Source organism: Rhinatrema bivittatum, chromosome 1 (genome assembly GCF_901001135.1).
Source record: "Rhinatrema bivittatum chromosome 1, aRhiBiv1.1, whole genome shotgun sequence".
NCBI classification, from domain to species: Eukaryota; Metazoa; Chordata; class Amphibia; order Gymnophiona; family Rhinatrematidae; genus Rhinatrema; species Rhinatrema bivittatum.
This window is the reverse complement of record NC_042615.1, coordinates 285,363,458-285,507,636: the sequence shown is the minus strand read 5'-3', so window position 1 is coordinate 285,507,636 and position 144,179 is coordinate 285,363,458. Positions and strand designations below refer to the sequence as shown.

At 45.7% G+C, this 144,179-nt stretch overlaps 1 protein-coding gene across 6 annotated transcripts; it reads right to left on the bottom strand.

Annotated features, from left to right (window-relative positions):
* Positions 1-28,831: 28,831 nt before the first annotated feature.
* Positions 28,832-143,260, bottom strand: M1AP (meiosis 1 associated protein). Of its 6 annotated transcripts, none has more exons than XM_029595960.1 (10): positions 143,018-143,260; positions 113,122-113,435; positions 99,480-99,665; positions 88,027-88,210; positions 69,763-69,930; positions 57,626-57,788; positions 54,118-54,259; positions 53,294-53,500; positions 32,489-32,641; positions 28,832-31,076 (listed from the first exon to the last, which is right to left on the bottom strand). In XM_029595960.1, exons 2-10 carry the CDS (start codon positions 113,392-113,394, stop codon positions 30,915-30,917), a joined length of 1,638 nt encoding a protein of 545 aa, XP_029451820.1. In that variant the 5' UTR covers positions 113,395-113,435; positions 143,018-143,260; the 3' UTR covers positions 28,832-30,914. The 6 variants fall into 6 exon arrangements, 5 of the variants coding, with proteins under 5 accessions (XP_029451820.1, XP_029451810.1, XP_029451829.1 ...); XM_029595950.1 differs by lacking the exon at positions 143,018-143,260 and adding an exon at positions 140,183-140,278; XR_003855701.1 differs by lacking the exons at positions 28,832-31,076; positions 143,018-143,260 and adding exons at positions 36,885-38,727; positions 140,183-140,278 and having other exon boundaries at positions 32,516-32,641.
* Between the last annotated feature and the right edge of the window lie 919 nt (positions 143,261-144,179).

The following is a 144,179-nucleotide window of genomic DNA, read 5'->3' as shown; positions in this document are numbered from 1 at the left end:
TATCTCACGCACATTCATTGTGGATATCCTGAAAACCTGGCCTGTTTGTGGCTCTCGAGGACTGGAGTTGACCACCCTTGCTCTGTGGTTCAGTGTTGCCACTGGCTCTTCTGTGGCTCTGTACCACTGCCACCAATTCATCTCCTACAGGCTGTGATTCCTGCAGCCACACACCCATGCACTCTTTACTTTGATGAATTTAATTGATTAGTGGTGAATCAAATTAAATAATAATAATAATTTAGAGATAGCTGGAGCTTGCCAGAACAGGGAGTAGTGGGAGTGGTTTAATAAAAATAGAAATTTCAAGTCAGATCCCACACCTTCCTAGCTTTACGTCTCATAGCCTGATCTCAGCCATATGAGAGCCATCTTCCATTTGCAGCAGTTGCAGTTCCTGCAGCAGTTGGCTTGCTTCAATTCTGTAAAAAGAAGTGAGACTGAAAAATAATCTGCAAATGACTTTTTGTTGTTGTTGTGGTTCTTTCTGATGGCTTTGTTTCTTTGAGGTTGCTGATGCACTTCAGTGCAAGCAGCTGAGAAGCTTGAACAGTGAGCAAAACAAAACTTTGTTGAAAAATTAAATAACTTAATTGATTAAAAAAATCTAACTAGACAAAGGGGGTCATTTTTCAAAATGCGGTAAGGCGTTTTTGCATGCGTTAAAGGCTTATCGCATGCGAAAAGCCCCGTTTTCGCATGCAATAGGCCTTTAACGCATGCGATCGCACCATATCGTATGGTGCGATGCAAATTCCAAAACTGGGAGGAGTTAGGGGCAGAGAGTGGGCTGGGTTAGCCTCTCTGCGAACAGCTATAACGCAGATTTTAACTACACCTCTTTGAAATGCGTTAGGCAGTGTGATAGCGGCCGTGACCATGCGGTAAGGTTTTATCACCATTTGCAATGTGTCCCGTAAGGCTTATTTCAGATGATTTGAAGGCTCGGGGGGGGAGGGAGGGAGGGAGAGAGAGAGACTTGCTATAATGTCTACTCCCTAGACAGGTATTTGTATCCCTATGGGAGGCCCACCTAGTAACTCGAGGTGGGGATTAGGTATGAGTGTAGGGGGTTGGGGCCACTTTCACATTCAACATGAGACGTACGAACAGAACAGTGGTCTCTTGTGAAGATTTGATGGCCTTCGGAGTAAGGAAACTCACTCCAAGATGAGATTTGGGCAATGTTCTCTCAAACTAGCTTGTCCACTTTCACATTCAACATGAGACGTACGAACAGAACAGTGGTCTCTTGTGAAGATTTGATGACCTTCGGAGTAAGGAAACTCACTCCAAGATGAGATTTGGGCAATGTTCTCTCAAACTAGCTTGTCCACTTTCACATTCAACATGAGACGTACGAACAGAACAGTGGTCTCTTGTGAAGATTTGATGACCTTCGGAGTAAGGAAACTCACTCCAAGATGAGATTTGGGCAATGTTCTCTCAAACTAGCTTGTTGTTGCCCAGGTAGAGTGTCCATCAAGCTAGTTTGAGAGAACATTGCCCAAATCTCATCTTGGAGTGAGTTTCCTCACTCCGAAGGCCATCAAATCTTCACAAGAGACCACTGTTCTGTTCGTACGTCTCACGTTTAATGTGAAAGTGGCCCCCAACCCCCTACACTCATACCTAATCCCCACCTCGAGTTGCTAGGTCAGCCTGTCATAGGGATACAAATAGCTGTCTAGGGAAGAGACACTATAGCAAGGCTCTCTCTCGCTCTCTCTCTCATATATGCAGGAACTACATCAGGTTTGGCACTTATTTCAGAATCTGAAATAGTAACGCATATTGCGATAAATACTATATTAGCATAAAACACGCCCCTTTTGCTATTGCATGCGGTACTTACCGCATTTTGATAAATCCAGGCCAAAGAAAGATTAAAAAAAAACATTAGGAAAATGCAATGTGGGGATGAAGGTCTGGAGTAAATTATCTTTCAACAGCACCAGCAAAAAGAATCTGAGGAAATGAATATTCCAATAGCTCCAACACCACCTAGTGGCAAATAAACTTTGGAAATATAGAGTAGTTCCCAAATCTAGTCTTCAAGAACCCTCTACACTCTACAGAGTACACTGCACAGTTGCTGGAGAGGATGTGGGGCAGTAGACATGTTATATACATATGTGGCAGGAATGTAAAATGATTCAATTATTCTGACAAGAAATACATGGACTGGTTTAAGATATGCTAGGGATTTCTTTTGAATTGTCTTCTAAACTTTGTTGTTTGGACTTCTGGGGAAATGTTGATTTTGATAAAACAAGACATCGGTTAGCAGGACAGTACCTACATCCTGCCAGACTGACCATTGTCTCTTACTGAAAGAGTTTCCCTGTGATCTCACACTGGCACAACACTGCAGCTGAGCTTGCTATGATGGACAAAATAACCTACCAGCTCAAGGACAAACTTGATTATTATAACTTCACATTGGTATTTTAGTTGGAGGTACAGAAGCTCCTAGAGGGGTGAGGTCTTTTGTGCAATTGTTTTTGTTCAGAATTGGGCACTATTATTTTCTTGAAAAGCAAATAGGTGGGAGATTTCCTATTTTATGTACTACATCTGGATTTGATATTTTATATTGTATTTCCCTTGGCATACTGTACTTGAAGATAGCTGTTTGTGTGTTTCTTTACATAAAAAAGTTATTATAAAAAAAAAAGAACCCTCTACAAGTCACAGCCACAAGGAGCTATATTGCACACATTTTGTCACCCTGAAAACCAAACCAAGAAGTCATTCTGCAGAGGGGCTACTTTAAGAACTTTTATAACTAATCATATTTTTTTATATAGTGGCTGGGCATTTCTGTTTACTACATGCATTACTGAAATATTGGTATCAGAAAGATATAGTGTTAAAAATAATCTGCATTCAAAAACAACAAAAAAAGTAATTGAATTCTTAGTTTTAAGATGCCATCATAAGCACAAAAATCTGCTCGTTTGCCATATCTTTTCATATGCAGTTTATAAGCAATGATTCCCTAAAAGCTGAATCTTAATGATGAGATCAGAAAGTTCACTTAAATTATTATTTCTCATACCTCATCTTTCTGATACCATTACTGGCAGAACTGTGGTGACATTGAAGCCTTTTCTTTTGAATGCTGTTCTGAAATATTGCACAGCACATGTTGGATACAGTTTTGTTTTTTTGTTTTTTTTAAAGGGGAAATAGAATGTGAAGATTTATCATAAAGTGCTTTTCAATTAATTTTTTTTTAAATTATTTTTCACAGGCAGTGGCTAGTGGACTCACTAACAATAGGGTCTATCTACTAAAGTGTTAAAGCTCGCATGGTATCAAACTGAAGCTAGATAATCCATTGAAAATTAAATGGAAACATTACCAAAATATTCTCTTTCTTGCATGGGACTGGTGTACCAACAGAGCAATGACTATAATCTTACATTGAGATGAGGACATCAGCTGATTTCCCCGGTGTACTTGAATGAATTTCTATGGGGATGAAAGGTAGCAACCTTCACATGGCTCACCCCATTAAACAAGAGATCATGACAAATTATCTCAACCAGGTTACCAAACATCAATCAACGATCTCCTTGTTCTCAGAACAACATCTTAAATTATGTTCACTGCCAAAATGCTCCTATAGTACAATCCAATGTTTATGTAGCCTTATCTAGTGGGGTGGTCTGTATAATGATGAATTCACTCTTGGTGAGTAGACTTCTGAGGGGAGTTGTCCTGTCTAGTAGTGCACCCAACACCGTTACCTGTGAGTCAATAAACTCACCAAGGTAAAACCATGCAGCTTTAATTATTTCAAGAGCCAGGGCTGCAGTAAGAGAAATACACATAGAGAACAATATTCAAAGGGGTTTATCCAGATAAACCCTGAGGTCTGAATATCTAGTCCTCTTATCTATATACATTTTATGTGGCTAAGTTGTTATCTGAATAAAATTTATCCAGATAATTTGGAGGCATTCTGGGACAGAGTTTAATTAGTGTCAAGGGAAAAGGTGCTCTCTGGTTTTGAGCTAGGGTCTGCCTAGTTCATCACTGGGGTTTTACTCACTGAGCCACAGAATGACTCAGACAAAGCCAATGTCATTATAAATATAGCTTGCTGAACGGCCATACCCATGAGGATCCAGATTGGTCCTCAGAGAACTAAAAAACAGGGCTGGGACACTTTACAGGTGTTCCCAGCATTTAGGCCAGTACATGGTGTCGGATCCCGGAGCAGACCCATGAGTTACTAAGCAATGTGTATTACTATTCCAATTGCATTGTAATGGTCTTGTCTACAAACACTGGGGTAGATTTTATAAATTTGCGCGAGGGCGTACTTTTGTTCGCGCAATTTTATAAGATACGCACGTATCTTATAAAATCTGGGGTCGGCATGCGCAAGGGGGTGCACATTTGTGCAACCTGCGCGCGCTGAGCCCGGCGCGCGTTGCCTGTTCCCTTCGAGGCCGCTCCGAAATCGGAGCGGCCTCGGAGGGAACTTTCCTTCGCCCCCCCCCCCCCCCCGGCCCTATCTAAACCCCCCCCCCACCTTTGTTGCCAGATTTACGCCTGCTGAAAGCAGGTGTAAATCTGCGCGCGCCATCACCCGACCCGGGGGCTGGTCTGGAGGCCTCGACCATGCCCCCAGGCCGGCCCCGAACCGCCCCCTGGCCCCGCCCTGAACCGCCCCTGACCCCGGCCCTGCCCCGGACACGCCCCCGCCCCGCCCCTTTTACGAAGCCCCGTGACTTACGCGCGTCCAAATCCGGCCGGATTTACGCGCGCAGGGCATTTAAAATCCGGCCCACTGTGTTGTACTGTCATTAAGGAACTGCAGGGGAAAAAACTTGTTTTCGGGAGTTTTTTTTCCAATTAATTATGGGGCCACCGACCTGGAAAAATGCTGGGGTCAGGATCCCCCCAGCCCCCAATTATCTGGTCCAGTGGAGATCTGCCAGCAAGGTCTAGGCCGAAGCCTCAGCCTTGAGAAAGGCCTAGATTGTGGTAGGTTACCACGACCTTGGCCTAAACAAGGCCAAAGCTTCGGCCAAGGTCCAGCCTGTCACCACGGCCAAGGTCTATATCCAGGACGAAGCCCTGGCTTTCCATAGGCCGAGGCAGGTCACTGCAACTAAGGCATTGGCCGAGACCCGGCCCGAACCCAGTCCCATGCTGCACCAGAACCAGAGGCCAAGTCCTGATCCCTGGGAGTCGGCCTAGGCCTAGGCCAGGGTCAGGGTCCAGGCCCGATGCCCAAACCTGACGTAGAGGCCGGGTACCGATACCACGGCCTCAGTCCACACCCAGGTCCGACTCTGTGACCTGATCAGGCCCAGGGCTTGGAGCTCCTTCTCTTGCTCTTCTTTCTTCAATGCTTGAAAGCCAATTGACCCCATCTGCTGGTGTCGAGCCGGAGGTAATTAACCCCAGCAGACAGTGCCATTTTGATGTATGGCAATGCCGAGGCCCAGGCATCTAGACCTGGCTTCCGGGTCAAGTCGTGGTGTTGGACCCAGGCTGAGGCCCAGGCATCAGGATCTGGCTTTCTTGGATACCCGACGGATCAGGTAAGTATTTTGTTTTTATATTTGGGGGTCTTTGACGAGGCCCCAACATAGACCTGGGCCTCTGCCAAGATCCTGGCATTATGCTCATCCTTAGGCAGTTGCCTTTGCTTTGGGCCTCGGCCTATGCCCTAGGCAAGGCCCAGGCTTCGGGCCTATGCACCGTTATCATGCTCGGGCATAGGCTGTGGCCCCTGCTTTGGGCGTCATCCTATGCCTTAGGTGAGGCCCTAGCTTCGGGCCTAGACCTAGGCCTGATGCATTAGTTTACAGTGAATGGAACGAATAAGGTTCGTTTCATTTGGGGGGGCCCCTGGTTGAAACAAATCTACCTTATTTGTTGCTTTTTGCACTTTCATTTTAAACGAATGTATATTCCTAGCTGTCATTGGAAAGAAGTATCTGTGAAGAAACATGGACTGATATTTTAATTACGTATAAGCCTGTTCCTATTGAGTTTTTATTATTAAGCTTACCTGCAGTGCTGTAAGACAGAATTTGTTTATGTTCACATCTCTAAACAAACCTTTACTTCAACGTTATCCTGTGTCCGAGTGCTGTAGGGGCCCTCGTTCCTGACAATTAGCCAAATAAATTATCCAGCTAACTCCAATATTTAGCAAGGCAAATAAGTTATTTGGCTAAGTCTAGATGTGCCTCAGAGCATGGATAAAGTTGTCTGTTATATTGAAAATAAATATCCATTTAAGTGTCGATAATAAACTAATAGAATGAAAGGTTTTGGGGCCTTCAGGCTCAGTTCTATAGCCCCCCACTCTACAAAACACTTTGCAATACTTGTAGGCTAGTGTTCTATCCTCCTCATCCCTATCCCTACAGGACATACCAAGCCTAACTAGGCAGAGTCACCAGCAGCATTTCAGCTCTATTCTCTCGCTATCTCCAACTGTTCTCCAAAAGCCTGGGTACATTTGAAATCTTTTCCTCTCCAGCTTCCTGATTGTCAAATCCAACTCTGTGCTCCCATTGACTCTTAAAGTCATGTGATCAAGGGCATAGTACAGTCCCGTGAGGAAATGAGAGGCTGAGGCACCCATGTTGAGAAGGGCTGTAACTTACTCAGAAGCAACAAGTCAACAATGACCCTGGTTGCACTTTTGTGACAAACATGAAGGTATGGGGTGACTGCATAGAAAGCAAGGTAAGAGGGCACTACATTTAGAATTAATAGTTCTTTCATTATTGGGCCTGGATGGTAGGGATGTATAAAGGTACAATTTTCATTACATTTCATTCATTTGTTTCATTTGTCACTAAAATTTGATTTTGTTTATTTCAAATGAAATAAAAATGTGTATATTTGTTTCATTCGTTTTCCATTTAAGTCAATGAGGGAAGCAATGCAGCCAATTTTCAGCTCCAGAATTGGGATTTTCTAATGAAACTTATGGGTAGACATCATCAAAAGCAGGAAGAGCACTCCACGGCACCAAGGCGGTGTCAAAGTGGCATAAAAAATGGCATGGCCCAAGGCATTGTAAAGGGGAAAACAGTACCAGCAGTGGCAGGAGTTCTCTTTGGTGCGACCGTCGCTGCCCGACGTCTCCACTACGCCCATCTTCCCTCTTTGGCGACTCCCTCTTTGCCTGTTGGAGGTTTGGCTGCCGTGGCGTCATCTTGCCGTTCCCCTCCGGCATCCCCGGACCGGCTAGACGCTGCACTCCGCCATGTTTTCCAGCAGCCTAAAGGCGCACGTGCGGTGTGGCCCCGACTCAAGTACCAGCAGTGGCGAGAACCTCAGGGGCGTCCCCCTGAGGTGATGTCATCCTCTCCGGATATTTAAGGTCTCTGAATTCGCTAACTAAACGAGTTAGCAAGGGCTTTCCTCCAGGTATCGGTGGATGGGATTCGCTCTCCGCATACCTTGCTACTCTGCCTCCTCGGACTTACCAGGGGTACCCGCTCCTCGGGGGCCTCGCTTTCTCTTTTGCTTTTCAGATCGCAGTCTGGAACCGGTACTCACTCCTCGAGGGCCCACGTTCCCAGACTTGCTACTGAATACCACTTCTGCCAGGAAGTCATCGCTGCCTACAACACCAGTGAGTTATCTCTCTCTCAGAGCATTCCCTAGAAACAGGTACTCTCTCCTCAAAGGTCTACTTCATTCCAGCTCCTGGGCTGCTTCTAAGAGACTATTGTGTGAGTGTTACCATCAAGGTTCTGTTCCTGAACTCTGTATACCCTGCCTACTCACTATATTCAGTTTCTCTACAGGTCAGTTATCCAGGATCACTATTCCAGTATCTGAGGGACTACAGCCCAGCCGGTCGCTTCCAGCTCAGTACTGCCACCTCTGGTGGTTCCATATACTGTTTAATAAAAGAACTAGTGTATGTCTGTCTCCATACTCTTAGCCTGACTGGTGGTCCCTCTCAGGATCTTCCCCTGGGGGCGTGGTCATCTGCCACGGGCCCAAGGATCCACCCACAACTACCAAGAACACTAACACTCTAAAACACCATGATAGGAGCAAAGCAACAGCATGAGTGGCAAGAACAGCCCAAGACTTCAAAAGAGAGGCAGAAGCACCAATAAAAGTGTTATAAACAACACAAGGCATATTGGTGAGATCAGGGTATTATAGGAAGACTTGTAATTGTATTTTGGTGGTGTTTGATTATTTAGGCTCTAATTAACTTTAGCAATATTAGCAGATCATATTAACACAAAAAAAACCCTCTTGCCTCTCATCCCTTTCTTTAAATAGCCCCTCTTCCAAACATCTCACTTGGGCTCTGAGCAAAAGCAATATGTTTGGTGAGATCAGGGTATTATAGGAAGACTTGTAATTGTATTTTGGTGGTGTTTGATTATTTAGGCTCTAATTAACTTTAGCAATATTAGCAGATCATATTAACTGCATATCCTAAGGCAAAGCTTCCCAAACTGTGGGTTGGGACCCCAAATTGGGGGGGGGGGGGGGGGGTGACAGCACTCTTTAGGTGCCAGTAGCAGCAGCATTAGTAGTGGAAGTCAGCATAAGCCTGTAAATAAGCACAACTCATAGGCTGTGCAGTGGCACAGCCCTTGCATGAGTTTCTGTAGTTGCAGGAAGCCCTGAGCAAGGAGGGATCAGGGCTGCTGCAGGGCCTGATGTGATCTGCATGTGGCAGCAGCTTGGGACCAGCCATGAAAGAAGGGGTGGGTTGTGATATGGCAAATGGAGATTTTCACTGCCGCCCTCCCCTCATCAACCACTGAACCTAACCAAGAGAAAAATGTTGCTCCTGTCATCAGCCTGCTCTCTCTTCCCACTGTTATTATCCACCTTTTGCTCAGAGCCCAAGTGAGATGTTTGGAAGAGGGGCTATTTAAAGAAAGGGATGAGAGGCAAGAGGGTTTTTTTTGTGTTGGATAAGGTGGGGAGGGATTAGTTTTGGAGAGTGAGAGAGAAGGAATGACAGAAGATCAAATGAGGGATGTGAAAAAAGAGTTAGAGGGAGGAGAATAAGCTGGAAGGTTTGAGAGAGGACGAGAGCGAGGAGGCAATGGGAGATGGCGTGAGAGGGAGCAGATGACAGAGAATCAACTGGGAGATGTGAAAAGGACTGGAGGAGGTGAGAGAGAAGGGGTGGGGAGTGAGAGATACAGATATTGAGAGAGGGGAGGAGGTTAAGAGAGGGCATTAGATGGAGTACAGGAAGGGTGAGGAGTGATTGATGGAGGGGAACTGCATCACTGCTAATTTGTTTTGGTCATCCTCTTTAGGAACTCTCCGGATTTGGCCTGGAGACTCCGGAATTCTGAACAAATTGCTGGGTCTCCGGGCCAACACCCAATAACTCTGGGTGCCCTGCTGCAGAAGACCGGAAGAAAAAGGGCCTGGAGCAGCACAGGCTCAAGGAAGGAGGAGCGTCAGCACCTGTGCCTCAGGACAATGACTTGAAAAGTGAGATGAGCAGGAGCGTTGCCCACCCCTGCAGGGAACAAGAAACTGCAGATGCAGGAGGAGAAGCAACAACATCCGGCCGCTTGCTAAAAATAAAACAAGGGCCGAGCAGCCCGGCATTTGCAGGAGGAGGAGGAAGTGGAGCACATGTCTTGCGGGCCTGGGGAAAGAGGAGGCTCCTGTGGCTAATAAGAATCGAGGTGAGAAGAGAGAATGAGGGCACATATGTCTGTGGAAGAGGGAGAGAAGTAAATGGGTGCGTATGTGTGTGTGAGTGTATTCATTTATTGGTGTATGTGTAAAAGGGAGAGGAGTGATTGTGCATGTATATGTATAGAAGAGGAAAAGAAGTAAGTTTGTGTGTATGGAAAATAGGAGTGAATGTATGTATGTGTGTGGAAGGAGAGAAGTGAGTGAGAGTGTATGTGTGTGTGTGTGTGTATTCATTTTTGGGTGTGGAAAAGGGAGACGAGTAAGCATGCATGTATATGTATGGAAGAGGAAGAAAAGTGAGTTTGTGTGTGTATATGTGTGTGTGTGTGTGGAAAACAGGAGTGGATGCATGTATGTGTGTGTGTGTGGAAGGAGAGAAGTGAGTGTGTATGTATGTATTTGGAAGACAGTGAGTGTCTGTGTAAAAGGGAGAGGAGTGAGTGCATGTGTATCTGAGTGCATCTATGTGTGTGGAACAAGGAGAGAAGTGAGTATGCAAATGTATGTGGACAAGGGAGAGTAATGAATGTGTGAGAATAAGCATGTATATGAGTGAGTGAACATGTGAGTGTGCTAATGTGTGAGAGAGAAAGTTTGTGTACATGCTGCTATTGCCTCCCCTCCCCCCCCTTGACAATCTCAGGGTGACAGGAAATCAAAAGTTCCCAGGTATGCCTCTGGGGTCATATGAATTTTCAAGTTCCAAAATGGGGTCACTTTGGATAAAAGTTTGGGAAGCCCTGTCCTAAGGTGTAGTTAACACAAAACACTTACACTGGAAAAGTTTACTACATCTGAGGCCATGTATAATTAACTTTAGCAAAGATGGACTTAGATTCATCATTTCGTTATAAATATCGCAAAAATAGCGCCCATGATAAAAAAGGGGCATGGTTAGGATAATTTATATCTTGCCGCATTGCATAATTAAGTAACCATGCAGCGTTGTGGCATCACACACCGTGTTATGGCATTGCGTCTAGCATAAATTAGTATGTGCTGCATTATTTTTTCAGTTTATATATGCTGGCTTCCTTCACCTGCCTCTCTCCAACTTCAGGCGTTGGAGAGAGAGAGGAGAGGAGAGAATTATTGCTTAGTTGGAGTGTAAAGGAGTTTTTTATGATTACCTGAGAAAGTTGTCCTGTTGCTTCATGAACAATTAGTTCAGGAACAAATGAGAGAGGGAGCTATTTTAGATTTAATTCTTAGTGGAACGCAGAATTTTGTGAAAGAGGTAACAGTGGTGGGGCCACTTGGCAATAGTGATCGTAATGTGTTCAAACTTGAACTAATGACTGGAAGGGGGACAATAAATAAATCTACAGCTCAGCTCTAACACTAAATTTTCAAAAGGGAAACTTTGATAAAATGAGGAAAATAGAAAAAAACTGAAAGGTGCAGCAGCTGCAAAGGTTAAAAGAGTACAACAGGCGTGGACATTGTTTAAAAATACAATCAAAGAAGCGCAGTCCAGATGCATTCCATGCAATGAGAAAGGTGGGAGGAAGGCAAAACGATTACCGGCATGGTGAGGTAAAAGAGGCTATTTTAACCCAAAAAAATCCTTAAAAAATTGGAAGAAGGATCCATCTGAAGAAAATAGGAAAAAGTATAAGCATTGTCAAGTTAAGTGTAAAACACTGATAAGGCAGGCTAATAGAGAATTTGAAATGTAGTTGGCCGTAGAGGCAAAAACTCATAATAAAAATGTTTTAAAATATATCTGAAGCAAGAAACCTATGAGGGAGTCGGTTGGACCATTAGATGACCGAGGGATTAAAGGAGCTCTTAGGGAAGATAAGGCCATTGCAGAAAGACTAAATACATTCTTTGCTTCTGTGTTTACTAACGAGGATGTTAGAGAAATACCGAAGATTATTTTCAAGGATGATGATTCAGATATAATGAACCTGGAAGATGTAGTAGGCCATATTGACAAACTAAAGAGTAGCAAATCACTTGGACCAGATGGTATGCAGTGGGTTCTGAAGGAACTCAGAAATGAAATTTCAGATCTATTAGTTAAAATTTGTAAACTATCATTAAAATCATTCATTGTACCTGAAGACTGGAGGGTGGCCAATGTAACCCCAATATTTAAGAAGGGCTCCACGGACGATCCAGGAAACTATAGAGCAGTGTGCCTGACTTCACTGCTAGGAAAAATAGTGGAAACTATTCTAAAGAGCAAAATCACAGAGCATATAGAAAGATATTTATTTAAAACTTTTTTTATACCAACATTCATATAAAATATCACATCGGTTTACAAGGAACTCGGGTAACTTAAATTAACATAGAAGAAGTGGTAAAGTTACATTGAAACAGGGGGAATAACTTGGAAATAGAAGGAATCGGAAATAGATTAAGAGAAAGAGGTATAGCGGGGGGGGGGGGGGGGGGGGGGGGGGGGGGAGCCTAGCTGGTACATAAAATGCTTGCTGGTACATACATATTTACACAGTTGATCTAATGGAAGTATACAGTTGATGGATATGAAGGTTTAATGTACAGCAGGTGATATAACAAAGGAATATATACAGTGTTTATATATAGTCGATTATATAACCAAAGGATTCTAAACAGGATTGTCTACGAGATTTGGGGGGAAGGGGTGTTGAGGTGGGCAGGGGGGGGTATGAGTAAGATAACCCTGGGAGGATTACTTAAGGAGACAGGAAGGCAAGGAAGGGGGACCTAGAATGGGGGAAGGAAGGATGGAAAGGCAGATGGGTATCATAATGAAAAGAAGGGAAGGGAGGTTACATCTAGAGGGGGAGGCTAAGTGAAGGCTTGCTTAAATAGCCATGTTTTTAGATTTTTTTTTTAAGGTTTGGGTACAGTGTTCCACGCGTAGATCTGGAGGCATGGAATTCCATAACTTGGGGCCTGCTAAGGAAAAGGCTTATTCCTTGGTGGAGGTGAGGTGGAACAGCTTGGGATATGGAGTGAGGAGGGTTCCCTTGTAGACGGATCTGAAAGGTCTATTGGATGTATAGTATTGTAAAGCGTCATTTAGCCAGAGAAAGTGTTGGTTGTGTAGAGACTTGTGGATAATCGTAAGGCACGTGGATTATTCTGAAACGGATAGGGAGCCAGTGGAGATCTTTGAGGATAGGAGGCAATGTGCTCTTTTTTTGCGTGTGTTAGTGAGGATTCTGGCTGCTGAGTTTTGGAGCATTTGGAGAGGTTTAATGGTAATCATAGGGAGACCTAGAAGCAGAGAGTTGCAGTAGTCGATTTTTGAGAACAGTGTAACTTGGAGGACCATTCGAAAGTCATGGAGGTGGAGGAGGGGTTTTAATTTCTTTAGAACTTGAAGTTTAAAGAAGCCATCTTTTATTGTGGTATTAATGATTTTTTTTTAGATTCAGCTGACTGTCCAGCGTAACGCCTAGGTCTTTTACTTGTTGGGCGGTAGATATAGTCAGTGTTGCCGGGGTGAGTAGGGAGGGATGCTTTTGGTCAGCGGAGATGACGAATATTTCCGTTTTTGCTGGGTTGAGGGCTAGGTTGAGGCTGGTAAGGAGCTGGTTGATCGATTTAAGGCAGTGGTCCCAGGTCTTGAGGAAACTGGAGATGGAATCGGTTATGGGGATAAGAATTTGGACATCATCTGCACAGATGAAGTGGGTGAGGCCTAGGTTAGATAGGAGTTAGCAGAGGGGGAGGAGGTAAATATTGAAGAGGGTCGGAGATAGGGATGAACCTTGAGGGACTCATCGGGTTAGATTTATAGGGGCAGATTCTTTATTACCAATTCTCACCTTATAGTGTCTATCGTTAAGGAATGACTTGAACCAGCTGAGGGCCATTCCTGATATGCCAATTTCTGTGAGAAGATTTAAGAGTATGTTGTGATTGATAGATCGAAAGCTGACGAGATGTCCAATAATGTGAGGATGAATGATTGGTCTTTATCTAATCCCTTGATGAGAGTGTTGGAAAGGGATATTATTAGAGTTTCAGTGTTAAAGAATTTCTGGAAACCGAATTGGGAGGGGAAGAGTACATTTTGTTTTTCTAAAAAGTCGTTCAGTTGTTGACTACCCTTTCCAAGAGCTTTGCTATAAAAGGTAGGTTTGAAACTGGGCGAATGTTGGAGGGGTCTCTAGGGTCCAGATTGGGTTTCTTCAATATGATTTAATGGAGCCCAGTCAGCATGGATTTACCCAAGGCAAGTCTTGCCTCACAAATTTGCTTCCTGTTTTTGAAGGGGTTAATAAACATGTGGATAAAGGAGAGCCAGTAGATATAGTGTATTTGGATTTTCAGAAGGCGTTTGACAAAGTCCCTAATGAGAGGCTTCTAAGGAAACTAAAAGGTCATGGGATAGGAGGCAGTGTCCTTTCGTGGATTACAAACTGTTTAAAAGACAGGAAACAGAAAGGAGTAGTCAATTTTCTCAGTGGAAAAGGGTAAACAGTGGAGTGCCTCAGGGATCAGTACTTGGACCAGTGCTTTTCAATATATTTAAAAATGATCTGGAAAGGAATACGATGAGTGCGGTAATCAAATTTTCAGATGATACAACATTATTCATAGTAAATAAATCACAAGCAGCTTGTGATAAATTGCAGGAGGACCTTGCGAGACTGGAAGATTGGGCATCCAAATGTCAGATGAAATGTAATGTGGACAAGTGCAAGGTGATGCGTATAGGGAAAAATAATCTGTGCTGTAGTGTTGCAGTTGGACACTGCTGGAGAGAAAGTGGACCCTTGGGCCGACCTACCTAGGGAGGCAGGGTAGGCCGGGAGGCGGAGCCACAGGTCAGAGGGGTTCACCCAGGAATCAGGGACCCCCCGGGAGGAGCCCGTAGGGTCTCAGGTCCTCGGGACTTAGAAGTGAGACAGAAAGTCCAGAAGCTGAGAGAGGGCAGGAAGTCCAAGGTACCTGGAAGGCAGGGGGCCGGCTGCACAGGGCCGAGGGCCGGCTGAAGGCAGGGCAGCGGGCGGCTGTGGAGTCTGTAGCAAACCGGAGTCTGAAGCAGGCTGTAGGCTGAAGCGGAGTCTGTAGCAAACCGGAGTCTGAAGCAGGCTGTAGGCTGAAGCGGAGTCTGTAGCAGGCTGTAGGCTGAAGCAGAGTCGGAAGCAAACCAGAGTCAGAGGCAGGCAGCAGGCAGAAGCGGAGTCAGAGGCAAACCGGAGTCAGAGGCAGGCAGCAGGCGGAAGCGGAGTCAGAGGCAAACCGGAGTCAGAGGCAGGCAGCAGGCAGAAGCGGAGTCAGAAGCAAGCCGGGGTCGGAAGCAGTCAACGTGAAGATCACCAGGAACGCAACTAAGAACAACTATGGCATTGTGAACCTCATTGCAAGGCAATGAGAGAGAGTTTGAGCGCCGGTTATATCGGGACTTGGGCGTGACGTCAGCAGCGCGGGCGGGGCCAGGCTTCCGGGAGTTGAGCGCTCAAGAGGGACGTCCTCACGCGCGCGCAAGGATGACGAGAAGCAGGCACGTAATGGCGGCCGCCACGTGGAGTGAGAGAAGCCCCCGGGGCCCGGAGCGGACAGGACTCGGTGATCCCTGAAGCGGAGGTAGGTGGGCCTGGGCCTTAGCAGAAGGGAAGCGGTGGGGACCCCAACATGTAGTTACATGATGTTAGGTTCCATATTAGGAGCTACCACCCAGGCATAATAGTAGATAATTCATTGAAATTGTCAGCTCTGTGTGTTGTATTAGTCAAAAAAGCAAATAGAATGTTAGAATTATTAGGAAGGGAATGGTGAATAAAACGTAAAATGTCATGATGCCGCTGTAACACATGGTGAGACCGCCCTTGAGTACTGTGTTCAATTGTGGTCGCTGCATCTCAAAAAAAGATATAGTTGCAATGCAGAAGGTACAGAGAAGGGCAACCAAAATGATAAAGGGGATGGAACAGCTTCCCTATGAGGAAAGACTAAAGAGGTTAGGGCTGTTCAGCTTGGAGAAGAGACGGCTGAGGTGGGGTATGATAGAGGTCTTTAAGATCATGAGAAGTCTAGAATGGGTAAATGTGAATTGGTTATTTACTCTTTTGGATAATAGAAGGACTAGGGGGCACTCCATGAAGTTAGCAAGTAGTACATTTAAAATTAATCAGAGAAATTATGTTTTCATTCAACATAAATTAAGCTCTGGAATTTGTTGCCAGAGGATGAGGTTAGTGCAGTTAGTGTAGCTGGGTTTAAAAAAGGTTTGGATAAGTTCTTGGAGGAGAAGTCCATTAACTGCTATTAATCAAGTTGTCTTAGAGAATAGTCACTGCTATTACTGGCATTAGTAGCATGGAATCTACTTAACTTTTTGAGACTTGCCAGGTACTTGTAGCCTAGATTGGCCACTTTTGGAAACAGGATGCTGGGCTTGTTGGACCTTGGTCTGACCCAGTATAGCAATTTCTTTTGTTCTTATGTTCTTATTGTGTGGTGTTAAGGGGAAGCTGGAGTCATCATGACACAAGACTTGATCTTCAGACCCCTTACTTGTGTCATGAACGAAAGGCTATCTGTAACCAATCCTTTGTCACTGTCACAGTAAACCTAATATAACATGTATTTGCTGACTGTTGGAACAGAGTGTGAGCTGCTGTGTGACAATGTCTTGTCCACAATGTGCACAGGCAAACAGCTACAGGGCCTAGAGGGCTGTTGCTGCTTGGGACCACTTCCACATAGTGCCTAGCACCCCTGTACTGGGATGGCTTGGGGATCTCTATAATACTTATGGTAAGGATGACCTTACAGGTAGCATCCCGATCCCAAAGGCAGACCACCTCAGGTATGGCAGCCTGTCTGTGGAAGTCTGCCAGATCCCAAGCAGCAGCAGCAGCCCTCTAGACCCTGTGCTCTTTGCCTGTGCACATTGTGGACAAGACACTACTCCTTCACTCCTCCTCCCTAGTTGTCAAACAGCAGCTCACACTCTGTTCCAACAGTCAGCAAGTACACAGCGTTATGGAAGGGAAAGATAGTTTAATGAAGAAGTGCAGCGCCTAAAGGGCTAAGCAAAGCCTGTCCCCTACATTCAACAGCAGATATAGGTGCACTATCTCTATGTATGGACAGGAAAACTACTGACCTACATGTGGCAGAAAGAAGGTAGCCCTACCCTGCCAGTGTATACAGAGGATGTAGTGAGTGTGAAATGATGTGCCCTGGAGTTGCAGCCTCTATGTGAAGTGTGCATGATATGATCAACAGAGAGTAGGCAAAGCAGACCAGAGTCAGCAAAAAGAGACTGCCAAATAGGACTTCTGCCAGGCCTCAGGCACCTGCCAAGCAAACCATCCCCACACACACACACATACATACAGCCCCCTGCACCGGCTATCTGAGTACAATCTGTCACAAACCCATCATGATGCAAACCATTCATCTGAAAGGGGCCTACATCGATGGCATTAGGTGGTCCTTGCCACTCTACTTTCCATACATCACAGCATCCCCACATTCATTGGACAGCTTCTTAACACCCACTACCTCCCTCCCTAAAGTTGAAAGCCTCTGTGCCTGCCTAAGTTATGGGTAGCGAACACACCCTAATACTTAAGTATTAGGCCCACTGCAAGTACTAGGTGGAAAAGAATCTGTGTGGGGGTGGATGGTGTGCATTCCAAGCAATTGTCAACTAATATGTACACATAAGATTGCATTTTTGACGTGTTCCCCTACCACCTTGCACACCTCTGACCCTCTCTCAACAGTAGGTATCAACTGTGAGTTTACTAGGTCCAATTTTACAGTACAAAGTTTGAGGCCATTCCTACTGCAGCCCATATGCTCAACTGTCAGAGGCAGCTGTTCTCAAAAGAGCACTGCTGTCCAAAAGCAGTGTGTGTTCAAAATGAATGCACACCCAATGCCTGCTCTGGGGTATGGATTGCTGTGGCAAGGGAGGTATCTCCCAGTGCAACAGCACCACCCACAGACACAGAGATTGACAGAGACTAACATAATACGTCAGTCACTGAGTCGCACACTCACACACTTCTGTTTGCAGTATGCACTACCTGCGGCACTTCCCGTACTACACCTGGGCAAAGCATATCTTCCTACAATGTTTGTCATCAAACAACATAGGGACAAAGAGGGACAGGCATCAAACTGCTAATGATGTAGTCAGAGTCCTTCATCGCCACACACTATCCCTGGCCACTAAAAACACATTTGACAGAGGCATAAATGACACCTACTTTGACAGAAGTAGTGACATGGGCCCATGAAGGGCTTAGATGGCACTAAATGTGTGTCTGGCAAGAGACCAACACTGAAAGGCCATCAGCCATCATAGCAACCACGAGACCTCTGTGAGCAGTAGGCCTATGCATTTAGCACTGTGTTCTGTTTACAATGGAGGCAGCTTAGAGGGTCATTAACTGTTCAGCTGACAACAGTTTCTCTAACAATAATGCTGTACACAGAGCAGATCTTTGACAGTGTAGAAGCACATCTGCCATGCTCACTGCTCACTGCTCAACAGTAAAAGTGTCAGACACCACATGAGGCACAGCCTACAAGATAGCAGCTCTTCCTGATTCGCCACAAGTCATGACAGGCATGTGGATTGATGAGTGGGCCTGAACAGAAAACCAACATGGAGAAAGAAAACCCCCCAGAATCCTCGGGTTTTCTTAGCCTGCTTTGGCTGAATGAACTCTAAGTGACTTTCTAAGCATGACTTGCAGAATTTCCCTGGATATCTATAAAGGCAGGCAAGCTGGCACCAGAAAGGTGAAGCCTATTCATTGGGTCACAAAGAAGAAACCAACAGCAGGAGCTTCAGGCACTATTCTCAGGAGTTTTTATCAACACAGCCACAGATGTGTTAATTATCTTGACCAGTAAGATTTTAACAGAACAAAGGACTATCTGGAGAGTGAGGGCAAATGGGCCACACCTGGGAAAACTAATCAGGGCAGTTCAGAGATAGTTACATTATGCTGTTGACATGACAACCTATGTAAATGATTCTTTGGGCAGTCATGCAAGTCTAGAAGCTTCCACAATATGGTATGTTTTCTATAAAAGAAGGATCACTTCCTGTATACGATGAATGCTGGTGGACAGGTTGTCAGAGGCATGGCATCAGCATCTCCCGAGAATACTTACATTGTTCAATAAAAGATTGTTTTTCACTGAAAATCTAAGTGTTCTTGTCTCCCTGGCCATAAGCGTCATAAAAAATGGCATGGCGCTTAACAGGATCCACAAGGGCCTGCAAGTATGAAAGCACAGAAACGTGTGAAGTGACATTGGAAAGGGAACTATCTGCAAGCTGTTTGGCGCTGGAGTGCTCAGCATGTTCTTTAAGGGTGCTCACAGATGGCTGCTGGACTGTAAGAAATACTAGGTATAGATAAAAGGTAAATACTCTGCCTATTTTCTGGTAACATACATACGTCCCTACAGGTGCACCACATGACTATCAGTGAGGCATAATGGCCATGCCCCTTGCTGCACCCTGACATCTCCATATCTGAGTAAACCTACCTGTGATGGGCAAGTTGAAGCCAGGAGATTGCAACACACCTTACCATTGCCTTCTATGATGTCAACTTTTGATCGGGAGAGATGTGGGTGCTGTAAGAGTGCTTACAAAACAGTGTGACAGTGACATGTCAGAGGTCATTGTAAATACATGTGAAGGCAGGACACCATCTGATTCTCAGTCATGCCTTCACTTATCAGGACAAGCATCCTGGTGCAGGCTCTCTGAGAAGATAACGGAACCTACATGACATGACAACTGCCATGGCCCTCATCTTGTGAACTTTATAATTTCTAAATAGCACAGCTAGGTGTAGTACGCTGTATCTGTGTCGGGATGCATGCAACCACCGAGATGAATGCTAGCTTAGAAGGAGCTGTGCCCATTGTGGGAATGGCACCAGGTACCATAGGCACTATACCCCAGGCTGTAAGGCAAGGTGTGGTACAACACCACTCTGATGTCTGCAGTCATGTTGCCAACTGCCTCCAATTGTCAGGACTGTTAAATGCTGTCCTGGTTTGGAACCCATTACATGCTGGGATTTCATATTATTTCCCTATAGGTTTGCCAAGCAAAACCTTGACTATCAATACTTGCATGCATGGAAGGAAGACCAGGAATGGATCAACATGTCCTGTGAATCTGGATCCAGTTGGAAAACATACTCAGCAGTGGCTGTGAAACTGGTGAAGCAGTGATGTTAGCTGTGTCTTGGCACACCCATGTGACTGTAAGCCTACCCAGTACAAGTGTATCACTTCATATGCACACGTTTCTCAGCTACGCAATAAGGCAGTAAAATAGGAAATCTGTGCATGAAACCTTAAACTGTCCACCTGTATGTTTAGGCTGTGCCGTGAAGCTTCTGAGCTATTTGAGAATTATAGCTTTTCTAGAGCTGTAGCTCTCCATGCTCGAGGAGTAGCTGGCGTGGCACCACATTTGTGGCACAATCTCTTCCACATGTGAGCTCTAGGATGGGGTCTGCGGGGGAGGGGCAGCAAGCCACACGGAAAAGGTAGCCTTCAAACACTCGTGACAAACATGCCTCTTTTAGTGTCACTATCAGGCAGAACACATTATGGTAGCTACATGTATTTGAGGTCATCTTTACTTTCACAACAGTTTTCCAAGTACAGCGTACTGTTGCATTGTCAAGTGTTATCTGAGTAGGCATACGTGCCTTCGGTTACACAGTGACCTAAACAGAGAAGCAGAGAGAAAGAAAGATGATAGCGAGGAGAGCAGCAGCTGTCACTCTAGTGGGCTCCCTTCTCTGGAAGGGGATGTGGTAGGTGAGGCCTATCAGGCATAGTAGCATTCTATAAGGTTTTGGCGAAGATGGCTGCCACTCAGCGTGGTGTCGCGCTTGTGCAGGGACACATGGGGGATCCAGGGGCGATCAGGAACTATATCCATTTGTAATCCATGGCGTAGAGCAAATTATGGAAGACACAGCAAAGCAGCACTATATCTCCAACTTTCAGTGGGGCATACATTAAAGCTCCACCCATCTTGTCCAATCAGCGAAAGCAACATTTGAGAACTCCGAAGGTGCGTTCGATGACACAGCGGGCAGTACATAAGGCCTCGTTGTACCTCGTCTCTATCGGTGTGTTGGGAATGGCAACAGGGGTGAGAAGCCAGGTCCTGCAACCACACCCAGAATCTCCTGCACCAAAGACACATTTAAGTCATCGATCATAGCACTGTCACTTGCATATCTGGCTGGCAAAACACAGCATCCTATAAGATTGTATAAAGTAGCCTGTGTCTTTCCCTGAGCCTTTAAAGGCCGATTTACGTAGCCTAACAGCATATCAGATTGTTGTGGGCCAGTATATGTGCAGGCTAGCAGTATCCAAAAGTAGCTTAGCTGTTCGGGACAACGGAATCGCATCTGGGTATTGCAACAGGTGCATGCCAGGCCCTCGCAACCAAGCTAAGGCTACTGGTGTGTAGCTGGCTGCCAAACTTGAAGCAATACATAAGAGCTTCCACACCTGTGTTAGCTGCATAAACGCTACCTCATGGTGTGATTGGGAATGTCCATGCTGGCTCGACTGTACATCCTCTACAGAAACCCATTTGTGAGCCCCGACAGAGGGAATATGCCAGGCCACCAACATACACAGGACACTGCTTCTGGTTGTGTGAGGCTCAAGACAAACTGAGGCCGACAATGTGGATGACACCTCACTAACCAGCCACATGTGATTGGGCTGTGCCAGCAGTGTGGACACTTTAAGCTTGTCATAAACCTGTGAGCTTTAAATAGCTCTTAATGGTAGGAAAGGAATGGAGCTATTTTGGAAATGAACACGTTGAAAGTGTATAGTGTCTGCTCACACCCCAAGCTTTAGGGCCGGTGCATTGCTTGCCATGACAAGATTTGCAGGCATGTGCAGCATGGGCAAAGCCAGGCCCTGGGCCAATGGGCTGTAGATGTAACTGTGCAAGCCACTTGTCATGGCAGCGATGCTTTTCCTCCCCCCCCAGCCATCCCCCATTTCTATGCCATTTGCCACAAACACATAGCCAGAGATGGAATATACGAGTAGAAAGAAGCGTCTTATCTTACCTAGGAGCCAACTATCACTGTACAGGCTGTCCTCAAAATTTTCAAACAGGCCCGACTGCCTAAGTAAAAAAGAATCATGCGCAGGTCCCGGGAGCCCTGCCACCACGTCCAGGATGCACATTCCAGCATCACAGACCACTTGTACATTGATGGAGTGGAAGAGCTTCCTGGTGCAGAACATCTCCTCCCTGTCACGGAGTGGAATCATGGCTACGTGAGTGCAGTTGATAGCTCCCAGAACATTTGGAAACTTAGTGAAGGCATAAAAGCCTCTCTTCAAGTCCATCAAGTCCTACCTGTCATGAGGAAATGCTATGAAGTGATTAATGAGGTCAGAGACTGCTCTGATGACCTGGTTCAGATAGCAGGAAAAATGAGGTTTGGGACATTCCCCCCATGACCCCCAACTGTAGTCTGGAAGGAGCCGCTTCACATGAAATGCAGGGTGGCCAACACTTTGAGGCCTGGCACAACGTGGGACCTTTTGGTGACCGGATCCAGATCCCCTTGGATTTCTCCATGTAATTCCAGGATAACCCAAGAGCTGAGGCAATAACTGCAATCCACATAGTCCTCTGGCATGCTCAGCAAGGATGTTCATGGAGAAAAGATACGCTCCCTGTATCTCCTGCGCCATGGCTGCCTGTGAGCTGATTGCTGGCCTGGGTCACCACCCTGAGGGACCTGTGGCTCTGCATACAATGCAGGTACTTTCCTAGGAGGGCTTGGAACTGGCCTTGCCTGTTCTTGAGTTGTAGTTGTCTGCGGCGAGCCTGCCAACCCATCCAGTATGCTAATACAATTATGCTGGCCACAAACATTATGGCTTTAGGAAGGTAGACCAGTTTGAAACAGGTGTTTTTATTGGGCCAGGAAGGCCTGGTAAGTGTATGCATGTAAGTGTATGCATTAGATTTCCTTTTTTTATTGCACGTGATATTCGCTGGGAAAATAATGCAATCCGCTATATCACCAGCGATAAAAATGTTTTTCACCATACCACAAAGAAAAAAGGTGTAGTTATTTCAGATGTTAAATCCCATGATAATGTGCGTTACTCTATTGCATGCCGCGCTAGCACACCCTCATTTCCATTTACTCCGCCCAAACTCCTCCCACTCGAATACTAATTTTGAATTTGCATACGCATTTGGCGATGTGGTAATTATCGTGCGCGTTGCGGCATTATCGCATTATTGGGCGCGATAAGGCCCTAACATGAAATGATTAATGACCCTCTTAGTAGGTAGAGTTAATATCAAAAATTTTATTTGCTTACGTTTGGGTATTTGCATGTGTGCTAGTGTTACCATAAGGAAACCAGCACAGCAGTAATGCTTAGTACATAGGTATTATCCAACACTAACACCCATTAGTACAAAGGATCCTATGTGAGGCTGGGGACTAATTATGCAACTTGACATTATGATACAGTTTTCTGTAGAAGTCCTACTAAGATTACCAGAAGATGCCACTAGTTAACTAAGCCATCACCTGACTCTAGCAGTGCCCATGACTTTTAAGATCTGACCAAAATACCCACCTGGAAAATCTTTTAAAGAATTGTCCCACTTAGTCTGTTTTGTTTTTTTTTTAATCAAATGAAATCTGTCCTTCCTGCTCACCCAATGATACTGTGTGTTTAGAAGATATCAAGCAAGATTTAAGAGGACACATATATAAGATGATACAATTTAACATCTCATTTGGTAGAGAAATAATCCCAAGCTAATGTTCCGGGTAACCTGTGCAAATGTTGTACAAGTTATCATGCTTAAATATGCTGTCAGTACAGAATATTATCACAGTTTCTCCAAGTCAATTTTATTTCCAACAAAGGACCAAAAGTTAGTAAAACAAATCAGTAAACACAGAAAACAATGCACCTCAGCAAATGAGGAAAGCTTTCATAAAATACACAAGAAACAAACACAGACTTGGAGAACAGCAGTATATATGCATCATAAGAGGAACATTAGAGCAATAACACACAAGAAGACATGGTACATCATGTCCTACCATCAGGCTTATGGACAGGCAGAAAGGAAAATCAGTTCTTACCTGATAATTTTCCTTTCTGTGGTACCACGGATCAGTCCAGACTGCTGGGTTTTGCCTCCCTTCCAGCAGAAGGAGACAGAGAAAAACTTGTAAGGCACCCCCTCTTAACCTGGTGTGCCACCTGCTGCTCCTCAGTATAAACAGTATCAAAGCAGAAATAAGTTGGAGGATAACAGTGCTGCCAAATAATTAGATCTTTGCAGATCAAGTGAAAAAAACCAAACTAGAACATTCTACACCTGACTAATCAAAAAATCAGATAAACATGTAGCCTTCTTTTGGTTTCTGCAGTAGAAATAACATCACAGAGCGGACTTTCACGATAAACTCCGTTAAAAAGGGAGGGCATCTGGACTGATCCGTGGTACTACAGGAACGAAAATTATCAGGTAAGAACTAATTTTCCTTTCCCTGTATGTACCCGGATCAGTCCAGACTACTGGGATGTACCAAAGCTTCCCAACACAGGGTGGGATGTGGAGAGTCCCGCTTGAAGAACACTTCTGCCAACATTTCCATCATCTGGAGCTTGGACATCCAGACAGTAGTGACGCACAAAATTGTGAAGCGTCTTCCAAGTTGCCACCCTGCAAATCTCCTGCAGTGATACCGACTGGCACTCAGCCCAAGAAGAGGTGTGAGTGTGTAGAGAGTGTGTTTTCAAGCCGTCCGGAACCAGCCGGCCCCAACAAAGATAAGCTGACGAGATAGCCTCTTTCAGCCAATGAGCTATAGTCGCCTTGGAAGTTTGCCGTCCTTTCTTAGCGCCTCTCCACAAGACGAACAAATGGTCCAAAACACAGAAAGAATTGGTAGTCTCCAAATATCTCAGAAGAACTCTCTGTACATCCAGACGCTTCAATTCCCTACAATGCGGAGCATTTCTATCCAAAAGAGAAAAAGCTGGAAGCTCTACCGACTGATTCAGATGGAACGAAGAAATCACCTTCGGCAAAAAGGACGGAACGGTTCTGAGAGAGACTCCCGACTCCGTAAAGCGCAAAAATGGCTCCCTACAAGAGAGAGCTTGCAGCTCCGATACCCTACGAGCCGAGCAAATAGCCTCCATAAACACCATCTTAAGGGTGAGGTCCTTTAAAGTAGTTCTTTTCAGGGGCTCAAATGGCACATCACACAAAACCCGAAGTACCAGATTCAGGCTCCAAGACGGACAAACCGAACAGACTGGGGGATTCAAATGTTCCCCCCCCCCTCCCGGAGGAAACAGACGACATCAGGATGGGACACGAGAGAACTGCCATTAATCTTGCCTAGGAGACATCCCAACGTTGCCACCTGGATCCGAACGTAATTAAAAGACAAACCTTTGGCTAGGCCGTTCTGCAAAAACGTCAAAATCTGTGGCACTGATGAATGATGGGGAAGTACCCTGTGCTCCTTGCACCATAACTCGAACACCTTCCATACGCGAACATACGTCAATGAAGTATAGGTTTTATGCACCTGTAGGAGGATAGAGATAACGTCCTCCTGGTAAGCCTTCTTCCTCAATCGCCTCCACTCAAAATCAGGCCGCTAGACAAAAGCGATCCACCTGATCGAAAAATATAGGGCCTTGACGTAACAAGTGGTTAAGGTGCCCTAGTCGGAGAACCATGGGCGCTGAGGCCATTCTGGAGCCACTAATATTACCTTCCCTGGATGAACCTCTATGCGGCGTAAAACCTTGCCGACCAGCGGCCAGAGGGAAGACAAAAAGCAGGATCCGGGGCGGCCACGGGAGAACCAAGGCGTTGACCCCTTTGGCCTCATGTTCCCTTCTGCGACTGAAGAAGCGGGCGGCCTTGGCATTCCATTGAGTTGCCATCAAGTCCAGATGAGGTACCCCCCACCTGCAGATGATGAGGGTCATCGCCTTCTCAGAAAGCTCCCACTCTCTGGGATCGATTCTTTGCCGACTCAAGTAATCCGCCTGCACGTTGTCCGTGCCTGCGATGCGTGATGCTGCCAGAATGGTGAGATGCTTCTCCACCCAGACCATGAGCTGTGCCACCTCTGCGGCCACCGGGTGACTTCTGGTGCCACCCTGATTGTTGATGTAGGCCACCATCATCGCATTGTCTGATAGCACCCTTACCGCTCGATTGCGCACAATCGGCAGAAACATTTGGAGCGCTAGTCGGACCGCCCTAGTCTCCATTGTGACTCCTCCATCGACCAAGTCCCTTGGACCACCTGCAATTGACACACCACTCCCCAATCCGACAGGCTGGCATCCGTGGCGACCACTATCCACTGAGGGACTTCGAGATCCACTCCACGAGAACAGATGCTCTGGGATCAGCCAACAGCCAAGACTGGATCTTGCGGAGTCTATGAGCGGCAATGGGATTTGAAACTGTTCCAACTTCGGATCCCATCGAGAAAACACTCTCTGTAACGGTCTCATATGAGCAAACGTCCAAGGGACCAACTTTAGGCTGGATGCCATGGAACGGAGGACCTGCAAGTAGTCCCAAACGGAGGAGGTCGGAAGAGATAATAGGCATCTGACCTGTTGCATCAACTTGGCGATCCTGTTCTCTTGGAGAAAAACCTTCCCCAACCGGGTATTGAATCGAGCTCCCAAGAAGTCCAGCACCTGAGACGGGTTGCTTTTTGCCTGATTGACCACTCATCCCAGCGATTCCAGGAGCCCCATGACTCTCCCAACCGCCGCCTCGTACAGCTCTTTCAACTTTGCAGCCAGTCATCTAGATATGGGTGAACTAGTACGCCCTCCCTCCGAAGGGCTGCTGCGACAATCACCATCACCTTGGTGAAAGTACGAGGGGCTGTTGCGAGGCCGAACGGCAGCGCACAAAACTGGAAATGGTCGCCTAGAATCTTGAAGCGAAGAAACCTCTGATGATCCTGGCAAATGGCTATATGCAAATACGCCTCAGTCAAGTCCAGGGATGCCAAGAACTCGCCGTTGCGGACCGCCGCTCTAACCGACCATAGAGTCTCCATCCTGAAACACGAAATTTTGAGGACTTTGTTCACCTTTTTGAGGTTGAGGATCAGACGGAATGACCCCTCCTTCTTTAGGACAATGAAATAGATGGAATAACGCCCTGTCGTACACTCTGCCCGAGGGACAGGAATGATGGCCCCCAGACTTAGGAGACGGTCGAAGGTCTGGCGCATGAACCGTGCCTTGTGGGGACCGCAAAGGGACACCAGAAACAGGTTGCGGATGGGCCGAGCAAATTCCAATGCAAAACCATGACTTATGACATCGAGAACCCAATAGTCTGTTATTATCTAGACCCATTCCTTGTAAAATTCGGACAGCTGTCCTCCCACTCTGGGAACTGAGGAATGGGCCGACCGCATCTCATTCTGCTGACCTGGCCCCAAGGGAAGCGGAACCGGCAACGTCCCTTCCGGGTGTTGCCCTCAAAAGGAGTGAGACCAAGGCTGGGCCCTGCAGGCGGGTTGCCGCTGAGTCGCCCCCGGGGTCCTGTTCTGCCGGAATCTTCTCTGGCCACGAAACTGGGCTCAGGCCACTGAAAATCCTCTGGAGGACCTCGAACTGTCCTCTGGCAGTCGGTGAACTTTATTCTCGCCCAACGACTTAATCAACTGCTCCAAGTCCTCGCCAAAATGGAACTTATCCTTGATTGGCAAGAAACTCAACTGGGCCTTGGAAGAGACATCAGCGGACCAATTGCGCAGGCAAAGAAGCCTTCTGGTGGAGACTACCGACGCCATAGTTCTGGAAGACGTCCATAGGAGGTCATATAAGGCATCTGCCCCATATGCCACCGCCACCTCCATGTGCTCCGCCTGAGCCGCTTCCGAAGGCGGGAGGTCCTGGGAAGTTAACAACTGCTGGACCCAATGTAAACCGGCCCAGAGCATGAAGCTACTGCAGACCGCAGCCCGAATGCCCAGGGCGGAGACCTCGAAGATCCTCTTTAGGAGAACCTCCAGCTTCTGGTCCTGGAGATCCTTTAAGGCCGCCGCTCTGGCAACTGGGATCATAGTCCTCTTTGTAACTGCCGACACGAAGCATCCACCTTGGGAGACCTGAGGATCTCCAAGACCTCCTCCGGCAATGGATATAACTTCTCCATTGCCCGCCCCACTCTGAGGCCGGCATTCGGAACATCCCACTCATGAGTCAGCAATTGTTGGAGCATGGGATGAAGAGGAAAAGTCAGGGAGGGACCCCGCAACCCCGCTAGGACCGGGTCCACCACCCCTGGAGAAGGCGCCTCCTGCGGGAGATCCACTCCTAGCTCCGCCAAGACTCACGAAATAAGCAGGTCTAATCTTCCTTGTGAAAAAAGTGTACCACCTTTGGATCATCGCCTTCCAGACGAGCCGTACTCCCCAGGTCCTCATCCAAGTCCCCTCCAGGAGGGGGTGGAGGAGTCAGGGTCACATCCGCCTAGCCGTCTCCCATGGGGTCAGATACTGAGGCTGCCGCCCCAGGGAGAGAGGAGCCTTTAACCTTCTTTACTCGCAGTGACCCCTGGGGGTCTTGAAATCTTGGCACCTTGCTTGGGGGACAATCCGGCTGCCCCTGTACCACAGCCTCCCTCTGATGAGCTTGCGTGGCCAGAAAAGCCCTGTGCATGAGGAGGACAAAGTCCAATGAGAAGGCCTCAGCCCTGCCCCCCCAGCGATAAAATATTGGGATCACCCCCCAAATCCTCTCTGGGCCGCTCCCGCAGGTCTTCTGGACTGCCGGGGACCGGAGAAAGCTGAGGAGGGAGTTCCCCTCCCCGTAAAGCCTGAACGTCTGCCGCGGTAAATGATTCTAAGATGGCCACCGTTCTCTGCTCAGCGGGAACAGATCGGCCTGACTGCCCTGATCATGCTGCCGCTTGCGAGACGCCGGTAGCAAGACTGAAGTGCCTTACCGACCGGGAAGCCTACACTGCAACCAAAAGTGCAAACCACAGCACCTCCATCTGCTGGAGACAGAGAAATCCTGAGGAGCTGCAGGTGGCACACCAGGTTAAGAAGGGGTGCCTTACAAGTTTTTCACTGTCTCCATCTGCTGGATGGGAGGCAAAACCCAGCAGTCTTGACTGATCTGGGTACGTACAGGGAACATGAAGTTCCATAACAATGACACACAAAGCCCACAACGCTATTATTACAATTATGCAATACAAAGTTCAAGCATTCATAGAGAGTTTAATATTACTTGTTGTAAAGAGACAGCAAAGTGCAATATTATGAACTATCATAATACCTGTGTGTGCAAAACTAATTTTCTGCTTAGACACATATAAACAAGTCATAAACAATCATCAGGCCCTGATTCTTTGTTTAAGCATTTTTAAATTTCTTATGCACGAAAAAAGGAACACATTTACTTTCCTTGAGTAGCATTGTTACTCAACATCAATTCAGCAGTAGTTTTTGAATCATGGGACCCCCCGAGAAAAAACAACATAACGCTGTTTCGAGAGAACTCTACATTAGGAGTACACACTGCTATAGATGTCACTTTTTGGCTCATTTAAGTGGCATCGGAATTTTTGTTAGAGAGCGCTTGACAATACATATTGCCTGAAGCTAAAAAAAGAATCAGAGTCCGATGATTAATTATGACCCGGTTTATATGTGTGTAAGCAGAAATTTAGCTACACATGCACGGGTAATATAAATGTTCCATAATATTGCACTTTGATGTCTCTTTACCATAAGTAATATTCATTTCTCTATGAATGCTTGAACTTTGTATTGCATACTGTATGCATTCAACTACTTTGGTTATTACAATTATGACATTTTTCTTCATAAATATTTGTAATTATATTGAAGTTTTTATACCATAGGTTTTTTTCTGCTGTAAAAATCAGTTCCTATTGTAAAAATGACTGTCTGCCCCAAACACATCTTGCTAAAAAAGCTAATTTGGAGACCTTCCTCTCTACTCAACTATTTAAAAAAATAAATACATTTTTAGTTTAATAAATGTAACCCATATGTCTGCAGGCTAAAAGCAGTGCTCTCCTCTTTACAACCACACTGTTCTCCTCAGGAATGATCATTAAGAAAATTTAAACTGTCAAAGTTGCAAGCTAATCACCAGCCCTCCTCCCCCTGTCCTGTGTTTCTTGTGACAAAATCATGGGTTGAAGTAATTTGGGTGTGAGGGAGCTTACAAGAGTCTGGCGTTTCCTGCACTCCCAGGGCCTTCAAATAAATAAATCTGGCACTCAGAATGGAAGGGCTAAATGTGCTGATACCTACAGACTAGAAAGACTCCTCTTTGCTTCTGATCAGATACAAAAGAAAAATTGGTTTTCTCCCAAAGACCTTGGCAGGGGAGGGGAGGCAGGGAGAGACTCTCTTCCTGGCTAAAGCTTGACAGTGGAAGAAAATAAATGTACCTAATACTATTACGAGAGGCACCCACATCAATAGGGAATAGTGCTGATTACAGACAGCAGGTAGTCCTGCCATTTAGGTTTTGTATTTTGTTATCAGTTACAGGTAAATAGTATTTTGAGAAGAGTGTTGGACTCGGTGCATGAAGTCCCCTTTTAGACTAACCAGCTATGTGGTATTTTTCGGTTTTGGGGGCACAGGGATCCTATTAAATCTCACAAAGGCATAGTTAAGAACACTTTTGATACCTTCTCTATTCTTCTATTTAAATTCCAGTATTTTTTTCCATGAGGGTTTTTGTTAAACAGCACCAGGTGTTGTGGTCTTTACTGGGAAAACAGTGTCTGGCCTGTGACATGTAATGGAGTCACCATGTGTCAACTAGCCTTAGCCAATCGGATGAGGCTTTCCTTAACCTTTATATACAAATAATTAGAAATGCAGGGTTTCACAGCCAATGCACTATAAGTATCAACATTAAAATAAATACTCCAGGCCAAGTCGTTTCCTGTAGATATGCTCAGAATATGAGCATATCTTCAGGGGCCTGAGCCTCCTTAATGATACATCCAACTGCTGGTACTTCTAATTACAGATTTCCATATAATAAAATACCTTCCATATAATAAAATACCTTCATGCTCAGGAACAAAAGATCAGAAGTATTTCTAGTGCTGTTTTCCTGTATAACCCAGAACCGAACGAGAGACCTCATTTTTTTTACACACTTTGCCAAACGTGGATGTAAAACTCAGTCTAAATCCCCTTCAAAAACTCATCCTCCTCGAACGAGCTGAGATTGCAGGTGTCCTTGGCTGGTGCAGAAGTTCTAAAAATCTTGGCAGCGTAGGCTGGTGCGTGAACCATCGGTAGGGGAGCTACGGTAGCCTTGGCTTTGCTTTGAATCTGTCTGCCTTGCTGTGGAAGCAAAATATGAAAAATCTAAGACATTGGAAAAATACGACAAAAAGGATAGGGATTGCCTGTGATGCCATGGGCTAAAGGTTTTGCCACTGGGTTATTAAGGACCCCCTCCCTCTCCTTTCCTTTCTTTCTGATCACAGCTCAAAGCTGCGATACCAGCAGTCAGCAAATCCATGTAGTTCTCAGGGACCCAAATACAGCTAGCTTAATTTCACCCCTCTCACATGGATTCTCTCTAGCTATTTTGGGGAATGTCATTCCTGCTCACCAACTTTCCATAAGTAAATTAAAAAAAATATATATATTTTTTTCTTATATTTCCTGGAAAGCATGAGGTAACTTGCACAGAGCAGCAGTTGCAACCCTAAAGGGGACACAATGGGATTGGAGGTTGGGTTCCATTTGGGAATTTGATCTGTTCTGGTTGGATGCGCATAAAATCGCTACTGGGCCCTTATTTTCTAATTACCATATATTAAAAAAAAGAGCAGAAAATATACTCGGGCTGAGTATGTTTTTCAGCTCACTGAACTGTTGCTGAACCTGGAGTAGAGAGGAGAGAGAACCAAAGAGGAAAGACGGGGGAGGGGGGATAAGAGAAAGCATCTGCCCCTAACTGGGGTGTGCTGTAGAGATGTGAATCGTGTGATCGATCGTCTTAACGATCGATTTTGGCTGGGGGGAGAGGGAATCGGATCGTCGCGGTTTTGTTTTTGTAAATATCGTGTAAATCGTAAATCGGGGAGGGCGGGAAAACCGGCACACTAAAACATCCCTAAAACCCACTCCGACCCTTTAAAATAAATCCCCCACCCTCCCGAACCCCCCCAAAATGTCTTAAATTACCTGGGGGCCAGTGGGGGGTCCCCATTGTGATCTTCCACTCTCGGGCCACGGGTGCGTTGATAGAAAATGGCGCCGGTGCTACCTTTGCCCTGTCATTTTGCAATATGGCCGGCGCCATTTTGCAAAATGGCGCCGGCCGTACAGCAACACGATTCGAGTGCAGGAGGTCATTCCCGGACCCCCGCTGGACTTTTGGCAAGTCTTGTGGGGGTCAGGAGGCCCCCCCAAGCTGGCCAAAAGTCCCTGGGGGTCCAGCGGGGGTCCGGGAACGACCTCCTGCACTCGAATCGTGTTGCCGTACGGCCGGAGCCATTTTGCAATATGGCCGGCGCCCTCCCCCTTCCCCTTCCCCCGATTTACGATTTTTGACGATAAATCAGGGGAATTCCTATTAAATATCGCCTCTAACGATTTTTGACGATTTAAAATATATCGGACGATATTTTAAATCGTCAAAAAACGATTCACATCCCTAGTGTGCTGCTTCCTGTGTTGGGTGACAGTATTCTACCCCAGTTCTAGTTAGGAGAGGAAGGGAAGGGAGGACAGAGATTTTGTGCCTGTCTGGGCTGAGTGCGCTGCTCCCTGGGTGATGCTATTGGCTGGCGGTGCGCCGGAGTTCTGCTTAAAAGGCCTCTCAGATGCTTGAACAGGTTGTTCCTCACATTCAGGGGGTTGTAGGTGGATTCCACTTCTAGGCTGTTAAGAACATTCTGCCCAGAGACAGAAAAAAAAGCATTACCCTTTATAAAGCCCTTTTCTCAATATAGAATGTTACCCTTAAGCAGAGTGAATTAGCAATAACGTGTGAGTGACATCATCCGACAGCATCAACATTTATTTAATTTATTTAAAGCCCCTTGATCTCTTGTAGAGCTTAAGCTTTAGCAAGATAGCCAACTCTCCAGGAAGGCGCATGGGTATTAAGTATGGCTAATTCATCCTGCTATCTACAGAAAACTTACTTGCTTTGTTGGCAAGCAAGCATGAATTAGCCATTATGTGTTGGGAGTCCCAAGTTGAGGATTGCATAGCAGAGCAAAACTGAAATAGACAACCCATCTCACACCAGTGGACAGTGGACTACTGAGAGAACAGGCTTTGCACAACTACTTGTCCAAAGTTACTGTCTCCTTGGGACATGTTGTCAAGACCAGGGGTAGGCAACACCGGTCCTCAAATGCCACAAACAGATCAGGTTTTCAGCATGTCCACAATGATCATGCATGAGAGAGATTTGCATGCTCTGCTTCATCGCATGCAAATCTTTTTCATGCATATTCATTGAGGCTATCCTGAAAACCAGGCCTGTTTTTGGGACTCAAGGATGAGAGTTGCCTACCCTGGTCTAGACAGTAGTGGGACAAAAAGGTGTGAACTGATGACCAAATAGCAGCTTTGCTAATGTCTTCAATAGAAATAGGATAATCCTCAATTAACAAAAAAAGACCCCAAGGTACAAATAATGAATGTCCCACACAAAGTACCTTGAAAAAATATTCAAAATAATACTGAAAACTGGTACGCGATTTAGAAATTTTTTTTATAGTTTTAAATTTTTTATTAAAGGAGGAAAAAGGGCTTCAAATGTTATGTCATGTTATGATCAGGCTTGTGAACCCTTAGACCGATGAGAGGACGGTATACCTTAGGAGGTGGGTCTTTAGGTTCCCCCGTCAGGTGGCAAGGCGGAACAGAAGATGTGACCGGCTGACCCTCAGCACTAAAGACTGAGGCGACCTTGGAGAAAGTGAAGAGTCGAGACGTCGGAGAAGCCAACTGGGTCTTCACTGCTGGAAGCCCACAGTCCCCCTGGGAGGAGCCCATAGGGACCCGGGCCGCTGGGACTTAGGTGGGCCCTTGGAGACGATGGTCCGGAAGAAGTCCAAGGTCGAATGCCAGAGGGTCGTCGCTTACCAGTCCGAGGTCACACACCAAGACTCACCACTTGCCAGTCCGAAGACACACACCAGGAACACTGCTTGCCAATCCAAAGTCAGACACCGAGGAATCACTGAGAAGAAACAGGAACCAGGAAGCAAGGATCCGAAGTGCCAGAAGACTCACCGAAGCAAGCAGACTTGAACGATGTTGCCAAGTCAAGGAGTGAGTGGAGGAAGTCTCCTTATATACTTCCCCTGGTCTGGTTCGTTGGAAACAGGTGCAGGCAATTAAAGGGACGAGGTCCCTTTAAATTTTGTAAGGAGGCGCAGCTTCGCGCCTAAGAGGACGGCGGCCATCTTGGATTCCCGGCTGCGGAGGAAAGCGGCCCGACGCCGCGAGGGAGGAGCAGGGATGCCCCCCCAACCCGGTGGCCACCGCGGAAGCCCACGCCGGCGCGTGGGAATGACTGGCACAAGACTCCCGCGGCCTCCCCGACGCTGTAGCGGTGGCCCGTCGTTGCGGGTCAGGTAGGGGATCGCAGCCGCGGAACACAGCATTCATAGGCCTACTGGCCAAAAAGACAATTCTCATTTGTAAAGCCAGAATAAGCCTTTAAAATAATTATAAGTTCAAAAAAACCTCTTTATAATTAGAAAAAGTGTGCTTCTAACAATTAGAATATAATTCCCAATCTGAAAAAGGTAGTAACACTAGGAAAAAAATGAAAGGCTAGCTTAATTTAAATATCCTCCCAAAGTGATTTTTCAGAATCCCAATTTTTCAGAATCCAATGCTGTCAGCGTTTCGCCTTCACGGGCTACATCAGGGAATCCTTTGAACATACATTATGATTATGTATATATCATCATTTTAAAAGGCTTATTCTAGATATTCAAATGAGAATTGTCTTTTTGGCCAGTAGGCCATCTGAAGTCCTTTTAACTCTTTTAATAAAAAATTAAAAACTATTAAAAAAAATTTCTAAATCACTCACCAATTGTTTAGTATTATTTAGAATATTTTTTTCAAGATACTTTCAATAGAAATGGGCCCGAGAAGAGCCACTGAAGTCACTATGGCTCTCATTTGATAAGCCATGACAGATTCTTTGACCTGAACTCTTACAAGTACATTTTAAAAGGAGCTCATATGTCCCATAAAAGTGCATATTGAGCACGTGAGCAAAAATACGCTCAATTTTATATCGTGTCTGCCAAGTACACGTGTACCATTTAAAATATCCCTATTGCGTGTATGTGTTGGAGCCTTTACATGTGTAAGAGAGAGAGAGAGAGACTCTTTTAGAGAGACAATCTGACAATCTATATATCTCCCTCTATAAGAGGGGCACTTTCAACTCAGGGTGGGTTTTTGGGGGGGGGGCAGAGTTCCAAGGGTCTACAGAACTTCGCACCCTAGGCATACCAATGTAACATCGCCCCCCCCCCCCCAAAAAAAAACCCACCCTGAGTTGAAAGTGCCCCTCTTACAGTGGGACATATATAGAGTGTAGGATTGTCTCTTTAAAAGAGATTCACTCCACTCTCTGTCTGTCTGTCTGTCTGTCTCTCTCTCTTCCCTCCCCCCCCCCCCCCCCCCCCCCCTAGTGTTCAGGATCCCTCTGACCCAAAATCTACAGACTTGTGCCTCATCAGGAACAGTAGTAAAGTTATGCAGGTAACATGGTATGCATTACCATGGTCAGCCTTGCAAAATTTGGGGGTTACACACGTAAGTCTTGGCTCCACCCATGCCCCTTTTCTGCCTCCTTATTGTTTTGACGCATGTACAAGTATGTATGCACCTACTTCCCTGCTTCTTAAAATTATGTTGCTCATGCTGTTAGCCAGCCACTACCTAAGAGTGCACTATGCAGTCCACTAGCTAATTAGACAGAGTTTGTTTTGCAACTGCACTTCCCAATCTGTTGTGAACAAAGGACATGAACAGTTGAGAGCTTGATAATGAGTTTGAGTCTTTTTTTTAGGAAACATCAGGACTCTCTTACAGTCCAAGGAGTGAAAAACCCATTCTCCTTTGTGTGCACGTGGTTTTGGAAATAATGTAGGTAGCACAGTAGTTTGATTAATGTGAAACATTGAAACCACTTTCAGAAGGAAATTTGGGTGATATCATAGAAACACCCTATTATGAAAAAACTGAAGTTATGATGAATATGAAAGCAGAGACTGTAGTTCACTTACTCTTTAAGCCACATTGATGGCTACAAGAAGCAACACTTTCCAGGTGAGAAATTTCAAATCCATTGACTTGATAAGTTCGAAAGGAGGTTTCATGAATTGAGCCAGGCAGAGCTGGTGCTTCGATTAGGCACACTAGGCAGTCGCCTAGAGCACCAAAATTTGGGGGATGGCAACATCCCACCAGCACAAGGCCCAGAGGGGGAGAACCAATACTGCCAATGAAGGGAGCTCATGGCTGCGCACTAAGAAGCTGGGTCAGAGCTTTCTTCGTTTGCTTGGTTTCCTTTTATTTTCCTTAAAATGCCTCGTATTAAAAGGAAAGCTAAATTGAAGGAAATTGCCCAGGCTTCTCCCTCGACTGACCTTTTCCAGCCCAGGATTGAGGGCTTCTTTCCCCCAACATCCATAAACATGCTGGGTATGAATGCCCTTGCGGACGCCGACGCGGAGCAAGCGCCGTTGCTGCGGGCCAAAAAAGCATCTCTAAGCCCTAGTGCACCTACCACACCATCTCCCCCTTCAGCACAACGCCTATAGAAGCAGACCCGAGATCCGCAACTCCCGCAGTTAATTGAGTGACTCCCGCGCCTGGGGGTGCTGCTTCAGAGGCAGCTGCAAGTCTTAACTCTATGGTTCCATTGTTGGAGTTCAGTGAGAGTTTTTTCTTCTCTTGCTCTGAAGATTTCATCTAATCCAGGGGTGTTAAACTCATTTTCGCTGAGGGCCACATAAGCCTTATGGTTGTCTTCAAAGGCCCGTTAATAATTCTGTGACTGTTAGGCATAGTTACATTTATAGCCCGTTGAAGGCAACCATAAGGCTGAACATATTGTTAAATAACACAAAACAGGTTTGTAAAAATGCTTACCTATTTTGTTTTCTGGCTGGATGTCGGACACCGTTTTCCCGTGGTCAGTGTGTCTGTCTGGTTGTAGGTCTTGTGCTGTGGCAATCCGTAAAACAGTGTGGAGGTTGTCATCGGTAATGCGTGATCTATGCTTAGTCTTCTTTAGATTCATTATCGAAAACATGTGTTCACATGCATAGGTGCTCCCAAACATGGACAGAATATAGGCAGCATGAAGTCGGAGCTGTGGCATCAAAGCAGGGGGTAGTAGGTGGTAAAAATCCTTGATTTTAGCATCCTGGAACTTTGCTCTCTGGCCATTATCACTTTGAACATCAATGAACTCCATCTGAAGGTGATGGGGTGCATTGTTGACGTCAGTACTGAAAGGATTGGCTATGATGGCAAAGCTTGAGTGCTGTGTTCTAAAGTCAGAGAAGCGCCGATCAACCTCATTAATTAACCGGCCCAATTTGGTAGCCAAACGAACAGTTGAAAAAGCACCAGGAAATGAGGCTGAGATACTTTGACAAACAGGAGAGTGAACAAGATTGTCCTGGTCCACTTGGGACTTCCATAGGTGAAGTTTACACTGGAAAGCTGTGATCATGTCAGACATCTGCATGATGGCTTGTTTGTGTCTCTGCAGCTTCTGATTCAGTTGGGCGAGAAGATCTGTCATGTCACACAACATAGCAAAATCATACAGCCAGTTTGGATCCGACACTTCAGGCAAGGTTTTCCTTTACTTTGCATGAAAAGTGCAATTTCTTCTTTAAGCTCAAAAAATCGTTTAAGCACTACGCTCCTACTCAGCCACCTTACTTCTATGGAGTAGGACACGTCTCCATGCTCTGAATCCATCTCCTGCAAAAACACCTGGAACTGTCTATGATTCAAGCTACGTGCCCAAATGAAGTTCACTGTTTTCGTGACCGTGGTCATTATATTATCAAGTTCCAGAACTTTTCCACCCAAAGCTTCTTGGTGGATAATGCAATGATACGTTATCAAATGTGTGTGGCAGTTAATTCCTTGCATTTTCTCCTTCATTAATCCAACCAAGCATGTTTTTTCTCCACACATGGCAGGTGCACCATCAGTAGTTAGCCCCACCAACTTTTCCCAGGATAATTTATGTTTACTTATGGACTTCTCCACCGCATCAAAAATGTCCTTCCCTGTTGTCGTCCCATGCATGGCAGCTACATCCAAGAGCTCCTCAGTGATAGAGAAGTCTGCCTTCATGCCTCTTATAAAAATGGATGGATGCGCTGTATCCATGTTGTCTATGCTTTCATCAACAGCTAATGAAAAAGCCAGATAACTGCATGCCTCTTCGGCCAGCTGTGTTGTCAGATTTCCTGCTAGTTCCTTAACTCGGTTTGCGATGGTGTTTCTTGACAAACTGACATTTTTAAAACTCCGTATCTGATCGGGGCACATCTGTTCACATACCTTTAGCATACACTCCTTCAAAAATTCACCCTCTGAAAAACACTTAGAAGCCCGAGTGATTTCTTCAGCCACAATAAAGCTAGCTTTCACTGCTGCATCATTTTGGGCTGCAGCTTTTGTGAACATCTTCTTCTGCGATTGCAGTCTGACTTTTAATTCTTGGACCATTTGTTGTTTTTCTCGGAGGCTATATTTAGCATACTTAGTTCCATGTTTGGTCTCAAAATGCCGACATATATTGTATTTCTTGAACACCGCCACTGCCTCATAACACAAAAGACATACTGGTTTTTCTCCTTGAAGCTTTCCCATCTTTCATGAAATTGTCTTCCTTCTTCATCAACTTTTCTCTTGTTGGACATTTTGGGATTCAAATTGTTCCACCAGAGATGTTGTGGTGCGCCACCTAAGTAAAAGATCAAGATGTCTTTTAGGACCATTTTGCTGTCACATAAGTGCCCCCCTCAGAGCTCCTGCTGTCACATAACCACTGCCCTCACAAAGAGCCTGCTGCCATATTTCCCCCAGCCCCCAGAGAGCCTGCTTTCATATTTCCCACAGTCCCCAGATAGCCATCTGCCACCAGTTGTATTTACCTGCTCCACGTGGGCACAAAAAGAAAATGCCGCCCGGCCCTGTGATGATCTGTGCACTGCGGCTCCACCTCCACACTACGTTGTGTAGCACAGCCGGGGCGTGATGCGCACATGATTGCTGAGCGGCCGGGACGGGATTGGTGATTGCATGGGGGAAGTGCCTACAGTGCTGCTGCACTGCTGACACATATTCTCATCCATTTTTCCTCAGCCGCCCATATCATTGGCGGGGCACAAAAAATAAGGTCGCAGGCTGGATTTGGCCCACGGGCCTTGTGTTTGACACATGTGATCTAATCCATCCCCGATGCAGACTTTGCAATTCACATTTGGAGGGGACTCAGTGTTACGGTTTTGGGCTGTAGCCTGGTGTGGTGAACACCACCTGCAGGTGTGACACAGGACAGGAAGATGGGAGTAATAGCAGATGATCTGGTGAGGCTGGGTAGTCTCTGGTGCCAGGTGCAGGATGATAGAATTCCTGGAGCTGGGTGCTGGCTGAGAAGAGTCTCTGGAGCTGAGAGCATGGGGGTAAGGGTGAAATTCAGGAAACACCGTGGGTACGTGTGGATGTAAATGCAGGTAAGTGTGGTCTGTTATACTGCAACTGAGTGCAGGTATGAGTGGAATCAGAATAGCGTGCAGATAAGTGTGAGACTGGATGCAGGTAAGCGTGAGCTGGAGGAGGAAAACCAGAGCAAGGAAGACAGACAATGACAGGACTGGACAAACCAGGACAAGGACTACACTGAACATAAAACCACAAAATGCCCGAAGGCAGCGAGGTAATGAAGCAGGGGGAAGCAGGAGAGTAATAGGGCAGCAACAGAAAGGGATTCAGGGACAGAGGGGACAAGAAGGCAGGCAAGGCTGAATGCCTACAGAGCAAGATCAGCAGAGGCCCAAAGGCCACAGAGCAAGGCAGGGAAGCGGGAAGCCCGAAGGCTAAATCAGGGAGACCAAAGGAACTCGATGCTGAAGCACTGAGGCATGGGTTAGGCAGGGTTAAATAGGGAGTTCTGGACATGGAGCAGATAGGCAAGGAAGACTGAGCCAGCCAGGGGAGCGTGCTCATGGGGGGCCTCTGGTGGTGAGGAGGCTGCACAGCAGCCATAGTCATAACACTCAGCTGTTAACGCTCTGTTGAGTGAAAATGGCTTGGATATTAGAACATCTTTTGCTGCTAAGGTAACTTTAACTAAACCCCCAGTGATTACATTGGATGCTGTTTGGAATGTTTTAGTATCATTGGAAGTTTCTATTTCCTCTTTGACAAAAATTGCTTTAGATACCAATCAGCGTGTACTGGCAATGGATAAAATCGTGGCTTCACATGGGGGGAAAATTGAAGTTTTGCAGTCTCAAGTATCTTCAGTTGAGAAGATCCAAAATGGTTTGGTTCAATCTGATTTGATTTACTCCTAGAAATTAGAGAACGTTGAGAATGCTTTGAGAAGTCTGAACTTGAAAGTTCTTAATTTTCCCATTATTAAATTGATTTATCTGCTGGAACTCTTTAAGAACTGTATTTCATAAGTTCTCAAGATTCTCAAAGCATATTATTTGCCATCCCAACCTACTAGAACTCATGAAGATCAAGTGCAGGATCCTTCTTTAAATCTATCGGACTTTCTCGAATCATCACAAGAAGCACTAGTTTCTAAGAGGGGAACTTTATTAGTATCTTTTGCTTTTTTGAATGATAGAAATTCAGTCCTTAGATTTTCTTTCGTAATAGATCACTTCTATTTTATGGTCAGATGATATTGATATTTCCTGATATAAGTAGAGTTACACAGAATTGTAGGAGGAAATTTCTTTCAATTCATTCTGAAGTTTTGTCATTAGGTGCACACTTTACATTGGATCCATGTAAATGTTTTGTGGGATACTTAAATGGTTTTTTTGGGGTTTGTTTTTTTAAATTCTTTATTTATCTGCTTTTCAGTTTACAAAAATTCATCATTTTTGCAATACAGAAAATGGAACAACCAATTTTAATATTAGAAGAAAAACAAAAAAAAACAAAACTAGATGAAACTAAATCCTATCACATTACTTCACCATCTTTTGTTATTGAAATATTTCCATTTACCCAAAAATCAATATCAATAATGGGACAACTCCATGGAATTTTAAGAGAGAATTACAGGAAATAAAATATTCAAAAGGAAAATGGCCTTTACACGCTATGCAGCAAACAAAAAAAAATCATACATTTGTGGGAGTCGATGTGGCTGGCTTTCTCAAATCAATAAAGGACTTTAACTGTTCAAGAGAAAAAAGAATAAAGGTATCTACTCCTTTCTTGAGCACGCATTTACACGGAAACTTTAACATAAAAGAAAAACCTAAAGCAATCACTTCCTGACGTAGGGCTAAAAAGCCACTACGTCTTATTTGTGTAGCAGCAGCCAAGTCAGGGTAGATTTTAACATTAGCATTCATATATGAAACTGGAAAAGAACCAAAATATTTTCTCATAACCATTTGTAAATCTGTTAAGGAAATAAAGGAGACCAGAAGTGTTGCTCTCTTAGCACATTAATATCTGAATTTTCTATTATTTCAGTGAGGTTCCCTTGCCAGTTCTGAGCAGTAGCTGTTGCTGCAGACTTTGAGAGGAAATAACATTTATTAATAGATGGAAGTTCTTCCTGGGATATTCCCAGTATTTCCCCCATAAATTTCTTTAAGGTGGTATATGGAGTCTCTCCAATCACTCTTGGAAAATTCAAAATACGCAAATTCAATTGCCTTGACTTATTTTCCAGAGTCTCAATCCTCTTAGCAAGGGTATCTCTCTCTCTTACTGTGGCAGCTTTGAACTCCAAATTTCCAGACTCCTCTTCCAAAGCATGAACTTTATCAGTAATCACATTTATCTGTTTTTGCATTTGAGAAGTAATTGTAGTACTTTGTAATATTGAATGCTCCAGTCTTGTATTAAAACCATTGAAGGTATTCACTATGCCTGCCATCATTTCCCACAAAGCGACAAGAGTTATAACCTGAGGGCATTCAGGGACAACCAAAGGGGCAAATTCGGGTACTCCTCCCGCAGGATTTTGCAGAGTTCCTCCCGAGGGTTCTTCCCCGATTACCCCTGGTCCTAGCCCGGTACCTGATATTACTTCGCCATTCGGTGTCCCTGGATTGTTTGTAGCCACAAGTCCCGCTTCTCTCGGAGCTGCAGTTACAGCTGTTCCCTCTGCTAACAATCCAGGAAGGTGTTCACCGATAAGCGGTCCATGCTGCAACACCGTCTCAGCCCTCTGCGTCGGCCCTTGTCTTAGGTCTGGACTCAAGGATAACTCCTCCAAGGACAGAGACGGAGCTCTCTCCCCGTCTAGTCCAGCGGGATCCTCGTTCCTTGCCGGGCTAAGGAAGTTCGTGATTTCTTGTTGTCCCATTACTGAAGGTAAAGAGACCGAGGGGAAAACACAAATTTTCCCCTTTCTTTTCGCAGGCATTATTTGAAAAAAGAAAAGAAAATTATTAATTACCTGCTAATTTTCGTTCCTGTAGTACCATGGATCAGTCCAGACCGTGGGTTATGTCCCCAATCCAGCAGATGGAGTCAGCCCAAAGCTTCGAGGGGGCGTCACCATAAGTACTACTACCCCCTCTGCAGGAGTTCAGTATCGAGAATATCAAAGCCCGAGTAAACAGAAAACCCCTGAATTGGATCAAGTGTAAACGAGACGGCAACAATAAGCCGCTGAATTTGAAATAGCGAAAAACTGTACCATCCCACCAACGGATGGGAGGTCACAACGCGTGTCGACCCCCAAGAAAAACAGTCACAGACAGTGAAACAGGGAACACGTGAAAGAACACAGTAGAAAAGACACTACCATATAACAGCTGAGTCGAATCAGCCCCCAAATACAGCTGAGCAGGAGTAGAACCCAAGTGCGGTGGGCGTCTGGACTGATCCATGGTACTACAGGAACGAAAATTAGCAGGTAAGTAATAATTTTCTTTTCCCTGTACGTACCTGGATCAGTCCAGACCGTGGGATGTACCCAAGCTTCCCTAACCCGGGTGGGGTCCTGCGAGGCCTGCTCGTAGAACCTGTTCGCCAAAGTGTCCATGGACGGACGAGGCGAGGTGTAGTCTGTAGTGTCTCGAGAACGTGTGCAACGATTTCCAGGTGGCCGCTCTACAGATTTCTTGCGAAGATACCGATCGACTCTCCGCCCAGGAGGCTGCCTGAGAGCGTGTAGAATGCGCCACAATACCGGGTGGGGGAGTCTGCCCCGCCCCGATGTAGGAAGCGGCAATGCCGGCCTTCAGCCATCTGGCAATAGTCGTCTTCGAGGCCTGGGATCCCTTCCGGGGACCGGACCAAAGGACGAAGAGATGGTCAGAAATCCGAAAATCATTCGTAGCCTCCAGGTAGAGCCGCAGAGTGCGCTTGACGTCAAGGAGACGGAGAGACCGCGGTTCAGACGAAGAGAAAGATGGCAATTCCAACGTCTGATTCACATGGAAGGCGGACACCACCTTCGGGAGGAAGGAAGGCACAGTACGAAGTGAAACGCCCGAATCGGAGAACCGGAGATAAGGCTCTCGACAGGACAGAGCCTGCAGCTCCGAAATACGCCGAGCGGAACATATGGCCACCAGGAACACCGCCTTGAGAGTGAGGTCCTTGATCGTCGCACTCCTCAGTGGTTCAAACGGAGGTCCCGACATGGAACGTAGTACCAGATTGAGGCTCCAAGAGGGTCAAGGATCCCGCAACGGAGGCTGCAAGTGCTTGACACCCTTGAGAAAACGGATGATGTCCGGATGCCGTAACAGAGATCCTCCTCCCCGCAGGAGGGAGCCAAGAGCAGCCACTTGAACCCGAAGTGAGTTGTAAGCGAGCCCCTTTTCCACTCCCGCCTGTAGAAACTGGAGAATCTGCGGGACAGACGCCTCCGTGGGTCTTGTGTTCCGGTCGTTACACCACAGCTCGAACACCTTCCAGACTCGCACATAGGCCACCGACGTCGAAGTCTTCCGAGACCGCAGCAGAGTTGACACTACCGCCTCTGGGTACCCCCGTCGGCGGAGGCGGCACCTCTCAAAAGCCAGGCCGCAAGACAGAAGAGTTCTGCCTGGTCGAAAAATACTGGTCCCTGGTGTAGGAGGCGGGGAAGATGTCCCAGCCGGATGGGTCCGTCGATTACCAGGTGGAGGAGGTCCGCAAACCAAGGTCGTCTTGGCCACTCTGGCGCGACGGTGATCACCATCCCCTGATGAACTTCTATCCGTCGGAGTAGTCTTCCCACCAGCGGCCAAGGGGGAAACGCGTATAGGAGCAGATCGGCCGGCCACGGGAGTGCGAGAGCATCGACGCCCTCCGCCCCCCGTTCTCTCCGGCGACTGAAGAAGCGAGGCGCCTTGGTGTTCTGGGCGGACGCCATGAGATCCAGGTGGGGGGAGCCCCACCGCCGGACGAGCAGCTGCATGGCCTCGTCGGAGAGCGACCACTCTCCGGGATCCAGAAGCTGGCGACTGAGGAAGTCCGCCTGGACGTTGTCCACGCCCGCGATGTGCGAGGCCACCAGGCGGCGCAGATGCCGTTCCGCCCACTGCATCAGCATCGCTGCCTCGAGCGCGACCTGCGGACTGCGAGTGCCGCCCTGACGGTTGATGTAGGCCACCGTAGTCGCGTTGTCCGATAAGATTCCGACTTCCCGATTCCGAAGGAGCGGCAGGAAGTGGAGAAGCGCCAACCTGACCGCTCTGGTCTCCAGACGATTGATGGACCACTTCGATTCCTCCGCGGACCACGTCCCCTGCGTGGCGCTTCGGTCGCAGACTGCTCCCCAGCCTTCGAGACTGGCGTCGGTGGTCACCACCACCCAATTTGGTAGGTCGAGGGACACGCCGCGAGCCAGATTCTCCGGGACCATCCACCAGGCCAAGCTGGTCCTTGCAAACTGGGGTAGCGGAAGTATCACCTGGTAGTCCTGCGAAAGTGGTTTCCAACGGGATAGAAGTGCTCTTTGCAGAGGCCGTAGGTGCGCAAATGCCCAAGGAACCATGTCGATGGTGGAGCCCATCACCCCCAGGAGCTGAAGATAGTTCCAGGAGGTGGGAGCTGGTAATGCAGAGAATCGCTGTATGTGTTCCCGTAGGGCGTGCGCCTTGTCCTGCCGTAGAAAAACCGCGCCCAGACGGGTGTCGAAGGTCGACCCCCAAGAAATCCAAGCGCTGCGAAGGCACGAGGGAGCTCTTGGAGAAGTTCACCACCCATCCCAGGGACTGCAGAAACTCTATCACCCTGGCCACTGCCGCCTGTCCATGTCGAAAAGACTTCGCTCGTATGAGCCAATCGTCCAAATAAGGATGGACTAGAATCCCCTCCTTCCGAAGGGCAGCCGCCACGACTACCATGATCTTGGTGAAGGTGCGCGGGGCCGTTGCCAATCCGAACGGAAGCGCTACAAACTGGAAATGCTGATCCAGGAGTTGCGTAGCCATAGGAGTCGACGCGCCGCCACTACCGAGGCCATGGAGCGGGCGAGGACCCTGAAGAGATCGTAGGAGGCATCAGCCCCGTATGCCACCGCGGCTTCCAGCCGATCCGCCTGGGCGGCCTCCTTGGGAGGCAGCACCTGAGAAGTGAGCAGTAGCTGTACCCAGAGAAGACTAGCCCGCTGGGCAAGCGAGCTGCACATCGCCGCCCGCAGCCCCACTGCGGAGACCTCGAAGACCCGCTTGAGGAATACTTCCAACTTGCGATCCTGCGTATCCCGGAGCGCCGCTCCAGCCGTCACCGGAATGGTCGTCCTCTTCGTGACCGCCGTCACCGCGGAGTCCACCCTGGGTACCTTGATGAGATCCAGAAAATCTTCCGGCAGCGGGTACAGCCTCTCCATGGCTCGGCTGCCCTTTAGCGCAGCTTCCGGGGAATCCCATTCCCTAGTGAGAAGTTGCAGAAACGACTCGTGAATGGGAAATGCCCGCGCCCGCGGACGAAGTGCTGCCAGTACCGGATCCCCCTTCTTCGAAAAAGTGACGACAGCGGGCGCGACGGGAGCTGGCGGGTCCGGCGGGGGATCGAGGTCCAACCCCTGAATGATTTGCGGGATTAGGTCATCCAGCTCTTCCCGCTGGAAAAGGCGCAGCGTGCGTGGATCCTCTCCCTCTGACATAGAGTCCCCTTGTCCCGAAACGGCAGGGTCCGATCCCGGGGAAACTGGGTCCGACCCAGCCCCCCCCCGAACCCACAGGGAGCCGGACATGGACGGGGAGCTGTGGGGCCCCCACGCCCCCCGGAGGGGGGGGCCGGGGAGAGGGATGAAGGTCGCGGTAGCTTGGGGGGTGGAGGCCCCGCGGGAGCAGCCAGCTCCTGCAGGTACGCTGTGTGCATCAGACGAATAAACTCTGGAGAAAACCCCGGCCTACTCGGGGGGACCTCCGCGGGGGAGAGCCCCGGAGGATCCTGCTCCTGTGAGTCCACCTCCGGATCTGCCTCCGGCAGTAAGTTCGGGGGGAGAGCCCTCTGAGGCATCCCCATCCCCCAGCACTGCCCGATCTCCCTCGGGGCGCAGCGCGTGCAAAATGGCCGCCGTTCCCGCCAGGAATGGGGGAGGGGCCGGCCCACGCCGCCCGGGCAAGGCTGTCAACATTGGAAAACGAGTGCGGAGCCCGGACGTGCCTTCCCCCCCTGGGAGGCACCTAGCACAGATGCCCTCCCTTGAAATGCGCGAACCTGGCTCGCCGCAGGCCGAGCAACGCGACGGCCACGGCATAGCAAGCGCGCAGAAAAACAACCCCGGCAGTTAAAATCACTCGGGTAGCCTCAGGAGGGAGGGGGGGGGCCGCGAGACGGCGCGCCGCTGCGGGGGGGCCCGGACAGCCTGCACAACCCGCCGAGCAAACCAAGCGGCGCCGCGGGGGGGCCCGTCCTGGCCTCGCAACCCGCTGAAATCGCACTCCCTGCTCCCTGCTGCCCACGAGGAGCCGGCAAAATGGCCGCGGGAGCGAGTGAAGCCGCTAGTAGGCCGGTCTCACCGGCAGTCGCAGTCAACCTAGCTGAAAAAGAAACTACAGCCAAGAAAATCACAGAAAAACAACTTACCCCGGTAAGAACACTGACTAGCGCTTGGAGAGGAGACAAAGGAGGCAGAGAGCCAGCACAAAGAAGAAGCCCCGCCTCCCCAATAAACCAATTAACTTTTTTTTTTTTTTTTTTTAAACTGAAGTACAACTTGATCCAAGACAAACCAAAGCAAACAACACAGAGAAGAAAGCCCCAACCCAGGGGACACAAGATAGGTTATAGGAAGTCGGGAGCAAGCCCAGATTCCCCTACTCGCATCTGCTGGAGTCAGAAGATACTGAACTCCTGCAGAGGGGGTAGTAGTACTTATGGTGACGCCCCCTCGAAGCTTTGGGCTGACTCCATCTGCTGGATTGGGGACATAACCCACGGTCTGGACTGATCCAGGTATGTACAGGGAAGGTAATTTTCAGGAGCTTCAAGAATCCTGGCTTCCCAGCCTCTCAGCGTGCAGCCATCTTAGGAGCCCCCGCAATCTCAATTTGTAAAATTAATTTAAAAATTAAATTAAATTTAAAAAACGGAAGAGCTGTGCTGGAGTTGCTGCCAATAGGTATGTTGGACATGGAAGGAGCATGACTAAAGGTTCGCTTAGGATGCCAAATACTCTTGCACTGCCACTGGAGCTAGAACTATATTAACATCCCAAACCACCAGAGGTTTACTGACTAGAGCAGGGGTCAGGAACCTATGGCTTGGGAGCCAGATATGGCTCTTTTGATGGCTGCATCTGGCTCGCAGACAAATCTTTAATAAAAAAGTAAAAATCTAACAAAATCCCCCACCCTCCTGACGCCCCTCAAGACCTCCAAAATTAATTTACTACAACCCCCACCCTCCTGACCCCCCCCAAGACCTGCCAAAAGTCCCCGGTGGTCTCCTGGACTTGGGCTGTCGGCTGCCAGTAGTCAAAATGGCGCCGACGGCCCTTTGCCCTCACTATGTCACTGGGGTCGACCAATGGTGGCGGTAGCCCCTGTGACATAGTAAGGGCAAAGGGCCGTCGGCTGCCAGTAATCAAAATGGCATCGACGGCCCTTTGCCCTTACTATGTCACAGGGGCTAGCGCCGCCATTGGTCGACCCCAGTGACATAGTGAGGGCAAAGGGCCATCGGTGCCATTTTGACTACTGGCAGCCGACAGCCCAAGTCCAGGAGATCGCTCCCGGACCCCCGCTGAACCACCAGGGACTTTTGGCAGGTCTTGGGGGGGTCAGGAGGGTGGGGGTTATAGTAAGTTAATTTTGGAGGTCTGGGGGGGCGTCAGGAGGGTGGGGGGTTGTAGTAAATTAATTTTGGATTACTTGGGGGGCGTCAGGAGGGTGGGGGTTTTTGTTAGATTTTTACTTTTTTTATTAAAGATTTGTCTGCGAGCCCTGGACCCCCGCTGGATCACCAGGGACTTTTGGCAGGTCTTGGGGGGGGGGGGGTTAGGAGGATGGGGGGTTGTAGTAAATTAATTTGGCAGGTCTTGGGGGCGTCAGGAGAGTGGGGGGTTGTAGTTAGTATGGCTCTCACGGAATTACATTTTAAAATATGTGGTGTTCATGGCTCTCAGCCAAAAAGGTTCCCGACCCCTGGACTAGAGGTTTGGCATGCCAGAGTCCTTTCATGAATATTGATACCAAGAGGTGGAACGAGATTGGAGCCTCTGCTATCTGCTGGTGATACGCTGCAATGGCATTGAGATGAACTTCAACAGTTCATCTCAATGCCAGGCCTGAAGCTAAGAGGTAGACTAGATACTGAAGCAAAACCCTTAGGCCACAGAAGAAGGGCTCCAGCTGGCTGATCCTATGCCAAGTTGAGAACCTACTTCATTTGAAACTGCAGGATCTTCTGATTGAAGGTTTGCTGGTGGAAATCAGAACATCTTTCATCTCTTTGGGAAGGAGTAAGAGGTGACTAGTGCACATTTCAAAATCCATTGCATGAGGACCATTGATAACAGATTTGAATGGCAGAGGCAGAGAGGTTCCAAGTGGAGGCAGACACTGAATCGACAGATTGATAAGATATGGATACCACACTTGCCATGGCCATGCTTGTGCTACAATGATTATTTTCACCTTGTCCTGAAGGGCCTTCTGGACAGTCCTAGCAAGTAGTGAACTCAGTGTGTATGCATAAAGTACATCAATGCTCCAGTCTAGCACAAAAGAATTGGTTGTGAATCTGTAGCTTCTCAAATGCATGGAGAAGAACTTCTCAACCTTTCCATTTGCTTTTAAGGCAAACAAATCAACCACCATCCTTCTCCAGAGACTGAAGAAGTCATCCATGATTTCTTGATTCAGGGTCTACTCATGTGATTATAACACTCTGCTGAGGCAATCCACAAATGTATTCTGGATTCCTGGAAGGTAAATTGCCTGGAGATGGGTAATGTGATGTCCTGCCCATGACTAGATTCAAAGGGCCTCCTAGCAGTAGGTGTAAGAGCCTATACCTCCCTGTTTGTTTATGTTGAACTCAACCACTTGGTTGTCTGTCTCAGTCAAGATACTTTTTCCCGAAAGAAGGTGAGAGAAAGCCCTTACAGCATAACGGATGGCTTGCAACTCCAGGTGGTTGATTTATAGAAGACTCTCCTCTGGGGACCACAAAACTTGGGACCACACTACACTGATATGTGCCCCCAAACCCATTGGTGTAGTCATCGGTATTATACCTGGGTCAGACCAAAGGTCCACCAAGCTCAGGATCCTTTTTCCAACAGTGACCAATCCAAATCACAAGTACCTGGCAGGATCCCAAAGGGTAGATAGATTCCATGCTGATTTACCCAGGGATAAGCAGTAGATTTCAGAAACTCCATCTTAATAATGGTTTATGGATTTGTCCTCTAGGAACTCGTCCAAACCTTTTTTAAACGCAGCTACACTAATAGCTTTCATCATATTCTCTGGCAATAAATTCCAGAACTTAATTATGTGTTAAGTAAAAACATATTTTCTCTTATTAGTTTTAAATGTACAACTTAGTAACTTCATTATCTGTCACCTAGTCTTTGTACTTTTTGAAAGAGTAAACAATTGATTCACATTTACTCGTTCCACTCCACTCATTATTTTATAGACCTTTATCATATCTCTCCTCAGCCATCTGTTCTCCAAGCTGAAGAGTCCTAAACTCTTTAGCCTTTCCTTCTAGGGGAACTGTTCCATCACTTTATCATTTTGATAACCCTTCTCTGTACCTTTTCAAATTTTGCTATATCTTTTTTGAGATGTGGTGGCCAGAACTGCACACAATATTCAAAGATGAGGTCTCACCAAGAAGCGACTCAAAGGCATTATGATATTCTCTGTTTTATTCCCCATTCCTTTTCTAGCATTCTGTTTCCTTTCTTGGCTGCTGCTGCACATTGGCCAGATTTCAATGTGTTATCAACTATGTTGCCTAGATCTTTTTCCTCAATGGTGACTCCTAATATGGAACCTTGCATTATATAGCTATAATTTGGGTTACTCTTCCCTAAATGCATAACTCTGCACTTGTCCACTTGATGTGGTGGAATGCACAGCAAGTGACTCACCTTCTGGATTCATCCACTACTGAAGAGAAACGCTCATCCTGAGTAGCTTGGAGATTTGGTGGGATAACGGGTGATAGGCTGATTCCATTGGCTTCAGAGGTCTCACTGAAGGCTGCATATGTAGACAGAGGAACCACATGCACCACAACAATCATCTATCAGGGAAGGACTAGGAACAAACTTGATGACACTCAGTCCAGTTGAAGAAGAGACTTTACTAGGTCCATCAGCAATGCACATCTTTTGATTGGGAGAAACACGTTTTCCTATCCAGGCACATAAGAACTGAATTATTTGAGTCTGAACCATGTTTGACTTTGCATAATTGACCAGGAAACCCAGGAACAGGAGGAGCCATATGGTCTTCTTGAGGGTCTCCAGAACTCCTGACTGAGATGGGCCCATCACCATCTAATCATCTAGGTATGAGAACATGCAGACTCCCCACCAACGAAGTTGCGTCACCACTACTACACAACATTTTATGAACACTAAAGGATTGTGAGTATACCTGAGATTGGGGGAGTTTTATTTTTGCTGTATATCACAACAGAGTGCACTGTTACCTCGAGAGTTGTAATGTGAGGAGAATATGTAGTGCTACAGGTTAAGGGCCTGGCTATGGGCAATGACTCAAGTATTAGTAGTGTGCTGATAGGGTTTTTTGAGTGGTGGCCTGGCATTTTAACATTATGTTTTTATTTATTTTTTATGATTGTATTTGTGATATAGTTGTACACTGCTTTGCGGGGTCTTGTATAAGGCTGGCAAGATGGTTTTATAAAAAATTTAAAATAAATAATACTCTTGGAACTGTTGAGAAGCCAAAGGCAAGTGTCCTGTATTGGTAATGTGTACCCTTCACCACAAACCTAAGGAACTTTCAATGGGTAGGGAAAAATGGGAATTTATGCACAGATGTCTTTCAGATCCAACACATATAGCCAATCCTTCGATTGAATGAAAGGGAGATTCGCCTCTAGGGAGTTCATCTTGAACCTTTCCCAAATCAACAACTTGTTTAGTCACCACATGTCCAGTATAGACCTCAATCCCCCTGACTTCTCAGAAATCCCTAACCACACTCTTGAGAAGGGGCAGGCTTAAACATCTTCTTCTGAAGGAGAGACTCCATCTCCAGCAGCAGTGGGGCAGATTGAGAAGAGTCAGAGCTGAAGACTTAAATCTGTTGGCCGAAGAAGCATACTCCATAATTTTCAGGACCCGTCGATCCTTGATGATATGGTATCATTCCAGGAGGAAGGACTGAACCCTTCCTCCCACCAGGGGAGGCGAATCTTGACATTATAAAAAAATGATCCTGGACTTATGCTGCATCTGCTGCTGAGCCTTGGCTGCTGCCTTTCCCTCTGTCAATCTAGAAAAAGGGATTTTCAGCCCTGCATCACAGTGACATCTAGTGACGAGACTCAGGCTGCACACACACTGGGTTCTGTGGTTAGATTAGAGGGAGAGGGAAGGGAGATTATAAAATTGTGAAAACCCATGGGTGTTTGTGAATAAAGACTCAGGGTGTCATAACCCACTAGAAGTAGTTTCCCACTGAGCTGGAAGTCGAAAAGTGCAGGTGGAAACTGCCAGGTTAAAAATAAAGTAAAGTAGCAGCAGGAACCATGGCAGTTTTCAGTACTTGGGCCCAAGGGGCAGAAACACCTCTCAAGCTTAGTAGTCATTTGGCCATAAGTTGCTAAAAATTGGCATATCTACCAGACCTGACTTCTTTTTTTAGACAATTGTTGCCAAACTAGAAAAAAAAAAAAAAAAAAGTCAAGATAATAATAGAAATTGTCCAAAATCAAACATTCAGTTGTAGTTAAATAAGCATGTGCAAACCAGCATCAGATAGGGTGTAAAGCCTTCTGCAATATGTTATTTCTCCATCAACAAGCAGGCAAGAACTAGCCATAATGCACAGTTGAAATCATCCGGCCATGCCGACACAGACCCATCTCTCAGAGCTCAGTAAAGACTTTACTGAGCATGTGCAGGAGTTCCTGCACACACACACAGCCTCAGGAGCCCCTCACTCTTTCTTCATCATGTGCAGACATGTCCCAGTCACTCTCTCAAAATATTTTGGATTTTTGACCTTAGCACTACATACTGCCTTATACCCAATAAGAGTCTTCTAAAGCATACTAACAATGCCATAAACATTAGTGCTTGCAAAATGCACATTTTCAATTGGGCTTGCCTCTCTGAAGATGGTCTAGTTTAGTGTCTCTAGAGTTTAAAAAGCACTTGCCCTGGAGGTATAAATGGGACAACCAGGTACATCAAAAAGTTCTTTGAATTTACTGTAGATAAATATATCATTTTCAAAAATGCAATACAAATTTATGAATGTGGAAGAACAAAATAAAGTTTTTACGTAAGCAGGTCATCTAAGCCAACATAAGATAGTATGTGAGAAAGGGAGAGAATAATGCCCATTTTTAAAAGTTATGGTTTTTTTCTAATGCCTCTGCTGATTTTTAAAGACACCTCAATATCTGATGAGGATATTTTCATGCTAACCCTGTTTATGTAATTACACCACAATGTAATAATTTGATGACATGCCTGCTGGTAACTCAGTATTAACATGAAACTTCAGAATAGGAGTCAACAGGACAGCTTTTCTCTGGTCATCTCTTTTTCTCCTTGCACTTCAGCGGTAAAATTTCCTCATGTTTTACTGAGGACTCCCTGCATTCTTTCTGACAGATCCCTTGGATGTCACACTGGGAATGGCAGCAAACTTTTTTTTTACCTCTATCTTGTGAAGTGCCATCTCTGGTGGTTCCTCAGGTGTGGCTGGAATATCACATGGCAGCAACAGCTCTCTCACTGCCACAGGTTTAGCCAGCAGCCTGAATGAGCTGGAGGGCATGATGATGTAATAGGTATGAACACTGATGCTCCAGCTAGGACCTACAGATTGGGGCTCACTCTTTGCCAGCAACACCCATTCTCTCTTCTGAAACATACAAGAGGGAGATGGTACTTGTGAGACTGCAGTACAAGATCGCTTCTGGAAACCTATTAGAACAGGAAACCACCTGGTATGATCTAAAGAATGCTCATGGTGACTCTCACATCCTCTCTCAATGATCTCTTGCAGCTGAGAGGCAGGATACACATCCCTCAGTGATTAGATTATACTATTTTGTGAGATCTCAGAAGCTAAAGGTAGGGTTCGGTGTGTTCAGTATATGGGTGGGAGACCTCCATGAAAGACTGAGCACTACAGAACATGTTGGTGGTTCAATGCCTGTAAAACTGTACTGTAACCACCACCTTTTCCCCCTGCCCTACAAGATGTTACAAAACTGCCAAAAGTGTGTTTCTGTCAAGAGAATCATTAAACCAGAGGTCCCATCTGATACGTGGAAGATAAAAGATCTCAGATCACTGTGATAGCTCATGGAACTTCTCTACCTGATGAGGCACTTAAGTAATGTTTGGATTTCAGTAGAAAGATACCCTTTAGCTAGTTGCAGTCAGGATTCACAGATTACATTTAGGCACCCTGTTAAGAAATCTTTAGCAAGTACTGCACAATAACCTGAGGCCGGGGCTTGGAACTGTACTTACCAGCAAACAATGGCAGAGAGCATGGAAGTTTTGTTGGTTGGTCTCAAGCTCATCCCAGTCCAGCTGCCAGCAGATCGTTGGTTTGATGAGCAAAGGCAACCCATACAGCACCGATTCACATACACCGTTTGATTTTATAGCCCTTCAAAGGAAACAAACGCACTTCAGCAGCAAAATGATTAATTCTATAGTGTACAATGTTTGAATTCTACAATAAAAAGGGATCCTGATGATCAAGGATTCAAAAATTCCTCCACAGAAGAAATGCCTTTCCCATGTATATTCCTCTACCCCTCTCAACTTGCCAACTCCACTCACTTTACAGCCCTCTCACTCTCTTCCTTCCCCCCCAGATACTCCCATTCTCACTGTTCTTCTCCACTATCCTCAGTGTTGCCAGGTAGCTATGAAAGAGCAAGTGCACTTTGCACGTTTTTTGGGCTTGTTTTTTCAGCAATTTAAACTCCTTTTATTAGAAAGTATTTATACAAAACACTTTCATGAGTGCAATGGAGGAAAAAACAGGGCACAATCACATTGTAAATTAAGGCTCTACACTTACTTCTGTGAAGCCTAATATCTTTGTTATGTATCACAGGTCAGCAGGCCCAATCCCCCACCCCCCAAAGTAAAAAGCATATCAGGCACAATGCCTGGATCACCCACCATGCCACTCAAAAGCATTAAAACGAGGTGCAGGCCACAGCAGTCTGAACAGTCTCCTTCCCGCCGCATCCCACCCCCCCTCCCACCCTGCGTGGAAATTACCATGTTGGCTTTGGGCCGTCTTCTAATCCCCCTCTCCACCCACCCACAAACACCAACTTTTCCACAGACCAGGACTGGACAGATGGGGGAAGGGTGCCTCCTTCTCATCTGCCCCCTCAGCTCCTGAACATGCCTCCTCGCTCTCTTTTCCATACCACCACTTTCTCTCTTCCCTCTCCTCTGTCCGCTCCTTTTTCCCCTCCTCTGCAGCTTAAGCAGCTTTTGGCCCTCGCCTCTTGGAAGGCAGCGGACATTTGCTGCTAAACTGCCTGAGGTGCAGAAGTTAGAGCAGCTGGTAGCTGTTGCCAGGAAATCTGAGCTAGGACCCTGTTCCCTAATCCCATACTTCTGGTCACAGCATTAGGGAAGAGGTAGGGGCAGGGCCACAAGAAAGTAGTCACTGAGAAAAGTGCTTGCTGAGGTCCCACCCGCTTTCCTCACAGTTTCCAGTCACAGCACCAGGGAGGGCCGCAGCTCAGCTCAACTCTCTGTCTGATGAACAGCAGCCAATCAGAGGTGACAGAAACAGCAGGGCACAAGTCCTGCCCATCAAGCCCAAAAATAAAAAGCGAGTAGGGGGAAAAAAGCCCAGAAATAAGCTACCCGCGAATTGCAAAAAAAAAAAAAAAAAAAAAGCGATTCCCGAAAAAAAACAAGCCCAAACGCGCGGTAAATAAGTGAGGTTGGCAACACTGATCCCTCACCACCTCTCACTTTCCTCTACTCCTCCTATCCCCACCCCATTCAGACGTCTGAAACTCCTTCCTTTCCTCCCCAAATTTCTACAATCCTCTCTCCTTCCTGCCACCACCCCCTCGCAGCAATCTCTCTCCTACCTTTCATCCACCCCCTATAGCCCTCTCTCTCCTCCTTTTCCTCTTCAGCCTCTGCATTCCATGCATCCAGCATCCTTTCTGTGAGGAAGTATTCCCTGACGTTGTTCCTGAGTCTTCCCCCTCGGGGTTTCATATCATGACTCCTAGTTCTACAGCTTTCTTTCCATTGGAAAAGGTTTGATTCCTGTGCATCATTAATTCCTTTTAGGTATTTAAAAGTCTGTATCGTATCTCCCCTGCCTTTCCTCTCCTTCAGGGTATACATACTCAGGTCCTTCAGTCTCATCTCCTATGGCTTTTGATGCAGACCCCACACCATTTTGTTTGCCTCTTTCTGGACCACTTCCATCGTGTTCTGCTTTACTTTTAACTGAAAACAGTACTCTACACAGTAAAAACAAATGTCACCTGAGTGTTTGCATCTTAAAAGCACATGTTTCTGTATGTTATAAGCACCAGGACTGATGTCAGATGTACCAGGGCCCAGAAACTAAGCGTAGGGCCCAGTTAGAGCCGGGTGCCTTGAAGCTCCGCCTCAGTGACATTCAGCTTTGCCAAAGTGGACCCGTTTGGTACTGGCTCCTGGCAACCGCCCTACTTCCCTCTTCCATCCTCTTAAAACCAGCCCCAATAATCATGCTAAAATGATGAAATATTTATATTTTAATTTACCAAAATGAATAAGGTTTCCACAGATCTGATCAATAATTCCTTTTCCACATTTCAAACTAGTTTGCTATATGGAAAGAGAAGGGTCGCTTCTCCCTATTTCAGCGCAAGACTCTATATTCTCTAGCTAATATGTACACTATATTCTCTCCACTTTGGCTAGGTTCATACTTTGTGTTAGAGATGTGAATCGTGTGCCCGATCGTTTTAACGATCGGGTTCGGCTGGGGGGGAGGGAAATCTGATCGTTAAGAGGCCCGCGCCGATAAAAAAAAAACCCACCCCGACCCTTTAAAAGTACCCCTTAGCCTCCCCCACTCTCCCGACCCCCCCCCAAAAAACCTTTTTACACATACCTGGTGGTCCAGGGGGGGCCGCGGGGACCGATCTCCCGTTCCCACGCTATCAGCTGCGCTAAAAAAAATGGCGTCGATGGCCCTTTGCCCTTACCATGTGACAGGGCAAAGGTAGCGCCGGCGCCATTTTGAATATTGGCAATACGGCCCGAGTGAGGGGATCGCTTCCGGACCCCCGCTGGACCCCCAGGGACTTTTGGCCAGCTTGGGGGGCCTCCTGACCCCCACAAGACTTGCCAAAAGTCCAGCGGGGGTCCGAGAGCGACCTCCTGCACTCCGGCCATATTGCCAGTATTCAAAATGGCGCCGGCGCTACCTTTGCCCTCACAATGTCATTGTGAGGGCAATGTCATTGCCCTGTCACATGGTAAGGGCAAAGGGCCATCGGCGCCATTTTTTTTAGCGCAGCTGATAGCGTGGGAACGGGAGATCGGTCCCCGCGGCCCCCCTGGACCACCAGGTATGTGTAAAAAGTTTTTTGGGGGGGGGGTCGGGTGGGTTTTTTTTTTATCAGGCCATCGGCGCCATTTATATTAGTGGCAGCCAAAATGGCGCCGATGGCCCGAGAGCGGAAGATCGCACCGGGACCCCCCCACTGGACCACCAGGTAATTTAAAACATTTTGGGGGGGTTCGGGAGGGTGGGGGATTTGTTTTAAAGGGTCGGGGTGGGTTTAGAGGTTGTTTTGGTGTGCCGGTTTTCCCACCCTCCCCCCTCCCCCGATTTACGATTTTTCACGATAAATCGGGGGAATTTCTATTGTATCGCGACTCTAACGATTTTTGACGATTTAAAAAATATCTGAAGATTTTTTTAAATCGTCAAAAAACGATTCACATCCCTACTTTGTGTGTATCTGTAGACCAGTAAGTCACATACTTCACAATTCGGAGTTTGTGGAGGGATGCCGTCGGTCCAGGAGCCATCTTAGAGGATGTATTTGCATCTCTGCCACTGCCTAACTTTCTGGCTCCTTCGGAGGCCGTGCCGGGCAGCAGAGCTGGATTTAGTAGTCTCTCCTGGATGTCACACTTCACACACACTAGAGTAAAAGAAATCACAAAGGATGAAATAAATGGGAATTTATTTGTAACCCTGGATGCAGGAACAATAAAAAAAACTGCAGCTTCTACTAGGATGGTCAACTTTCAAAAGTTATTTTGTGAACCGTTTTTGTGAAGATGTAGCAGGAATAAAGGACATGTTATAAAACCCCACTGACATGCATTGAACTATATGGACTTATTACAGAGCAGAAAACAAAAATGGCAATGACTTTTAATCAAGAAATGTGACTATCCCTCCTACTGCAGGACATCTGATCACCTTAGCCCTCGGTCTGTTGTCCTGTTATGGATAGAAGAATAATATTTTAGCACCCTTATATTTTTTATAAATTGGTATATGTGAAAAATCTATATTATCAGAGTATTTCCAGAGGCAACAGTATCTTGTGAACAGTGTTTGGCATGCAAAACCCCAGGGGAACAGTTCATGATAGGGGGAATGTACTACCAACCACCAAACAGATGTGGGATCTGTGGGTGATCATATCTGGTGATGTCAAAGTTGCTAAAGAGTGGGACAAAGCAATTGGGGGAACCAATGGATTGCTAAGGTACACAAAAAGAGACACAACCAACAGAAAAAAGGTAAAGGTAATGCATTTCTACAAATCATTGGTGAGCCTCACCTGGAGTACTGTGTCCATTTCTGAAGACTGCAGGTCTCGAGGTATATACAATAAAGGCTGTCCAGAGAAGAGTTCATAAAATGGTGCAAACTCTGCACAATTAGTCCAATCTGATGAGACTTAAGGACCTAAATATGGAAGAGGGGAGTGTGGTAACTTAGGCAATAGGGGCTTGGAAAATAACCAGAGAAATAAGGAAGCAGATTCTGGCTGTTCCTTAGATGCAGTTTATTTCCAGTGTTGCTTACCTTAATTTCAGATAACTCACAATCATTAAACGTAGCAGGACTTAGCGTAGGGTGGGTCTGTGCCTACTCCCCAGGGCCTGTTTAAACCTTCCAGGCTCTGAGTTCTTAAACTCTGGTGAGGGGCTCCTCCCTTCACCCAGGATTCCCTGTGGGTTTGAATTTTGAGGATGAATGGGCAAGACAGCTGTGCCAAATCCTTTAAGGTAGTCTGAGGGAGTTTTCTATATACTCTCTCACATACTCTCCTTCTCAGCTCAGCCTTGTTGGGATGAGCGCCTGCCTGTACAAGAGACACCTCTCTGGACAGGAAATCCACACTGATGTTTTACTTTCTTGCCCTATGTCGTATTCGATAATTGAAGCGTTGTAGGGCCAGGAACCACCTCATCACCCTCACATTGGACTCCTTATTTCTATTTATTCATAGGAATGGTTGGTGGTCCATTATGAGTGTGAACTGCCACCCCAGAAGGTAGTAGCACAAGGTCTCTATCGCCCACTTGACTGCCAAGGCCTCTTTCTCAACTGTTGAGTAATACCTTTCTCTTGGCATCAATTTCCGGGTAATGTATGCTACAGTATATTATTGGGCATCCTTCGCTTGGACTAGGATGGCTCCCAAGCTACTTCTCAGGCATCAGTCTGCACTATGAATGGTTCAGTGAAGTCCGGGCTTATCAGGACTGGTTCAGAGCATATTACCTCTTTCAGAGCTGACAACTAGACCTTCTCTGGTGCTTTCTTCAACAACATCCTTGTGAGAGGCTCCGCTTTCTCAGAATAACTGGGGGATAAACCTTCTGTAGTATCCCGTAAGGCCTAGGAATGCTCTCAGTTTCGCTTTTGTTTGCAGGACCTGCACCCAGATGATTGCTTCAATCTTCCTGGTCTGCAGATGGACCTTGCCTTTCCTCAGGGTGTAACCATTGGACTTGCCCTCCCAGCAAGCACTTTTGGGGATAGCAGTTAGTCCTGCTTTCCTCATACTGGTTCGCAAGGCCTGGAGTTGGCTTAGATGTGTCTTCCAATTCGGACTGTATACCACAATGTTATCCAAGTAGATGGCTGCATACCCGTAATGTGGGCGGAGCAAGCAGTCAACCAAGCGTTAAAATGTTGCAGTGGGGGAGGGGGCCATAGAGTCCAAATGGGATGGCAGTAAACTGAAAAAGTCCCCCTGGCATTGAGAATGCAGTCTTCTCCATTGCCACTGGCATGAGAGGTACCTGCCAATAGCCTTTTCTAAGGTCCAAGTTAGAGATGAACTGAGCTGATGCTAGACACTCAATCAGTTCTTCCACTCATTGCATTGGGTATGTGTTGAGTTTTGAGACCTTGCTGAACTTTTTAAAGTCAAAGCAGAACATTATGCTCCCATCTGGCTTTGGCACCAGAACTATGGGTGAGGACTAATGACTGTTAGACTCCTCTATAACCCTGAGCTGGAACATCTCCTTTACTTCAGTCTCAGTGAGGCGGCCCCTGGCCTCGAGAATCCGATAGGGTCATTGCCATACCACAACTCCAGGAGACGTAATGATGTCATGCTGCACCATGTGGGTACAACCAGGTAGGTTCAAGAAAATCTCTTTGTTTCATTTTATCAGTTGCTTTAAGTCAGTTGTCTGTGCACTGGACAGATGCTCTCCGAAAGGAACTTGAGCTTGGTCCATTGCAGGTCCGACCTCTGGGCCAAACTCTCCTTTTTGTACCATTCCACATCCTGTATAATCCAATTTTTCAGGAGGTTGACATGGTGGATTTGAGTTTTCTTCTGGCTGCGCTATTGTGCAATCCACAGATCCTGATTTCCCCAAAACTTCATAGGGTCTTTCCAAATAGGCTAACAACTTGCTTTCTGAAGATGGGAGGAAGACAAGGACACGGTCCCCTGGCTGGAATATGCTTTGGTCCGTGGGGAGATTGTAATCTCTGGCTTGGGTAGCCTGAGCCTTCTCTAGGCATAGGCAGGCCACCTCCCTGGTCTTTTTAAGTGATCCTGCACTCAGAGAACATAGTCAATGAGGTTCTGCCTGGGATTCCTTTCGTCTTCCCAAGTCTCGTGGGCTATGTCCAAGATTCCTTTCAGTCTCCTCCCATATAGCAACTCAAAAGGGTAAAACCCCATCGAACTGCAAACAGCATATAGGTTAGCAAGGTGTCCAATTCTTGCTGTCTTCATCCACAAATTTCCTCAACATTTGTTTGAGCTTCTGATTGAAGTGTTTGACAAGGCCATTGGTCTGTGGGTGATACACCGATGTACGTAGTGTTTTTATGTTAGGCAAGGTGCAGAACTGTTTCATTATCTTGGACACAAATGGTATTCCCTTATCCTTCAGTATCTCCTTGGGCAGCCCAAGACATGAAAAAAAACCTCCATTAGGGTGGTCACCATAGTCAGGGTCATCATATTCTGTAGCAGTAATGCCTCCATATATCTTGTGGCATAGTCCAGGATGACAAGTATGTACCTCAGGTAGATCTCTCTAGTGACCCCAAGTGGCCCCACAAGGTCCATGCCCACCCTTTCAAAAGGGGTCTCAATTATGGGCATGAGTATGAGAAGGGCTGCCCATAATCCAGCAGGCTTAGTGAGTTGGCAGGTAGGGCAGGACTGGCAATACAGATGGACCTGCTGATATAGGCTCAGTCAATAGAACTGTGCCAATATTTTCCCTTGGGTTTTTTCCTCCCCCAAGTGACCCCCTAAAAGCTGGCTATAGGCTAATTGCATGACCTTCTGGTGATACGGTTTGGGAACTAGGAGTTGTTCTATCAATTCCCCCTCCAAATTTCCCTCGGTTTCTCAGTAAAGTAGGTCTCCTTTCATCACAAAATAAGGAGGGATAAGGTCTATAAGATGTCCACCTTCTGTACATGTTCCTGGGCCCACTTAAAGGAATCATCCTCTCTGTGGACCCACCAGAAATTCCCCGGTTCACCCCCCTTTTCCCACTCAAAGGGGTCAGAAAAGACATTCTGGGTGGTTTGTTGTTCTTCCCCTGACTCCAACCCTTCCTCCTTGGCTGCCTCTAAATTAGTAGCATAACTGTATTTGTCCTGTTGGCATCTGCCTCCAAGACTTAGGAGTCTTAAGAGTTTTTATGATACAGATCAGGATCCTCCAAAGGAAATAGTTCATGAAACTGCATTTCTTCATTGTTACAATTAGACAAGACCATTGTGAGCTGTTTCCATAGGTTCTTGAAGTTCAGACAGTCCTGTCCAATCACCACAGGGTAGGGTAGGGTAGCGTAGCCAAGGAAGAATTCCCAACTTAATTTGGTCTTGGCTGACTGAGGTCTTTAGTTGCACTCAGCTTGTTGGATATTGCCAGTGGTCCCTGTGGATACATTCCAGGCTCACTACTCTATCATAGTCAATCTGGACTCGCTTCAATAACTCTTTGAAAAAGCATTTTCACACTCCCAAGTCCACCAATGCTTGGGTTGGAAGGTCATCTAGTGCAACCACAATCACAAAAGTTGAGACCCCCTGGCTGGGGATATCCACAAAATTACAAAAGTATGGGGCCTCAGGATTAACATCCATGGGTTCATCTTCCCTGCAGGGACAGCCTCTGGCAAAATGACCCCCTTTCTCCACAGCTGAAACATGGTAGTCTGACTGAAGCTTGCGGATGAAGTGAAAAGTCTGGTTGAAGCTGTACCACTGGTTGTCAGGGCTTTTTGATCTTAGGACTCCAGCATCCTCTACCCAGGTCAAGTGGCTTATCTGGGAGTCATGGTGATGCAGACATAGTCTGAGACTGATGAAAGGCCTCCACTAGTTCTAGCGCCTTTTCCACCATAAGGTTTGGGTGATGGCAGATCCACTGATGCAAGGGCCATTCTAGGCTGTCTAGGAATTGTTCTAGCAGAACCGCTTTGGCTACCTCCACCCCGGTCTTCCCTTCCGGGTGCAGCCACTTCCAAGTGACATCTTTAAGTCTATGGAATAAGTTCCGTGGGTTTTCTCGAGCCTGCAGAACTCCTTGCCTAAATCACTGTCAGTAGGCTTCTGGGGTGAGTCCCGTTTCCTCTAGAATGGCGGCTTTGACTTCCTAGTATGTGGCCCTCCCTTCCAGACTGGTGGTTTGGAATGCATCTTATCTAATCCCAGTGAGTAGATTCCCCAGATAGGTAGCCCACCTGTCCTCTGACCAGTCTGCCAGTCATGCTGTGCGTTCAAAGTTTTTTAGGAAACCATTGGGGTCTTCTCCAGGTGTCATCTTAAGTAGTGTCAGTGACACAGGAGGTAGACTGGTTACCATGGTTTGCACAGCTTGTGCTATCTGGGTTAGCACTGTATGCTGCTGCATCACCTGTTCTCACAGAGCCTGCTGCTGATTAATTTGGGTTTGCAAGGCGTTCTACTGTTGCTGCTACCCTGTAGCAATGACCTGGATCACTTGCTCCTCCACTTCTTTCCGCTGCCTCCAAACTGAGTCACTCTCTGGAAAAAGAAGAGGAGAAAAAAAAAAACCTGCTGGCCTGTCTGGCTAATTGTACGAAGGGAAGGTGAGTGGAACTGGGAGGCTCCAGGAAAAAGAAAGAAAAAAAAAACGTTGCTGCTGTGGTGGTGAACTCTTGCCTGTGCTCTTAGGCAAAAGATCCCACCGCTAACACCATATGTGGTAACTTGAGAGGTAGTGACTTGTGAAACAGCCAGAGAAATAAGGAGGCAGATTCTGGTTGTTCCTTAGTTGCAGTTTATTTACAGTGCACAAACCAAAAACAAAACAACAGTGCAGCTCACCTTAACTTCAGGTAACTCATAATCTTTAAATGTAGCAGGTCTTAGTGTAGGGTGGGTCTCTACCTGCTCCCTGGGGCCTGTTTAAACCTTCCACTTCCTGAGTTCTTAAAATCTGGTGAGTGGCTCTTCCCTTCACCCAGGATTCCCTGTGGGTTTGGATTTTAAGAGGACCAGGCGAGAAACCTTTTAGGTAGTCTGAGGGAGTTTTCCGATACACCCTGACATCATTCAAATAGCTCAAATGTATAAGGAGACAATTTTCAAGCTATCCAGTTTGGTATATCTACGGGTACTTTTTACCTGCAGACTTTGCATGCACACAGTGTCCCTTTAAAATTGGACTTTTGCACGCGCATTTTCTGTGGGTAGAATTTTAACAGAAAATAATATGCACATATTTGACAATATAATCTACTCAGGTTAATTTCTTATCCTGTCTAGAATGCCCCAGGAATCCCTCTCCCAAATTTGGCTAAAAGTACCAAATTGTGGAACCGTGTGCATTTTTTTGGCTGGACTGAGTAAGGGCAATTTTCAGACAGGCAATTTGGCTTTGACAATTGTCCTCTAAACAATGCACAAGAGGCAAACCTTTTTCTGTATAAAGGGTACTTTAGAATAAAAGGTCATGATATGAGGTTGAAAGGGGGCAAATTCAGATGCAACATAAGGAATCATTTCTTCCCAGGCAAGGTTGTGGATGCATACACTAGCTTCCAAAGAGAAGTAAGGGGAGCAAAAATAACACAGAAGTATAAAAAAAAACCAAAAAAAACCATGGGACAAAACAGAGAAAATCACTGGCGGGAAAACAAGGGTAAAGATGGCAATCAAGTAAAATCTATATTGTTGCAGCAGATAATAAAAAAACAGAGAAAGGCAGGTAAGCCTGAAAATCTACTCGTCAATTTCTCAGTTTTTACATTTCTATTAACAGGATCTGGGGACCAGCAGTTTCCATCCATAGAAACAGAAAAGTTTAAGACAATGAATCCTGAAACTTACAGTTATTTTTGCTGAAGGCCAACCAAATCCTTCTATTTTCTATGTATTGGGCAGTGCTTTTCAGTTTTTATGAAGGCTTCGTTAAGCCTTTCTGTTCTCTTTCAGCGTGTTAATCCCCTCAATGTGTAATGTAAAAAGATATAAACTAGCCCCTCAGGGCTCAATTCTGAAAACATTTGTTGGTATATGACTATTATACTAAGAATCAGGGGTGGCAGGAGATGGCCAGTGAAATTGGCAAGTTGCCTCCAAGCAATAGGAAGAGAAAGTAAAATAATCAATCAGTTCACAAGAACAGAAAAGGTGACTAGGAAGAGCAGCGGAAAGCTATGACCACAAATGCTCGTAGTCTGAGCAATAAAATCCCAGACCTGCAGGCCCTTATGGTGGAGGTGGAATTGGACTTTGTTGCTATTATGGAGACATGGTTCACTGAGTCTCATGATTAGGATACTGTCATCCCAGGCTATAACTTGTTAAGGAAGGACAGAAAGGACAGAAAAGGGGGAGGAGTAGCTTTTTATCTAAAAAAAAAAATATCCAAGCAACTGAATTGCAAGGGCTGTGAGGTGAAGAAGCATTATGGACTATCCTAAAAAAAAGAAAAGCACCTTGAATACTGTGTACAATTCTGGTTGCCACATCTCAAAAAAGACATAGTTGCGATGGAGAAGGTACAGAAAAGGGCGACAAAAATGATAAAGGGAATGGAACAGCTCCCCTATGAGGAAAGACTAAAGAGGTTAGGACTTTTCAGCTTGGAGAAGAGATGGCTGAGGGGGGATATGATAGAGGTGTTTAAAATCATGAGAGGTCTAGAACGGGTTAATGTGAATCAGTTATTTACTCTTTCGGATAATAGAAAGACTAGGGGGCACTCCATGAAGTTAGCATGTGGCACATTTAAAACTAATTGGAAAAAGTTCTTTTTCACTCAATGCATAATTGGACTCTGGAATTTGTTGCCAGAGGATGTGGTTAGTGCAGTTAGTGGAGCTGTGTTTAAAAAAGGATTGGATAAGTTCTTGGAGGAGAAGTCCATTACCTGCTATTAATTAAGTTGACTTAGAAAATAGCCACTGCTATTACTAGCAACGTTACTTGCCAGGTTCTTGTGGCCTGATTGGCCACTGTTGGAAACAGGATGCTGGGCTTGATGGACTGACCCAGTTTGGCATGTTCTTATGTTCTTAGGTAATTGACAAAATGGGCATTTATAGGTGAAGTACTGGCATCTGATAGGAACTGGCCAATTTCCAGTTGCAGCTGACAGTGACTGCAGAGTGAACTGATATTCCTTAATCAGAACCATCATCACCTGTACCCATCTCCAAATAATTTTCCCTCCATACAGTGCACACCTGACAGGCAGACATGTACATTTTTATAAAGGCCACCTGCTTGCAATTACAAGCCTTCTGGCTCCTAGAGAAACTGTTGTGTTTCTGGCCATGGTGCCAAATGCCTCATACATGAAGTGAATGAGATGCTTTTCACATTCCTCCTCATTTTGCATGGCTCAGTAAATGTCCACTTGCCCAGTGTCTGACGATTCTGCCAAAGGCTACAGTTTTTATCTACACTCATGTAAATACTACACCATAACCAACTGGTGAGCCACAATATGTGTGCTAAACATGGACCCCTGGAAGACTTTCTTCCCAGACATATCTAATGCCTTCAGATCTTTCCTAGGAGGAGCATTGGAATGATCCTGAATGCATTTTGCCAGCTTCAATGTTGACTCCACTACTACAGAGCGGTGCAGTAGCTGGACTATGCCAAACCCTACAGAAGCATGGATTCTGCCCTTCAAATCAGTTTTTTGGGCTACCAGAAGACATGATAATGGAGCCTGAGACATCCTCATTTACAATCTTTGAGGAGGCCATTTATCAGGATGGATTCGGAGTTTTCCAGAGGCTGGGAAAAAATGCAACAAGCCAAAACATCCATTCTCAGGTCCTGCTCCTCTTTCATGTCAATGGACAGCATTTTTTAATTTATTTATTTTATTATTTATTTATCAATCAAGTTTTATATACCATCATTCGGTTATGCCATCACAACAGTTTACAAATTTCGACAGGAGGGATAGTTTAGATGGGTAGTACAAAGATCAACATCATGGTCCGGTATATGTACAGAGAGGGACAGGTACAGATACAGTCAGGTTAAAGTACAGCAGGTAAAGGTACAGAGCAATGGGGTAGCAAGGTGGCAGTTAATAAACAAAGGGACTGAGCATGTTTGTGTCCGCTTGGGAGTTCTGTTGCAGGGGGTGGTTGGGTGACCTTGGGTGTCTTTGTAAGTTTTTGCTAATTTGTCCTTACTTGACCAAGGAGGGATGCTCAATCAGGACTCCAACGATGAAGAGGGAGATCAAGGAGGACACCTTTACTGATCTGAGGGAGAAAGAACCAGTAGGTGTTCAGGATAAGCTGATCCCGCCTTTCTTACCATTCCAATTCATGAAAGGACTTTCTCAGAAATGAATCTACTACATAAAGACAAGGGATCAATCCTACCACCAGCAATCCCTGAGGTGAAATCTGAATCTCCCATGGACTCTGAATAATCCCAATATTAGGGAAAAGCTCCTCCATTCTAAACAAAGGAGGCTTCAACTTCCTTCTTTGGTCTTCAGGCCTTGAGGAGGCAAAGAAATTCTTCACCAGTTCCGATAGCTAGGCTTCCAGAGGCTAAGGAACCATTTTCACTGGAGTTGTTGGAAAGATATTTTCTTCTGACACCCATATAGGCTCATCCTTACTGAGGGCTTCTGCTGCAGGTAGTATTGAATAGGAACTTGTGGGTGCAAAAGTTGCCATTGCAGAAACAATGAGTTCTGACGCACTTTGTGCTAGCTCTACCAATGCATCCTACTAACTAGCTCCAGGTCTGATCAATGGCACCAACAGGTTCACTCCTTGCTCCAGGGCTCAAAGCTCCAAGGTTGAAGGATGCCTGTCCTTGCATGCTGAAGTGGTCTGCTCTGATGTGACTGAAGGCACTGTGGTACTCCTTGATGTTATGCTCATCACTGATAAGATGTAAGTCACTCTGGATGGTGATGGGTCTGGATAAAACAAATGGCTTAGCATCATGGGGATCTTCTGTGCCAGGAAGGAGGAAAATACCTGTGCTGAAGGAGTACTCTCAGCATCGAGAAGGAGGTCCCCTCCAGTGGAGCTCCATGCCAACAGCACTGGCTTCTTCAGTACCAAGGGAGACGGCCTCATATGGGATCCCTCTTACCATTTAGCTACTCTTCTCGGTGCCTCGCCTCACAGCATTGTCTTTTAAACTTCACTCAATCCCTGCTCTTGTGGTGGATCCTGGAGCTAGTGCCATGGGTGAGGAAGCCTTCTTTGACTTGCAGGGGAGAAGATGATGTCTAATCTCACCTCAACTGATGCTTCTTGTAGTGCCGAGAATCTGAAGGGGCTTCGCTCCGAGAGGAGCAGCTCTGCTGCTTGCCCTTGAATCGGGGTCTTACCTAATAGTGCCTTCTGCAGGGCCTCCATCTTCCAGGAACAATACTGCTGTGCCCTCAGGGACATTTGACCACAACTGGCACAGTTAATCGAATCATGGTCTGGATCCAGGCAGCAATAGCAGACAGAATGGGTGCCTGTAATGGACAAGTGACGCCTGCACCCACAGGCCTTAAACCCACTAATTGTAGGCTTTTTGGCCTTGGGTTATTCCATTTTCTTCTCTTCTCAAAGATTTAACTTTTCTTGTGGAACTGTAAAGTTCTGTTGAAGGGTTGCTGAAGCTGTGATAAGGAAGGATTCACAAATGTAAATTTAAAGCAAAAAACAAGGTCACATTTTTTCGAGAGAGACTGGGAAACATGTCAGTTGGTAGCTAGACAAAGAAAGACTGAGCGGCTCACAAGACAGCTGCAGCTCATAAGAACTCCCACGGATGCTAAGTAAGACTTCTACTGAGCTCTAAGAGCTGAATCTGTGACAGTGCCATCAGGTGGTTTCTATCATACATTACGGCTGATTCATAGCTGATGGTTGACAGAGAAGCCAAATACATTCCTTGGAAGTTTGTGTTCTTGGTAGTGGAGGTGTCCATGAATTATTTACCAGATTACAGGGAGCACTTCAGAACCACAAACAACTGTCAGGGAGTATCTGGGCTTGGCAATCAGGGGCTGTCATGGAGGGAAGATGTGTGTTTGGGGAGGTAAAGCTGATGGAATCTAGGGGCTGGAGAAGAACCAGGGGAGAAGCATGAGGCAGAAATACTGGAACTGGACAAACAGAATATAGAAACTGGACTGTAAAACAGTAAGGTTAATCAAGCAAAAATACAGTTACCAGGCAAGAATACAGGAACAGTTACAGGAAATCAGGAGGCACATGAATAGTGGTTCTGTAGGGCAGCAGAAGGTGATTCAGGCTAGAGCTCTTTATATATAGCCCACAATTTGCAGCACACATAATGCTGGTTCAATAGTGAGTGTGTGTGCATTGGGGGTGGGGGGTCTGATTCTCCAGGAAAACAGAATAAAAATACTAGGACTTCTCCGAGAGCCAGCAGAAGACTTTGCAGTTTTGTGACAGGTGCATGGTCTGGAATAAATAAATAAATCCAAGACTGCAGATTCAAACTCCATCAAGTCTAACAATAACATGCTTACAGCAGCTCTAGTTAAATCCAGACTGTGTTAAATAATATAAGTATCCAATATAGGAAAAGGAGATAACTGCTCTCCAAATCTTAGCCACACATGAGGGTAGAGAGCAGAGAATATTAAACAGTCCAAACCAGGTCCTGGTTGAAAACTACTGTATTGCATCTATGACTTTTGGAGTAGCCGCTTTGAAAAGTATATATTAAACAATGGAATTGAGCTTTAATTCAAAAGTGTTTGGACTGTTTAATATTCGCTGCTCTCTAGCCTCATGTGTAAATAATATAAGTATACCATGCAGTATTTTCAGTGCTAGGAACCCTTCAAACATTTTCTTTTGTCACAATAAAATACTTGTACAGTTTATGACATTTGTCATAACATGAAATTATTTTCTATTTGATAGACAGTGGTATGTTCAAGAACAAGGCTTGGTTGTCCTTCCTATGCCAGTGTCTTTAAGGGGAAGAAGGTAAACAATTTTGTTCTCACTTGCAATATGAACAATATATTTGTTATGCTATTCAAAAGCACAGCTCCATTGATTATTATCGTTATTTTACATACTGAGAGCCACACTGAGGTAGACACAGATGGACAAGGCCCAGCTGTGAATGTCACGAAAGCAGGAGCCATGCATGTGATCAGAACATACTTGGACTATTACGGGAAGTGACTGAAAAGCAGCCCGAGGGAAGCAGGAGATGAAGGTGCTCCTTGTCGGTTCCGTGGTCGTGCAGCCAAGCTTTGAAGAAAGTTTCTATGCTTACTACATTGTTTTCTATGTTCTGGAGCTCAATATCTGTTCCAGGGAGAGAAGGCTCTGCAAGGGAATACAATACGGACCTGTTGAGGTATGTCCAGAGAAAAAGGAAACTAAAGCACTGTTGTCTGCAAAGGCAGAAAGCTCTCTCTCCAAAATAGAATGAAACTTTTGTGCACGACAAACACAATTCTTTGCAGATTGTGATACCTTTTATTTGATCAACTTGCAAGTTACAAAGATAATACTGTACATGAGCAATGTTCAGCCATATAAATCCCTTCTTCAGGTAAGATCTTTATAACCATCTGGTCTTGAAAGTTCATGAATGATGTCATCTTTATATAATTTTCATGTGGGCTAAATAAATGCCATCACAACATGCAAAAAAATCCAGATTTTCTCCAGCATCAATACGGCTACTATGACCGAGGAAATGAGATGGATAGATAGAAACCTCTGCCTCCTTCCAAAAGAGTAAGGAAAGGAAAGAGAAAAGTTCTGTCTCCCCAAAGCTGATCTACAGCATTATTCTCTTCTAGTGGCAAATACACAGAGAGCTCTTCCTCATCCCTGTACTTCTTTTCCGAAGAAATCATCAATATATTCACAGAGGGGTAGATTTTCAAACCAGCGCACACATGTATGCCCGATTTTATAACTTGCGCGCGCAAGTTATAAAATCAGGGGTCGGCACGTGCAAGGAGGTGCACAATTGTGCACCTTGAGTGCACCGAGCCCGCGCTGAGCCACACTGCCTTCCCCCGTTCCCTAATCCCCCACCCCACCTTCCCTTCCTTTCCCCCCTAGCCTCTGACCCCACCCCACCCCCCAGACCGCCCCTTTTTGCAAGCCCCAGGACTTACACGCGTCCCGGGTCTTTACGCCCAGCGCACGTAACCTTTTGAAAATCCGTCCCAGAAAGTTCAAGGTGCACCTTCTCCAGAACCATCTTCACCTTCTCCAAAACAATCAAAACAATTGTTTGTATATTTAGCACCAATGGATCAATTTTTCAACCTAAGCACTCTACTCATTTTATTTATACTTTATTTACCCCTTATACCTTCAGCCATCTCTATGGCCTCCATCCCTGCCCAGTCATGCTCAGTCAGCCAGGAATCTCTTGCTGGCCCTCCCTCTGAGGCACCTACTCAATGTCTCTGGCCAATGTAGCAACATCTGCCTTCCCTTCATTCCCTATGCTTGAGCATACCATCTCCACAGCATGCAAAAGCTTGCCCAGCCCTGCTGAATCGGAGATCTCTTGTGCTGTAGCACAGAACATTGAAGCCTCAGCAGGGTGGCCCTTCCTACATTTTTAGGAAGATTTTACAAAATGTACAAATAAAGTATTGCACACTTATACCCTTTAGGGGGCAATATTCAGCAACTGAACAGCTTATAAAGTTAGCCAGATAAACTTATCTGGCTATATTTTGCAAGATATTTTGTAGCACAAATGCATCACTGAATATATCTGACAATCTCTTAATGATAGCCAAAGAACTTTATCCAACTAACTTTAGGACTATTCTATGGCATAACCACAGTTAGCCAGATAAGTTATCCAGCGTTAGCCAGATAATTTATCCAGCTAACTTAATTCCGCCCCAAAATGCCCCTATATTATCCAGTTAAATGCCTTTGAATATGGATCCCTTTTCCATACATATATATTATATTGTCTACATGAATATCATATCCTATATTCTGCACATTGTGTTAATCATGTTACAGAGAAAGTGCAGAGAAGGGCGACCAAAATGATAAAGGGCATGGAATGGCTCCCATATAAGGAAAGGCTAAAGAGGTTAGGGTTGTTCAGCTTGGAGAAGAGATGGCTGACTGGGGACATGACAGAGGTCTACAAAATCATGAAATGACTTGAACAGGTAAATGTAAATTGGTTATTTACTCTCTCAGACCATAGAAGGACTAGGGGGCACTCCATTAAGTTAGCAAGTAGCTCATTTAAAACAAAATCGAAGAAAATTAATTTGCATTCATCGCATAATTAAGCTCTGGAATTCATTGCCGGAGGATGTGGTTATAGCAGTTAGTATAATTGGGTTTTAAAAAGGTTTGGATACGTTCCTAGAGGAGAAGGCCATAAACTGCTATTAATCAATAAGAAATAGTAGCTTGGGATCTATTTAATGTTTGAGTACTTGCCAGATACTTGTGACTTGGATTGGCCACTTTTGGACCCAGGATGCTGGGTTTGATGGACCCTTGGTCTGACCCAGTATAGCATGTCTTATGTTCTTATGATTACATAGCAGAAAAAGGAAGTTTGCTTACCTGTAGACAGGGTTCTCCTTGGACAGCAGGATGAATTATCTATTATACATGGGTGATATCAACCAATGGTGCTGACATGGACCCAGCTCTCAGAGCTCAGCAAACATTATTGAGTATGTACGGAAATTCCCGCATGCTCATGGTGCCTCATGAATCTCTGTCTCTTCCAAATCTTAAGCTTTAGCGAGGTAGTTGAATCTCCAGGGAGGTAGGTGGATGTTAAGTATCCTGCTGTCCAGGGAGAACCCTGTTTACAGGTAATCAAACTATCTTTCTCCATCAACAAGCAGGCATGAATTAACCATTACAGGTGGGGAGTCTCAGATTGAGGATTGCACAGCGGAAATACTTACGTAAAAGACAACTCGGCCACACCAACAGAGCAAGTATTATTGGGAGAAAAGGCTGCGCAGAACTGCTTGTCCAAAGTTACTACAAATCTCTATTCCCCACCCCTTAAACTCACAATTTTTTATATAGTATTTTTTTTTTTGTTTTTTAATTTTTTATATGTATATTTACAGAAAAAAATATTGAAAGTAGGGAAAGGATGGTTTCATATGATAACTGCAACCTGCTATCCTTAGCCTTGCATGCAGTATAGATAATAAATTGTAATCATGAACCAACCTTCCTCCTACCTGTACTTTATTATTGTGCTCAATTTTAATAAGATCAATGTATTTAAAAATCTTTATGGTATATCTTAGTGAAGTTTTAACTAAAATAATTAAAGTCCATCACTCATTCGTGAAACTCTTCTCTCACTGTTTACAAACGTGTTGCTGGATTTGCTAGACCCGTGTCAATATTCAATTGTTCTGTCATTGTCGCAGTTTTGTAAATGTTTTCAATAGAAATGGCCCTGTGATGAGCCACTAAAGTCATCATGGCTCTCACTTAATAAACCTTGAAAGAGTCTGTAATCTATAATCCAGCCAGTGCATAACAGCGTGTGATAGAGTTCTCTAGGCAATTAGACAGAGTTCTTGGTATCTGCCAATCCCAATCTACTAGACATGAACAGCTGAGAAGCTTGAAGGTAAGGTTGAGTCTCTTAGTTCTGAATAAAAATCACACTATGGTTTTATAATCCCAAAGAATATTTAGCAACTCTCACTTGAAGTTCAATGTAAAAAAAAAAATTTTTTTACACTGAAGTTCAAGTGAGAGTGATTCAGCTTCATTTGTAAGAATGTGAAGATTGCATGAAGATTCAGAGTGCTGAAAAGCCCTAATGCAGCAAATTTGTGAAACGGTGGCAAATGTGGGCTTTTGGTTCCGCATCTCTTAACTGAAGATAAGTTTTTTGTTAAATATTCTCTGGGGTCAAGCACATAGAATGCTTTTTATCCAAATTTAAGAATGCAATAAACATTCTAAAGAACATAAAAGAATAAAGGATATATTAAGGAAGTTTTTCTGACCTATGATTGCAAGATCGTAGTGGCCTTCAGCATATTGGTTCCCATTGGTTTTTGAAGTCTCTCTCTCCTTTTTTAATTATTATAGCATTAGAACAAGATATTTGGGTAAAGCTTTTTTTGTTCCTTTTGTGTATGCTTCTCCTGCCTTTTTGTATTTTGATTTATATGTTTCATATGAAACCAGAGCTTGCAGCTAACTTACTCCTCATGCTGAAGATGCAGAACTGAGAAACAACACTTTCCAGGTGGGAAACTTTAAATCCATTGGATTGAGAGGTTTGAAAGGAGGTTTCCTGAATTGAGCTAGGACTACACTGAGGTTCCAAGGCACTGGATATTTATTGGCCAGAGATTTAGATTCTCACAGTCCTTTCATGAATCTTGATGCCATGGGGTGGAAAGAGATTGGGGTCCCTTCTTCCTCCTGGAGATACGCCACAATGGCAAAGAAATAAACTTTGACTGAAAAGGTGCTAATGCTTGAGGACAAGGGATGAATAGATACTGAAGCAAGTCCCTCAGGTCACATGAGAAGGTATCCAACTGCCTGGCCCTGCAACAGGTTAAAAGCATCTTCCATTTAAAGCCATAGGTTCTTCTGGTTGAAGGTTTCCTAGCAGAAATCAGAACATCGAGGCCTGACTTGGCAAAGTTGACTAGGAAGCCTAGGGACTGGAAGAACTAGGGACTGGCCGGCACAGTCCGAAACAGGGCAGCAGCAAGTAAGAAGAGTCTAAGTCACAATCTGAATCATGGCTGGCGGCAAGCAGAGAAGAGTCCAAGGCAATCCGAATCCGGACAGGCAGCAAGCACAGAAGAGTCCAAGGCAATCCAAATCAGGCAAAACAGGCACGCAGCAGAGAAACGTGTCAGACAGAAGACCTATAGCTGAGGCACAGGTTCCAAGTCAGAGTTCCTTAAAATAGGGGCAGTCTGATGACGCTCAATTCGTGCGCCGCCGGGAATTCCCACCGCAGGCCCTTTAACAAGAGCGCGGCTGCGCCTAAGGGTGCTGCAGCAGGCAGCGTAGCAGCGTTCCTAGGACCGCCGCATCTGCGAGGAGTCGGCGGCAACACAGCAACAGGACCACTATGGGTAACAGCTACACCCTAGGGGACATCTGACCACAGCTATAGCAGTTGGAGGAATCATGGTCCAGGCTCAAGGAATGATAGTAGATGGCATACTGTGGCACAGAGATGAGTGGCTAAGGCTTTTTCTCTTTCAAGTGCTTTATTTTACAGTACAACAAAACCATCAGCAATCACAGTTTGCAAAACATAAATTCAGGCCAGCTATGTAAGGAGCTGCCCTCTCCTATATTATATATCAGTATAAACAGATCAGCTGTTTTCAAGGGGTCACCTTTCCCTTTTTACTTACATTCCTGGAGTCCTGGGGCTCCCCCTCACTCTTCTCTCAGCCTACATTATATCCCTGAACCAGAGGAGACAGCCTGTACTCATAATTTCCTGTCTTAAGGTGGACCGGGGCCAAATAGCTAAACCTTCTTCTTAAGGCATTCCATAACTCCTAAGTATCAGTAATGGACATCTGGTGCCCACAGATACAGGCCTTGAAGCTACTTAATGCAGGCTTCTTGGCCTTGGACTTCTGCACACTCATCTTAACTTTTTTTTTTATTTTTAAAACTAAAAAGTTCTGTTTGAGAGGCTGCCAAAGCAACAGCAAGAAATATAGAAAAGCAATGAAACAGCAACAAAGCGCAAAATCAAAAGCTGAAAAAAATAAAGAGAGAGACTGGAACATGTCCATGCAATTGCTATGCATTATTTTATTGTTTTTATTTTGTGTCTTGTTTTAAACTCTGTTGTACATCGCTTTGGAAGATTTTATTGTAAAACCTGGAAAACAATTTATAAATGTTATAAATAATAAATGAAATTGCTCAGATGAAGAAAGTCTGAGGTGCTTATGAGGCAGTGAGCATGGGAACTTCCATGCATGATCAATAACGTTTTTACCGAGCACTGAGATCTGGGTGCATGTCGGTGGCTGGATCATTCCTGATTGTTGTCAGGGATCTGGCTGTTCCTCAGAAAGGAACTGAATACACCAGGCCTAGTTACTCAAAGAGGGTGTCATGGGCGAAGGGATGCAGCATCATTTGTGAAGCAGCCGCAGCTGCAGCAGTGTCCTTGTGGGCAGTTCCTCCCTATTCATGCAGTACAGGCTGCAAACAGAATTCTGGCCCCCTCATGATGACCCATAGTGAATCCTTCTGCCTGCAATAATAAGTGTTATGTGTAATTTTGTCCATGTAGTTTTAATATAATGGGAAGTTTTAGAAGGTTATGGCTGGAGTTTAAATAATTTATTATATACATTATTGTTTAGTTTTCCCTTCTCTGAAGCTTTTCTCGTTTTAGAGGGCTCTTATACCAGCAAAGAGTTGGGGGTGGAAATAGAAAAGGAGAAGGGGTGTAAGGGTGGGGGAAATAAGTTGAGAGAAGATGAAATGAGGGAGAAAAATGGGAGCAGTGAAAAATAAGAGGGGGTAAGGAATGAAAGACTGGGGAAGAAAGAGGGAGTGTTAAAAGACTAGAGAGGAGGGCAGGACTAAGGGAAGAAACCATGTTGGAGAAGCAACTGAGGTGGGTGAAGGCAAATAAGAGGAAATGAAGTACTTTTGGGAGAAGGTGAGAGAAACTGCAAAGAAAACAGGGTAAGACAAAAGAACTGAAAGAAAAGAAAGAAAAGAAAAGAAACTAAAATGTAGAAAGAAAAGAAACAGAAATAAGAAGTTATTCGTATACAGTGAAGGCTGAATATTATTCTAGATGCTTTTCCTTTAATGAGAAGCATGCCTGCTGCCATGACCATCACTGTCCATCTATCCTTTTTCATGAATCACATGTGCTCGCTATACGATTTGGAGGAAATTAGATAGGACACGGTCTTACTAAAATACCAGCAATCCTACCAAATTTCATTCAAAACCATAGGAGAGCGCTGCTAGGCAGGATGCAGTGGGACTTCCAATTACTTTCTCCCACCCCTCACCCCCACTGTGAACCTCAGATCCCTTAGCTTCCCCTCCCCTTCATGGTAGCAGCAATAAGCATGGGGACTGAGCCAGCACACACTCCCAGGTCCCACCTCTTGTATGGAAGCCTAGAGGGGGTGCAGCCGCTGTGGTGCCCATGAATGCAGACTGGATACATCTCCACATTCACTGCCTACTGCTGATACCCCTGCAGCCGGAATATGGAGGCAACAAGTGAAGGAAGGGGGATGGGAAGGGACTGGAGGAGGCCAAAATGTAGCCCTGGCCCACATTCCAAATATCCAGTGCTATAAACTGTTTACAATGACATTTCTATAAAGATGTTCACAATAAATTGGTATTTGTACAGATCAAACAATGCATAAATATTTGCAGATGTATGTAAAAGTTTTGCAAATATGCTGCAGATTTTCTACAGGATCTTAAGACTGTATCACAGAAAACTAGGGGGCTTGCCCATAAGCCACATATCAGCACTGCTCCTTTTAATTTGCTATTTATGTTGAAGGAATAAATACTCAATACCAACGTCTTGCCACTGGGTGTCCCTCTCAGCTTCGTGAACAAAAACCGTTCAGTGCTGTATAAGATGCTATAAAACAGACCTCCTCCACAGCCTACACAGACATAAAATTACAAAGCAGAGCAGCACTTTTGTAGGGGAACATTCTTCCAGACCAGATCCCTGCATCAATGACCTTATGAGTAAGCCATTTGAAGTTCAAATGATTAAAATGCTTCAATACTAACATACAAGGAATTAAGAGACACTAAGATATTTTGACTCAGTACCAGACATAATTTTTTGTCTCTCTCACCATCTGCAGCAGCACTCCCTGCTACTGTAGTACTAGGACCCGACATAACTGTCGGTGCTGAGAAAGTACACTATTAGGTCAATACAGTAAAGTGCGACCGCGGTTACCCTGCTCCTAACCCGCTTTCTACTCACTTTTCGGCCGCGTAAGTCCAACCCGCGATACACAATCCCCTTTAACCTACTCTTACCGCCTCTTTAAGTCACCGGGTAACCCCTTCCGCCCGCGGCATGTATATTACATGTAAACGATCGAATTAGCTATTCCCTGCCATACAGTAACGCGCGCCCCGACTATCGCTTTTTTACCCTGCCGTTTTGCCGCACGTTTAACCTGCTAATTTACCGTCTACCCCTACCCTTGCGTTAGAGGCAGGGGTAAGGTTAGACGGCAAACTTTCCCCCAAAAGGAAACCTAAAAACCTAAAATCCCCTCCTCCTGAAGCGACTTGACATGTTACCAACTTACTTTTTGTTGCTTTCAGCCCCTTCCCTTCTCTGCCGTCCTCTGGAGGGGGCAGCCGGCGGCGAAAGCAGCTTGCAGCGGTCCCCCCCGCGCAGGTCCAGGTTCTCCTGGCTCAGCCCTCATCTGAAGATTGTGAAGTCAGGTAAGAGCCCACTGTTCTGTGCCCTCTCCAGTCACGGCGCGAGCGAAGTGAAGCATACTTTCATTGGCTTGAGCGCCTGTCAATTTGGGCGCTCCAGCCAATGAAAGCACATGGACGGGCGTGCGTGATGCACGCCGTGATGTCATGCCCGCCTGTCCATGTGCTTTCATTGGCTGGAGCGCCCAAAATTGACGGGCGCTCAAGCCAATGAAAGCACATGGACGGGCGGGCGTGACGTCGAGCGCCCAAATTGACGGGCGCTCAAGCCAATGTAAGCACATGGACGGGCAGGCGTGACGTCACGGCATGACGTCACGCACGCCCGTCCATGTGCTTTCATTGGCTTGAGCGCCCAAATTGAGGGGTGCTCAAGCCAATGAAAGTACGCTTCGCTCCGCTCGCGCCATGACTGGATAGGGCACAGAACAGTGGGCTCTTACCTGACTTCACAATCTTCAGATGAGGGCTGAGCCAGGAGAACCGGGACCTGCGCGGGGGGAACCTCTGCAAGCTGCTTTCGCCGCCGGCTGCCCCCTCCAGAGGACGGCAGAGAAGGGAAGGGGCTGAAAGCAACAAAAAGTAAGTTTTCATGGGTTAAAGTTGGGATCCACTTCCTGGTGCCTGTCATTTCAAATGTCATTTGAAATGACAGGTACCAGCGCACCCAGGTTACTGTATAGGCGCTGTATTAAGTGCCTATACAGTAAAATGGGTTGCGTGGGCCTAACGCGTCACAGATTCTTCTTGGACGCGGCTTGCATTTGCAAGCTATTTAAATACAGTATCGAGCGGTAGGTGAGTATGCGTGCAAACGCGGGTGCGCCCGGCACTAACGCAGCTCTTCCTACTGCTCCTTACTGTATCGGCCCGTATGTTTGTTTCTGTGGATCACAATGTTTGCAGTCATGTTGTTCCTAAAAAAAACAGAATACTAAGGGGGACACACCTTCTATTAGACTAACAAAATATTTTGTTATATATTAATATAATATAGTATGTTACTATATTATACTAATATATAAAAAGTATGCTACTTTTAGGATCCTGCACAAAAAGAGAAGAAGTAGTTCAGGTTTTATTTATAAAAGGATATTAGTGTAAAAGGACGCTGTAATCACTTACAATAAAAGTCTGGGGTTTAAAAACAGTGTCTGGTTTAAAAATGAGCCCTTTTTGAAATCCCATGGTGCGGTGAGCACAGCAAGATGTGTGGAAGCGCAAACAAGCTTGTTTTTTAGTGACTATTTTTCCTGCAATAAGTAGGACAATGATTGCAAAGTTTGCTCTGGCACATGGACAGATTTTTAAAGCTACAGAGTCAAGGAATGTCATCTAAATTGGTAAAGAAAAAAAAGGAAAAGCCTAAGTCGCAAGAAGCTAAGATGGCGAACACCTCTGATGAGACTGGTTGAGGAATAATAGAAAGTACGATCACTGAACTCACCAATACAGTGGTAGCAGCTCTTGACAGTAGATTTGAAACTATCAATGTGAACATCAGAGAGGTCAAAAGATCTCTGCAAGAGATATTAAAGCGCATGGAGGAGGCAGAGATCAGAATTTTGGTGTTAGAAGATGCCCACGGAGGCCTGCAGGAGAAAGTAAACAGTCTGGAGCAGCTAACTGCGAGACACACACAGAAATTCAAGGAGCTTGAGAACTGTTCAAGGCAGGATAAAAATAATAGTGGGCATAGCAGGATTGGTTTTAGATTCTGAACGACGGTATATAAAATTTCTAAATAAATAATTAATAAACAAACATGGCTGCCGCAGGAATTAGATATGCTAGAGCTACTAGGCAAGGTGGCAGAAGAATGGGCACATAGGGTTGGGGCCATCAGGAGCAGCAGGAAGACCACGAGTTACCTTTACCCATAAAAGTCAGAATCCTGCAAGCATATCGAAGTAAGAAAGGGCTGATGCACCTGGGGCACAAGATATTAATATTCCAGGACTTTTCCAGCAGTGTAACTGCCAAACTTAAAGCATTCATGCAAATTTATTCGGAGCTGGTCTACAGAAATAAAAAAATGTATGCTTCAATACTCTGCGTGCCTAAAAATATGGCATGATGGACAGACATGTTTGAAAAACAGACAGGGAAGCCAAAAGCATATTTGCAAAGTTTATCAGACCCTAATAACTGAGAGCTGCAAAGGGCTAAAGTAAGTGTGATCCAGAAGACATGTATTGAGTACCAAAAGTTGGTGTTGCAGTCCCGGCCACGGCAGTTCCCGGCCGGTCCCCCCTACCTGCTCCTCCACCCGTTTCCACTGTAGCCCGGCGCGGCAAGACTCGCTCCGTGGCAAGATGACCACGGCCTACCACATGGCCGCAAACGCCATCCTCCTCCTCCATCCGGTGGGGGCTCCCCCTAGGCGTACGCATGTGTGCAGGAGGCCCCGCCCTTTAAAGGGCTCGGCCCCAGAAGATGACATCACAAGGGAGGGGTATTTAAACCCCACAGCAGCCTGCAGTCCTTTGCCTTTGCAACAGGTCTCCTTGGAGTGCTAGTTGCTTTTCCAGACGTCTGCATTCCTGTTCCTGCCTTGATCCTGTTCCTGGTTCCGTTCCTGCTTCTCCAGTCCTTGTGTTCCTGATTCCGGTCCCGGCATTCCAGTTCCTGCCTTCCTGTCCGTGCCTTCATTCCAGTCTCCGGTCTTCTTCTGATCCTCAGTTCCTGTGACCTCATCATCGGCTTGATCTCCTGTTTGACCTCGGCTTGTCTTCTCGTCTCTGCTTGTCTGCTGCTCGTTTCGACCCTTGGCCTGGTACTTCGTTCTTGCCTGTCTGCTGTGTGCCCCGGATCTTCAGCTTGGACTCTGTTCCGCTCCTTCGCTGCCAGCCCAGACCTCTGACCCTATCTTCATCCTCAGCTTCATCTTCTTCCTCGAGGTACCCGCACCCAAGTCCTGCCGGCCCCGGCACCCAAGGGCTCAACCTGCGGGGGAACGAGGGCTGGTATAGGTGAAAGTCCAGCCTGGTTGCCCTCACCAGCTCCACTTTCCGGAGTTGAGAACTATTGAGGGCAACCCCTCAGTGGTCACCACCACTCGCTCCGGACCAAGGGTCCACAACCATAACAGTTTGCAAAGGCCATGGACCTGGTAGACTTGGACGGTCTACAGGCCATTCCGGGATTCACCCAATGCTTGCAGCAGTAGCTGCAGCAACGCCTTGAAGTCTTGTCTGCCACAGCTGAGCGCTTATCTAATCGTCTGGAGCCTGCTTCCGGTCCCGGGGCAGCTGCCCCTCCTCCGGTGATTCCCTCTTCACTGCTACATTTGCCTGCTCCACCTTGTTATGCTGGGGATCCGAAGCAATGCCGAGGGTTTCTGAACCACTGTTTCATGAGGTTCTCTCTCTAACCCACGCAGTTCCCAACTGACCAGGTCAAGACCACATACATCCTGTCCCTGCTGGACGGCAAGGCCCTGGCCTGGGCCTCTCTGCTGTGGGAACGTGGGGATGCAGTGCTCAGAGACCTGTCTCGGTGCATCCAAACTTTTCGCCAGGTGTTTGATGATCCCGGACGCCAGTCCACTGCCGCCTATGAACTACTTCATCTCTGCCAGGGTTCCTGCACGCTGGCCGAATTTGTGGTGGAATTCCGCACCCTGGCCTCCGAGCTAGGTTGGCAGGAAGACAGCCTGCACAGCATCCTTCTCGAGGGGCTGTCCTCGTGCATAAAGGATGAACTGGCTGCTCGAGAACTCCCAGAGGAACTGGAGGCACTAATAGACCTCTCCAAGGGCCGATATTCAAAAAATGTTAAGTCCCTAAATTTAGGCCTTTAAATTAGGTACCTAAATTAGGCACCACAATTTTCCAATGGCCATTTCTACAAGTAAAGTACTACATTACCCATAGAAATCCCTTTCAAAATTATCCTATTAACTGATTCATGCCTCAAAGTGGAGTACAACCAAATTATACATGTTACACAATATATATTACAAAGATTAAAAACAACACAGTTTTAAATTACACTTCTACTTAAAACAGCATTCAATAATTTCAAGGTCAGAAAATATTCTCCCACCTTCAGCTGAAAACGTGTTCAAATCAGTTGCATCTCCATGAGTTGCTGGTTAAAACCTGTACATAAACTAGTCTAGTGCTAACAAGATGTCGCAAGTCTTTCCTTGCCATGTTCTGCAAAGGCAGGGACACTGAAATGCAAAGCCCTCCCTGCCTGTTCTGTACAGCCAAGAACAGTGAAACACAGAGCCCCTTTCTGCCTATTCTGAGACTGACTGTAGTGGTGCGCATACCAGCCTTGTGGAAGGAGAAAGGCCTTTACGTAACAGAAAATGCTGGACTTCAAACTTCCAGAATCACTAAACTTCTCTAATCCAGCTGAATAGTATGAATGGATGCAATGTTTTGCCAGGTACCAAACAACACCAAGCTTTTTGAGGAACCAGGAGCCATATAGGTCAGCTCATTTATGTTACGGAGCCAGATGCAAAGGATGCTTTCTGCTCCTTTACCTTTAAGAAAGGGGAGGACCAAAGCAATTATGCTATAACGCTGGGAATAAGAACATAAGAAAATGCCATACTGGGTCAGACCAAGGGTCCATCAAGCCCAGCATCCTGTTTCCAACAGTGGCCAATCCAGGCCATAAGAACCTGGCAAGTACCCAAAAACTAAGTCTATTCCATGTAACCATTGCTAATGGCAGTGGCTATTCTCTAAGTGAACTTAATAGCAGGTAATGGACTTCTCCTCCAAGAACTTATCCAATCCTTTTTTAAACACAGCTATATTAACTGCACTAACCACATCCTCGGCAACAAATTCCAGAGTTTAATTGTGCGTTGAGTAAAAAAGAACTTTCTCCGATTAGTTTTAAATGTGCCCCATGCTAACTTCATGGAGTGCCCCCTAGTCTTTCTACTATCCGAAAGAGTAAATAACCGATTCACATCTACCCGTTCTAGACCTCTCATGATTTTAAACACCTCTATCATATCCCCCCTCAGCCGTCTCTTCTCCAAGCTGAAAAGTCCTAACCTCTTTAGTCTTTCCTCATAGGGGAGCTGTTCCATTCCCCTTATCATTTTGGTAGCCCTTCTCTGTACCTTCTCCATCGCAATTATATCTTTTTTGAGATGCAGCGACCAGAATTGTACACAGTATTCAAGGTGTGGTCTCACCATGGAGCGATACAGAGGCATTATGACATTTTCCGTTTTATTCACCATTCCCTTTCTAATAATTCCCAACATTCTGTTTGCTTTTTTGACTGCCGCAGCACACTGTACCGACGATTTCAATGTGTTATCCACTATGACACCTAGATCTCTTTCTTGGGTTGTAGCACCTAATATGGAACCCAACATTGTGTAATTATAGCATGGGTTATTTTTCCCTATATGCATCACCTTGCACTTATCCACATTAAATTTCATCTGCCATTTGGATGCCCAATTTTCCAGTCTCACAAGGTCTTCCTTGCGCTTGGAGGTGGACCCTTGTCCTGGAGCAGTGTAGAACGTCTCCCTGGTAAGGACCAGGAAGCACCTGCCCCCAGGGGGCGGAGCACAGGAGGAGACAGAGGCTAGGATGAGTTTCACCCCTGGAAGCCCGTGGTCCCCCCGGGGAGCCCGTAGGGACCTGGGCCGCTTGGACTTAAGGTGGGCCTCGCAGGGTCTCCCAGAGATGTAGTAGAGAGGCGTGCCCACGAGCAGCAAGGGAGCGTGGTCATCACTAGGCTGTAGGTCTGGAGAATCAAGGAAGGCCAGTACAGCGTAGGCAATGACGAGGCAAGGGACAAAGCCAGAATCAGGAGACGTGGTCAATGGCAGCCGGGGTCAGTTCCAAGGATCAGTCAATGAAGCAAGGATCAGGGTTCCAGAAGTCAGACGAGGTCAAGATCCAGGCAACGAGCAGAATGGTCAAGGAACAGGCAGAGGTCAGTACCAGAGAGTCAGTCCGGAGGTACTACCTGGGGAGACAGACAGATGCTGGAACAGGAGGACACTGGAACAGTAGGATGCTGGAACAAGGCTGGAACAAGACTGTGAACGTGGAGACAAACTAGTACACTTACAGTGCCAACCCAATTGCCAAGCAAGGAAGTGCAGGCAGGAACTTCCTTATATCGTACGTTCAATCAGGGCGCGCTGCGGAGCTAGGACCTGCCCCTGGCCCTACAAGAGGCGGGCGGTCCGTGCGCGTGTAGCGGAATGGACAACGCCACGGAGGACACCGAATTCCGGCGTGAGGCCTGGTGCGCAGTGGAAGGTCCGGTGACCGCCGCCGCAGGACGCCAAGGCCTGGAGGAGCTCGCGGCTGTCGCTGGGGAAGACAACCCGTGACCTGCAGAGGAGCTAGCGAGGTGAGCAGGCCCGGGCGCGGACGGATGAAGAATATTTTATTCCTAAATATAATGCCATCTACGAAAGGGCCAGACTCCACGAGTGCAGCCTGGCAGAGGGGGAGATAGCAAAGTGCTTTCTGCCACATCTTTTATGAGCTGACCAATGACATTTTATTCTTGATTCCTTTGTGGGATCTGAAGTTGTGTGTACTCTTTGCCTTTTACCAAAGGACTGGAACTATGTGATGGAAGAGAAAAAGCTTGTATTCTGGTTTGATGTATCACCATATGTCAACATGGCGCTATCCAGAGATGATCATCTGGACAGACAGGATACACCAACTGCCATTGAAGAAGTTATCTAGGAATGGAGAAAATGTCTGGTACAGTGTCCTGTTTCCATCCTCTTCAGTCTCACTACTCCAGTGTTTCCCAACCAGTGTGCCATCAGACCCGATCAGGTGTGCCATGAAAAAGGTCACTATTGCTTATTTATTTATTTTTATTTATTTAAAAACTCTTCTATACCGTTATTAAGTTAGTTAACCATCACAACGGTTTACAGCAAGGCACGATAATGAAAATATGAGTGGTATAGATTACAAATTAATCATTTGCATCATAGTATGGTAACAATTACCTAATGTTTAGATCCAGACCAGTGCCTGGGCTCTGCTATCAGTAGCTCGTAGCAATAAAAGACACCAACAGTAGCCCTTAACCATGTAGGCGCTCCCATGTAGGAGCTCCTTTCTGAGAATGCGTATAATCATGCATGCCCCTTCCTCCTAGCCACAGCATGAACCTGGAGTGCGATGATTAATGGGTTGCAAGGCATGATTAGCTGGGCTCTGCTTTGTGCAGCGCCCACAGTACAACCAGCGCCAGCGTCTCCTCCTCCTTTTCCCTCTCCTACGCCTCCTTCAAGTCCTTCCAGTCTGTCTTACCACAAGCTGAGTGAGAAAGGGACAGCTGTGCGCTGAGCACTGGATGTGACTCATTCTGAGGGTTGGGAAGCAGCAGCAACGGAAGAGCCTTGGCAGCTAAGACAACTAACTGGGCTGGTTGGCTTCCTGAATCACACAGACTTCTTCCTTCTCCTGTACTTGTATACAGAGGGAACTGGCCCATTGTGTGTCTTCTCACCTCCCCCCTCCTCCCCCGCTTGTTTTTAAACTTTGGAAGAAAGTTTGGTGAGGTTTTCAGCACTTCCATAGCTCTTCCTTTGGCCATATACTGTAAGTCTTCCCCATGTCTGCAATACCTGCTCCGGGGAGGCTGATGTGCCGCGCAACATTTTTGTTAATCTATTAGTATCTTGGGCTTGAAACTTTTGGAAAAACACTGCTCCATGCTGTCGCAGCAGCAGCAGCTACTAGCAACACGGTGAAGTCCAAAAAATGAAGAAGGCGACATAGATTTTGTTCGTTCTGCTGGGAATTTTTTCAGTTCTCATTTCATTTAAATAAAATTACAATTTTTTTTTGTGTCTGCTGAACCACTAAAAGAAAATATATTAGTGGTTCATCATTAACTTCATAATGTCTTTCCTCATACTCTCTGCAAATCTGAATTTAACGGTCTTAACCATTAGCAAACAGACTTGCGGGCCGATTCATTAAAAACGCGGGAGAGCGGACGAACGCTCGCTCTCCCGGCGTGTGCGATTCAATATTTAAATTAGGTGGTGCGGTAGAAACGGGCAAAAGGAGGCGCTAGGGACACTAGCGCGTCCCAAGCGCCTCCTTTTGGACCGGAGTGGCGGCTGTCAGCGGGTTTGACAGCCGATGCTCAATTTTGCCGGCGTCAGTTCTCGAGCCCGCTGACAGCCACAGGCTCGGAATCCGGACGCCGGCAAAATTGAGCGTTCGGTTTTCGGCCCGACAGCTGCGGGCCGAATTCAAATTTTTTTTTTTTAAACTTTTTTTTTACTCTTCGGGACCTCCGACTTAATATCGCCATCATATTAAGTCGGAGGGTGCACAGAAAAGCAGTTTTTACTGCTTTTCTGTGCACTTTCCCGGTGCCGACAGAAACTAGCGCCTACCTTTGGGTAGGCGCTAATTTCTTAAAGTAAAATGTGCAGCTTGGCTGCACATTTTAGTTACTGAATCGCGCGGGCATACCTAATAGGGCCATCAACATGCATTTGCATGTTGAGGGCGCTATTAGGTGCCACGGGTTGGACACGCGTTTTCCGCCCCTTACTGAATAAGGGATAAGGGAAAACGCGCATCCAAGGGCAGGTTAAAAGTACGCTCCATCGGAGCGCACTGTACTGTATCAGCCTCTTAATAAGTTAAGAGGATAGCTTTCAAAACTGCTCGCATGTGCCCATATATGTGTATATGGGAACACAGTAATTTACTACTGCATTTTCTAATCAGCGTGAGAATGATATGTGCAGCTTATAAAGTACAAGTACATATGCGCGCACAAAAGCTTGCATATGTAAAAACTCCGAGCTGCGCAAGTTTGTACTTATTCAGTACCTAGTGGCAAGTAGCCAGATAAGTCTGAAAAGCGCTTAGATGTTGCTACATAGCTGGATAAATAGGAATTTAGCTGGATAAGTGCCACTATTTATCTGGATAAGATCAAATTCATCCAAGTAGCGGGAAAGGTGAAAATTATCCGGATAAGTCGTAATATAGTCGGATAAGTGTGCACAAGTGATATACCTGCATATTTGTATTTCAAAATTTAAAGGGATATGTGAATACATTTTATTCACATTACTAAGGCCTAATTATCCTCGTAAGTCAGCTTTTACACGCAGGGAATTTAATAAGAGGCGTGCAGCAATGAAATGACTAGTTTTATCGATTTTACCAGTTCACCCAGTCCAACTGCAATTTATAAAAGCCCTCCTGGCTCTTCAGCCTGAAGTCCTCCCTTTTCACCCAGTCATTTTTTCTCTTTTGAGATGTTTATGATCACTTCCACCAGATATTGAGCAGCAGTAAATATATGCAGGTAAAAGACGTACGCATGTCACTTTGGCAGGTTGAAAAATAGCTACGTGTGCGTAATTGTTGGCCCCTCCCCAGAAAACCCTTGCCATGCGCCGTTTTTACATGTGAAAGTTTATTAACAGTCCACGATTTACGAGCATCTTTTGAAAATATACCTCTAAGAAACCACTTCTGGCCTAAGACCTGGAGAGATGCTAGAGAGCTTGTTATTCTGTATCTGTGTAAAGAGGTAGCTGTGAAGCTTGGCTACATAGCTGGATAAACTTATCCAGATAACTTTGCCTATATAGTCAGCGGAGCAGCTGCACTACTGAATATTTTTTGGCTATTTTAAAGTTTATCTGGTTAATTTTAGGACAGCTCTAATTATCCGGCTGAATATCTGAGTTAGCCAGATAACTTATCCAGTTAAGGTGGCTTCTCCCCAGAATGCCCTCACCCTGCCCGCTGCTGAGCAAGCTAGCTATTCAGCTGGATAACTAGCTGGGCTTGATGGACCCTTGGTCTGACCCAGTATGGCACGTTCTTATGTTCTTAGCTATCTGGCTAAGTGCTGGCTGTTCAGCAAGGCAGGATATTCAGCTGCCACTACTTAAGTTCTATCTTATCCGGCTAAGTAGCACTGAATATCGACCTCAGGCTTACTTCTCTAATGCCAACAACTCACCATTTGGGCTCTCCTCCTCCTCCACAGAATGTGAGCTCCACTCCATGTTCACAGGTTCTAGAAAGCTTCCCCTGAAGAGATGGATGACCTGCAATCTCCTCAGATTCATGAGATCAGAGTCTTCCAGCCCAGCCTCCAGTTCTTTGACCACCTCTTTACCTGACTGGCTGGTCATTACAGTGATCTGAGGAGAGGCCAAAAACAAACACGTCAACAACATTCTCTCACAGCAGCCTGACAGAGTCTCCAGTCATCAAAATGAAACTTTGGCAGCACAGTGGGAGGCTGAAGACCTGAGAGAAACTGAAAAGCTGAACTTCCTGAAATTGAGACTCGGGGAAAAGATTCTAGTATCTGTGAAGTCAATTACATTTATATCTGCTGATTTATAATAAAATAATAGACCTTTACAACTTTTTCATCTTGCAAATGGGAACTCAATTTACTAAATGTATCTGCTCATTTACATTTTTCATTATGAAATCTGTGATTACTATTGTGGTAAAATTTAATCTTGCAACAACAAAATGTTTATGCACTGATTTTCTAAAAAATTGTATTCTACCAAAGTGGAACTGTGTTTATGTAAGATATATATATGTACTTAGTAAAAAAAAAAAATACAAGTAGGAAACAATAATTACTAAATTTGCTTAATTATACATTCAAAATCAAAATAAATACAGGAAAGAAGGGAAAATTACAAGGGACTGCAAAGGAAGGGCTAGAAATCACTGCACATTAAGACAGCCATGAAAATCCTCCAAACAAGCTTATGCAGTTCTCATCCTGGTCAGCTCTTGAGCACAGTGGCAAACACAGAGAAGGTCATGGACCAGGCAAGTTCCCATGATCTCCTGGGGTTCCCACACAGGGTGTGGGAGACTTTTTTCAAGGTCCTTATTTTGCTCTCAGTGGCTCCTCTGTTCACCAACGCAGTCACTCAAAAATCACCACACTGACTCTCCAATTGCTGTTCATAAAGGCTTTACTGAAAGTGGTGAGTAAACATGAGAAAACTTAGTCCAGCAATAGCATACAAATGTAAACTAAGTCTTCTTCCGCACACTTTGCAAAACCTACCAAAATAATAACTGTAAGCTCTTTGGGCACTGTTGGAAACAGGATGCAGGGCTTGATGGACCCTTGGTCTGACCCAGTATGGCATTTTCTTATGTTCTTATGTTCCCTGTGGCCTTCCAGTACCTTAAGGGTAGAGCAAGCTATCTTCTATTTCTCTCTGGTCTCATTCTTCCCAATCAGCAATACAGGGAGCAACTCTCCAAACGTTTCAGTTAGCCAGGTCTCCAGGACCAATCCTCAGAAAAGTAGTTTTTTCCCTAGAGGAAAGAAAATCCTTTCTAATTCTTTCTGCTTACGGCCTTTCTCCACTTCAGCAGCCTCTCAGTTCTCTCCCTGAACTTCAAGACTTCTCTTCTCCTCCTTCTGACTCCTTCCTTCCCTGTGGAACAATAAGGCCCACTAGCACCAATTTATGGAGAGATGGCTACCACTTAGAATTCCATCTCCTACAATCCTTCTAAGCTGGACTCTCCAACCATCTGAGTGCATTTTATGCATGTGGCAGTTTTATACTGATTCACAACCCCTCTCGATGGGGAGTGGTACAACTCCTTAACCTATTGACACTACCCTGACATCACTACAGGGGCAGATTCTGAGTGAGATCTCTGGCACATACTTAGGGCACTCAGACCAGTTGAAGCCACTGTTGTCATTTTTGTAAGGGGCAAAATTGCTTTTAAGGGGCAGAACTGGGTACCCTGTCACACTTGAAAATTTTTTGAAGACAGTAGGACTGCACCCCTGCTCATTTCACTTGCCAACCTTGTCAGGGGACTCTCTGCATCTGACTCTATGAGGTCTATTTAGAAAGCTATGGTATTTTTCCCAGCAGGGATACCTAGGTAAGGGCCAGTAGTTCTGGGGATGGGCTGTGGGGGTGGTTGCAAAAAGGGGGAGGAGTTTGGGGGAGGACAGGGCCTGTACCCAAATCTAGTGAATCTTTTAGACTTTAGCCAATACTTTTGACAGCAGCAGGTGGGGGGCAACAGGGGTTCTCTCAAGATCCCCAAGGATTTTGATATACTTGGGCACTGTCTGGACCCTTTAAATGATAGCCCTGATTGTACCTAACTTTCCTCAAAATAACAGCTTGTGAATTTTGATGCAAGCCATAATATTTTATTTGCGTACGATTTACTTAGTAATGAGCTGATTTGCATGCAAATCAGCTCATCACCATACTCATGTTGTGCTGGGTTTACTGTGGCAGAGATAATGCGCAATGTTTTATGCCTAACACAGCTTAGTAAATCACCCGCTGTTTGTGCCTCAGTAGAAAATGTAAGGAACGGCTGGGTGGGGCAAGTGACTTTAACAAAAGGAAGGGCAAGGAGAGAGCTATAGAATTCCTGACCTGGCCTTTTTTCCCTGACCGTGCATGGATGTCAAGGGAAACACCAAATAAGAGAAACTGATAATTGCATGTCAACTTCAAAAAGCCTGTTTTATGACTCCATGACCTGGATGTGTGCATTACAGAATGTGTCTTGTACTTGTTGGGAGGATTGGGGGTAGGTGTCTTGTGTATGAGTGTGGGGAGTTTCAGTGGGTCAGAAGGCCTGTATGGCATGTAGGAGGGTGGGAGGGGGTGATGTATGAGTGGTGTGTGTGTGTGTGTGATATGTGTATATGATAGTGTGTGGGGGTGGGAAGCGTATATGTGATGGTATAGGTGGTACGTGTTATGGCGTTGGTATGGGGGTGTGCAGTATTTCCCCCCCCCTTCCACTCTCCATGTTCTCACTTACCCCTCTCCTCCCTATCCATGTGGAAATAGTGTGAGTGCGAGTGGGGGATGTAAGTGGGGAGCATATGTGTTGGAGAGGTGAGTTTGTGGGAACCCAACCCCCAAGTTCTGTTCACTCTCCATCCTATCCTTCTCCAATTACAGTATTCACTTTATCTCTCTCACCTTTTCCCCCCCTCCTCTGCCATGTGTATGTGTGTGTGTGTGTGTGTGTGTGTGTGTGTCGGTGGGGATAAATGTGTTGTGGGGAGGCGAGAGTGAGGGTGTTGGGGGATACACTCTTTTCCCCCTTCCCCTCCCCAGTCTCCCCCTTCTCCTATGGGTGTGTGTGTGAGGGGTGGATGTGTTATGGGGTTGGTCAGAGTGTGTCCAGAGGTTGAGGGGTGTGCATGTACATGTCAATAGGGTGTGAGCTGGGTGTGGATGTACACTCTTTCCCTTCACACTCTTTCCTTGTTCCCGTCCCCACTTTCCCTCTCCATTTTGATCCCCCTCCCCCCATGGCAGGATGAAGGTTTGTATGCGTTGTGGGGTTGATGTGAGTGATGTAGGGTGTGTGCACGCTCACGCTTTCACTTTGTCCTCTCTGCACTCTCCTCCTGAAATGTATGGGGAGCATGGCAAGATGAAGGGGTGTGTGTATCAATGCTGGGGCTGATGTGAATAATTTGAGGGGTATGTGTATGTGAGCATTCTTCACTTTTCCCCCCTTTTGACCCCTTCCTCTGTATGTGTGTATATGTTGTGAGAAGATGTGTGTGCTGGGAAGGGAGTGAATGGTAGGGGGTGAGTTGGGTGGGGGATAACACCATCCTTCCCCTACTCCTTCCCTCACTCTTGTGTATATATGTAGAGTTGGGAGATATAGGAATGAATATGTGTGTGTGTGTGTGTGTGTGTGTGTGTGTGAAGTGTGTTTGTGCAAGAGGGAAATGGTGTATAGATTGTGTGTGTTTATGGGCAGTGGTGATGGTGCAATGGGTATGTGTGCATGTGGGAGGAGGGTGTTGGTTAGTGGTGGGAAGTGGCTGAGTGTGAAAGATAGGTGGTAGTTGGTGGTACGAGTGCGTGGTTTTTTTTTTGGGTACTTTTTTAGGAAGGGTGTGTTTCTCTACAAATCTGAATTTAACATCCTGCCAACATGTCATTTAACTGCCCTGAATTCCTAATGCTGGCGGGGAGTCAGCATCCCACCAGCATGTCTTTTGTCCATGCCTCCGTGGGGGTCTTCCTTCCTAATGCTGGTGGGAAGTGAGCACCCTGCCAGCACGTATTCCCATCAAATCCTGCTGATTTTAGAATAGGAGGCAGGGTGAGGCAGCTGCCACACAGCAGGGGTGAGGTTTTTTTTTTTTGGGGGGGGGGGGGGGGACGACATCTGAAGCAGTCACCTCACCCTGCCTTATTATAGAACCAGCCCTGCTCCCTGGAATACAGAAAAAAAAACACCTCAACTTTGCTTTCCCCAAAGCCTGCATATAATATCAAATTCATACTATCTGTGAACCCAGGCAATATTGGTATCAAAGTCTAGCCCCTCTCCTCGTCTTGGCCAGAAAACAAAAAGCCAGTCTGAAAGTTACATATCAGGGTTTATTAATCACAGGTAGACTGGAAAGTTTTACTGTAGAAGCAGAAGTAGATTGAGAAGCTGGGCTGTCCTGCTCAATGATGCTTTCCATCCTTGCTGTAGTATTCTGCTTGCTCTGGCTCTTTCAGAGGCACAGAGTCAAGACTACTTTCTCTCTAAATATAGGAGGCCAATGCAATAAGGTGCACATGAAAACGTGCGTCTGAACTGGGCGCTTGTCTTTTCAACGCGCACATATCCACCTCTCCTGGGCGTCCAATTCAATAGTCAGATGAGCTGCTGCGTCCCTAGCGCGCCCTTGGCATGGATGCCCAGGAAAATGGATGCTCAATTTACAAGCTTCCATTTTATCCTGCAGCCAGCTAATTTACCGGCACAATATACAAGGGCAATATACACAGCCTGGAGCGTGTATACTGTGCGCCTCAAAATTTATTTTTCATCAAGCCTTTTTATTTTTTCATGACACTGCTTTCTGTGGTTCCTCCAACTTAGTTTTGCGACGATAGTAAGTAGGAGGAACCACAAAAAAGCGGCAGTTTTTGGGGGTTTTTTTGCTGAGCCCTTGACATGTGGCAAGACTTTACAGCCGCTCTGGGGCAGGTGTAAAATTTGACGGGTTAAAAAGTGCACCTCGGGCTCAAGGGAATTTTTCGCATCGCGGGATCATAGCTAATAGTCTCATCTACATGGCATTTACATGTGATGAGCACTATTAGCTACACCTTTGTTTGGAGGCACGTTTTGGCCGCTTTGATCCCCTTAATGCATCGGGGGTTAGTCTAGCACGTCCAAAATGTGCATCCAAACGCTTATTAACCTGTGCGCTAGGCTGGGCGCACTTTATTACACTGGCCCCTAGGTGTGCCTTGCTGCCTGCATACTCTCCAGGCTATTTTGCATTTCAGTGATAGGGGTAGACACAGTGGGTTCAGTCAGTAATTGGGTTACAATGGAGACCTAATTAATGGATGTGAAGCGAACTTCTTCTGCAATCTAAGACCTTCATATGCAAGACTAAAACAAAACTAACAATCTTGACATCAGAGTCCAGTCAGACCCCAGATACAACTAATGCCATAGCATTGTTTTATTTTGTCTTTTGCAACTAAATTTGTCGTCCATATTTCTTTGTTTTATTATGCACGCGACATTTTATAATCTGCTTCGAACATCATTTGAATGAAGCAGAATATCAATCTTTTTTTTTAAAATAACCAAAATTCTGCTGATGGTAAACACGTTGTCCTAAGGAAAATTTTGTGTGCAGAGGTGCAAGTGACAATGTCCTTTAATTATGGAAAATATAATTAAGCAGGGACAGCACAATGCCCTTTTGGTTATGGGGGCCATATGAATGGCCCCCCCACTCCTCCCCTAACTCCACCCTTTATGTTTATAATTAATGTCATTCTTTCTTACAAACATTCTTCAGAGAGTTTGCCCCACAAGAAAAAACACCAAGGCTCAGCAGCCCCAGTATAAAATAATTGGTATACCCATGCTGTTATTTTATTAAGGTTACTCAATCTCTTGAAACTTCTTAATCCCATTATTCCCCTTTGTTTACATTGATCCTGTTTTATGTAACTCTTTTTTCCTGTTAATACCGTTATATGTAAACCAGCAGGATGTACCTACGAATGTCGGCAGATAAAAACCGTAAATAAATAAATAACTCCGCCCCCCCCCCCCCCCCCCCCACACAAAAGCAGCAACCAGGCCTCTCTTCTCTCCTCTCAGACCCTTCTTCTTTCTTCCTAAACCCAGTCCCTTTCCCCTGTTCTCAGTCCTCTCCTCTCCCCCTTTAAGCATCCCCATATCTCTCCCCACCTCCCTCTTCTCCTTCAGGCCCTCCTCTCCCCTGATCCCCATCCCCTATTGCTCTCGCTCCCTACCCTGTCCTCCCCCTCAGCCCCCTTCTCCCCCCACTCTTGCCCTCTCCCCCTATCACCACCTCCTCTTCCTTTCCCCTCCTCTTCCTCTCTCTTCTCCCTGATCCTACCTCTCTCCCTTCTCTAGCCCCCACCTCCTGCTCGCCAGTTCTCCCAATGGTACCAGCAAGGGAGGGCAAGTTTGGAAGCCACTTTGGTGGCAACAGAAGGCAAGCCTGCGGAGGCGGGAAAGGAAGACGAGAGATCTGGCAGAGGCAGATGGCAGCAGTGGCAACACAAGCAAATCTACAGAGGCTGGTAAGGGAGATCCCGGCTATGGTAGCAGTGATACGGCTAATGCAGCTAATTTAGCAGAGGTCCAGCAAAGAGGCACTACATCTGCTCCTGATCCTTTTTAAGCTTGCTGGTGGTGAATGTTACATCTTTAAGAGGTAAGTTCTACCACAAGCAAGCTTCACTGAATGGGGAGCTTTAGAGCACTTGTCTTCTCTCGGGTATGGGATGGGGGAGCGAGGAGTGAGGAGGAGTTGCTGCAGATCATCTGACCAAGCCTTTTTTAACTTGCTGGTCCAAATTTTGGTGGGGACATGGTCCCTGTGGCCCACCCTATTTCGACGCCTATGTTAGGAAACATTACAAAAGCACAGGACATGTGCCGGGGGGACATTTGGACCCCATAATGATAATGGTTATACACTTTGTTTTTGAATGGATTTTGCCTGTTTGAAATTGAGTGGTTCATTAGGTCATGTGATCTTAATCAGTCATTGATATTTTTCTCCCTTCACTATAATAATTTTGTGAGACTGTGATGCCCAGTGCTGTTTATGATGCATATAAGAAAATGATTCCTTACCTGCTAATTTTCGTTCCTGTAGTACCACGGATCAGTCCACACAGTGGGTTGTGTCTCCTTTCCAGCAGATGGAGTCAGAGAAAAACTTGAAGGGTGCCCTCTCATAACCTGGTGCACCCTCTGCATCCCTTCAGTATTAAGAATATCAAAGCATGAAAAAAATGGTTGAATAGATCAAGTAAAACTAACTTCAAACTGTAATCATGTACAAATCGTTCCAACCATGTACAAATCGTAAGAAGAAAAAACGTGCAAACTGAAATAATAGTCATCCACAAATGGTTCTTAATCTCACAAAGGGTCCCGAACCCCATAGTTATTCGAGCTGAAGGACAATCCCAATCCCATTAATTAATCCACCTAACAAGATCCATCATTAATTAATTGAGTTAGGGTGATTGATTAATTAATTAATTAATTCTTGAGCCCTTGTTAATTGTAACTGCATCTCTTCATCACGTTTATTTATGTTTTTGGTTGTATTTTTCACACCCCTGTTTTCCTGTAAACCGACATGATGTGAACGAGTTCTTGAATGCCGGTATAAAAAAACCTTAAATAAAATAAATAAATAAAAAATTAATTCTTAGGGAGGGCATCTGGACTGATCCATGGTACTACAGGAACGAAAATTAGCAGGTAAGGAATAATTTTTTTTTCCCTGTACGTACCCGGATCAGTCCAGACAGTGGGATGTACCAAAGCTTCCCTACGTAGGGTGGGCCTTGGATAGCCCAGCTCAAATGAGTTGAGCACCAAAGGAGCCAAAACCCGGTGGTTGGAGATTTAAGCGATAGTGATGTGCAAAGGTGTGCAACGATTTCCAGGTAGCTGCTCTGCATATCTCCCGGAGAGACTGCTTGACCTTCTGCCCAGGAAGCTGCTTGAGCACGGAGCAAGTGAGCTTTGATGCCCTCTGGAGGCGGTCGACCCGCGCCAACATATGCTGAAGAGATAGCTTCCTTTAACCAGCGAGCAACTGTGGTTTTTGAAGCCTTGGTCCCTCGTTTGGGACCACGCCACAGAACAAAAAGATGGTCTGATAAGCGGAAATCATTAGTAACCTCCAAATAGCGAATGAGAACGCACGACATTGAGCCATCTGAGTTCCCTGGGATCCTCGTCAGGAAAGGATGGGAGCTCCACCAACTGATTCAAATGAAATGCTGAGACCACCTTTGGCAGGAAAGATGGTACTGTATGCAAGGAAACTCCCAAATCCATGAAACGGAGGTAAGGCTCTCTGCCCGACAAAGCTTGAAGTTCCGAGATCCTGCGGGCAGAACAAATAGACACAAGGAAGACTGTCTTGAGAGTGAGATCCTTGAGGGTGGCTCTCCTCAGCGGCTCGAAAGGCAGGCCACCCAGAATCCGAAGAACTAAATTGAGGCTCCAAGAGGGGCACAAGGTGTGGAACGGTGGCTTCACGTGCTTTACTTCCTTTAAAAAGGGGACTATGTCAGGATATGACGAAAGAGGAGGTCCATCCAGGTGATGCACAAGAGAACCAAGGGCTGCCACCTGAACCCTCAGGGAATTGTAAGCCAAGCCCTTCTCCAGACCCCGCTGCAAAATGGATAGTATCTGGGCTACTGAAGCGCGACGTGGAGATATACCTATGGAATTACACCTCCTGTGGAGGATCAATATCCAACTCCACTAGGACATGGGGGATGAGAGGATCCAGCTCATCCCTCTGAAACAGGCATAAGACCCTAGGGTCGTCCCCTTCCATGTGCATGTGAGAAGCCAGATCATCCTGGTCCGGCACCAGAGCCCCCTGAGGAGAAGAATCCGGTTGGGGAATCACCCTAACTCAAGAGGACCCCTGAGAAACTGCAGTGACTCCCTGAGGAACTGCAGTGGACCCCAAAGGATCTGCCAACCTGATCACTTTAGGAGGAGGGGGCCCTGAAGATGCATCCTTGTGCTGGTCCAGACTGGCCAGGTATGCATTGTACAGAAGAAGTACAAAATCCACTGAAAATAGCCTGAAGGGTGGAGGTCCTGAGGGCGGAATACTAGGAAGGTCTCCCGGCATTGTCCTTTGGTCCGGGGGGTTAATAGGGATTAAAACCGGCGGAAAAGGAGAAAAACCGCCATCTGATTCTTCATTTGGCTGCAGGGGAACGCTGGGCTGAGAAGACAAAATGGCCGCCGTTCCCGCATTAGACAGGATCGGGGCCGTCCCCTCAGCAAGCAGCCGTGCTTGAGAGCGCAAAGTCGAACACCCCGCCGGCCTTGAGGGACCCTCCCCACCGGGGTGGCAGCTCAGATGCTTTTGTGGGAGAGCGGCGTCCCGGGCTCCCCGCAGGCAGCACATCGTGTCGATCATGGCATGGGGAAAAAGAGTCTGGCCAGAAAACCAGAAACAGCTCCAGAGCCTGGCAGAAGTGGGTAAGGAAAACCTCAGCTTGAAAATAACGACCTGGTCTGTTTTTTTTTGTTTTGTTTTTTTTAAATAAGCAGAGGAATGTCACCTTTCTGCTAGCGCTATCCCGAGGAAGTCGGTGTCTCAGGGCAGCATGCCGTCATATAGAGGGAGAGTTTGGACCACCAACTTTCACCTCTGTAAGCCAGAAGAAGCCTGAGAAAGGAAAAAATACAAAACATACTCCAAGCAGGTCCTGAAACAATGCTAGGAAAAACTATCACCAGGTCTGCCTGCAAGCATGGAAGTGACTGATTACTCAGAAAGTAATTTAAACTTTTTTTTTTTTTTTTTTTTTTTTTTTTTTTTTTAACTAAACTTGATCCATCCAGACAGAAAAATAAAGTTAACTAGAAATAAATCTAAATCTGTATCCCTTTTTTTTTTTTTTTTTTTAAACTGAACTAGGGAACCGCAGGTTCTGTCACCTTCATCTGCTGGAGTCAGAGAAATACTGAAGGGACGCAGAGGGTGCACCAGGTTATGAGAGGGCACCCTTCAAGTTTTTCTCTGACTCCCATCTGCTGGAAGGGAGACACAACCCACTGTGTCTAGACTGATCTGGGTACGTACAGAGAAATGGCAATATTTTGGAAGTCTTTGCCTCTTGAAGTGGACATTTTGAGGTCAATTTTCAAAGAGATCTTGCTGGCTATGTAAGGACTTAGCTGTCTAAATCAAAGCCTTTAAAAATTAATCAGGCTGACTAGCTAAATTAAGACACCTAAATTTTACTAGCTAGCTAATTTTAGCCAGCCAAATTATGAGTGGGCCTGGGGTGGGTTTAGTTCACAAAACAAGATACAGGCAGGGAATGGCCTGAGTAGGTCGCAAGACAGAATGCAAGGCAAGAGCAGGCCCATAGACTATAAGGCAAGAATGGGTAGGTCAGAGAGCAAAGGGTGACTCCATGAAGAGGCACTGAGGTACTGGCAAGGCTGGGTTAAATAGTGCAGGGGTTGCAGAGTCAGATGGTCAGTGAGGAGGTGGCTCAGATGGCTAGGAGTAGAGCTCACTGGGGGCCTTTGCTGGTGGGGAGGTGTCATTGCAGGTAGATTGCCGGAGAAACCATGACAAATTTTTGTTCCAATTTGATATCCCACCTCATCAATAAAGCCCAGTACAGATTACACAATAAATTGGTTCTATGCAATCATTCAGTATAAACAATTTACTGAAATTAAAATTAAAGAACAATGATCAAGAAATTGTTGTTTATCTAGAAATCTAAATCACTTAGATCTAAGGGACCCAACCCATCAAAAATTAAAAGTATAATGGAACAGATTCCAGATTTTTTTTTCATTAGTGAGTACATGGAAGGATTTGGGAGCTGGGGGCCTCGGTTCAGCAGGAGGGGTTGTGATTTGGGCCGCAAGAGCTGCACTGGTCTTTTTTTTTTTTTTTTTAAAGCACAGCCACTTAACTGGCTATATTTCTTTTAAAGTGGACTTTTTTTTTTTTTTTTAACATAGTCAGTTAAGTCTAAAGTTATCTGGACATATGCGGCCAGATACATTTAGGATTACTCTGAGGCAGGCTTAAAGTTATCCAGCTAACTTAGCCAAATACAGCTGAAACTTGGCTAAGTTAGCTGGATAACTTTACTCTGCCTCGGAATGCCTCATTTATATCGGATAAATTTTAGCTGAATGATGAGTTATCTGGCAAAATTTGGCTGAAAAAAATGCACCCAATATTCAAAAGTCATCATTCGGCAGGATCTCTCACAAGTGACTCACACTCCTGCCCCTGCCAATAATTCTGATAGGTTTGAGTCCCTCAATAATTGCTGAAGGTCTGTGTATGCCTCAAAATTATTTGCATGCTAGAACAGAGCATCTCACCTCCACAGAGCAGCTAATGAATGGACCTCCTGCCATCATGTGTCGGGAATATTGTTTAAATTGCTGCAAACCATCTAGAACAGCCTGTTTTATATGCTCCACTTTAGGATGGAAGGAGCCTTCTTTAGGCACGGATCGCAGCTCTGAGACACAAGACTGCAGCCGCGGGAAATTTCCTTTAATTTGCTGTAACATAATGTTCAGAGAGATTAATCTCCTCTTATGAAAATTCACTGTTGATTATGAAATGATAAAATGAAATACAGGTTATCATGCCAACAGCAATAACAATGCTGCAGTTAAAAGGAATGAGCATTCCTTATCGCCCCATCAGACCAGTCCAGACGCATGGGTTTTGAACCCTGCCAGCAGGAGACAGAGAACAATTGTTTTTCTTTCTCCGGCAGACGGGAGAAATACAATCCTGCAGCTGGAATTCTGCTTGGACAAAGTGTTCCCGGAAGGTGTTTTGTCCTTGATCATTCCTGCCCTGGTATAGTAGGGATGAACAGGGGGATCGATGGTCCACTTTTCTAGCTTTTTCCCTGGAGAGAGGGAATACTGAACACCTGGTTCCCTCTTTCTCCACTCTTGTCCACCTTGCCCATTTTGGCAGGTCTCCCGAGGCTTCTCTTGGGAAGAAGTTTTGTGCCCCAGATGTATGAGTGGCGGTAGCTAAGAATGGATTCTTTCTAAGGGAAGTACCATAGTTTTTCTTGTTTGGTTCTTCTACTCTATTTAAAGTGTTTTCAAACTAAAGCGCATAGGGGAAGTAAGAAAGGGCTTATTCTGCCACTGCTGTCTTACTGTATGGTAGGGGAGATCCATTGTGGAGGTGAGTTGAAGGACAGGAGATGAGTGAACAGTGGTGCAGCATGGCCAGTCCCACTGAATGCAGGAAATGCTGCAGTTTGTGTGGCAGCTGGTGCAGGACCCTTTCAGTGTCAGGGCTGTGTTGCATCTGCTGTGGAGGGGGGAGGGGGGTAAGGACAAATTACTACTTACCTGATCATTTTCTTTCCTCTGTAGAAGGCAGGCTGGGAATGACACAGAAACAGGAATACTCTGCGTCATCCACACATAAAGGACAAACTAAAGGCAAGTTGGTAGTTGAGGGCAGGTTGTGGATTCACTTGATTCCTTAGAGGAAAGAAAATTATCAAGTAAATAGTAATTTCTCTTTCCTCTGCACTCAGGCAGGCCAATCCAAAGGAGTGAGATGTACCAAAACTACTTCCAAACAGAGCAGGAGGCTTCCTGCAGTCCAGTCAACACCACATGTGCAAAGGCGGCGTCCTCCTAAGCTCAAATGTCCATGCGGTAATGCTTGGAAAAAGTGTGTAAAGAAGACCATGTCACTGCTTGGCAAATCTCAACAGGCGATAATAAACAAAGCTCTGCCCATGATAGAGCAGCCTAGTGGAATGTGCTCTAACTTGCTTAGGCAAAGGCACATAGGCAGCTGTGATAACTTCCTTAGCCCAACGGGCTATAGTTGCCTTCATCGCCCGTTTATCGCATCAGATGCTGCTTGACATCCAAATCATGCAAAAGACTCATCTCTATCCCTGTCCAGCATGAGCTGGGAAATAGACAGATTCAAATGAAACTCCAAAATCACTTTCAGCAAAAAGTCTGAAGCTGTACCGCCCCTGGAGTCATGCTCAGAAACGGTTCACGGCAAGAAAGAGCCTGTAGCTCAGAAACCCAACATGCTGAACAGATTGCCATGAGAAAAAAAAACTATCTTCAAGGTAAGTAGCCTCAAAGAGAGACCACATAGTGGTCGAAAGGCAAGACTTGCCAAGAAATTCAAAACCAGATTAAAGTCCCAGAGACACCGGTAGCCGGAAGGGAGGATGGAGATGCTTAACTCCCTTCAAGAACTGACTCGCCTTCTATAACCAGCGAAAGCTGCTACTTGAACCTTCAGGGTGTTAAGGACTAAACATTTAATCAATGGAATTTCCACCTTGAGAGGCTGAGATCCTCACTCCTCACACCAGGCCTTGAAAACTCTCCAAACTCTTAACATCAGGCAGAGAAATAGAAAATGTTCTGGTCCAGAGCAAAGTGGAAATCACTGCAAAAGAATAACCACGCTTCAACAATCAAGCCCTCTCAAGGGCCAAACCATAAGACAAAACTGACCCAGATCATTGCGTAGAATGGGCCCCTGACGCAACAGATCCTTCCAAAGCAGCAGTCTGCCCACCAGCAGCCTCTACAGATCAGCATACCACAGTCTCCGGGGCCAATCCAGAGCCACTAGAAATACGGTTTTGGTCTGGTTTGCAATCTTTCGAATAATCCTACCTATCAGGCCTCAAGGCCACACCTAAATGAGAGCATTGATACTCAGCACTCTCGGATCCTTTCTGTGACTGAAGGACCATGGGACTTTTGTGTTGCCTGAGGTTGCCAGTAGATCCAGATATTGGCAACCCCAGTGTGCTACTATGAGTTGAAAAGCTTCGTCCATTAAACTCCCAGTCTCCTGAGTCCAAGCTCTGCCTGATGAGAAATTGGCCCTTATATTGTCCTTTCTGACAATGTGGGAAGCAGATATGTCTTGAAAATGTTGCTCTGCCCATACCATGAGCGCATCTAAATCCTCCAACACATTTGGCTTCTGGTTCTGTCTTGATGATTGATATAAGTCACTGTCATCATATTGTCCAACATTATCCTGACCGCCCAAACCTCTAGACACTCGGCGAACTTCAAGCATGCCAGCCAAGCTGCATGTGCTTCCGATCAATTGATGCTCCACTGACGCTCCTTCACACTCCAGCAGCCTTGCACCACCAACTCCCGACTGTGAGTCCCCCAACCCAGAAGGCTCGCATCTGTAACTAACCAATCCGGTGTCTCCAAGAAAACTCCCTTCCTGATATGATCCGCCTGTAACCACCACTGAAATAGGATGCTCACTTCCAAGGGCAAGTGAAGCCTCACTGTGTATTCCTGTGACTGCGGGCTCCACCAGGAAAGCAACGTGCTTTGAAGAGGCTGCATGTGTGCCCTCGCCCAGGGAACAACCTCCAACCTGGCTGCCATAAAACCCAGGACCTGTAGAAAAGACCACACTGTTGGGCGAATAATCCTTCTTAAAGTTTGAACTTGAGCCGTCAACTTCTGAAAATACCACTTTCTGGCAGAAACACACTTCCCTGCTTTGTATCAAAATGAACACAGAGATACTCCAGTGTCTGAGATGGCTGTAAGCTTCTCTTGGCCAAGTTCACCACCCAGTCTATATCTTGCAGTAAGGAGACCACCTTGTAAGAAGTCAAATGACTCTCTTCTACACTCATGGCCCAAATCAACCAGTCATCCAGATATGGATGAACCAGGATGCCGTTCTTTTGCAAGGATGCCACTACCATGACCTTGGAGAAGGTCCTGGGCACAGCCTGAAGGGCAAGGTCTGAAACAGATAATGACATCCCAGAATGGCAAACTGCAGGAACTGTCGATGCACTGCAATTGGGAATATGCAGATATGCCTCCATCAGGTTCAGAGACTTGAAAAATTCCGGATTGCACTGCCATTATTAGGGAGCATAGATTTTCCATTCAGAAATGAGTCACCTGTAAATGTCGACTTGACATCTTTGAGATCCAGAATGGGCCAAAAGAAACCTTCCTTTTTGGGTAAGACAAAATAAATGGAATAGTGGCCCATATCTTCTTGTGATTTGGGAAAAGGAATCATGGCCTTCAAATCCAATAGCTTCCATAAGATAGTATCCAATGCCACCCTCTTAAGAACATGCCATACTGGGTCAGACCAAGGGTACATCAAGCCCAACATCCTGTTTCCAACAGTGGCCAATCCAGACCATAAGAACCTGGCAAGTACCCAAAAACTAAGTCTATTCCATGTTACTGTTGCTAGTAATAGCAGTGGCTATTTTCTAAATCAACTTAATTAATAGCAGGTAATGGACTTCTCCTCCAAGAACTTATCCAATCCTTTTTTAAATATAGCTATACTAACTGCACTAACCACATCCTCTGGCAACAAATTCCAGAGTTTAATTGTGCATTGAGTGAAAAAGAACTTTCTCAGATTAGTTTTAAATGTGCCACATGCTAAATTCATGGAGTGCCTCCTAGATATCCAGAGGAATGTGAAGAAACTCTAGAGCATAGCTGTCCCTTACCACTTCCAGGACCCCTTGGTTTGATATGATTTGGACCCACCTCTAATAAAAGTGAGATAGACGCTCGCCTACCTCCTGCACTAGTAGGTGATGCCACACACCTTCATTGTTGAGATTTTGACTATCATGGCCTGCACACAATCACTGTTAAATATAAATACCCTCTACTAGTTATATCTGAACTATTCAACAAGCTTTAGGGAGTAACAGTTTTCACAAAATTAGCTCTCCAAGGGGCCTATAAGAATACGGGAAGGGGATGAATGAAAGACAGATTTTAATAACGGGATGGGCATTATGAATACCTTATGAAGTCATTCGGACTGTGTAATGCCCCCACAGTCTTCCAAAATTTTGTTAATGATGTCTCCGCGACTTCCTTAACTCCTGAGTTCTTGTCTACCTGGACAACATCCTCATATATTCCAAGTCCCTATATAAGTACATAAGTACTAGCCAAGCAATGCAATCAAGTAAAATCCGTTCTTCAATGGTTGAGAGAAAATTGGCTTTATGCCAAGCTAGAGAAATGCTCTTTTGAGAGTCTAAACTGCTTTTCCTCAGCTACATCATCTCAGCCCAAGAATTAAAAATGGATTTTACCAAACTCCCAGCCATCCAGGATTAGCCCCAATTGGTGGAACTCAGAGCATTCCAATGCTTCCTCAGATTTGCCAACTATTATCGACAATTTATTCAAAACTATTCCACTCTGATAGCACCGCTCATGGCACTAACCAGAAAGGGAGCTGATACTCGGAACTGGCCCAACGAAGTGACCCAAGCTTTCCAACGACTAAAGTCCACCTTTGTAACACACCCATTTTTCAAAGCCCAGATAGTGACAAACCATTCTTTCTGGAAGTAGATGCCTTCTCCATCGGCCCTGGAGCGGTGATCTCTCAAGCAGCTACTAATGAAAAATTATCTTGTTCTTTTTTCTCTATAAAGTGTACTCTTCTGGAGCAAAATTACACCATAGGGGACCAGAAACTTCTTGCCATCAATCGTACCCTTGATGAATGGAGATATCTCCTGAAAGGAATCATCCACCCCTTTACCATCACCATGATCATAAAAACCTACTAAGGCCAATATTCAGAAGTCATTTAGACGGATAACTGAAAAGTTATCCGTCTAAATGGCAAAGCGGTGATATTTGAAGACATATGCGGCTAAATTTTAGCCGTATAATTTGGGGGGTGGTCTGGGAGCAGGCGGGAGGCGTTTCGGGGCAGGCCAGAATTAGCCGCATAAGTTATGCAGCTAACTCCGATATTCAGATTAACCAATGCGACTAACTCTTGTTGCGCCATAGGGCTGTCCTAAAGATAGCTGGATATACTTATAATAATCAGACAAATGAGTTCTCAGGGTCATCACCCTTCTCCATAGTCTATGGACATCATCCAAACGTCCCCTTGCCAGTACGGCTTTCCACACAAAACCCCACAGTGGAACAAACCTCCCAAACCCTCTGTGAGGTATGGACTAAGACCCATGAACTCCTGACCAAGGCCTCTGAGTGATACAAAGAGGCTGACAAGAAGCATTGTCCAGCCTTCAATTCAAACCAGGAGATAAAGTCTGGCTCAGTACTAAGAATCCTTGGCAGAAGTTACCCTCAATGAAATTCACACCAATATTTATTAGACTGTATCCAGTAATGTGACAAATAGGGCCAGTCATGTACCAATTCAAATTGCCACCTACCTTGCAAATACACAACTCGTTTCATATTTCTCTCTTAAAACCAATGTGCTGACTTGGAAATCAAGAAAATTCCCCACACCCTTGACAGTGTCCGCAGATCCTGTACAGAATACAAAGTCCAGGACATACTGGGTGCAAAAAGGATATGTGGGAAATTGTACTACTTAATATCCTGGAAAGGATATGGTCTCAAAGAAAGGACATGGGAGCCAACCAACAAAGTTCTAGATCCACAACTCACCAAAATATTTAAATCGCTTCTTTCCCCATAAACCCAAAACTAGCAACCTGGGAAGAGCGTTTAGGAGGGGGTGCTCTACAAGCCACAGTAGCCATGCATGGCCAGTGTCATCTTACATCCCCTCCTCTCTGCTTGGAGTCCCGTGCTGCTGCACTTTGTCTTTGTGTTTTCTGGATTTGGCCAGGTGTCTTCCTAGATGCCTACACGCTCCTGCTGCAGGCTCAAATAGGAAATTCTCAGTGGTGTGCTTCTTATGATGTCACCAGCCCATGGTATTTAAAGGCCAGCTCTGTAGTTTACCGTATCCACAGCAGGTATCCTGACATGCTCCTGCCAGCAATATGAGTTCCCCTGCTTCTCTTGCCTTGCCACATGTTGTTCCAGTCCAGCCTTGCCTCCCCTACCTTGCCATGTCTTGCTCCAGTCCAGCTTTGTCCTCCACTCTGACTTCTAGTCTCATCTGAATCTTCCCTGCCTTCATCTCTTCTGGCCAGATCTTCTATCACTGACCTGGACCATTGTCTGACCTTGACTTCGTCTTGTTTGCTGCACGCCTTGACCTCAACCCAGTTGTTGGCTTCACCTTGCTTGCCGCCAGCTTTGACCAAACTCAGGACTCTGACCTTGCCTTCTTCTCTGTCTGCCTCAACTTTTTCATTAGACATTGAACCCCACCTGTTGGCATATCCACTGCCACCCCCTCTGGGATCTGGTCCATGTCTACATGACCTAGGCAGCACCAACTCAGTTCACTACCCCTAGCATGTGACACTTGGTTTCTGTGGTCATGAAGAAGACCATGATGCTGGTGGAAGGAAGTACTGCTCTGAAGGATCCTCAGGATAAAAAGCCAGAGTTTAATCTTCAGCAGGCCTTTAAGATGGTGATTTTGGTTCTACGGACAGAAATTTATAGTAGTTTTATGTCTCAGGTTGTTTGTGATGGGTACATCAGATCCCAATAAGCAGAAAGAATGAGCACTATCAATGCAGGAAGCAGAAAAACTGGAGACTGGTCTTGGTCTTGTCTTCATAGAAGATGCAATTTGTGATTTGGTTCAGACCTCAGCCAGAGGGACAGCGGCTTCTGTGTCAGCCAGATTTTTTTATGGCTGCAAAACTGGTCAATAGTTGTGTCTTCCAAGGCCAGAATAAGTAAATTGCTGTCAGAGGCAAGCTTCTCTTTGGAGAAGATGAACAGAAGCTGGTGAAGATTTTATGGGAATCTAAGATGCATAAGCTTCCAGAAAATAAGTCAACGGGTTTCCAAAGGAGACTTTCTAACAGGCTCAGGTGTAAAGAGGTGAGGTATTACTGGTGGGAAAGGGTACATTCTCGCAAAAGGGGCATGCCAACATCAGATCTCATTCCTTTCAGGTAGGTAGAAGGAACAAGAGATGGTGGTGCAGATGGCACAGGAGGATCCAAGAATTTGCAACGGAGTTGGTTCACTCCATACTTCCTCAAACTGGAAGTCAGCTGACTCAGTTTTATGGGGAGTGGACCAGAATAGCTTTAGACCAGTGTGTCCTGTCGGTGGTAAGAAACAGATATGCATTAGAGTTTTCACAGCACATCCCCGCTGCCTTTATGATTTTCCCTTGTTGGTCACCAGTAAAGAAGGCAGAAAAGCTCACATTGGATTGGCTTCAATGTTTCCTGTTCCAAGACAGAAATGGGGACAAGGAAGGTATTCTATTTGTAATTCCCAAGAAGGAGGGCACCTACAGACCCATTCTGGAGTTGAAGCAATTGAATGAAGCCTTGAGAGTACCTCACTTCCTGCTGGAAACTCTGTACTCTGTGATTGTGGCAGTCAGAAACGGAGAATTTCTGATGTCTCTGGATCTTTCAGAAGCTTATTTTCAAATCCTCATTCATTGGAACGCCAGAGGTTTTCCAGGTTTCTGGTACTGGGTCCTCATTTTCAGTTTCATGATCTTCCCTTTGGTCTGGCTACAGTTCCAGGAAGTTTTCCAAGCTAATGGAGCAGTAGCGGCTGCTCTTTGCAAGGCGGGGTGTTGGTTCATCCTTACCTCAACTACTGGCTAATTTAGGCAAAGTCAGAAGAAGAATACTGGTCAGCAACTTCAAGTGTTCGATCTACTACAGGATCTAGGTTGGGTGATCAGATTTGCCAAAAGCAAGCTACAAGCAATCTATGTCCTGGACTATCTGGGAATATGCTTTGATACCCACAAGGGAAAGGTATTTGTGACAGCAGAGAGGAGATCGGACAAGCTACAATTTCAGATGCATCATTTATTAAATAAGAGAACACTCATAGCGTGAGATTATTTACAAGTTCTAGGTTTGATGGCGGCAACCTTAGATCTGGTGCCATGGGGCCAGAGTTCATATGTCACTTTACAAAGTGCTCTTCTATCCCACTAGAGCCCTCACTCATAGGATTACATAAGTACATAAGATTTGCCATACTGGGTCAGACCAAAGGTCCATCAAGCCCAATATCCTATTTCCAACAATGACCAATTCTGGTCACGTACCTACCAAGGGGTAGATCGATTCCATGCTGCTTATCCCAGGGATATGAAGTGGATTTCAGCAACTTCATCTTAATAGTTTATGGACTTTTCCTCCAGGAACCAAACCAAACCTTTTTAAACACAGCTACAGTAACGCTTTCACCACATCCTCTGACAACAAGAGCCAGTGCTTAATTGTGCATTAAGTAAAAAAACATTTTCTCTTATGAGTTTTAAATGTATAACTTAGTAACTTCATTGTGTGTCCCCTAGTATTTGTACTCTTTGAAAGCATAAACAACTGATTTATGTTTACCAGTTCCACACCACTCATTATTTTATAGATCTCTATTACATCTCCCCTCAGCCATCTCTTCCCCAAGCTGAAGAGTCCTAACCTCATAAGAACATAAGAACAGGAGAATCATTCCATCTCATTTTGGTTGCCCTTCTCTATACTTTTTATAGTTCTGCTATATGTTTTTTGAGATGTGGTGACCAGAACTGCACATAATACTCAAAATGAGGTTGCACCATGGAGCGATACAGAGGCATTACGATATTTTCTGTTTTATTCTCCATTCCTTTCCTAACAATTCCTAGCATTCTATTTGCTTTCTTGGCTGCTGCTGCACATTGAGCAGAAGATTTCAACGTATTATCAACGATGATGCCTAGATCCTTTTTCTGAGTGGTGAGTCCTAATGTTGAACCTTGCATTGTGTAGCTATACAAGATGAGATTAGTACTTCTGAGTTTAGAAGAAAGGAGTCTAAATTGATTACTTTTAGAGCAAAAATTGTCCAGAGGTATGAACTTGGAAACACCAGATTGGGTTGTAATAACAACCAATGCCAGTTTCAATGGTTGGGGAGCATACTGTCATAGTCGAACAGCCCAGGGCCATGATTGCTTATCAATCATTTTGAAACAAGAGCCTGGAAGGAGTTTTTTTTATTGGTCAAAAGGAGAGCAGTCAGAGTGTTTTCAGACAATGTTAAGCTAGTGGCATATTTCAATGGACAGGGAGGAACAAGGAGTCATGCAGTCTCCCTGGAAGTGAATCTTCTGTTCAAATGGGAAGAACATCATCTTCATGTTCTTTCAGCAGCTCACACTGCGAGAGCGGACAACATCCAGGCAGATTTTCTGTCGTCATACCCTAGATCCCAGAAAGTGAAAATTGGTGGTTCCCCATCTATCCCAGAACATCTTTTGTGATGGTCTGGGGAAGATGGGGAATGCTGGTCATAGATCTCATGGTTTGAGGGAAACTGCTAAAGTCCCCCATTTCTACAACCAAAGGGAGGAAGCAGGATCTAAAGTTCTGGATGCTCTGTCTCAAGTCTGGCCAGTGAGAGATCTACTTTACATGATTCCTCTGTGGCTGATGAAAGGAAGAGTCATTCAGGAGTTAGAAGGACATTGAGGTTTGGTAATCCTTGTAGCTCCAGATTGGCCCAGGCATCCTAGTATGCATATCTCATGAGACTCAAATTGGAAGAGCTGCTAAGGTTCAACTCCAGTCAGTGTCTTTTGTATCAGGGTCCAGTTGTGATGGAAGATGTGATTTTCTTTTATCTTGTGGCTTGGCTACTGAAAGGAAAAGGCTGAATAATAAATGATATTTGGATGAGGGGTAACCACTTTGCTTTAGGCAAGGAAGAAAACTACTTCTTTGGCCTATATCAGTCTGGAAGATTTTTGAGGATTGTGTGTCGAGGCAGGGGTCTCCCTTTTTAAAGCACTTATTCCTTGACTTTGTTTCTCACAAAAAGACTACAGAAAGGGTTTTTCCTGTTATAGAGGAAGAGTGCAGGGGGTGCCCTTGTTAGTTCACCCGGACATCTTGCAAAACATCAGCATCTTCCAATTCAAAACATTTTTCTTTCATGGGACCTTAATCTGGTCCTGTCAGCCCTATGTAAGCCTATTTTTTAACCCATTAGAGACTTTACAGTGAAGTACTTGACTCTTAAAATGGTGTCTTTGGTGGCAATCTTTTCGGTGAGGGATATTTCTGAACTTCAGGCCTTGTCGTACCGAGATCCTTATTTCACATTTTTGAGAGCAGGGTCTCTATTCAGACAGTCCTGTGCTTTTTGCCAAAGGTGGTTTCTTCTCTTCATTTAGGCAAATCTGTAGAGCTGCCTTTCTTTAGAAGGGCTAAATCAAGGGAACTTCATCTTCTAGATATATGGAGAATTCTTCTCAGGTGTGTGAAAGTTGCCTGTTCTTTCAGGAGGTCGAATTATTTGTTCATCCTCTTTAATAGTCAGAGAAAAAGAGAAGCAACCACTTAGGCTAGATGGCTCAAGGAAACTATTGCTTCTGCTTACATTCTGAAGAGTTTGACCATGCCAGAGGGATTTAAGGCACATTCAAGTAGAGCCAAAGCTGCTTCGTTGGCAGAACTTCATTTAGTCCCTCGGGAGGAGATTTGCAAGGTGGCTCCTTGGGCTTCTTTGCATATGATCTCCAAATATTACAGACCTGATAGTCTGCTTCTTTTGGGACAGGCATTCTGAGGGCAGGCTTATCAGGCTCCCCCCCCACCACCACCAATTTAAGAGTGGCTTGCATACATCCAAGGCATCTAGACTGGTCTGGTAGGATGATAAATAAGAATAAATTTGATTCTTACCTACATTTTCTTTCTTTGTGTCCTACCAGACCATCCAAAATCCCATCCAATTATCTTCAGCCTGTAGTCTGCGTTATGGTATATGTGCCTTTATTCACTATCATAACTGAATTTACTAATGAAAGGTTTCCTTCTTGGTTTGTAGTTGTTCATGTTTGTTGTGGAATTTGGGCTCAGTTAGATCTAGTTTTGGTAACTCCCCTGCTCAATGGGGGGAAAGTTTATATTTTCAACAATGTTATGTGTTTTCATATAGAAATACTGATCAGCTGTAGGTGTCACACTGTCCTATAAAGGATGATATCATCACACAGTTGTTTCTGCCTCCATTTGCTGGTAGAAGGACAAAACCCGTGTATCTGAACTGATTTGGTAGGGCTCAAGGAAAGAAAATTAGAAGAGCTAATTTTTTTTCATTGAAATCTATGAGCATTTTTATGGAATTAATGACATCTGGTATTACTTATATTTGGTAAAGCATGAATGGTAAATCCAATAATTCTGCATTATATAAAATTCTCCCTATCTTCCTCTGAGAGCTGCCTTGTCACTGTTTCTTTCTTCACTACTGAAACTTTAGTTACTAGTATAAACACACAAAAAAAGAGCTATTGAACTCAGTCTTTCGTTGGATCACCACAAACCTCTTCCAAGCGTGCCACATGCTTCCCAAATGTTAAGTCTTTTGAATAGAATATTACAGCTATTATTTTGTGTGGTCTCGTTTTTGCCATTTGCAGGAAGAAGCCATGGATTCCTTTCAAAGCTAGATTTTACTCCATTGAGGTGTGCCTGTGAGCGTACACGTCAGCAAGAAGGCTGTCGCTTACAAAACTGGCAATGCAAAGAATGTGATGACAACAGCAGCACACACAGAGCCAGAGTAAAAAAGGAAGATGACCCTGACAAATACTCCTCCATCCACTGTTTTACAATTTTAGGGATCTACTCCCCCTAAAAGGGGGGAGAAGATCCATAGTTTTGGAGAATGTACTGGAGGTCAGAGGAGTCGGGATTTTGGCCATTCCTCACAAACTTTTATTATTTTCGCAAAAATGAAACAAGCAGAAAAGACCAGCTCACCTCAATCGTCTTTAGAGAAAAGTCACAGCACTCAAACCCTAACCTGTCTGGCTCTAACTCACAGCAGTCCCCTATCTTTCCAAGCAGGGCTATCCCCCTTAACCTGCTATGTTATTCCATACTCTGTTGCCACTGCAGGAAGGCCCCAGAGAAAAAAAAAATTCCCCCCTTTTTCTTTTGCCATGGGCCACTGTTTTGTGCTGGCACTTAGAGCTGATGACTCCAATGCTGGCACCAGATGTAAAGCCATGGGAATATGCTCGTGGTTTGAGGAATGTGCCAGAGGACAGATGAGTCTGAACCCTGCCTGTTCTTCACAAGCTTATTTACACAAAAATGAAATTAGCAGAAAAGACCTGCTTAACTCAGCAGTCTTTAGAGAAAAGTCAAAATAATCAAAAGTAGCGATTTTAGTGTATTTTATGCTTTCTTCTCCTCTCTAGGGCCTCCCTGTTCCCACCTGGACTTGCTCTCTTATTCCCGGGGTAAAGGAAACATCCTGTGACCAGGATTCCCTTCTGGGCTCTGCCTTTTGTAGACCAGGCCCAGGGGACAATTTTCCAACTCTGCATCGAGACAAAAATATCCATGTAGGTTTTACCCATGAGCTTTGCTCCAGTTCTCACAGCAAAAGCACATGTGGACTTTCTCTTTGAAAATTGTCACTACTACAAAGTACGCCTGGTCACCTACACCTCTTTTTTTCTGGGGGTAGATTTTTCCTTGAAGAGTATGTGCGTAGATTTGAAAATACAATGTGTGTGTACGTGTACTATTCAACCCTTGATCTAAACATGACCCAGGAATGCCTCCTCTCAATGAGGCCACAACACGATGACAAGTTTCAGACAGCCAATTTATGCAGGCAAAGTGCATTTTTATCAAGTCTTAAAACAATGTTTCATTCATAGTTTCAGCAGTACTAATTTCTATGCCAGCATAAAAAGTAGGCATTTCTAAGAATGCTTGCATTATTATGTTTTTACTTACTTATTACAAGTTATCTAAAGTATTCTGAGGATAAAAGGGCATTTTTAGATTCTTTGAGGAAAACTTTGATGGCAAAGTTTATTTTGATGCAAGCTTTCAAAGTGATTCTCATGGGTAAAAAACATTCTCCATCATGTTCAGCCTTCTTTCAAGAATATCAAAACACCAAAAGCTCAATGCAAAAAATAGTACATTAATATCAGAGGATTAACATTTCTGCAGTTGTAAGAATAATGGATTGATACAACATCAGGGAACAATTTTCCTCCGACTCCAGGGTTTCAAGTATTTTATCAGACACTGAATGATATACTCACCACAAAGGGAAGGAGGCATTCATGCTGGTTCTGTACCACATACAGGCTCAAGAGTGGAATTCGGCAAGGTCCGCCCAGGCTGCAGGCAAGAGAAAAGAAGTTCTCCAGAGCCTCACAAAGGCTGGAACAAGTGCTGGCCCAAAAGGGTGGCACCGCATCTATAACCAGGATGCGTGGAGGTTGCCGTGCATGTGCTGTCATGGAGTAGGGCTTATTAGTATACTCTCCGATTCTTGCTTCTGAGAATGTCCTTAGGGAATTCATAGTTTTCATTCAGAGAACAGTACATCAGCTGCAAAGGCAACTACCTAAACCTAATGGGTTTTAAAAAAATAATAAAATAAAAATAAAACAGATTAGAAACTGGATGTAGAAGAATGGAGAAACTTCATGTATCATACCTTTCTGGGCTGAACATGAAGAATTTGGTAAGCAGGCAGCAGGAGGCATTGTGACAGTGGTAAAAAGAATAATTATACTTGGCAAAAAATAATTGTCTGAGTCCAGTGTTTCCAAAACCCAGTTTTTTTTCATTTTAAGAAAAACATATGCTTTAATTCTACACAGTTACGACATCTATAATGTACAGTACAGATCATACTTTCATCTCTTAAATAAAACCAAATAGAGAGCTGGCACGGTGAATCAAGTAGCAAGTGCTGGTATGATCCCCAAGTTGGGTCTTCAGCTCCCTGTTCTATCCACAGCCGCCAGTGGAGAGAGAGGAGTTCATGGTTATTGTTTAAGGGTAACGCCTCGTGGCCGGACTCAGGGCCCATGATTGCAGAGTTGCAGAAAGAGCCCTGGTGCATGGCCCCCAGTCTGTTGCAGCAATGACTAGACTAATATGTTAGGGGCATGGAGGATATAAGATAGGAGAAAAATCACCAGGTAGTTGCATATGAAGGCTTATGGTGCTAGATCCCAGCCCCAGTTCCAAAGGATCTGGAAATACAAAGGAGCAAGAGGAAACTGCCAGGTCAAAAAAACAGAATAGTTAGCCATGTTAGTCTCTATAAATAAACCTAATTAAAAGAAATCCAACAAATTTAGACAGAGATGATACCTTTATAAGACTAACAAATATGTAAAGATGCAAGCCCTTAGGGATCACTAAAGGTCTATTTGAACGGTAATGTGATTTTAGTAGTCCTGAAAGTTTGCCATTCTTTTTTCCCCATTTTCCTTGTTATATCATTCTCCCCACTGCTATCTTTCTGGAAAAATAGGTGCCAATACTCATCCGGAGAATGCAATTTTTTTGAGGGACCATAGAGCAAATCAAGCAGGTGGAGGGAAAAGGTCTGCAGGAACTAAAAAATGAAATTGCAGACCTGTTTCGGGTGATCTGCAACCTATCATTTAAAACAGCCACAATACTAGAAGACTGGAGGATGGCCAACGTGATGCCGATTTTTAAAAAAGGGCTCCAGAAAACTACAGATCGATGAATCTAACGTCTGTGCAGGCAAAATGGTTGAAGCTATTCTTAAAAACAAAATTACTGACTACATAAATAGACATGGTTTAATAGGGGAGAGTCAACATGGGTTTGCAAAAGAAAATCTTACCTTTACCAATTTAATAGATTTTTTTTGAGGGTGTAAATAAACATGAAGTCAAAGGTGAGCCGATTGATATAGTCTATTTGGATTTTCAGAAGGCATTCACAAAATCCCTCATGATAGAATTCTCAGGAAATTGGGAGGTCATGGGATCAGAAGCAGTGTCCTGTTGTAGATTATAGCTAGATAAAAGACAGGAACTAGAGGGTAGGACTAAATGGATAGTTTTCCAAAAGGAGAAAGGTCATTAATGGAGTGCCCCAGGGGTCTGTAGTGTACTGGCACCCTTGCTATTTAGCATATTCATAAATGATCTGGAGAAAGGAGTGATGAGTAGATGACCAAATTTGCAGATAACACAAAATTGCTTCAAGTTGTTAAAATGGGAGCAGCTTGTGAAGAAATGCAAAAGGACCTTGTGAGGCTAGGAGACTGGGCTTCTAAATGACAGATGAACTTTAATGTGGACAAGAGCAAATAATGCACGTAGGGAAAAATAATCTCAACTACAAGTATACAATGCTTGGCTCCGTTCTAGGAGTCACCACCCAGGAAAAGGACCTCATAGTCCTTGTGGACAATACCTTGAAATCTTTAGTTCAGTGTGCGTCAGTAGTCAGAAAGGCAAACAGAATGTTAGGAATTATTTGGAAAGTAACAGAGAAAGCAGAGTTGCTTACCTGTAAATGGTATTCTCTGAGGACAGCAGGATGTTAGTACTCACACATGGGTGACATCATCAGATGGAGCCCCAATGCGGAAAACTTATGTCAAAGTTTCTAGAACACTTTGTCTAGGCACACTGAGCATGCCCAGCATGCCCTGAACCATATGTCTACATGGGGTCCCTCTCCAGTCTTGTAACAGAATTATGATTAAAATAAAATCCAGGAGAAACTCAACTCTGCAGGGTTTCAGGCAGGTTTCATGAGGACTAACATCCTGCTATTCTTGGAGAACAACTCGCTGACCTGGCAAGCTGAGGCGACCACCACTAAAAATATGACTTTCCAGGTCAGGTACTTCAGGTCACAGATGCGCAGCACCTCAAAAGGATCTTTCATAGCTGAGCTAACACCACGCTGAGGTCCCAAGACACAGCAAGCCCTGCATGAAGCATACAACTATAGGCTGTATAGAGATCGGCGTACCATCTACACCAGGGGTGGGCAAGTCCGGTCTTCGAGGGCTGCAAACCAGTTGGGTTTTCAGGATACCCCTAATGAATATGCATGAAATAGATTTGCATACAACTGAGGCAGTGTGTATAAAGGTCTCTCTCATGCATATTCATTAAGGAATTCCTGAAAACCTGACTGGTTTGCAGCCCTCGAGGACCGGAATTGCCCACCCCTGATCTACACAATGGTGGTATGGATCAGTTGCACTGAGATGAACTCTAACGGAATTGGTCTTTAAGCCAGCTTCCGATAGGTGTAGAAAGTAGTCAAATAGTTTTTTGTGTGGGACAGGTGAACGGATCTAGGTCCTTTCTGCTCACACCACACGGAAAACCTCCTCCACTTCAGTCCATAGGACATTCTAGTGGAAGGTGTTCTAGAAGCCACCAGAACCAGAGACACATCCTCTGAAAGATCAAGCGGCTGTAGGATTAACCTTTCAACATCCAGGGTGTGAGCAACAGCGTCTGGAAGTTGGGATGACGCAGCCTGCCTTGATCTTGCGTGATGAGATCTGGGGAAGTCCCCAAACTGATCGGTCTCTGGATGGACAACTCTTATAGGAGTGGAAACCAGACCTGTCTCAGCCAATGAGGGGCTATGAGGATCATAGTCCCTCTGTCCTGGTGAAGCTTCAAGAGAGCCTTCACCACTAGGGAAATTAGAGGATACACATACAAAAGACCCTTATCCGAATGACGGGCAAGGGCATCCGAGGCTGGTTTGCCGTCTGAACTATACAGGGAGCAGAACCGAGGCACCTTCCTGTTGGAGGGGAATGCAAACAGATCTACGTCTGGGCTCCCCCTGAGGTGGAATATCCAATTCGCTAACCCCTGGACCAGGGACCATGCGTGGGTTCTGAAGGCATGACTCAGCCTGTCTGTTACCATGATCTCCGTTCTGGCCAGGTACATAACCCTGAGCACCATCCTGTGGGACACAGCCCACAATCAGATCTGGACCACTTTCTGACACAGATTCCGTGCCTCCCTGCTTGTTGGCATACCACATGGCTACTTGGTTGTCAGTTTCGATCAGGACAACTTTGTTGGACAGCTAATCTCTGAAAGCCATAGCGTGTACCTGATCGCCCAAAGCTCCAGGAAGTTGATTTGACAACAGCATTCCTAAGCGGACCAGAGGCCCTGGGTGCTGAGCCTATCTACATGAGCTCCCCACCCCAGGGTGGATGCATCCGTGATGAGGACAATTTGAATAGGGAGACTTCAAAAATAGATTCCCCAGTCCAGATTTGAAAGTACCCACCACCAGGACAATAAACCCCAGAGAGATGGGGTGACTCGGATTCAATTCTGGAGGCTCTGAGCAGCCTGGTGCCACTGCGACCTCAGGGTCGATTGGGCTCTGCGCATGTGTAAAAGTGCCAAGGGAGTGACATGGATGGTTGTGGCCATATGGCCCAACAGCCTCAACATGTGCCAGGCTGATACCTGCTGGCTCTATTGAATCTCTGCTGCGATGGTCGTCAAGGTGACGGCCCTTTGGCAAGGCAGGCAGGCCTTGACTTGAGCTGTGACTAGCAGGGCTCCTATGAAGTTCAACTGACGCGACAGACTTGGTAGTTGAGGATGAACCCTAGTGATTCCAATACCCAGATGGCCAAGTGCATGGACCTGGTGACCCCTGCCTGAGACGTGTTCTTGACCAGCCAATCATCCAGATACGGGAAAATATGCACTCCCAGATTGCAGAGATATGCAGCTACCAAGGCCAGGCATTTTGTGAAGACCCATGGGACTGACGTAAGCCCAAATGGCAACACCAGGTACTAGAAGTGCTGTTTTCCCACCACAAATCGTAGATAATTTCTGTGATCGGGGAAGATCTCGATATGAGTGTATACATCCTTCATGTCGAGGAAGCATAGCAAGACCCCTAGTTGTAAAAGGCGGATCAACTATCTTGAACTTTTCTTTTCTTAGCAATTGTTTAAGGCCCTTATGTCTAGGATGTTAGGCTTTTCATCCAAGCCTTCCCTTAAGCCTAACATTGCAACAGTTCTCTCATTTAGCCCAACAGACTAAATGTCTGACCCAACCACTGTATATTCATACGTTCTCATTCTCCAGTTTTTTCTGTCCTTTATTTCCTGGCTACACTAGCCCCCAAGTTCCTTCTCCCTGTTATTTGTAACTGTGCTTCGGCTTTCCTGTCATATGGTTATGTTTCAGTTAATCCCTAAGTTTGATGTAAACCGGCCTGATATGAAGCTTGTCATGAAGTTCGGTATAGAAAAATGTTAAATAAATAAATAAATAGGATGGGATGGAGTCCTCCTGTTCTCTTTGGAATCAGGAAGTACCTGGAGTAGAATCCCCCGCCCTGGTGGTACGGCTCGACCACTCTGGCACCGGCGCCCAAGATGGGCACAAAGAGCAATTTGGCGGGACACCCAATAGATTCAATTGGTATCCATGCCAGACAATGGACAGAACCCACTGGTCCAAGGTGGGTTCTGCCACTAGTTTGCAAAGAATCGCAGCCTGCCCCTGACCAGAGGGTCCATTGTCCCAGGTACAGGCAACTGGCCTATGTTCCCTATAACCCAGTCAAAGCCCTGTCCCTGGAGTTGACTGAGGAGCCGGATCGGGCTTGGGGGCTCTCTGTTGTCTAGAACAGCTGTGGGAGCCCTGATGATGTGGACAGGAGCGAGGGGGCGAAGGATAGTATTTCCTTTGGTGAAAAAGACTTCCTTGGCCCCTGTCTACCCGGCCTCCTAGAAGAGAAAGACAGGTCTGGAGTGCTGGTGGAGAGTTTCATGGTGGTCCCAAAGATGGGCCAGAGCATCCCTCAATCTATCTTTGAAGAGATTCACCCCAGTACAAGGCATATCAGCAAGTCGTTCCTGTATGTTTGCCATTCTGCAGGTGCTGATTCTCGCTGCAGAGACTCTCAATGTCGTTTCAAAAACATTGTAGGTCGCACGGATCTCATGTTTTCCATACTCCAGGCTCTTATGCTCCAGCAACATGAGAGTGTCCAGCTGCTGTTGAGGCAGCTGCTCAGCGACCTCCTGCACCTGCTTCCAGATGTCCCACTAGTATTGGCTCATGTAGAGCTGGTAGGCAGCAATGCGGGCAATGAGCATGGTGGCTTGAAATATCTTCCTACCAAGAGCATTCATCACTCTATGGTCCTTCCCCGGGGGCACCAAGGAATGAGTCTGAGAGCGCTTGGCCCTCTTTAAGGGCAGATTTGACCACCATCGACTGGTGGGGCAGCTGATGCTTTTCAAATCCAGCACTGTGAGGGGATGTTCCCATATCCTCAACAGCAACTCCTTAAGATCTCGTGTAGCAGGACCACCACAATCTCCTTAGGAGGCTACATGAACTGGAGGATCTCAAGCATTTTATGCCTGGCATCGTCCTCCATTAAAAACTGAAAAGAGATGGCTTCCGCCATCACCGTAACATAACCTTCACAGGTTAAGTCCTCAGACAGAAATTTCCTTTGCTCCTCAGGAGAAGGGTCTCAAGAGATACCCTCGAACCCTCAGAGGAGGACTCTGAAACGTCATCCCCTCAGGGGTCACAGAATTCCTCAACCTCACTGTAAGGCCCAGGGGATGGATCCCTAGGTGCTCAGCCTTTGTCCAGAGGTGCAGACACCGGTAAATCTAGCCAGGTGGTAGCAGGCCTCGGCATCTCTACCAGCCTTAGTGGAGCTTCCTCCTCGGAGGAACTGGTGATGACCACCGTATTGGTAGGGGGAGTCCTCAATGCCCCACTGGGCACCAATGCTGTTCCAGGAAGTCGATGCCAGTTGGATCAGTAATGCACTGATGAGCACACTGAGTTTCTCTAGAAGTGGTACGAGGATGGGCAGCACCGGGTCCGGTGCAGTCGGTGCCACAGGACTGAAGCACTATAGCACCCAGTCCACCACTAGAGCTGGACTTGGCGCTCCAGCTCCTCCTCAAATGTTGCCAATGCCAACACTGACTGGGAGGAAGGAGGGGTGACCAGATCCTCTTAAAACCCTTGAGGTGGATAGGTGACTGGCATCAAAACCAGTGGAGACTGTCACGGACCCCTGGCATTGATGGAGGATTGGCATGCCTCGCTGCAGGGTTGCTTCGAGGCATCGCTGCAAGGCTGGTGCATCCCCATGCCTGGCACCAAGCATCGACAGGGACCAGTGCTGATGCTTCTTCAGCTTTCCTCGATGCTCGGCCCAGTCCTTCCCCACTGCCAAGGTCTGGGAAGAGGATCCTGACATTCTCGACCTGGAGAAGATAGATGATGGTCGGTCTCTGGTGCCCCATCTGCCGACAGCATCAAAGGAAACTATGGTCCCACCGATGTAGATGGCTCGGACTTCTTCGACTCTAAGAGCTGCTCCATCTTGTTGGGTCAAAGCCGATGTCCCTTCAGGGTCATCTGAGCACATAAGCGGCAACCCCAAATGTCATGCAATGCTCCCAGGCAAGGACATGATCCTTGGGCACCAGGGGCAATGCTGAAAATCGGACGAAGCCATGGTGGATGAAACAAAAGGGAGATGAACCGAAAACGATGGCGGTGGTGCATCGATAAAAAGTGGGCACCAATGCAATGCCACCACGGGGAGTCACCCATGAAAGAAAATGTACCCGAATCGCCGAAAACCGGGGAAGCTACAGAAGCGACAGAAGAACAAAGAAAAACCTGTGAAAAACGCGATAAAAGCAAAGTTTTCCACAAGACCAGGAAAAAAGCCAAAGTGAACTCACTCATACCACGAGGTTTACAGCTCCGTGGAAACAGAGAGATTGGAGAGGGACCCCGTATGGACGCGTGGTATAGGGCATGCTGAACATGCTCAGTGTGCCTAGTCAAAGTTCTAGAAACTTTGAATGTTTTCCGCATCAGGGCTCCATCTGATGATGACACCCATGTGTGAGGACTACCATCATGCTAGTCTCTGGTTTATTCTCTGAGGACAATCATAATGCCTTTGTATACAGCCATGGTGCAACTGAATCTTGAATACTGTGTGCAGTTCTGGTCACCCCATTTCAAAAATACATAGCGGGCATAGAAAAGTTACAGAGAAGGGCAACAAAAATGATAAAGGGAATGGAAAAGCTCCTGTATGAAGAAAGGATAGACAGATTAGGGCTTTTTAGTTAGGAAAAGTGATGACAGAGTGGATATGACTGAAATTTATAAAATCATGAGTAGGGTGGAACAGTTAAATAGGGAAAGGTTATTTACCCTTTCAAATATCACTAGAGCTAGGGGACACTCCATGAAAATAGCAACCATCAGATTTTTTAAAAATCATAGGAAGAATTGTTTCACTCAGAACACAATCAAGCTATGGAATCTGTTGTTGGAGGACGTGGGCAAGGCAACTAATTAAGTGTGGTTCAAAAGAGGGTTGGACAAGTTCCTGAAGGCAAAGTCCAGTTACTAATCAGGTGTACTTGCAAAGCCAGTGCTTATCTTTGGGAGCGTGATATAAAAAAATAGATCAATTATTGAGGATATGAGGGTACTTGTGACCCAGACTGGTCACTATTGTAGATAGAATGCTGGCTTTGATGAACCTTGGTCTAACTAGCATGACATTTCTTAGGTTCTTATTCAATTCTGGCAAATATCCCTTGAAAAATGCTCCTCCCACTCCAGTTGACATCCGTAGACAACACAAATATTTTTACTGGCTTCAAGGATAGCACGAAGTCTCCTCGAGACTTATCAAAAGCAGTTGTGATGGTCATCACTGCCGAAGCCATCACATGAGAGGAGGTACAGACCAAATCATACAGAGCAACCACCTTGTAAGCCACTGCGGCCTCAATCCACTCAGCCCTGTCCGAGTCCTCACCAGACCTCGGCAGAGATTCCTGAACCGAAGGCATGCACACTGAATGAAGCTGGTACAAATCGCCGCTCTCAAACTCAAGACTGAGACTTCAAATATGCGCTTGACGTGCACCTCCAATTTATGATCCTGCACATCCTTTAATGCCGCGGAACCTACCATGGGAATAGTGGTCCTCTTAGTGACCGCAGAGACTGCCGCATCGACCTTAGGGAGAGAAAAAAGCTACAACTCCTGCTCCGGAAGAGGATAAAGCCTCCCCATGCTCCGAGCAAACTTTAGGCCCGCATCCGGAGACCCCAACTCAGCTTTGACTTGTGGTATGCGATGGAAGACTGTGGACTCTTCATCCCATCTAGGACCGGGTCCGCTCCCTCCAACTCCTGGTTGTCCTAAGGCATCTTGACCCCCAAAACCTAAAAGGCCAAAGGGAGCAAAGCATCAAGCTCTTCCCAATTGAAAAGGTGCACCACCTTGGGGTCATCTACTTCGGGAACGGGAAACCCCTGGTCATTGCCCTGACCAACATCCCCCGGAACCTGATCGACTGCACCCACCTGTGGTCCTTGACCAGGGACATCTCCAGTGCCCCTGGGGGCGTCATCGGACTCCTCCACATCGCCACTGCCCAAGTGACCCCCCCGAAGGAGGACTGAGAAGTCTCTGAACAGGAGAAAACCGCGGTCTGCCCGAGAAACTTGGACCAGAACTAAAGCCAGTCCCTTCAACGGCTTAGGAGGGCCGAGGCTGGGCCCTAACGCCAAAGTCAGACCCGTCCATGGACTGGGAGGGCTGAAACTGGGCATGAGTGACTCCCACAGCCACCTGTTGCCTGGCAAAAAAAGTGAAGTAACAAAATAAATTTTGGGGAAAAAGATGTCACTGCTGCTGACCTCCCTGCCCCATCGTAACTAAGCTAGACTCAAAATATTTTAAAGACATAATCTATATGAATTTCGGGTCTCTCTGGAAAGGTAACTCCTGAAGAAGGATGTCATCCGAAATTTGTATAAGTCAGGTTGATTAACACATTTCAAAGGAGCATCGGAGAGGAAACAGATATACACGGGAAATTCTTAAGCTAAGTATTGACACAGTGGCGGAGTTTTAAATATTCAAATTTTAGGATGTCTTTGCAGGACACGATATAAGTATGATAAGAAATACTGATAAACTGGATACAGCATAAGCAAATTTTATTGTTTGTGGCACCATCATAATTATAAAAAAGGTGGAGGTGGTGAGTTTATGATTATAATAATGATAATGACAGGGTAACCGGGATGGTCCCTGCTTAAATACCATATGAAACCACCACATTTCACTTTAAAAACTTTTTCTTTTCAATAAAAACAACAGGTGACCACGGCAGTACAATTTGATAAGGAGGCAGAAGGTTTTATTGAATACTGGATGTTGAACCCATATTAATGATTTTTTTGTAATTTGTTTTGCCACCTGGGCCTACGGCAGGACTCTGCAGCAAAGGGTTATCCCCCCCCCCCCCGATCGGTTCCCAAATCTGAACGAGCTGGAGATAAGCAGGGAGGACCCTCCCCCACTCCCCCCGATGGCACGGGAGCAGGCACCAAAAAATGACCACTGCTCCCGTGCTGTCCGGGCAAAAGGCAGGAACCCAATCAGAGCCCCGGCCCGACTGCCGCACCGACTCAGCCGACCTCCGATGCAATTTTGCGGTTGGAGGGCCCCTGGAGGAGCTCTCCCCTCCCTCGGCAGAGCCTGCCCACAGCCCTTCCCGATTAAGGCGCAAACGGGACGAGCTGCACGCACAACATGCGGCCCCGCAGGTCTCCCTTCAGCCTCTACCTGCAGCAGCAAGACTCCCCTCAGCCCAGGTCCAGTTGCAACAGTAAAGGATTTTCTATCCTCCATTCCAGCAGTGAAATACACTAGCCACTCCACCTTCCTTTCTCTCCAACAAGGTCAACAAAAAATTTGTAGCTGCATTTTAAATTGAACTGATTAAGGAAGCAGATTTAGGACTTGATTCTGTGTCTATTAGAAAGGGAGGCTTAGCAAATCAGGTCCTAAGTTAAAACCACTTGTTGCGGTTCTCTAAAAATAGAAGCTTAAAGCCAATAGCTATAGAGAAGTCTTTTTTTTATTAAATGCTATAAAATAATATAAATCTTAGGCACTAAATAATAAGGTACCTTATGGAGAGACAGATTACCACACAAGGCATCAAAACTCCATCTCAAATGATTTTACTGATAAAGCATTATTTGGAATTTACAGTTGTATATTTCCAACCCCTAAGCTAGGTTACATAATTGTCAAAATGTATATGTCTGGCTTTCTAGTATAAACAAATAATCTGCTTCTTCGTGGGGGCCAAGGCTTTGACTGTTGGAGTGCGCCAGGGGGAGAGGGACTGCTCCATCGGGGGGGGGGGGGGGGAGCCAGGGGAGAGGGCTTTGACAATGTAGGAGGCAAGGAGGCTTGGACATCAGGGGGATCCTCCACTGACTTCACCAGGGAAGTGTTAATTTATTGTGGCTGACCACCGTCTTGGTCAGCCACAATAAAATATTTGCATTGAATTGCCTAGTAATGAACTTCTTTGCATGCGTTTGCATTATTCTTGCATGCAAATCGCATGCAAAGAAGGTCATTGTAATATCTGGGCAGAGGCATGCAAAATATTACATATATCATGTGATATACACAATATAACGTGTGTTAGAGCCCTAATGCGGTTTGATGAATGACTTTGTTTGCGAAGCCCCCTTAAAGTTCTTTTACAACCATATGACTTTCAAACAATTATTCAGCTAATAATAATGCCTATCATTGACTATTGCAATGGGCTGTATTTGGGTCTTACCTTGACTGTAATTAAACCAATTCAGTTGTTACAGAATGCTGCTGCCCATTTAATATCTGGCTTTTCGATTCAGGAGCATATTACCCTGGTCCTAGCTGATCTTCATTGACTCCGTGTCCAAACCAGGATTAACTACAAAACTGCCTGCCTGGTTCAAAATGTACTTAACCATCACACCACTCCATGGATCATGGCCATGTTGAAGTCTTACTGTCCTACAAAGGTTTTGAGCTCTTCGCAAAAGTGCTTGTTGGATGTGCCCTCTGTATACCAGGTGCGACTATCTAATATCCATAGACATGCTTTTCGGTTGTTGCTCCTGAATTTTGGAACTGCTTGCCAGATGAGATTCAATCTTTGCAATGCACTAAGCCCTTTAAGAAACAGTTAAAGACACTACTATTTGAGCAAACGTTTTCATAATTTATGGATATTAATTTTTATTTAAGATAGCATACAGTTAGGTGCACTCTGCTCTGACTGCTATTGTTTTGTTTTTGCTTTTTTATAAATTCGTCTTTATTGGATCATTGGTTGAAACAATAAACAACCATAAGGAAAATAGAACCATTAATAATGGTCAATCAAAAATGACCCAAAATTTTTAACAAGTTTCCTCCCAACCCAAACAGAAGTAACACCACATTCACACACAAGCACACCACATTCACACTACATGTTTTCACGCATTCGCACACCCATTGATAACAGCACACCACACCTTTGGACAAGTAGGAATAAGCGGCATGGGAAGCCAATCGTTCAGTCTTATGTGCAATCCTGGAGAACTTTGTACCATCAGAGAAAATAGCCTTTGAGGGCACGAAAGGCCTTTTGGGATGCCAAGTCTCTTCTCTGAAAAGATTCTAATCACGTGGTATGTGCCATCAGTTCCTTTCACTGTGTAAAAGAAGGAGCCTCTTCCGATTTCCAATTGATCAGAATGGCTTTTTTAGCAAGGAGGATGGCAACCGCAAGGAGTTTCCTGCCCCCCTATGGGAGTAAGTCCCGATTGTCCCAAAGGCATAAATAATAAGATTCACTGGACCAAGCAATGTGACATCCTAGCAGCTTGTCTAAATAAGTTGTAACATGATGCCAGAAGGGCTGTAGTTTAGAGCAACCAGTGAACATAGGAACATAGGACAAAGATCTCCCGGGGCAGTTTTACATTTTAGGAAGTCCCACAACTTCATCAAAATGCCCAAGCTCTGGTAATATAAGATCTGTGGAGTAGCTTAAACTGAATTTCCCTCGTAAGCCACTAAAAAGTGTTGGTAGATCAGCTTAAATTCACAAGACAATAATTGCGGCAAGATTTCAGTGCCCAGATCAACACTTCACTTTGTGGCTAGGCATTGCAAATGTGGGGCAGGAAGGTCAGACAGCTGCCTACCCCCAAACAACAATTTTGTTAAATCTAGGCAAGGTATCTAGAAAACTGTGTTCGGTATCTGTGAAAGAAACCAGTGAAATATCATTTTTACAAATGGCCAGGCAATAATGGCGGGCCCGTAGGTAAGCAAAAAACTTTGTCTCAGGATATCCCACTCTTCACGCAGCTCCTCAAATGAATAGAGACTAGAGGTTTCTGGGTCCGCCAGGTGAGCCAAACTGTGTACTCCCCTGCCTGCCCATTCCTGAAACATCGAGGGTCCTAAACCAGGCAAAAAATCCTGGTTACCAACAAGCTGCAAAAGAGGAGAGACCGTCGAGCTTCGGCCCATCAGCCCCATCCACCACATCCAGGCTTTATGTAAAGCAGTAAGCCAAAACCCAGATATCTTCAGAGAAAGCAGTCTACCGGAGCTGAGATGAATCAAGTTGATCAGGGTATATGGTATGGACCAGTCAGCCATCCAAATCAAATTTTGGTCTGTGTGATATCCACTTTTGTATATAGCAGAGCAAACATGCTACTTTATATATACGTAAGTCAGGGAGAGTAACTCCACCCCGCTCACAGGTTAATCTGAATATATCGTACCTTACACGTGCTGGGCGGTTGCGCCATATAAATGACCCCACCATAGACCGAAAAGCACGTACGGCTGAAGATTTAAGCCACAATGGCAGCATTTGTAGCAGATATTAAAGTTTGGTGAGGATGATCATCTTGATCAAAGCACAGCGACCCAAAACAGAAAGAGGGAGGGCCTTCCACTTCTGTAATAACACTTGTATGTTACGAAGGGTTGAATTTATATTTAATTCATAGAGTTCCTCAACAGATCTTGCAATTTGTATGCCCAAGTACCTAAAGGAAGACCCAGCCCAAGTCAACAGGAAAGGACCAGCCCAGTTTTGTTGCAGGGAAGGGGATAAAGGAAAACCCACAGGCTTCGAAAAATTAATTAGGAAACTAGAAAAGGACCCAAATTGGGAAATGATAGCAATAACAGCCTCCAGGCATTCAGCAGAATTGCCTAAATATAACATATCATCCGGAAAGAGACTCAGTTTGACCTGTGTCTTATGAAGCCTGATGCCAGAGAAAGAGAGGAGAGCCTACTATTTAACTGCAAGCGGCTCAAGGGCGAGGACAAATAACAAAGGGAAAAGGGACCATCCCTGTCTCGTGCTCCTACCTAGAACAAAACTTTCCGAGAGGGAAACACTGACCAAAATCTGCACTTGGGGGAGCATATAACAGTTTAACCCAAGACAGAAAGGAAGCCCCAAACTTAAACTCTTCTAAAATTCGAAAAAGATACTGCCATTCCACTCAGTCAAATACCTTTTTGGCATCAAGGCTTACTAGCAGACCCTCTCGATAGCCAGCTTTTGGAAAAAGTGTTACCAACAGAGTTTTTAGAAGTTTAGAATCAGAAAGCCTTCCCTTAATAAAACCAGTTTGATCCGATGCAACCACCTCCTGAATGACAGTATTAACCCGCTGTGGTAAGATAGCTGGTAAGAGTTTGATATCTTGATTAAGAAGGGAGATAGATCTGTAAGATGAGAAAAGAGTGGTATCCTTTCCAAGTTTATGGAGCAAAATAATTGTAGCTAGGTTTTACATAAGAACATGCCATACTGGGTCAGACCAAGCCCAGCATCCTATTTCCAACAGTGGCCAATCCAGGCCATAAGAACCTGGCAAGTACCCACAAACTAAGTCTATTCCATGTTACTGTTGCTAGTTATAGCAGTGGCTATTTTCTAAGTCAACTGAATAGCAGGTAATGGACTTCTCCTCCAAGAACTTATCCACTCCTTTTTTAAACACAGGTACACTAACTGCACTAACCACATTTTCTCAAATTCGCCCCAGTCCCACGCGGCATGAAACATTTGCTTCATGGGAGTAAGGGTGAGGTCACCCAATAATTTTTTTTATTCTGGCCCAAGACCATCCAGCCTGGGTGTTTTTAGGAATTTCAGCTTGCAGATAGCCCCACGGATTTCAGCCTCCTTGATAGGCGTCTCAAGCAAAACCCGCACTTGTTCATTCAGCTCTGGTAGTTGCAACCCCCAAATAAAAGATTGATAATCCCGTTCGCTTCTAGGCCCAGCTATATACAATGATTTGTAGTATCTGACAAAAGCATCCGATATGGAGGAAGTAGTAGTGAGATTCAGTGATAGATCATGAATGCGGGTGATTAACCCTTTGGAACAGCCAGTAGAATTCACCAGTCTAGTCAGTAGTTTGCCAGATTTACTACCCCATTGATATAGTTTGCATCTGAGAAAGAAAATGTTTTGACGGACCTTGGTATCTCCAGGCCTGACTGCTATTATTTTAATTTTTGTATTCATATTTTCTTGCTCTGTTTTTACTTGTCTTTTTAAACTTACAGTATGTATGTTTTATCATTCTATGTATGAACCAATGTGAACCGCCTAGGGCTTTTGGCATAGGCGGCATATAAATAAATGATAAACCATAACCACTGTTGTGTATTTGTAAACTGCAATAAATATATAAGAAATTAATACAAATTAATAAGAAATTTTTAAAGTTAGTAACTGTTTGAAACAATTGAGTAAAAATATTTTAAATTATCACTCATGATGCATGACGGCTGTTGCAGATCTAGAAATCAACTGTCAGGTGCACTCTAAGGTATTACTTCTCGATAACAGTACAACTAATAGGACCTAGACCTGTATGTCTACTGCCCACCCATTTTAATCTTGGGCCCCCAAAAATTCAGTTCTGGCTACGTCACTGATTCAGCCTCACAGACTTATGCTAATCTAGAAACTTTACTCTGCTTCTGACTAGGACGTCATATTTCCAGCGTTGAGAAAATATGAGTTAGACAAACATACCTTTCTGCATCGGGGAGTAATAGCTGATGCCTTGATTAGCATATGATTCATATGGAGGAGCGCTAATTTATGTGTAGTTTTATTCATATTTGTTAATTAGGAGTAAAGTTGTACACACAAGAATAAACAGCAACCATGCATTAACATGTACACACAGCCAAGCACACCTTATTACATCAGGGCCTAAGGTATATAAGAGAAGCTATGGTGGAGGAGGAAAGAGGAAAAAAGAGGGAGGGAGTAGGAAAAGGGGAAGTAGTATCTAAGAGAGAAAAGAAATAGGACATCATTCATCATTCTGTGGGACACACAAATGCTAGAAATTGTCACGTTTGCCCCATGAGCAGGTAGGTGCCCCAGACAATGTGTGGTTCTGTCTGTTTTCCTCACTCTGCTTTGTCAGGGGCACCTACCTGCATGAAAAGTGCATCAATGCCAACAATTTTGTGGCACTGTCACATGTATTAGAAAACACAAGACAGAATTTCCTTTCCTCACCTCCTGCTATTTTCAGGGAAAGCAAGCCTGGCAAGTGCAACATTTTTTGTGCTGGAGTGGTCAGTCCTGAAATTTAATGTCTTGTTTACCATTCAGCAAGAATGTCATAATTATGTGCTGTGACTTCCATGCTGAACTGTAATGAAACTGCAGTTGAATGCATTTCACAGATGTCCATCATTTTGATTATATATAATAAATAGCTGCAATCTTACTTTAAAATAGATTTGATTGCAGCTTTAGTAAAGTTCAGGATAGTCATTGGGAAAAGGTGTTTACGAAGGCAAAACAACGCAGATATATACAGATTTGGTTAAAGATATGAGATAGGACTGTAATCATCTAGGTCACTGGCATTCACACCTAGTCCTTAAGACTACAAACAGTGGAGGCAGTGTGCATACAAATCTATCTCATGCATATTAATTAGGAATAATCTGAAAACCCGACTGCTGCCCTTGAGGGCTGGGAGTGAATACCACTGATCTACGTTGTAGCAGTACATATAGTAGATAATGAAGGATCTACTTGGTGGAATGGTCAACAAAAATATAGAGATGGGTACAAGAGTACAAATGCATATACAAGACAAGCACCTAGTGCCAAGGTAGCAAGGATCCATTAAGTAGAATTAGCCAGTGGTGGCTGAAGTTGAGGGCTTATGATCAAGAAGTTCTACTAGTCAGATAGGAGAAGGGAAAGTCTCTATCGTGAGTGATATGACCATCGGTCACAGACGGCTGCGACCGATTCAATACGTCATGTGATGCTCTGCTCTCCTCTCCGGGTCAACTCACAGCTAGGCTAGCCGCTCCTGCCGTATACCTCCAGGTTCTCAAGGCTCCTCATGGCGGCCAGGATGCACCACCACCCACACTGACTCTGGGCCTTCCTAGGCTCGCGCCACCTGGAATCCCTTTAAAGGCCCAATGGCGTGAACCTCAGGGGCAGGGGTGTCCCCGACTGATGACATCACAAGGTTGGGATTCATAAGCAACTCCCTCACCCTTTGCTAGTTGACTTGGCAACGAGTTCCTTCGCCTGGTACTTGCTCCTGACTCATTGGACCCAAGGTTCCTGTACCGGATCTATCTGTGGCTCTGGACTCTGGCTCGGGTAACCGTTCCTCGGGGGTCTGCTCGCGCTCCAGTTGGAGACCCTGTCTCCAGGCTTCACCGCTCCTCGGGGTAACCCCTGCACCTTCCAGAGTTCCTGCCTGCTGGCTTCCCTGCTCCTCGGGGTGGTCCCTTGAACTACCTTACTACTTGGAGACTCGACACTGCGCTCCCTCGCTCCTCGGGGCAGTGTCTACATTCTACAACAGTGACTTTACCCTGCGTGTCCCGCTCCTTGGGGTAGTGCCTACGTTCTGCATCAGTGACTGTACCCTGTGCTTCCCCGCTCCTCGGGGCAGCACCCTAGTTCTCTAACCAGAGATTCCATCATGCGCAGCCCCGCTCCTTGGGGCAGCTTATATCACTACTTCGGAGATTCAACTCGGGCTTTCCCGCTCCTCGGGTCAGCCTACGTCATCACTCCAGAGCCTCTCTTGCTGCACTGCCCAGCCCTCTGGACAGTCTCTGCTGTATTCCTCCAGTAGTTCCTGTCTCGCGCTCTCCACTCCTCGGGGCCTGCCTAGCACTCCTCTGTCTGAGACTCCTGCTGTGGTACCTGCATCTCCAACTCCCCTGAGTACTATGGTTCCCTCCAAACTGTGTCTCTTACCCCGCTCCGCGGGACACTTCACAATACTCTCTCTACAAGCTCCTGCGATCACGTGGCTGTGACGCAGGACATCATACCTCCTGCTGCAGCTGACCTCGCCTTCCAACGGCAAGGACCTGTGGGGCTCCTCCCCGCAGGTGGTATCAACCTTCACCTCGGGACAAGGGTCCACGAAACCCACGAATCCTAACAGTGAGATCTAAAGTAAGGCCTGGCAAAACAGCTAAGCTTTGATTTTTCTGGAAGGTGCAGTAACAAGTTTAAAGGCTTATAGGTAGCAGTATCTAGTTCCTTATTTTTGGGGCACAGCAGCTGAATGCACAAAGTCTTATGAAAAAGGCAGTCTAGCAAAAACCAGAAGAGGAGAGAATAGGAGGACCATTTGAGAAGAAAGTAATTCCCTTGTGGGCCCATGAGAAAATACAAGCTGGGAGGAATACTTGGGGGCCCACTGGTTCACACATTTGCAAACAAAGCAGAGTTTTGAATTTTATTCTGCTTTTGACTGGGAGCCAGTAGTCGAACAGATGCATGATGGGCCTGTATGTTCAGTTCCTTTGGTCCCTACCAAGAATCTAGCCACTGTAGAAGTTGCAGGAGTTTAAGCTTATCTTGTGAAATGCAATTAGAAAGAGAGTTACAATAGTCTATTTGGCTGGTGATTATCAAGTGTATAATGGTAGCAAGGCTATATTTCTCCAAGTAGTTGTGCAGTTGGCAAATCTATTGCAGATGCATAAATGAGGTCTTTACCACCTTTGAGATGTACATTTGCATTGTAAGCTTGTCAAGCTGAATCCACAGACTGCACACTGAAAATTTTGGTGGTAACGGAGTTCCTGACAGGGAGGGTGGAAAAAGTAGGGAATGATCTTGTCAACTTAGCCAAAAGAGTACCAGTTTGGAGGGGTTTAATTTAAATTTTTGGTTGTTAAACCATTAGGCTTCAGCTGTAATACAATTGTTGAGATTAGTGATGGATAAGCTTGGTCCGATCACATTCTGATGGATGTTATCGGCGAATAGGTGGCATTGTTGGAAGGCTGGATGAGGTTGCAGATTGGTAGAACGTAGATGTTGAAAAGGTCTGGGAAAAGCACTGAATCCTGAGGTACTCCACAAATGAGATTTCTGGGTGAGAATGGTTTGTTGGCCCATGAAACAGATTGTGTTCTGTTGAAAGGAAAGATTCAAACCTTTAAGGCTGTGCCTTCAATACCAATATATTCTAAGATTTGTAACAACGTAGCTAGCTGGAGGTGCAACCGCAAGGGCCAAGAACAGGCGGTGTACAGATAGGGCAAGACAAGTGGGTGCTAACAAGAGTAGAGACAGGCATCTCTGATTGCATCAGCCACTTACCCTTGGGTTAAGGTCTCAGGTGTTGGTGGCCGGCAGGGTTTGGACAGGAAAACAGGAAACACAAGGCATGCACTAAGGCAACCCGGAGACATGAAGGTGCCCACCAAATCAGAGCAGGAGCAATTACTGCAGGAAAACCTGGAGACACAAACACACCCACAGAAGCAGGAGGACTGGATATATGAAACAATCTAGGCCCAAACAGGAACACTGGATACAGAAACAATCTAGGAACAAATAGGAACATGAAACACAGGACCATGAAATAGGCCCAGCATAGGACCAAATATAGGACCAAGCTCTAGCAAACTGCAGAATGAGCCTAAAATATAACTGTGTCCAGACAGTAAGAAGATGGCCATCAGCAGGAAGTGTGGGCCACATTTCTGGGAGAATGAGTGTCTAGAGAGAAACAAGATGGCTGCTAACAAGACGTGTGGACCATATAGTTGGGAGAACTAACCAGAATGTCCAAACAGTGAGCCTGGAATATAACTGTGTCCAGACAGGAAGAAGATGGCCACCAGAAGTTCTGTGGCCCAGTTCTATGTAGGTTAAAGTTCTTTTGAAGAGAGTGTTGAAATGAAGTGGATTGTTTCAGGGAGCAGAGTGATTTATTAAAAGGTTGAGAGATTGGATCAAGCTACAGAGATGCCCCCTGATGCAGATGCGATATCGAAACATGGATCCATGTCAGGGCAGTTATTGAATGCAACATTAAAGCTAAGTTTTGGTTCTTGCTCTCATTGATAAAATTAAAATAAGACGCTAACCAGTAGGCTACCTGGGAGGGGACCTTCATGATGAGTAATAGAATTGAACAGCTGTTTAAAAAATTCTTTTAAAAATAAAATTGAGTGTGGCATAACACTGATAAGTAATAAATAAAGCAAAGTTGGACTGATGGGGAATACAATTTGCACCAATTACAAACTGTACTCATGAAGGTCCCACAAACCTTATACCAAAAAGATAAAAAAAAATAAAAATTTAAGAAAAAAATAAGAGACAACTGGGGAATAGTTGGGGTTTTTTTTTAATTTTTGTGATTTTCTCAGATTTCTGAGTTATTTGGGCTGATATTTGTTGATCCAGTTCTATGTAGGCCATAGTACTAACCAGATAGTCATGTCTAGGAACTCTCCAGATTTGGCCCAGAGACTCCAGAATTCTAAAAGAATTACCGGGTCTCTGGGCCAATACCAGAAGTCTCTGGGTGCTGCAGCAAAACCAATCTGCTTGGACCCTGCCCATAAGGGCCTCCCAGCATTGTATTAGGAGCTGGTGATTGACAGTATCAAAGGTTGCAGAAAGATCTAGTCAGAATGGTGGACATCGCCACCTTGGTCGGCATTCAGGTGAATATTGTTAGTTAAGGCTAACAGTGACCGCGGACACGGAAGCGTCCACCTTAGGGACCTTTAGCATCTCTAGGTACGGATCCAGAAGGGGATAGAGTTTGTCCATGGCTCTGCCTACTCGCAGGCCAGATTCTGGAGATTCCCACTCCTGAAGAAGAAGCTGCATCAGCATAGGGTGGAAGGGAAACGTACGTAGGGGTGCTCTCAGTTCCGCCAGGACCGGATCCACATTACTGGAAGTTGGATACTTGCGGATTCTTCCGGAGGATCATCTATCCCCAGTTCAGAGAGAACAAAGGGAATGAGCGGATCTAGCTCTTCCCGTTGGAATAAATGCAATACATGGGGGGTTATCTCCCTCGACTGGTGGAGTTTGATTTAAATTATCCGGATCTGGGAGTTGAGGTGGTGCGACAACCGGATCTGGAGGGTCCGGGGCCCCCGGTATGTCCTGACATGGACAGCCCCCTGGGGAACAGGGAGTTTGGATCCCTGCTCTGAGACCCGGGCAGTCCCCTGAGGATCAGGGAGTGTTGGTCCCTGCTGTATAGAAGCCCGAGGAACCTTTGCAGGTGGGGGGTCTGGGGAGGGGTCATCCTCTTGCAGCAAACTAGCTAGCTTGTGCATTAGTAATACAAAATCAGGTGAAAAATGCTTAGGGGCTCTCCCTGGTCTGGGGGGAGGGGAGACCTCGTGGTTAGGGTCAGGGACCACAACGGGGTGATGCACGGGGCTCAAATCTGGAGGAGAGTGAGAGAATAAAGAATCTCTTCCCTCATCAGGCCCCGAATCGGATGCACTGCCTGCAGTCAAAATGGCCACCATTCCCGCAGTTTGCGGGGACGGGGGCAGGTCTGAGCACGTGCTTGCCATGGGTGCCTGATTTCGCCGCGCCGAAGGCCCTTCCCCGCCAGGCAAACACACGGAGCAGACCCCATCACGGGAGAGCCGCGAAGCAGGCTCCCCGCAAGCAACACAGAGATAAGATCGAAGCATAATCACGGAGGGCAAGAAAGAGCTGAAACTGCAAAACGACAAGCTTCTGTTGTCCCTGGCCGTGAGCAGGAGCAGGGAAAGTAACCCTGAACTACGCTCCTTCCCCCCGAGCTGCTAGCTTCAAGAACTGAAAAATTCTGTTGGGCAGGAATACGTTCCCCCCTTTTTTTAAAAAAGACAGAGGAATGTAAACTTCTCTGTTAGGGATGGACCCGAGGCATGGGGAGGGACTGGACCACCAGTAATCACCCCAGGGCAGGCAAAGATACACCGGGAAGGGTCCTAGGCTGAGAGATCAAGAGGTAACCCAACCCACCCCCCCCCCCCCCCCGGACCACATAACAGCATGGAGAAAGAAAAAATGTCCTCAGAGAAAGCAATTAGTTAGAAAAGTGGGAGCCGCAGGTTCTACCACCTTCATCTGCTGGAGACAGAGAAATACTGAAGGGACGCAGGGGGAACACTATCCTGATACAGGATACCCTTTGAGTTTTTCTCTGTCTCCATCTGCTGAAAAGGAGGCTCAACCCACTGTCTGGACTGATCCGGGTACGTACAGGGAACTTAGATTGTAAGCCCTCTAGGGATCGGGAAATACCTATAGTACCGGAATGTAATCTGCTTTGAAGTGCTAAAAAAAGTGCAAGAAGCAGAATATAAAAATCTAAAAAATAAATAAATCAAGGGCGACTTTGATGGCAATGAGGGGAACCGTGGCACTTGATAGCAAACCAGGTCCCCGGCACTAGAGGTCAGTGTCGCTATCATGCCACATGAGGCCTAAGGCGCTTGATAACTCCAGTGCATCGGGACTCCATGTCCATAGATGCCTACGGCATTGAAGGCCCTTACAGCATTGAGGGCAGTCATGCAACCCGAAAGCATTGAAGGCGCCCCGGACCCTCAATGGCATCAAGGATGACCACGGTGCTCAATGCGTCTTCGTCCCTGACGTGGTCCTGACATCAGTGTGTCAGATCAGCGATGTGCTGGTCACATATTTATTTTATTTATTTAAAAAGTATTTATATACCGTTTTTTTAAAAAAGAAATTTTATCAAAAACGGTTCACAGATTTAAAACCAAAAATAAAATAATCAAAATAAAATGGAATTTTTAAACTTTACATAAAAATTGATAATAACTAGACAGAATGCTAGTATATAAGGTTATTAAAAATATAAAAAGTTTGGAACCATGGGCTTATTGTTTTGGGGGAAAAGGGGAAAAAGGGGGGTAAAGGGAACGGGAGGAGGAAGGGGAAGTGGGAGAAATAGAGCGTAAAAATTATATGAGATAAAGGGAAGATGGGAGAAGGGTATGATAATTGGAAACGTGTGAATGAGCAGGTATGTTGTAGTTATGTGTAGTATAAATGGGATTGTAATGGGTGTAACTATGTTTAAGAGGGTAATTTCGGTATTGATGATTAAGTTTAATTAGAAGACGTGTGGAATGCAAGTTGAAAAAGATATGTTTTGAGAGATTTTTTGAAATGTGCAGGGTTGGAAATCGAGCGAAGATGGTTTGGTAAAGTGTTCCAAAGTGTTGGACCGGCTATTGAAAAGGCTCTTTTTCTAGTGAGGTCTAATCTGGCTTGTTTGGGAGGAGGGATATCTAGTAGATTTTGGTTAAGTGATCTTAAGTGTCGCGTCGGTTTGTATATGCGCAGTATTGAACAAAGCCAGGTAGAAGTATGATTATGGTTATGAATTAAACTATGGATAATGGAGAGAATTTTGTATTTTATTCTGAACTTTATGGGTAACCAGTGTAATGATTGTAGAATAGGGGTGATATGATGACGTAAAGATGTTCTGGTTAGTATCCGGGCTGCAGAGTTTTGGATCAATTGAAGGGGGTATAGTGAAGAGTCTGACAATCCTAGGAAGAGAGCATTACAATAGTCTAAGCCAGAGAAGATTAAAGATTGAAGAATGGTTCTGTAATCTCGGTAAAATAGTAGAGGACGAAGATGTTTTAACAGATGTAGTTTGAAAAACGATTTTTTTGTAAGTGAGGATATGTGTTGTTTTAGAGAAAGATCTGAATTAATGTTTACACCTAGGCTTATAGCAGAGCGTGTTATGGGGATAGTAACATTATTGATTGTAAGATGTGATGGTGGACCTAATGAAGAATCAGAGATGGAAGTTAAGTATACGAGCTCAGTTTTTGCTGGATTCAGTTTTAATCGATTGTGGGAGAGCCAAGAGTTGATTGTAGATAAGTATAGAGAAACTAAAGATAGAGTGTCTGACCAGGATGATTTATATGGGACAAAAAATTGGATGTCGTCTGCATAAATTTTGAACTGAAGATTACGAGAGGATAAAATGTAGCATAAAGGAAGTAGATATACGTTGAACAGAATAGGAGAAAGAGATGAGCCCTGAGGAACACCGGAATTAATGATATATGGGGAAGAGCAGTGCTGACTATAATTGACTTGTTGAGGTCGGTTGGAGAGGAAGGACGTAAACCAGTTCAAAACTGTACCTGTGATGCCTATGTTTTGAAGACCTGAAATGAGTATCTGATGATTAATGGTATCGAATGCTGCTGATATATCTAAGAAAACTATAATGTAGTCTGTATATGAGTCGAATGCATGGAAAAAAGTATCAAAAGAGGATAGAAGAAGTGTTTCTGTGGAATGACCTTTTCTAAATCCATGTTGATTAATATGAAGAATATTGTGCTCTGTAAGAAAATCGGTTAACTGATGGAGTACTACAGATTCTATTAGTTTGGCCAGGGAAGTAAGAGATGCTATAGGTCTGTAATTGTTGAGATCGGCATCGGCAACCGTTACTGAGCATGGCATCGAAGGTGCAGCAGCAAGCTGCTTGCCCAGGCTCCTGCTCACCCTCTTTCACTGCCATACTGGCAAGCAAGAGGGAAGGATGAGTTCCCCCCACGGGAACAGAGTGGCCCTCGATCTCTACACTGTCTGAACCTCCATCGATGCCGATCAATCAATAAAACAATATGGAACTCCTGCTCAGGTACAACTCAGGAAGTCCCCAGACTCAGCGGCCTACATGATCACCCACAGATTGCATTCAGTCAGTCCTGCCAGCACCTGACAAAGGTGCAAAAAACAGACAGAGCAAGGAAAAGACAGAGATACTAAACTGCTGGTGCAGTTTGGTTTTTTTTTTTTTAACAAGGGATAGAAATAGTCTGCCAGACTGCACAGCGACTAAGGTCCACCATGCGGCTGGCAGACACAGGAAAGAAGAAAAAGGAAAAGAAATAAAACTACCGTAAAAGAAAGAAAACAACTGCAGCTCTAGAAAAAAATCACTTACAAAAAAAAACTGTGAGAGAGCAAAGCTGAGTACTGTGAGACACAATGCTCCACAGAAAAAAAAAAGACCGAGGGACTCTACCTAGGGCAGTGGTTCCCAAACCTGTCCTGGGAACCCCCCAGCCAGACGGGTTTCAGGATATCCACAATGAATATGCATGAGAAAAAATGTGCATGTTATGGAGGCAGTGCATGCAAATCTTCTCACATGCATATTCATTGTGGATATCCTGAAAATCTAACTGGCTGGGGGGGGGCAGGGTGATGACTACAGCTACACATGCTCAGTAGGGCAGCATAAAGGCGGGCAGCTCATGCAGGTGAGCCTCCCCCTTCTCAGCAGCCAGCTTGGGTGGAAGTTGTAAATATTTAAATTTCAGCCCAAACCGGCTGCTGAGAAGGGAGAGGATCGCTATTTGTAGGAAGCAGACAACACACCTGCATATGCATCAGTAGTTGGCAGTGGAGGAGGATTTCACTTGGAAGCCACAATTAAAGCTCAAAAAATCTGCCATAGGAAGCCAGGGTCTCTGGGCATAGGTAATGTAGGCAACTGCCTCTAGTAACAAATTTTCGTAAGCTCTGGTGTGCCACTGCTGCCATACTGCTCTCTGGGTCTGCCCATCACTGTGCCACTTATCCTGCAGAGCAGCACCAGCCCCACAACACTCATCGAAGAAAATTCACTACAGGGCCCGGGAGCCCTCGCATACCAACAGGCCCTGTGGTGGCCTTGCCTCTTGCATGGGTTTCCATGGTAATAGGAATCCTGCGCAGGAGGAGGAGGAGGAGATAAAGCCACCTCAGGGCTCCACAGTGAAGTTTCTTCAGGGATTTGCTGTTGCTGCACAGCCAGCACCGCAACTCTGAGGTGAGAAGACACCAGGAGGAGGGGGAAGATCCAGGTCTCCTGCACCTTGGATGACCTCTGGGAGGTGCTCGGGAGGAACACCCCCCCCCCCCCCTTGCACCCTATGACTTCTAAGGGGGTGACTCCTCCATCCCATTGCCTGTGAGTGCCCCATTTTTAAATCTAGCCACAGACTCTATATTTTGTGCATGTTTATTGAGATTTATTAATCACCTCAACAAAAGCATGAAGCAATGTACAAAACCACATACATAAAGCAATAAAAACCAAACTCAGAATTAAAACATAGTAAGACAGGTAAAATTAAATAATATAAAACTAACAAAATAAGATGTACCTCAAGTTGGGGGTTACATAAAATATCTATAGTGGCTCCTTCCACTGTGCAAAAGCCAGAGATCACCTGGGGTCCATGGCATTGTTCCAGGACATAAATTGGGAAGACTGGATGAGCCTTGTGGTACTTATTTGTTGGCATATTCTGGATTTTGTTGTATAACTAAATGAGACTAGGCCAAATATCCATTTTGAAACATGAGAAAAAAGTGCCCCAAGCTGAACATTTTCAGATCTGACTGTTTATGTGATCCCGGGATTTTACAGAATCGAGCTCAGGCGGTTATTTCCCCTAATACCCCAGCACTTTACACTGCAGCATGCTACCAAAACCTGCCATACTATTTGTATATTATTGCCATCACTAAATAATTAAATAACCTAACAAAAGAAAGTTGCAAAGGTTCTAGTTTTCAAATTATTCCTCCCTGTTTTATGACGAAATCTCTTGAAAGCACTGCCCCATACGTGAGGCACTGGAAAGAATCCGTAACGTTCGCATGGAGCTCAGGTTCACAAAAATCAGCAAATGTCTGGAGAAATTCAGCCTGCTCGAAAACTGAAAAACTTGGACCCCCTTTTGGAGGAGATTTTGCACTGCCCTGTGAACATTTATTATTACTGTGCATAACGTCAGGGTCCTTCCCAGATATGGCAGGATCGAGGCCTGTAACGGGCGGTAATACTCCAGTTCGAGGTTGCAGCCCCCACAAAATGTTTCTTCAGGTAGGTTTATTTCCACAAAACAACTTCCCGAGAGGGAAAAACAACATATGTGAAAAGACAGCAGAAAACAAAAGCACTCTAACTACACATAAAGTAAGCCTGCTGATCCCTCAGGGCAACAGCACAAACAATTACAGCACGTGAAATCCCTTCTGAAGCCTTTTACCTTCCACTCTCCTCGCACTTCCTCTTCCTGGTCCGCTCTTTGTCACTTGTCGCATTGGCTGGGAATGGTGATGACAGATGGAGCCCCCTAGTGGCCGGCTGACACGGTTCCAGCAACCAGAGCCTCCATTTAAGAACCTTACAAGTGCCAATCGGTGCCGTCGGTTCTCGAGCCCGCTAACAGCCACGGGCTCGGAAACCGGACGCCAGCAAACTTGAGCGTCTGGTTTTCGGCCCGACAGCCACCGGCCCAATTTAATTTTTTTTCTTTTTTTTACTTTTTACACCCTTCGGGACCTCCGACTTAATATCGCTATGATATTAAGTCGGAGGGTGCACAGAAAAGCAGTTTTTACTGCTTTTCTGTGCACTTCCCCGGCGCCGGCAGAAACTAGCGCCTACTTTTGGGTAGGCGCTAATTTCTTAAAGTAAAATGTGCGGCTTGGCTGCACATTTTACTTACTGTATCGCGCGGGCATACCTAATAGGGCCCACGGGTTGGACGCGCATTTTCCGCCCCTTAGGGGTAGATTTTCAGAGCCCTGCTCGCCTAAATCCGCCCAAAACCGGGCGGATTTACGCGAGCAGGGCCCTGCGCGCCGGTGAGCCTATTTTACATAGGCTCACCGGCGCGCGCACAACCCCGGGACTCGCGTAAGTCCCGGGGTTTTCGGAGTGGGCGTGTCGGGGGGCGGGGCCGGATTGCGCGGCGTTTCGGGGGGCGTGCCGGCAGCGTTTTGGGGGCGGGTACGGGGGCGTGGCTACGCCCCGGGGCGGTCCGGGGGCGTGGCCTCGCCCTCCGTACCCGCCCCCAGGTCGCGGCCCGGCGCGCAGGGGTCCCGCTCGCGCGCGGGGATTTACGCCTCCCTTAGGGGTAGATTTTCAGACGAGCGCGAACAGCCTACTTTTGTTTGCGCTCCAGGCGCAAACAAAAGTACGCTGGATTTTAGTAGATACGCGCGTAGTCGCGCGTATCTACTAAAATCCTGGATCGGCGCGCGCAAGGCTATCGATTTCGTATAGCCTGCGCGCGCCGAGCCGCGCAGCCTACCCCCGTTCCCTCCTAGGCCGCTCCGAAATCGGAGCGGCCTAGAAGGGAACTTTCCTTTGCCCTCCCCTCACCTTCCCCTCCCTTCCCCTACCTAACCCACCCGCCCGGCCCTGTCTAAACCCCCATCCTACCTTTGTCGGGGGATTTACGCCTCCCGGAGGGAGGCGTAAATCCCCGCGCGCCAGCGGGCCTCCTGCGCGCCGGGCCGCGACCTGGGGGCGGGTACGGAGGGCGCGGCCACGCCCCCGGGCCGTAGCCACGCCCCCGTACCCGCCCCCAAAACGCTGCCGACACGCCCCCGCAACGCCGCGCGCTCCGGCCCCGCCCCCGACACGCCTCCCGACACGCCCACTCCGAAAACCCCGGGACTTACGCGAGTCCCGGGGTTCTGCGCGCGCCGGGAGGCCTATGTAAAATAGGCTTCCCGGCGCGCAGGGCCCTGCTCGCCTAAATCCGCCCGGTTTTGAGCGGATTTAGGCGAGCAGGGCTCTGAAAATCTACCCCTTAGTGAATAAGGGATAAGGGAAAACGCGCGTCCAAGGGCAGGTTAACAGTGGGCTGGACTGTATGGGCCTGATTGTGCATCACTTTGCAATTGTCTAAATTTAATTTAATCTGCTATTAGAAGCCCTGTTCCTCAGTCTTACAAGGTCCTCCTATAATTCCTCACAGTCTTACAAGGTCCTCCTATAATTCCTCACAGTCACTTTCCAGATCATTTATGAATATGTTAAACATAACTGGCTCCTGCACAGATCCCTGGGAGATTTCACTATTTGCCTCACTTTAATTGGAAAACTGACCATTTAATCCTACTCTTTAACCAGTTTCCAGGCCACAACTGGACATTGCCTCCTATCACATGGCTTTTTAATTTCCTCAGGAATATGTCATGAGGGACTTTGTCAAATGTCTTCTGAAAGTCCAGGTATCGATTAGCTCTTCTCCATCCACATATTTACACCCTCAAAAAAATGTAATAGATAGATTGGTAAGGCATGACTTCCCTTGCTAAATCCATTTTGGCTTTTCCACATTATTGCATAGTAGGTACCTGGGAGGAGCAATGGTGGGAGGCTGCACCATAGCCATTCCGGGAACGCCAGAGAGGTCGGCTTGTAGACATGGCGGTAGCCATCTTGCCCAGGTAAGCACGAGGAGTCGTGAATAAGGTGAGGGAAATGGGGCGAAGCCGTCGAGGACCGACGGATGCAACAGGGGACGATTTAAGATTCATAGCGTGAGTCACGAACGATATTGGGGCAAAGTTACACACACATTCATAATCCACTCTCTTCAAGCCCCACACAATGGATTTTTTGTTGGGATGGGGGGAGGAGGAGAAGGTTATCCTCGAGAGTCCAAGGCATTAAATGTGAGAATCACCAAGTACATTTAAAACAACCAGAGGGGCACCTGATTACTGGTCCAACATTAAGTTTTCCTTGTGCAATAAAAGGAATCCATGTGAATCAGCAACTGTGTGGTTCCTCTGCTCTGTAATTAGGGTCCCCCTTCTTCCTTTCTGAAATGTAGGACCTCCACCAGCTAATACAACTGGAATTTAGGGATCACCAAGACTTTGTACAAGGGACCCTCCCTCCAATTTAAAGTTCTTATAAATGGTACCAGAATAATGCTATAGCTCTGGCTGGATCCTTTTCTTTACTTCCGCTCATTTCTCTTTTGTATCAGTTAAGCACCTCCTTGACCCTCTGGTATATACCAGATAGGAATTTGCTGTGATTGGTTGCACTTCTCCTCTCACCTGATGAGTACACTCACCTTTTCCAAAATGTTTGCCAAGTGGGCACTGACTCTTTTGCGCCGAGAGAATCAGATAGGAAGTAAACCAATTCCCAAACAAAATGATGACAGGAAAGTGGTAAAAACTCCTTTCAACTGAAGATCCAAAATAAAGAATCTCCTCTAACCTCAAAAAAGTAAAATCAGAAAATCTGTTAAATCTCCATGTCACAGAGCACGGGCGGTCCATGGCTGGCTGGAGGGCAGAATAACAGTTTGGACTCCAGTTTTTCCTCTTGCACAGCTTTATTCTTTACACACAAAGACTGCTTGCCTCGCAGTATTTCAGTAGGTCCTTGTCCTCTGGGCCTACAATTTATCCCTGCTCGGAGGAGACACCCTGCCCTGTGTTAAGGTGAACCAGGCCCAGATGCTGGGACCAGCCTATTAAAGTGTACTGAGGATTTCTATAGGGCTCTTTGTCACACTCCACAAATACACATCCCACTGAATGGGACCTAGGATTTCTCCAGGAAAAAGGGAACGGAAAAAAAAAAAATCACTCTTCTCCCTTAGACTTTCAACACATAAATGCACCACTCTTCTAGTGGTCTCTGCTTTATCCAGACACAGGAAACGAGCACTATGGCAGGTTCACGTGGGGTTGCTGTGGTACAGATGGTGTGCTCTTCTCTCTTCCTCTAAATGCAAGGCCTCTCTACAAAGCCACACCTTCATAGGGATCCCAGTGGGGGCCTACATGCACATTCATTTCTGAACTTGTTCATATGCTTTTGCACCTGCAAAATGACTCATACAATGTAATTCACATTTGACCTTTCGTCTGCAATGTGTGGAGGAGAGGTCTGGGTTAAGTGATGGGGGGGTTCAGGGTGAAGTGCTGAAGGGTCTGGGTGAATGGGGTGAAGGCTTGGCAAACTGGTGACTGAAAGCAGGAGTACGAGTATTTTCATAAGCAAAGTAGGTGTATACTTTATAAAATACCAACCTTCATATTTAATGCTGATTTATTCCATGTGCATTGTTACAATTATTACGTGAGTGAAATATGCGCACATATTTTTGTAAAATGAATACATACGCTCGTACCTTCTAGACAGAAATACATTGTGTTTTATAAATTGTATGGCCCCTCTCCCCACCCCATTACACGGTTTATAAAGTACCAGCATAAATCTTT

Bases quoted from the DNA above. Each gene is read 5' to 3' on its own strand.
- M1AP (XM_029595960.1), bottom strand. From the start codon at position 113,394: ATGAAAACTATGAATTCCCTAAGGACATTCTCAGAAGCAAGAATCGGA. The intron at 99,666-113,121 runs GTGAGTATATCA...ATTATGTTACAG, and splicing joins AATGCCTCCTTCCCTTTGTG to CAAATTAAAGGAAATTTCCC. The intron at 57,789-69,762 runs GTATGTTCTGAT...CTTTTACTCTAG, and splicing joins CACTTCCCGTAATAGTCCAA to TGTGTGTGAAGTGTGACATC.